This window comes from Varroa destructor, unplaced genomic scaffold (genome assembly GCF_002443255.2).
Source record: "Varroa destructor unplaced genomic scaffold, Vdes_3.0 BEIS01000001.1, whole genome shotgun sequence".
NCBI classification, from domain to species: Eukaryota; Metazoa; Arthropoda; class Arachnida; order Mesostigmata; family Varroidae; genus Varroa; species Varroa destructor.
The window spans coordinates 59354021-59498199 of NW_019211454.1; the positions used below are offsets into that span (position 1 = coordinate 59354021).

The window sequence follows — 144179 nt, forward strand, 5'->3', positions numbered from 1 at the left end:
TTGACGATACAGGTGAGCATATCCGGAGCAAAGTGGTTACGCCGAACTTCATTCAGACCCGCGTACACCAAATTCCCAAATAGAATACGAAAGCTTGTCGAGGCACCAGGAGAGAGGTTTATGCATCTGGCAATAATTTACAATGACTTAGTATTGTTTGGAAGGTAAGAACAACCTTGCTCTATGTAAGACCTACTTTTTTTTGGCAAATGCATTATGCAGACCAAATATCACTGAATTGTGCTTTGTCCGGTACTGTGGGACTCTAAACCCTGGACCTCTTTATCAGCTTGGGTCATGGTTCGGGATGTATTTGATATTACTTCGAAACCATGACTTGCAGGAACAGTCATTTCGTCATCCTTCCCTTTGAACCGTTCTAGTCCGTCCTCCATTCTGGTTTTCCTCTTGACCAGACACGCTGGGTCCCGATGGAGACCGTACTCCCCGTACTCCCGTTAATGCCGACTGTAGTGTGTCAGGCTCTTGATTGTTTCGGGCCTGTCCTTCTACTATTCTCTTACGTCTCATCCTTTCAAGTTATTCCTTTCTTTTCATAATATCATCAAAGAAGGCCGTAACCTTAGCCCAGGTCGTCCTGTCTTTTGTCATCACATCCAGCATTTCCTTAGCGCTGCCCTTTGTTGCGACTTCTCTGTGTACCTGCTTACCTCTAACCCCTTTAAGTGCCTGGCAGTGAAGTAGAGTATGTTCTACTCCGTCCTTCGTGCCCGACACGCAAGGTACATAGGTGTCCACTTGCGTCTTGCCAATCTTTGTCATGTAGGTCTGGAATTGTCCATGGCCCGACAAGACTTAGCAGGAATGGTGTGTAAGCTTTCCGTGATTGCCGCGAATCCATTTCCTGACATCTGGTATTAGATGTCGGGTCCAACTGCCCGGAAACTCTCCTCGGCCGTTAGTGTGGGGATTTTCCCATTGTTGTTGCCATTTGTTCAACGTGGCCTCACGGGCCGTGATGTTGTCGGTGTTGTCATCTCTTTGTCGTCGTACGACTCTTTCGCTGGCAAGCAGATTCCATGGGACCATTTTGGCCAGTACTAAAGGTGCTTCGGTTGACACGGTTCTGTACGCTCTTGCCACACGTATTACGACTATTCTTTGAGCAGCCAACAATACATCCCGGTTGGCTTTTGTCTTCAGCGCCATTTCTGCCCATCCTAGGGCTGCGTATAGCGCTTTAGCCTCGGCTACTGTAATGCAAATGATCAGCCCTGCTCGATAAGCCATCGTCATTCCTTTGCAGAAGCTACGACGAAGATCGTAGACCAGAATCCGTTGTTCGACATCGAGCAAGGATACACCTTTTTGGACCTGCATACGGTTTTGCGTCAGGCTAAAATCCATACTATTGTGAAGTAAGATGCGGAAAAGTGATCGTGAGCCAAATTATGAACATACACTGCAAACACCTATGTTATACTTTTGAAATGACAGTATTAGATTGGCTGAAAGGAGTCGAACATCGCTACTGCAGACGTAGTTCACACGTCGTGTTTCCTGCTTCACTACATCACTGAGGGTTACGATGTTTGTGTGACGTTCGACCCGAAACCAATGACTAGTGACTGAAATGGCGCTGGAGATCATTTCAATTACTTTGTGATGGTGAAATGTCTTAAGACGCCCATAATGGGCTATGATCCTAAAGAGGGTAAGCACAACGAGCGCAGGCTACCAGGTGTTCAAGAGAGTGCTTCCGTTCGCAAATTCCCAGGGGACGTCGCTGGTTATGGCTATTCAATTCGAATACCACGGACGTGTGGCGAAGCTGGCAGGGATCAATTTGAGAACCGCTAGCTAAGGTTAAATGTAAATCAGTACGAGTGTCATAGATCTCTTAGTGACAACCTGCATCTATATTAAGATTAATGTTTGAAACGAAAATAGGGCAGTAAAAAACGACTGATTTGCGAAATTGTGATTTCTTATACTTTCCGACGGTTTATTTAAGGCTAACAAATTCTCTCAAGCCTTGACTCATTCTGCTTCTCACAGTAATATTAAAGAATCAAATCAACGATGATAGATAAATAGGTGATAAAGGAATATATATTTTAATCTTGACAAAGGTTCCTCTTGAAACGACTGATTTACGTTTTAGATAGTAAATGTGCGTACTATGCGGGAGTCCTACAAAAAGAAGAAGTATAATAAATTGAACTTTACAAAGTAACAAATGGTGTTCATTGTAAACAAAGAATAAAACCATTCGTATATTTCAGCTTCTTAAAAACCTTCGACCTTCAGACATTCGTAGTGGTAAACTTTAGGATTGCTAAGGTATCTGAAGCAATACTTTTCTGGTTTTACTCATCTCCAACTGTGATCTAATTAATGTTGTAACTGATAAGGATGGTTGATCGCTATGCTAGAGGTTAAGAGAGCCCAATAAGGTTCGTCGGAAAGGCGGAACAATTCTGTGGGAGCTAATGGAATATTAACGGGCGTTTTGCGTATTTTTTTCTAGAAGATCATATACACAGAAACTTTTAAAAATGAGGATCAAAAGGATTCCGATGGACACGTCTGTCTGTAGCCTGCCACGACGAGATTCAAAAAACAGTCTGCCAGCCTAGATGCAACAGCCCAGACCATCTGTTTCGTAAGGAGTTCAAGTTTCGTAAGGGGCGTAACAGGATCGTCGCCGTTCCAGATCCTTCTTACCCGAATCGATCTAACACCGTGTTGGCACTCATTATGGGATTACCGCAGCTCTTGCTAGCACTAACAACTGAAGACTCCTTGAATCAGGCTCTGATCGCGCTGAAACCACAAAGTATATTTAGGGACAGCAGCTTCAAATCGCAGTCAGTCGCATGCGCGCTTTCAAAAGAGAGATTAGGCTAGAACCATGGAAAATGCTGACAATAGTTTAGTACAACTCTAGCTTCGTGCTCACGGACACCTGGGTAAAAAATTCATTTGACTTATAGGGAATTTACTCCATCTATTGCCTCGCGCGGAGGGGAAGGCGTCGCGACCAACCTCAGTGTTTTATAATCATATAGTTCAAGACTTTATTCCGCACTATGTGGAAGACAACGTTATAGTCTTTTATGGTCCCAGAATGCAGTTTGTGGCGGTGTGTGTACGACCGAATCGCAAAGAGTACATTCTGACCCTCCCAGAAAAGCTCATCGGTGGTCTGCGGAGTGATATCATCCCTTCAGGGCACATTTCGAGGCGGAGTACGATTGCTGGAGAGTAAATTCCAGCGCGATACTAACGCTTATTGATATTGCAGGAACCTCTATCATAGATATCTTTGCAACGAGTGCGACAAGGGATAAAATCAAATACGTCTTACAAAATCGCTCTTTTTATGAAACAGGACAGATCAAGACACACATTCGCGTCAGACTAGACCTTTCCTTTACCGCATAAATTAGACTAAAGTTCTAAATACGTGCTTCTAAAGTCCTCCCAATATCGACCTCGATTGATGATGTTAAGGTTTATTTGCGCTATCTTGTCGACATCCTGCGATTATCGACCTGTGCAAGGAGATGTTGGCCGTAATTTGATTGCAATCACCTCCTGGCCCGCCGTGCATAAAATACCTTTATGTTACTGGCAACACCACAAGCGGTATTGGGGCCACTAACTGCAGCGCTTAAAGTAATCTTCCGGATGACATATGATACCCAGGGCAAAAAATACCTGAAACAACACGAAACTATACTCCGAAAGAAAGCTGAACGTCGGTCATATAAATGGTTTGACGACCCGTCAATGTCCCATATCCTATCCCATCGCCTTATCAATGCTCATCGCGCGAATAGAGGTTTTACCCCCAATACAACGGTGGAACGAACCGGCAATAGACGATTGCGAAAGACTGGACCAGGAGTTACTCCTCTGTCGTGGAAATTACTCAAGTGCTTGAAAGTCTACGCTCAAGAAAGGCACTGGTACTTGACAGGATTAGGAATGAATACTTCAAAGGAATCGCGGGCCTTACGCCGCGCTGGATGGCTTCATTTTACGATTTTTTTTGTTTCGGACTGCTTTTTCCACATTGGTGAAATGCAACGCTTCTCTTTATCCCTAACGGAACACGTCAGCTATAGACTTCTCTCAGATCTGCTGGCAAGGAGACTAGCCATATTTAAACAACAAGAAACGTGCACCCAGAAATGGAGTAAAAGTTCTTCGTCTAGTAATTTACACACAGACAGTTTAGTTATTTACAGGAAGTAGTGTTTCGTAGCAACGAAATTCAGGGAAGGTAGCAGAGTTGCGGTTTGTGGCTTGCTATATTTTTGGCCTGTGGCTGACGTATGTTCGTTGATTTATATGCCTCCTCATATAAGACTTTTCTGCCAACATATTACAGAAAGATACAGAGGAACTTTAATAGCTTCATCTTTTCTATTCAACCTTTATCGACTGCCCCTCTCAACCGTTATACAACCCTTCGGTTTCAAGATTATCCTAATTACCACATACAGAATTAGCTTAATCCGTGATGGTCTGGTAGCAGAGGATCTCGAGCATGTGATCCAAAGAAAATATCCATCCTCCAAGCAGCCTTGGACAACTTGCACCAGGCTTGTCTACCCCTGGCGGCAATGCCACTCTTCCTTGAAGGCTTCCGTCGCCGCTTCAACCTATCCCCAATTCCGGCGCCCTAAAGAAACCTACTCTGATTAAACGTGAGTCATGACGGGCGAGACCTATAGTGACGCGCTATATGGTGCACAGTTTCCATTATTGCCTATACAGGGTACAGAAGTTTCATAAGCCTGATGAATATCGTGTTTAGATTATATGTAAACGATTTGTGATCTGTATCATGCTGTTTACTTTTGACAAGCTTAATCGCTGGACGTGGCATAATAATAGCAGTATTATGATGTATAATGTATAGTGTAACTATTGGTAAAGCTTGAGCTCGTGAACTTCAGGTCGACCACTGCATGAAGCGTCGTGTGATATGAGCTTTAGCTAGATTCGTGAAGCTAGTCCTTTCCACGTAGGAGAAGACACTTTATAGAACCAGTTACTTTTTTGAGCCTTTCATTTTATTTAACCTGGAAGAGTATAACTTAGAGTCATTAGAAAATTTCAATTAGAGTTTAGCGAGAAAGGATAAAGATCGAGCAGTAAGTTACGCTCTTAAAACAAGAGATGACTAGACTATAACTTGAATTTCTACATTAGTTAAAATGACAGCTAACATTTCTTTACGTAAAGAAATTACAACGTCATACAACGTATCTACAATGACCAGAAAAAGTAAACCCTATGAACCGTCAGGTCTCACATCGTCCTTTAGTTTTCCGCCTTTTGAGCTGTCTAAACAGTTACGTGACCTTTGGCACTACCGGATGTTTACTTCTATTTTCACACGGTTGTATGGTTTTTTTCAAGAAATCGAGCTACTGTTTTTTTGCATGGCTTCTAAACTAAGCTACGTGCATATAATTGATGTTACTACGACATTATGCAACTCGCTGCTCGATAACTAAGGACATCACCTTTATGTTAAATATATTTTTATTTACAAACATGTTCACTTTTATTATTGTTGCAGTCGGTTGTTCTTGCAGTTTCAGCACACTTCTCACATGTTCACATCGTGAAGGATGGACGGACACATTGCACATATACTCCCTCAGCCATCAGTATTCGTCTCGGTACTTCTAATGAGTGAGAACGTTACGGCTGTAAAAACCAGAAAAAGCAAACACTGGACCCGACAGGTCTCACATCTTCCATTTGATCATTTACTCCTCCTGTTATTGCCTGCGTCTTTTCTCCAAACTATCAGAGATAACGTTTCGACATTCGGTAGGATATTTTCTGCACGTCCATACGTGTAGTAGTTAACTCGGCTAAGGCTTAAGGCTGTTCTGGAGTTTAATATCTGCCAATAATGTTTGTTGCTGCTCTTTACACGATCTCATTTCTGTCATCCTGTTAAATAATATGTGTATGTGCTAAAATGTCACTTCGTACTGTGTTGTTTCCCCATAGTAGTTTATCTTCTTGAATTCGTTAAGAAAATACCACAGAAAGCATTGGAGGACCAATTTCGTTGCAGGATTAAATCGTAGCACGTTGATACACATCATATTTTCAATACGCTTGACTAGGGATGCGTCGGGGAGTTGCGTGTATCCCAGTTCATCAACTAATTGACTATTTCCTGTCCTACCGCAAGCGTCCGGAAACTCTACAGCCCCAAGAGTCTGTCCGCTTTTTTAGGCCAAGCGGAAAACAGATTTCAAATAATTAACAACAATCTGTATTGCTTTTTATATCTACGTAGGTCTGCATACAAGTATCTTACACTCATTCGTCTGTCGTCTGTTTATGATTTCGTACCAAAACACGCACAGTTACTTATCACGCGTTTTTGTATATTGCCGTTACGTATCGTTGTGTCACAATTTGCAGCGATGGTTATTCATACGGCAGTCATACGTCACCTTGTTGCAGTTCCCACTGTCCACTGCTGTCGCTTCGTTAGATCTTTTTATAGAATGAAATGGCAGATGTTCTGAAGAATATGATCTGTGCGCAACGAATGTATATATATGTATCATGTTTGTTAGAATTGGCGCCTTTTCGTTCTCCAACATTATTTCTCGCAGAGAGGTACCTAGAATAACTTCGAAAGAAAAAAAATGAGTCTGAAAATCACAGGTCGTCGCGTGTACTACCGATATTCGTTCTGCTTCTGCCGGATTACGCATTATCGATTCGTTGTAGCGTTTCGTTCGTTCCTTTGAGAAGCGCCAAGGCCCGAAGTGCTACGTTACTCCTACACGCTTAACTTAGATATCTATGCATTCATCATCCTTTTACACACCGATAGAAAATTTTTGTATCTATATATGTTTTGGGCTGTACGGGTCACGTGGGTGGACAAACAAGAATATGAATAGTTTTTGCAGAAATAATAACAATCGCTAATGATAGTGTTGATAATGGACGTATAATTTGAAACACCCATGTCGAACTGTCAAAAACATAAATCTAACGACGACAAAATGTGCGGCTCCATCATCCGGTCTACAATTTCACCCCAGTCGTCCTTATGTAAGAATTCATTTCTACTACTTCTGATATCCTGGTAACATACCAGCCTTCGATCTGTTCACCTTGCGTGATACCTTCTTGGTTGTTGGAGTTTTTGTCACAGGCTTGTGTCATTTGGATAGGGTCAGCAATGTCTAGCGCTAGAAAAAGTATCACTAGTGAAAGTTACTTAGCATATAGTCGTACTACAAGTACAATGAGGTGAGGTAATCTGCATTAAAATGAAAGTTTACCCTCTCGGGAATCATTTTTCAGTGCTACGAAGCTATGAAGGAAGACCCTCAGATAAAGCAGTTGACCCATGAGCGAAGCCTTTCTCCTTCTTCTTCGTGTTGATAAAAGTCGCTTAAATAACGTTTTCTGTGTCTCGAATCGATTTTGTTCTACTATTGTCATATTAACTCTGTCACGCAGAATGACACGACTACCACTTTAACCATGTCGTCAAATGTACTCGTATGCCACGTAGAGTACACCTAGCTTTTAACATCTATTGCCACGATAAAACTATATATATATATATATATATAGTGCTTTATCGTACCAATATATATATATATATATATTGGTGTATATAAACGTATCAAAAAGGGAATAAAAAGAAGAAGCGTGTCCAGTGACTTGGTGATTAAGCGACAAGATATCATTTGCGTCGGCTCTATACGAAAAAGGTCATTTCGGTTGCGTTAGGACCAGTCGCTTGCAGTAGAAGTTCGAAAATTATAGTCAGCGATTGACTATGATGAGAACGTAGTGAAAGAAACGTAATAAACCTTACCATTGATTTCTGTTCAACGCACATGATAGAGATTAATTGTTTCGAGGTGGACCTGGCTGAAGCCATTCGAACCACGAAGTCTTGATTACTATTCAAATACTATGTGTGCCAATAGGTTAACATTTATTAGTATAATGGGCAAAATCTGAAAAAGTAACTTCCTTCAAAATTAGGCTTTCCTCCAGACCAGTTATTCTGTACAAGTTAAAAACAACATGATACCCTTTGTGTGCACAGTCGTCGTAGTTGTTTGTCAGTTGGAACGTCTGCATGGAGGACCCGTCAGCTCAGAATGAACGTCGTTGAACTCGTTCTATCCTTCTCCACCAACGCGCGTGTAAATCATACACTGATCCTAAATAATCAAAACTGATCCTTTATAATTTGCAATTGACTACACATGATAGCAAATGCATCCCGTGCTAGGCAGCAGGAAAATTCGCTAGAGACGCAAAAGCCATCAAGATGAAATTTCCTATGGTTGGTTGTCTTGCTGTGGCTACCATCAATCAACAAAATAGATCAATTCATCATCTATAATTGCTTAATCTAGCAACACTTGATGGTCAATTTTATGGTCGAACACTGCTTTTACTTATGGTCTTATCATTGTTGACGCCACATGGCTGTTGCCATAACTGTTGCTTAGCTGGCACTCTTCTTTTTCCGTTCCGATTCTTCCAACTTGTTCCATTCCAGCTACTTACTATTCTCAATTTCGTCAATGAGCCGCATTACTTGCATTTTGACGAGCTTAATGGCGTCCGCTGCTCTCGGTATAAAAAGCACGTCGCTACCCGTAATCTGAAATGTCTTACCGGGTTCGCCTTCATCCGCATCAGCCTCCATCGGTGACGGACAATATCCGTACTTGAATGTAATTAGCTCGGGGTGGCTCTTTTTCGAGGTTATCTTCACAATAGACACAAGTGGACGTCTTGCTACAATATGTGCAAAGTTTTTCTTCGATGAAAGCTCTCGAAGCACGAATAAATGTGTCCGTGAAATGAGCAGGTGACAGTTAGGGCAAAGAGTCTTTGCTCCCGGCCGCAGCTCTTCGCATTCGTAATGAGCTAATACATCGGATTTATGCTTCCAAGCTTCTACGCTCACTTCTTCAGCTCCCACGGATGCGTCCGAACCCAAACAGCCACCGTCATCTGTAGAGGGCATTCCGCAGAGATCGTTATAGTACTGCCTTTTTGAGCTTGAGCCAATACGTAAAAATATAGGTATGCAAGCATCCTTGGATAAACTGTTATCAGGTGAGATTAATTACTATCTGTCCGTTTTAGTACCGTATATAGTACACACAGACGAATTAAACAAATATATCGAAGGGTGCACTTATAATAACGTAGCTTATAATAACCTATATACGCCATAATCGGTGCGATAAGGCTCAAAAAATGATCAAGCAGAGCACGATCAATGAATAAATCATACCAAGAAGATCATCGTCATCAATCGAAGTTGAAGTGAACATTGAATCAGCGGCACGATATCTTTTACCCAGCTTGTCGCCGCTAGACACATGCCGTTCAGGGTTGATTGGTCCACCAATTGGAGTTGAATTTCCAATCATTAGGCCCTAGAGTCAATAACAACAGTGCGACAAGGAATGCAGTAATTAGACGTACAAATAAAAGTACCACTAGATACTTTCCGCAAACGTATTCCGTCCTCCTAAACCATGACTTAAGTACATTAGAAAGCGGGCTTCTGAGCTCATTTGAAAAGCTTCTTACCAACCAAAATAGAAGATGTTCATATTCTAAATCCTGTTCTGGACCTTTGCAATTATAAAAAGACGCCGAAGCAGATAACAATCAAACTTCCGAGCCAACCATTTTTACCTTGAACTCTTCCTTTAGATCTTGTGCTGAAGAAAGCTTCAATTTCAACTTGCCCAAAAGTCCTTCTTTCTGTCGGAAGCGCGAGAAAAACGAGGTGCTTTCCTTTGACTCATCCGTGTCGGTACTTAGATTCGAACCCGACTTGTTGCTATGATTTGATGAGGCGCACTGGATGCATTGTTGTGGGTTGTGATCGGTGAGGTACTCGTCTAAATGGGACTCCTCGCTGATGAGGTCGTGCAGGGCAGAATATCCACCGCGCACCTGCGAGATATAAGTAACTTGTTTCTGTAAGAACGATGCGACTACCATATTTACGTACTGATCTTCTTCCTCGCGTCCGCTTCCCATAAAGCAGATGTGTTCTCCTGCCTTGCCTGCTTCCACCATGTGTTTCTGTGCGGTGAAAAGCGCTTGTACAGCAATACTATATGCTGTTGGCTCGGACAGCATCTAAACAAAAGCAAAGGAAGTGTTCACCATGATGCAGGTTAACGTCGACTCGATCCAGGATAGACGTTTAACAAGACAGCTGAGTTGAAGTAACGCAAATTTAAGCTCGAAGTAAACTCACAATAAACCTTTGCACAGCTTTTTAGCAATGCCAAACACAAAGTATCGGTTTCTTAACTTACCAGACTTGCGTCTAGGTGAAACGCTGTTTTGAGGTGGCCTGCATTGTACTGTTCTGCTGGCCGGCAATCCACTACAAAGTATCGAACGAGCGATTTATAGGGCAGACTCATGCGCTGCGCTTCGTTGAGCAGTAGATCGGAAGGAGGTACAGGAAGGCACAGAACTTGAGCAAGGCTCGCCGAGATGGCCTCGTCCTCGGTAACGCCCGCTGGCCGGGTAGGATGATCCGGCTCAGGAGTCGAAGTCGATGAGGTCGCGGGCGACGCCGAACTAGACGATTGCGTCCGCAGGCCGAAGAGTGAATGCCGAAACGAGGCATAAATCGACGGCGGAGTCTTGGTCGAGTAGAAGTGCGCCAGCTGGCAGAAGTCTTCGACGTCGTCGGCATTTAGGGCGCAGGGTGCTGACGAAATCGATTCGACAATTTTTTCGCGTGGCTCGGTCTTCGACGCGAGAATCTGATCTCTGCAAGCCATTAATGAGAACATCTGCGTGATACGCCAATGATATTGAACAGCTACTGCAATATTGCATGAAATTCTGTGTAAGTACATAAAAAGCGGTTTAAATAATGCAACAATAAGATATATAACCCTAAAGTGCTGTAAGCTTATTAGAGGCTTAGCAGGTAACATGTTTCTGAGTAAGAGTGAATACGTATTACTGTGGGAAGTAGGAACAGCTAGTACTCCGACATCGAAAGTAACTTCAAACATGAATATACACCCAGAAGACCTTTCCTGGGATATACGTTATTGGCTGAGGCTCGTACAGAGATGGCAAACCGTGGGCGTTAAGGCAAGCTATTTTGCAAGATACTATAAGATTATCTGCAAAGAAAACAGTTTCAGTGAGGATTGGGCAAAACTAAACATCTAAAGTTGCAAGCGTATGTCTTGTTTTCCCTCTTACCTAAGATTGACGAGAAGCACAAGAGCAAGGTAGAAAACGAGGAATGGATCACATATTTGTAGGTAGATATCCCAAATCGATTGGGTTACGGCGAGGTCGCAGCTTTCGCTGAAGACGCTGGCGAGCCACCGCCACGCGTACTGTTCGGGAACGACCTTCTTACTTTCCAGAAATGAGCAGATCTCAGGATCGTGATATTGCAGTAACAACCGCATCAGATGGAACGCTGCGCTCCCAAAACGAGCGTCTCCGTCCTGAAAACAACTCCTGTAATCAGTCAAAACCAAAGTTAATCAATGGACATCTACTGCAACTAAACTTTAGCAAAATATGTGTGTAAAAGAGACGAGTTTCTGTTCCGTATAGGTTCCGGCACAACTGGCTATCATGGGTTAGCGCGCTTTACAGCAGATACAATATAACTAAAATAGTGAAAAATCAGTTTCACAAAGAAAAGCCTACGTACCCTAGATATTAAGCCATGACAAACATGCGGTCTGAGGGTTCTTGTAGCTTTTTAGTAGATTCGTTGCCATTAACAACAACACGGTTCATTGGTACCGATATTCAGGTGGTTACCCATACTGCCTTAGCAAAAATGACAACAGAATAGATCTTCCACTGATGATGGTGTGTGGTAAGTAGCGGCGTGAAATAAAACTACACCTGCGTCTTCTTACTTTTGAATTCATTTCGGTTTTCTGCGATCTGTGTCGCTGCATAGCTCTGAGTGACTAAAACTGCCCAGTCAGCTTAAACAGGTCGCTGGATAATCTCTAAGCTTTATGCTATCGCTGCCCGCCAATTTTCTCTAATACCTAATGAAATCATCCCATAATTTCGTTTCCATAGTTTTCGTGAAAATAAATACCCCGAATATGGTTTCTTTATCATTTTAATTCTGTATACTTAAAGAGATCAATTCATAACCTGTATAAACTTCTCGGACCTCATATATGATCTGAGACTTTATGTTTATTCAGATCCCTAAGACTTGAGCAACTTCACCTATCGATAGTCGCTTTGTGTATCGTCTTAGCTTCGGATCTTTGTTTGCACACGGTGTAGATCTGAACGATGCCGTTAAATACTAGTAGTTCATTCCCTACTTACAATAATATGATATGGTTTCAAACTTTCAAATTATGCTTGTCTGATAACTCGTTGAGCTTTCTAGAAAATTCGAGATTATTCCAGAAGAAATGAGTTAAGAAGAAACAGCATTTTCTAGTGAACTCATTCCATGTTCGTTCGAAATTCGTGTGCTATCTTCAATGTGCAATTCTTACAACTTTTTGGCGCATACGGCATTTATAATCGACACGCGCTTCAGTCTCTACCACCAGTCAAAGAAAGAATGGCGTCGCTTTAAGGAGAAGTAGCATTTTTGGGTAGTATCCACTGGGTTCAGAGGGAAGGTAGCGGTACTACTACAAATGAACGTTAGGGGGCATGTGCTGCTTAAGATACTTGCCGAAAACGAAACAGTGAGTACAACCCGCTATCTCGAACTCCCCCAGATACTCAAAAACCGTTGAGACGACAATCGAAAGTGCGTAGTCTGGTTACTTGATGACAATACCAGACCTTGTCGCCATGCCTCGACTGCTTACTGAACTGAGCAAAGGAATGTCCACCATGCGCTTCTATTAATCCCGATATAAACCTGTGCAACATCGGCCGTCCTATGCCTTAAAAAAGCTACTGATGGGCAAGGCAATCCCGCCATCGATTTACTTGGAGAAACCCGGGACGGGGAAGTTACATATGGAACCGTGAACAAGCTTTGAAGCTGTCAGAACGCTGAGAGGAGTGGGGTGTTGAAAATAAAAGTATCTCTAACATATAGGAAACCATCATTTTAGCCCAACGTTATTTTATTTCAAAGTCTGCCGGATCCGCTTGTGACAGCATAATATTCATAGCTTTGTCCAAAGCCGGTAAGGTGATCGAAAACTTTGAACGACTGGAAGTCACAAAGAATAAGATACCGTTAAAAATATATACTGATAAAAAAATACCGTTGGTGCTGGAACTCAACGCTCAGTGATTTAGCTTCTGCTTCCTGAAGGTGAGAATGCCAGCAGAATCCACTGACGGTTCGTGAAACAACTTTTACAAAGTTCGTGAAAAACTAGACAACACAACCTTCAATCGAACAACGCTCCGGTCTGTTACTGGTGAAATTTTTGGAGGTTAAATACCATAGAGGCGGCTATATCTCAGAACATAGGATAGGAGAACAAACTTCTATGTATGGCAAAGACCGGTGCCTAGGCAGGTTTCTAGCCGGTAACCGTTGAGATAGATTTTGTCTAGAGTACACCACACGTTTATTTTCGACCTGCCAGATAATTTCAGACAACTTGTGTTGACAACCTTAAGAACGGCTTGAACCATTACAACTACCCATAGAAGATGAACCTATAGACAGGAAGACTGTCTTGTTTGAGAACATTTATCTTCATGTATAAAAAAAATATTTTCGCAAAACTACCGGATATTTATGGATCATTTTTCGGATAAAATCGAGTCATGTTGAATCCGGGTGACAAATGCATTTCCATTGTAACCGTAAACATGTATCTACCGCTGGTCCAAATTTCCAAACGGGTAGTACCGCATATTGACAACATGCAGTTTTATAGACCTGTTCGAGAAAAACTGGAATTAGATGAACACGACCCGTCCAAAATAAGACCGAAGAGCTTGAATACCGGATATAGAAAAGGTTCTCATATAAGGTACGACAAACGGCCAATTACATTTATCAGCTTCTACTGCTCGATGCAGCCGTTAAGCGTTTCGTCAAGCAGCGATAGCGGTAACGGTAACGGTAACGGGTAGTCTCACTAGCCCTTTCGTAATGGCGTAGTTAAAGATTTTTGCTATACGTACTCAGCCATGCCTTTGGAACAGACTGTTCGCATTAACTAACCGTTTTTGATTTACAGGTAAACTTAAATTGTGCCAAAGATGAAAATAATTTCAGGAGTGAAGGGTTTTTGGAAATGACAATGGAGATTAGTGGGAAACGCCCTGGGTCACTCGTGCTTTTCATAAATATTATTATTATAATGAAATGATCACAACTATAATTGCTTGCTGCTGCGAGCATTAATTCTATATTATACGCTTGATGCTCTTACTGCTATATACAATGCGGCATGCGTACCTTGGTACAAATCGGTGCACCATGTTATAAAAAGCTCCGTAAAGGTCCTCCTTATTGAGACGTAATGCTACTAACGGTTCGAGCAGCGCCATCCAGCCGTTACCGACCTCGTAGCGGAGGTTACTCTGTTTGACGAAGCGCGTGACTACCGATTCCAGGTCGCACAACACCGAAAGTTTCTCCGCTCCCTCATTTCCTAGTTTTTCTGCAATGGACAACCATTTACAGAATTAACGGATAAGGATTGTTTTTTTGAACTATACTAAAGCGACCTAACAGGAAGCAAAATAATTATGCATCATAAACAACATATAAATAGAATTAATTAAAAGCGGTTTCCCATTCGGGTTCCTTTCGGTAGTAAACTGTTGGGTAAGGACTAATCGCAGATAAATCCCACTGTCGAAATATGCTTTTTCGAATAATTTATATCATGACATAAAGATTTACCTTTGAAATTTCCCTTGAGATACGCTGGGATTTACGAGGCCTAAAAGTAGCTGGTCTTAGAGATGCAATACATATCATAGATACCAAGCTGACCATCTTTTTTTCCATACTGAAACTCGAGGTCATCTAGAATACTCGGAAAAATCCCGGTTTGACACGATGGATGGATGCAGCGAACTAATTATTAATGTTTCTACAAAATGGGTCACACGGGCAAACGTTACTACACAACTTTGCATAGCCCCACTGTTATATAGAGACTCTTGATAAGGCTTCCCGCGATGCAAATAAACGTAACCCCACCAAGGTTGTTTTTTTTTATTACCTATAAGATAGTCGCAAATTCTGTAGCAGGATTATTATTACCGTTGACGCTTTGGTGTAGCGATTTAGAATTTCAGAAGAAAGAACAGTTGGAATGACGTTTCTGTTAAATTGGCTCTAAATAGCAGCATACATGAAGACAAAAGACAGGCACGCATCCCTGAGATTTCTGCGTACATTTTGATATACTTCACCTTCTTTATTTGTATATTGGAATTATGAATCACAATATTGTAGAAGAATTAGTTGTTGCTAATTCGTGTTGAAGACCTTGTGTCTCTTTAGAGACTTTATTCAATTTTCTTGGTGCAGCGCGCCATATGATGAAAGACTTCATCCTACCATTCAGTCAACACCCACCACCATCTGCTGACCGTTTGGGTTCTGATATTCAGTTTTCCTTTTCAGCGTATTTCAATCTTCGCGCATCTTAGATGGTCGAAGATTACTAAACAAAGATGTCATTCAAACGGTTGGTACAAGCAACTTTTAAGCATGCGTCCGTGACTCTGCAGAAACTAGGTCATTCGACAGAGGCACATATGAAAAATTCGATTACGAATGAGAAATGGCTTACAGGTTAACACATTGTTGCTATATCAGATCAAAGTATTAATAAATGCTACGTTTCATCGTTCGAAACGAACTTTCGGAATCAATGACTCGGATCGGAACGAGCTGTTACGTTGTTATAATCAAGTTAATAGTATCAAGCTAATTAGTTATAATCAACTTTGGCAAAACTTCGATTATGCGATCCCGAGGAAAGGGAACTGTATTTCTAGAGGGACGACGTTCAGGTCCGCAAAACAAGGTACAAACTATACTACTTACCATCTAGATGCTATCTGGACTTGTTCTGTCCCAGCACGCGTGGATGGCAGTGGTCGTAATGAACCAGTCAAAAATTAGGTAAATGAATCTAATTGCATAAGTTGAATTTATTCAATAAGACAGTAACGAAACAAAACTATGAAAAGGTTCTCTTTCTTTAAGTTCTTTCATATTTCTTTAAGTTAAAGCTAAATCATGGTAAAGTTTTAGCTGAAAGTGATCAACATCCTCAAGATACCAAGGAAAAAGCTCAGGCTTTTTTTTTTTTATAATTCAAGCGGTCTAGAATCATGAATAGGCTCAGAATACAAATTTCATTTTTACAATTCTTTTATACTGCAATATCTAGGCGTACGAACGAACACAACCCAAAGCAAGCGAGACCTTGAAACGATGGAAAAGGCTGGAAGCTTCGTTTTGACATCGATTCATAGGTAATCGCTTCTGCCAAATGTACAATATATTATGTGAACACTCATTCAAGCAGAAAACAAATCCTTATTTTGGCACCGGTGCAGATGCTACTCGTTGGTACATATATGGTACTATTTTGTTGAGCGTCTAAGATCGGATGGATATGTACCACAGGTTACGTTCGTATCACCTATAGCACATAGAAAAGTGCTACTCTAGTCTTTTCACTTGCCATAGTCATACCAGGAACTATTTCGTTTTCCTGTACATTTATTATGCTAATTCCAAATCAGGATTTTAGCTGGCTGACCAAGACCGAAACATTAACGTCGAACTTGAGAAAATCGGTACCCGTGGGTGCTTGTCACAAAAGGACAACTAACTAATTTACAAAGTTCATTCATTTATTATGGCACTATTTTTATTAGTGTCGATAGGCGTGGGCCAGGTTTATTAGAGTTTAGCATAATACTCTAGATAATACTTTTAGATTTCGATAAGCGTCATCGTCTCGAAGCGGTCATACTTTGTCACTCACTCCCAGCGTCACTGTCGCACACCTGTTCGCTCATTTTAATCGCTCAAGTCGAGCAGAATCAACAATTCCAATAACAATAAACAGATGGGTTGAACAGCTTTCATAAAAAAATGCCGGGTTAGGGCTCATTTCTAGCATGAAACGTTCTAGTACAATTCTAGAGGGCCTTGTCCTTGTGAACAGAAACATTTTACTAAGAACAAAGCAAACAGCGAACCAGACGAGCGTTTTAATGGTACGAAATTCACGTCAAATATATCTTTATGTGAGCCTTAACAATATACGCTCAGGCGTCTATACTGTAGTAAAAAATGATCAATACAAAAAAGTCCTGTTCATTTGAAAATTCGGGAGACCACAATTGCTTACAGTAATGTGGCCAGCATGCACGTGCTTACGTACCTAATCACGTACTCAAAACAATGGTACAAATTAGAACTATTACCATACAAATATCATAGATTAGACGATAAAATATCTGCCATGACAACACTATCAGCATTAGGTACGTCACAGACTGCCATGGCCTGTCCGTGGCTCTATGCAAGCTTAGTGTAGTCAGGTCGGGCAAAAGCAAAAGGTCGACACTTTCCGCTGCTGTCCTGCAGGAAGATAAAGACGAGGCTGTACAGGATACCGGGCTCTGATCATCCTCCAAAAATGGCAAAAAAGATCGCAACTGGATGGTAGCGTCCCGGTCTAAGCAGATCATGACAACAACGGCAGTTACGATCCGCTAGCAACAATACTGATGTACAACCGCAGATAGGCACAAGTTTTACCTTTAGTCCCGCAGGAAGCAGGAGTGATAATTAGCGTCTGTGGCAGACGTCAGTGCATAAACGGATCTAGTCGACAGACACAATATAATTGAAATGTGAAGATTCAAGCCTTTTCATTTAAATGGATTGAAGTTTCACTGGCCGCTCTCACTAAAGCACAGCTATAGGAACTAGTATTGACCTGTGATCTCAATTCAATATGAACGAGAGCGCCAATCAGAGCACTCCATCATTGCTAAAGTTCAACATTAGGCGTCAACTTTGGGTCGCTTTTGAGTGCTGCACTCTTCGCAGAAGGACAGTAAGTTGCCTGAAGCATTTTCTAACTTTAGCCCCAATAGACGACAGAATACTGTTAGCTAAATAAAGTGGGTAGGCTCTATCCGATTTATTCATGGCCATTAGGGCAAACAACAGCAAACCTACTAGTCAGCGTTACTTTCAACAATGTTACCTGTTGCGTCGATCGAAGCAAAAACGGGGATTATGCAATCGTACTGGCGCTAGTAACCGTTATTACTTATTTTTTTACCTTTACTATTATTACAATTGTGATTACCTAGCTTCGAGTCGGCCCACCTCGTGAATACGCGCATAAAGCGATAAGCGGTGACAATACGTGGTCTGCTGCTGCCTTAACTGCCGAGACTCTGGGTCACAATAGCGCTAATAAATAGTTTTGGTAACAATAAATGTGTCCTTGTAGTTAATAAAACTACAAGGACACAGTTACTTTTCATCGTTGTCGACACGGCTTCGTCGTTCTGGATTATGTGAATACATTTAGGCACAACTGCTGTCGCTTGCCCATAATCTGCATCTAAATGAAGTATTTTCGATTTTCTCACATGTCACGGCGCTAACATCTCCGCTAGACTCTGGCAGACTCGATCATTGGACATTCGACATAACTGCCAATTTCAGTTTCAGCTTCCTGCCTCTGCTACTGTTAGTTTATTGCATTGTTAAAAGTGAACGGATCTTCTAGCGCAAGCATATAACAGGCCGATGATAAATAGTCCTCCACAATGTGTTCCAGTTTATCTCGAATGTCCTGCAGTGTAGTAAAAAGATTAACAAATGTTCTTCCGGATCACAGTGACAACGACATGCAAAACGAGCGCAAACGACCCAACACGTTGCACTGAATGTAATATAGGACTATATCTTCACGTCGACAAGACGTTGATTCCATCTTTTCTGTGGCGACGAAGATAAATCCGGTAAGATTTAAAACTTCTGTACCAAGTTATTCCTGAACGGCACAGAATCTGAATTACGTAAAACGCCATACACGCTTCACGTATTATGTTTGCGTTGGCCATTTCTGCGTATGCTACGTTTGCTCACCTGTCAAACGGCATAATTCATCTCAATCAAATGAAATCTCAATTCATGTGACACAATTTGGTTATGTTTTCCGTTTTGACGTTGATACTGATAAGTTCCAAGTTATTCTCAGCTAACGCCGCCAGTGGATAGCCGCTGTCGATTTTATGCGACCGTAGCGTTGCCTTTACGATCGCCATTATTATCTTGACTGTAACCGTCAATTCAACATAACATGCCTACCCTTCGATTTGGCATACTTCGCCATACAAGCGACCATTAAGCACTGACAGCAACAGGTGGCGGCCGTCATCAGCAGCAATGCGAACGACCGCACGTCAGGCCTGGCCGGTTGGTATTTTGCTGGATGACGTTCGGCTACTGCTATTTTCCAGCTACTGCTGCAGGCGACACCGTCAAGGTCGCATAAACAGGTCCTCCTCGATGGCCTCGGAAAGCCCGTTGCGCTTGAAGCACCGGCGGCTGTAACCGCGGCCACAGGAGCAGGGGCGGCATTATGCATCAGCGCCGGCGAGGGCTGCAGTTCCGATGAAAGCCGTAGGCAGAACATTGTATTAACGGCCAGAGCAGCAAAAGGCACTCGTTCTATCGCTGTCCCCAGCGAATGCTGGTTACGACTGGCCGTTATGGCAGCCAACGGGGCCCAACAGCAAAATGGTTCGACAGACAGTTGAAGAAATTGAGCCACAGAAAAACCGCGGCTGTTTGCTGTTGTGAGCACGAGGCAAAACGGAGCAGAAGAAACATGGGCAAGTGTTTTCAGTTAATTAAAACATAGAAGCTAACGTAACCTTCCAGTCGGCAGGTTATTCGTGTGGACGAAAACAAACATCGTCAGCATTTACTAATAAATATAACAAATAGGTGTAACCGAAAATTTTCATCACTTGTGACTACTCGTAGTGCATGGGAAGTCTGCCTCAAGAACGAAACGATAGGCCGATTGATCAGTGATTGTCAACGAAATATCTGAACCACTACCGCTAGTAGAACCAGTTAAACAAAAACTCCTCGGTTTCCTAATCTAACAATGCCGGTTGCTTTGACAATCAATAGAAAATTGCAGGTACAGCGTATGATTACTCTTGACATCAGTGCTTTTGTCATGCGAGTAAGACAGATAGATTCAAAACGAACCGAAAAAGTAACTGGAAAAGTAACGGTTGCTACAGCAGTGAGAGCTCTAGAGAGTCACAATTTCTAAGTTTCGATATGGTCTATAATATGTATACATATAACCAGCAAGATGTATTCACACAGAAAAAAAAAATACGAGTCATCTTCTAATTATCATCTGTATATTTCCGAAGTCCATCAATTCGTGTCGTTCCACAGGTTGCCGACGTACACTCACCACAATGAGAACTCTCCTTACTCGAGACGTTCGATGATCCACTGCCCATCAGTTATAGTTAAGTACACGTAGAAGTTAGTTGGCGAATTCTGGTTCTGGCGGCTGGAGTTTTTGTCAGCATATGAACATCGTCGCTAATTTTGCACACGTCTTTAGAATACTAGGCATTTCTTAGAAATCTCTGCAAAATGGTTGATGCCTTCAATTCAGTTGGAACGGCTATATGTTACTGTTCACGCTTGATATTGTCCCGAATCTTTAAAGCAGTTGATTGATTGCCAAAAAACAAGTGATAGTAGGCAACTGCACCGCAATACATCCGCTGTGCATCTGCCTAGAGACCAGCCTGAATCCGAAGGCTTCTATGAGCCTAAAGATTTTTCCCATTCACTTGACGCAAATGCCACACGTATATGGCGTTACTAATGGTTAATTCCGGGCATTTTCATCGCTATCGTAACATCGCTTGTTGCCAAACTGAATCGAACTTGCGGCGATACTGGTGCGTCGTCACGATACGTCATTGGAATTGACGACAGAGCGGGATAGATGTAATGGTCGGCTAAACTCCAAGGCCGAGGTCCGTGATGAGGCGTTTGTGTTTGAAAGAAACCGCGTTTCTACGAAAGCTACTATTTCTTAATTCAACAACCGTGAAACAAATCTCTTTTGTACTAGCAACACATACATGTCATACATAGTGACATACATGTCGCGACATGACGTTGTAGCAGTTATGTATATATACATTGCAAAGTATATCTGATCCTATCCACATTGCTTAGGCGCAAATTGGCCCCTACGGAACTAAACCAAAGAAAGGCGAGACACGAGCCACCAAATCGGTGTCCGTTCTTCCTCATGTCCTTATAGCGATAAGCCATGTGGATAGCTCTAAGCGCCTGACTGCTTTTAGATTGAGCTGTCTATATAAAAAGGTCTGACTTGTTACGTTTGGCGATTGCCGATGATTGCTTTTTACTAAAATTAATATCTAATAATAAAATATGAGTGTGTATCTAGCGGAGGTACCGCTTGGACAATCTGTCAAATCAAATCAGAGTCAGGATACATGACGGCTTCCCATAATATTCAAGTGTTTTTCTGTTAACACGGTTCTTTGACTAGAACGGATTGAGCAATCATACTTGCCTTGGTTTTTTTTTCACTCTGCTAAAAGATATTGTGTACGTGCATAAGCAGTTAAAACGTGGTCATTAAGTTTACTCCGGAGCTTGAGAGAAGTAATGAAAACGCACAATCAGATAGATAGCTCCACCAGCCACTATCAACCATCGAGAGGCACGGTTTTATAAATTGCAGAACTCTTAGTAAAAGTGTTTTCATTGCCAATAATCGCTACAAACTTAAATGATAATGATGCATAACTTGAGCTAAAGTTTCGTATTTCCTACTTCTGCCTTTCAAAGTTAAATGAAATCGAAGGGTGGTAAATGTGTCACAACCTCACACACATTCAATGTCGTGAAGATAACGGTGTCTTTATATACCCATTAGATAGTCCTCGCTAGCATTACATCTGTGCCTGGGGACGGCTCACGGTCGTAGGTAAATAAGGTTATGCGAGTTGTTATTCAATTAAATTACACAACGATAAGTTACCCCCGAATGCGACCCGATTAAAGATGACTATATTGGTCTGGTATAAATAATGCTAGAGCTATTATGTGTTCCGACTTATCTGTAGATTTACAGATACAGAGGTAGATATAAACTCATTTATATAGAACCCTAAAAATAGCATTCAAGTAGCCAAAACATGAGAACATACTATGAGAAGCTTATGGTTTCGTGCTCTTTCTATTACTTGATCGGGAAAACTCGTCTTCTACGTCGTCTCATCAAGGACGTCATGCTTTTGATTTTTTCCCATCTGCATCGGTATTGTGTCGCAATCCCTCAAGTGAACGAGCTTTTAAGTTACTTGCAGTGTGTTTATTTTGCTGAAAAACTTCAGATTCTACCGCTGTAGTCACTATAGTTGAGGTGTTTCCGATCAAACAAAGCATTCGGCCATGATTAAATACTTTCAAGCAGTTTTGCGATGTTTAATTTTATGCCTAAACCCTGTCTGCGCTTTAATTTCTTCGACGAGACCGCGGACGGACAGTTGTCAGGAGATGCCGCAGCTGATAGAAATTCGTGGTGACAATTACCGGCGCACGTACAGACACGCGCGTATAGTCTCGGAGACACAATTTACTACTGCTATCGAGGTCTTCCTTTCTAGAAGTTGACACTGGCACGTTTTGTCCATCTCTCGATCGAGCATCCCACCAATTTATATCTATAACAAATTGTCATAGGGGAGATTCCATTGTACTAGAATGGGATGTTTCAGAATGTATAGATACAACACTGTGTGCTTAATAAGGCGGGTACGTACGGGTACGCTTGTTCCGTACTAAACCTGACCTAGTGACTGTGACAGGGCGCCGTCACTACAAGAATTTACTCAGCTGCCACTGCCAGTGGCTGAGTTTTTTTCTTCCATGGTACACACATTAATATATACATACATAAACGCCAAGAACAACCTACTGTGAATGGTGATCACACCTAACGGCAGAAAGAAACAGCTGATTGCAATACACAAACGTTGTAGCCGTCCAATCTACAGCCTAATAACCCATTTGGACTAACCTGTCTCTATAGGCGCTTTCGACAAACGAGCGTTAATCACAAATCAACGATAGAAGGGTTCATGACACATCATAAATAATTCATTCACAAATAGACTAGCGCTGTTGTTCAATATGCGCCATTCCTTAAAACGATCGTCGTATTGAACTTCTACATGAGATATACCGTGGCGTACCTTCACAGTCAGTGAATGCTGTCAAATGAAAAACAGAGTTGCAAAAAACGAGTATTTCGTATATCATGCATTTGGCCTGACTACGAATCCTTCGTTTCGAATTCCTTTCGTTCGCGAACGTTTCGCGAGCAAGAATAGGTTCTAACCAGTGCCGTCCGGCCGTTCGCAGAAGAGACATCATCGACTGCTCGAAGACAATTTATACAGGCATTTAACACACTGATTGCATAAGGCAAAAGCAGTAAGCTGTTACCAAATACTTTGGTCGACCTTGAAACATCGACGTGTAGTCCGTAAGTAAGGTAAAATCGCTCAATGCCGACTTGACAGTTCTATATAATAGTATGAAGAACAACCTTAAGCTATACATATCAGCTGCCTGTCCTAATTAAGGGTAACAAATAGGACGACTGAGGAGATCACTTGCATACAACGAACGCATGTGGCTAGAAGTAGTACGGTATAACTAAACAAACCCTATGCTGACCTTAGGAGGCTTACGCTTCAAATGCACGTATATAGTATTGATGGCAAATTGTGATACATGCAAAAGAAAAACTGATAACGCCTGGCGTAAATTAGATTCAATCGTACTTATCCCTGAATCTGCAGCCTATCTTCGAGGTAGACTATCTCGTATGATACATAATAAACAAGTGTAATTCAGGCGCCTACGAAGTCTATCAAACTGAATACAATGTTGCTGGGACGCTAGGAACCAACCACAAAGCCTCCTCTAATCAGGAGAAAAAATCGCTTTGTTGGATGCTTTTCCTCTCAACGGACAAAACTATTCCTATCACAGTGCCACCCCACTGATGAGTGCGCAAACGATTTACATAGAGAACGATACCCGCAGTTACCACCAGCGTCAACGATATCGGCATCAGTCGACCCTATGGACTATAGAGATGTTGTCCTAGCGTCGTGCTTCGCTTTAACTCTGTCCCCCTGGAATCGACGATAGTCGCCGGTATTGACGCTTTGGCTGGCAGCTCGTCCAGAAATGTTAGCAAAAAGGGCAACAATGGGCAGATCGGACTAGCTCCGCTAGAATCAAATCAGATTTGACTTTATCAAAAAATGCTATTCTCTCTGTCTGCTGTCGAAAGAACACGCTACGTGGTCGGTCAATACGAAAGAATCTCAGATACATGTCTCGCGTTCCGTGTTCAGTCCATTGTTTGATAGTTAAGTGCTAGCGCCTACTGCGATAGTATTATTTTCACGTCACGCAGACAAGCTCGTGAATATAGGGGTTGGGGTGTATGATATTTTGAAAGGATTCGCAAGACGACGAAAAGCGTAGACATAAAAGGCATCTTTTTTTCCTAGAACGTCGACGAAAAACGGAATAAACACAATCATTTTCGTTGTCAATCATTGGTTTGTTACAGTTAATATGACGTTCTGAGTGCAGCAAGCCGACACGCAATTGGAGATAACCAGCTATAAAATCAGCTTTTGTATCAGTATATCCGGAAGTAAAAACGTACTCTAATGTATATAAAAATAGAACAAAATGATTTTATATATCTACAGTTAGAAGTGTTTATCTGGGTGGCAATATACGATAACACACATGTGTTATTATGTATAGATTAATTTGAAAAAGATATTTCAAGTTTATTGTTTAGAACTAGACATAGACTTTGGTAAAATATTTCAGTCTATAACCTATAAGTTGCACCATTCCATATAGACAAAGCAGTCGTTTTCCTGCTTCACAATCTATTACGTTTTTGCGTTTGATTTACGTCACTTCCGATGACAGTTGATACAAGCGATTAAGCCTAAATCTTAGAACAAAAGAAAATCTGAAACTGGCGGAATAATGATAAAATATTAGAATAAAGCGTCAAATTATACCTGCTGACCCAATTATAGCTATTTTAAATGTTTACATAATGTTTTAGCGCCAAGCGTTGCAATGTTATTGTCCCTAAACAATTGAAACAAACTCGTCCTACTTAGATTTGTTGCTAACTGCCCTATTTTATTTTAACAATGAGCTTTGGGGAGCCGAATTATCTAGGAAATCCTACTCACCAACAAGTTTCTGACAGTCCTGGCGGATGAGCGCTTGCTCTTGAAGATTGTACATTTCATCCCATGAAGACTCATGCTTTCGGCTATTTTCGAGGCCCAGGCTAACCTGAAAGCGATATATACAGCTTAGTTTTCTGTTATTATTCAACAGGTCCCTGATTGACAAAGCTGATCGGTTCGTCGTATATTTAAATACTCATAATCAATAAAATTCTTGTTTACCGTAGCCCGCAAACACGTTCCTAGGCAAATATCCAAGTAATCAGCTCAAATCAGAACATGTTTAAATATAAAAAAGCGCAACGTTTATACTAATTTATGTCCTAAGAATAGCTACCAAAAACTTGCATTACATCTTTTCAAGCACAAGTATCTAAACGCTCCACCTAAGCAACCATATTGCAATTCAACTACGCGTTTTGTGATGTCTTTTTGCCGCAAAACTGTTACCCTGCCATTACCATTGACTGGTTCATTATCGACAAAATATATCTGGCGCGACTTGCGCCTATTTCATATTATTATAATAAGTGCAAGTCACACCAAGTCATTGTCGTCACTGAACGGTTTTGATAGTACTCAATTCCGCCTAATTACCGATACATTTTCATGACAAAATACCCATACATCCCAATAAAATTCATTACTAGCGTCTGCTACCTAACCTAAAAGCGCGATGAGACAATCAAGATCGGAATAAATTATAAAATAAGTATGAGTAAGCAAATTAACACATGGACAATAATCAACATTTTCGGAGACAGACATTTCATGTACACGACAGTACCGTACGTTCATGTACAGTACAGTAACACGACAAAACACCGAATATTTCTAATTTGTGCGAATTTACTTCATCGCTTATTAGCTAGCCTTTCTATAGACCCCAGAAGGGCAATCCCAGTCGGAAAAATTTGTCCGACCTTTTTTTCGACTATATATTTGCAATGAATTCATAGTAAAACTAGTACTTTTTAAATTATTGGTTATTCAAACAACATGAGATTGGGATGCCACCGCTGCCAAACGTAATCATATTTACTGCAGAGAGGTCACAAGCTCTCATGAATAGCAGAGACGAAAAAGAAGGCGTATCTGCTTCAGCAAAATCTAATGAAATGAAATTATTATTATTACACCATGTTGAGCGTTGTTCTATCAGTAAAACTGCTGCGACAAGGAAAATAAATACGCCTACAGCTCCACTGGCAAAAACGTTACTTGCAGCGTACCGCAATAAACAAGTACTCGGTGCCAGTATCAGACAACCCTGCAAAGCAATAATTATTGCTTCGTTGACACCGGCGAGTGCCTGTCGTCAGCAGCCAGAAATGCTGAATACTCCCAGCTGTAACGGCTATAGCAACAGCGGTAGTAAAAGACTCAATGTCAATGATGTTTTGGCTGCAATTGGTTCGCCAGCTTTACTGCCCAGTGACTGCTGCGCTCATTCTGGTCGTGCCCACATCACAGATAAGAAAAACAGGAGTCGACAGACGCCGATGCTGTTCGACACGCACAATCTTGTTTCGTAGGAAGGCTCAGCTTTTGTTTCACGCGTTTGCATAGCACTCCTTTCAACGGAATCCTATTAGCTGGAGTAACTTGTCGCCCTGTATGGTGTTTGTTTTCTGCAATATCCCATACATACGAATACATACAACATATAACTTTTCACAAATGATGGCTTCAGCTATATGACGCTCGTCCAACGCTGGCATAGAGTTTTACTAGCACAAAGTACCAAGTGCCGTATATGCGTGATTTCGTCGCTGTCCGTTATCGCCAGCCGCGGCCTACTGCACTAATGTTATCACTACTGCCAGTCAGGAGTGGCATTTTCTTCCCACTTTCAGCGACGACTCATGTAAGGCCTTTCTTCAAGGTTTTCTTTTGGGTCCGCAATGCAGTTATCTCCGATAGAGCGTTGTGTAGTAGGTTTTTAGGCCGATCGGTGGACATTGACAAGCGGAGGCAGTCGCAATCGCTACCGCTTTAACATAGTCCGGCTACCGTCATTACCACTGGTGCTGCATATTAACGCTAGCGTCACAGGCAGCAACAGTCGGTTCGTTCCATCCGTCCACGCGGCCGGCCACCAAGCCTTATTACATACCCGTGCACGTGCCGACGCAAGCGACGAGCAGTATAACCGATTGCGAACGTCAACGGCAACAGCAACAGCAACAGCAGCAACAATGGCACGCTGCTAAAACGACATATCGTGCAAACGGTATCTATGTTATCCGTATTAATATTTTGTACATTTATTTTGATGCGATATGTTTCTGAAGCGCTTTTTTCTAGCATTAGCATTTTTAAATGTACATATCAGCTTAGGACAGTATATTCGCCCCTTCTTGCCCACTATTTTGTTCACATTATTCGGTATATAGTATTTTTAACACTCGAGAATGCGTAGCGAAAGTTACATACAAAAGCCCAAGTGTAATGGAATCTTTCTGGGAAGGAATGGCCGACAAGGGATACTGTATACATACGCGAAAACAGCAAGATGGAACTATTAGGCCATTTTTAAGACAACGAATTAGCTCTGAAGTTTATTTATTGGATAAGGATTAAAAATAGTTGCCCTCTAATGAGCAAATACGCAACAAAGAAAAATCAGAACCCGCCTGTACTCTATAGTTAAATATTTTATTATTAAATTAGTAGTATTAAATTCAATCGTTCGAAAATTCACTCGCAACATAAACTATATTTTCTTTCTTCAAAGCGTAAAAACTTCTTCAACAGTAAACAAACAATCATTAAGTTGGTAGAACTTAATCTTTGTTAGTGTCTTTTTATCACATAAACAATCTGTCATGTGAAACGGCATGAAAATGTTGATATATCAAGTCAATATTCGGTCTCGACAAATGTGCTACTATATTAGGGCCTTATTAGATCATATCATTGTAATTGTCACGCTAGTTTGTCTGCTTCGAAGACCATGTGTAGATATTACAGCATAATATGTAGTTACTGTGCAACAGACAACAAGAAGGGATACCATTTTGCATGGATAAAAGGTCTTCAAGTGAGGAAACCGAAGCATGCTAAAGACTGTTCTTATTGACTATGAATTGAGCGTCAGTTTGGAAGAATTATTTACGCACAGCTAAATGAAGATAAGATTGGGGATGGGTACGACCCGTGTTTTCGCTCAGGGTACCCACTAAAATAACAATCCGTTCCTTTGCTACATCGTTAATTAAACCCAACGTTTATTTATAATAAATGAATCGTATCAAACTCGTGAGATAAATGCCAAAGCTTCCCAAAAACATTAGCCTTACACGGACATCCAGCAGTAACCTCTAATGGGCTCATATGAGGATCGGATGGCGCCGGAAAAGTGGAATTTCATTCGAGCAGTTACCGTTTATAATTTTCATTTGGAGAGCATCGACTGACTAAATTCTCGCAATAGAAAAAAAGTCTCGCAGTAGACGCACAATGGTTTCCTATAAATATTTGGAGTTTCAAACGGGTCTTGCTAATAACTTTCTTACAGTAAAGAGCTGCACACTGTGATATCTGGGCTAGAAAACGATTAGCTTTTGTATATATTTAAAGCGTCTGCACGCCGCAGAATGGTGTGGGCATCGTAGCGGGATACCTCGTCGGACCATCAATTTGAAGTAAATATGTTAGACGGATAAACACCAGCGCCGCTAGTCTAATAAAAAACATGTACTAATGTTTGCGTTGGCCGAGACAATCATCTAAATGATCTAAACAGGTTTCTTTTCTACTTACAAAAGATGTTGGCAAGGGTATTTTATAAATGATTCATAAAAACACAGCTGAACGGGGGCGTTTCGCCTAATGTATGACAAACAAATAATAACTGCTTATTAAATGGTGAGCAAGGCTGCTTTAAATTTAGACGTCGGGGATCTACTGTTATCCCGTTACCCACGTTATCCCAAACGAAAAAAATCCGACATGCAGTTAATGATCATTCTAATCATTCGTACAATGTATGCCTCAAAAATCGAGTAAACAAAGATTCATTTCTACTCACTTATAACATCTGCCATCATTACAAAGAACTCACATACATTCAACGTTTGTTTGCCATTAGAAATAAGCCAGGTAATATTAACAGCGAATTTTTGTATAGTCACTTCTGGCCAATGCTAGCGACCATCCGCACCCCAGCTAACAAACTATATTCGTCCATGGAAACGAGCGCACAAATGGCGTACACAGGAGAACGCCCAGTTCGAAATACCTATTTATCTTGCTTAGATGGAGACTGATTGTTCTATCTGCACCAGCGCAGTCCAGCAATTGTGTGCCGAAAAACCAGGAAAACCAGGAAAACGGATTACAAGAAAGAAGCACCGAGGTAAACAAACAGATTCTGACAGACGCATCGGGCTTTTTCGTAGTGCCCGTGAATGATGTCTCACTGCATTACTGTTACCGACAAACCGTTATTGCTCCAAATTATTTCTCACTATTACAAAAGGTTCAATCCTATCAAGTAGAACTACAACATTTTGCGAGACACTCGTCCGTACGTTCGCTGCCGTCCTTTAGCCAGGTTAGAGAGAAATACGACCGTCGTGTAAATATTGCTAATCATAATACACAAACTATTGGCGTAAAATGTTTACGACCTTTTCTACTCTTCTTGTAAAATAAAAACAAGTCTATGCTACATAAATTACGAGGTAGTGCCTAATTATTGCGGACTGGTACCCTTATCTACAGACCAGTCCGTCTAGTCGTCGATGCAATAGAGATTTATGTGGACAGCATCTAAAGTATTGGCCCATTAGTCCCTACAGGTGCACGTACATTCACTATGATAGTTACATATTCATACGTAACGTATTCCACAAACAGCTAAACATATCTCACCGGACAAACAGAGTTGAAATTAATTTCTGAGCTCACCTTCCAGACTTGTGTGCGCAAATGGTCGGGCAACGTTCGGAGTTTGCAGATCTGTCGGATTCGCCGCTGATCCAAGTACGCCTCATCTTCAAGAGCACTCTCGAGCTCGAGGACCCTGCAGAAGATCAAATTGTTATCCGAGATGACTGAATAAGTGTTGGGGTCGAGGTAAACATCCTTACGAAAGCGCATCCTTGACTTAGATGTGGTCGATTTTGTTCCCAGTTCACTGCCACAGAAACTCTTTCATAACATAGAAGAACGTAGAGCCCAACCACTGCTGAATGCTAAAACCACAATCTTGTTTGGATTTGTCTTCAGTGGAATTAATCAATTGTCTTTTTGTTTTTGTTTCTGGTTTTGTTGAAGTTAACTAAGCTGTCAATAGCTAACGCTTCGTCGACACTTCGTTTGTTCACACGCGCACAGAATCGAGGGGACCACTGAGCCGTCCAAGGATGTCTTTGCAAACCAGCAAAGTAACCCTAAGACGTTGAGTCAAATGACTCTTTTTTTTTCGCTCTCTACTCTTCCACAGTCTTTCCCTCGTTATTTGATAGATTTCGACATAGAGTAGTGAGAATCATACAAACAGTTTTCATTCTCCCCTTCTTGCAAGCTCCCTGCCAACTCCTTTCAGGAGTCGTATCTGTATCGCCGCGCACTGCCCCTCATCAGCGCTCGTCGCTAGTAACATGACATGAATAGACCTACTAGTGCAAGTAGCCGGCGTCGATAACAACTACAATGAGCTCTCTGTCTCTGCGCCGCGACGAATCGTTCGCTGCTAACACTTGTCGCCGCGGTGGCAGCAGATGAGTAAATTAGCCAGGCACCTAACAAAATTTCCGCTTGCGTTGCCGTCAGATGGCGCTGCCGTGTCTGAGCCGCCGTACGCGAACTGACAAGGGCACGCGCGTAAAATGTGAGGGCAGCGAAAGGGATCCATAGGTAAAGGAACAGCAAGCAAGTGAGAGAGCGAAAGACGACCCTAACGATCGTTAATTATCGCAGCTTGTGAGATTGAAACGAACGCAAAAGAGGTGAATTATTGGAAACGGTTTGGTAGAAGATAAATAATTGAAGCAAAAGCCTTTTCCTTTGTGATGCGTAAAAAGCCAGAAGGCAAAGAAGAGCGTAAAGACAAAAATTACACATTGTCCTGAAAAGTAATATAGAAAATTTCAGATGTCGGCATGCAACACCAAAAGACCATTCGTGAGTATTCCAACACTTCCAGGTAAACCGCCGTGTCATGATCTGTTTTTATACTGGTGATGAGTTCTTCAGGTTTAAGATAAAAGAATTTACTAATCAATTAATTTACTCGTCCGTACTTGCGACTTTTCTAGAATTTTGCGCTTACTGAGAATGTTGTCGATACGAGCTTTTCATATACATCGTCTGCGGATTCAAGCATCGCGGAACAGAATGGCCACATTGAACGACAGCGTACTTGGGACAAAGTCTGCGTTACGGCGGCCGTGCAAGTTGGCGCAATGCTTCCATCGCCGCGCTAATCGAAATATGAAAAGGCAATTCTTTCACCCACCGTGCTAGGGGCGGCATTAGTTTTTACGGGGGGCGGGAGGGGGATAGTAACACTGAGTTCTTACAAAAGGCAGTAATTACAAAGTGCATAGGCCGTTCGGGGTATATGGGTATTCGAAAGCCCATGCAACCGTTTGGCGTTCTAAGAAGCTACACAATCCGCTGTAGAAATATTATCAAAAGGGTTGACAATGTGACACAACCTGCCACAGTGATACTATGTAATATTGTACATGCACGTTAAGAACCTTCATGTTGAGACTGTCCTCAAGTGCGCGATTACAGCATCAAAATTGGGTGTATCTATTCGCCTAGCAGGTTCAGCCGATATTGTATGATATCGTGTATCAGGTATTGTGTCATGTATCGTTACAAAAAAAAGCCCATTTCACTTTATTTCCGTTTAGTAATTAAAAAGATATTTCCTAGAGGAAAGATGCGTCCAGTGTTGAATACCGAAGGAGTAACTTGATTACCCTTAGCTTGATGCAAATTTCGTAATTTCTTTGCCAAGCAATTACAGGTCTCGACTGGCCACTGACTGTATCACATTGCGACTGCGAGGATAAGCTCGTTCCTAGAGTAGTTTTAGCATATACCTATTAGTTTCGCAGGAACGAGCCAATTTCGGCAAAAATAGGTTTATTTCTACTTCTACCAATAGGAATGTGTTATTAAAACGAAGTTATTTTTCATGCCAGGACTGCATGACCTTTTGAATGCGTTTCAGAAGCTACCCAACTTCTAAAATTCTATTTTTTGTTAAAGCCTTCACATAATGTTTTTAACAACTGTTGAGCAACTTCTTTTAGAAGCTATCAGGTGGCGTCACTTTTCGAATACTATGGATTACCATATGGCGATAGGCATTTGAGCTTTCAATAAACACGCCTTTTGCCGAATCACTATTTTGGCGAAACGTTTTTTCAACGGAAAAAATATGATGCCTTATCTTATCAAACTCAGGAGCATAAAATTATGAGATGATGTAGTAAGCACCATTCCGACTGAAACGTTTTAACTGATAAAAAGATTACTGATAAAAAAAAAGTGCGAGTATAATATAGCGCTATCTGGAAAAATAAGCGGTAACCTATCCACATGGTTAAGACAATCGTCGACCACGTCGGGAACGCGTCCCCGGCATTAAGTGTTTGAGTCTAGATTAAAAAATCTTGTATCTCGCTTAATAACTTTCAATACTAAATTATAAAGCAATACTTATACTGCCTTAAAATGTTAATACTAATAATAATAATACAAGATCACCGTGATATAACCGTTAGATTCTAAGAAAATAGCTAGATTCAGTTGCCCAAAATGAAATAATACAGATACGAGATTACATTTGTTTCTTCTCACAGAACCAGTATATATAACTATTAACTTACTTCATATTTGGTTTACAAAAAATTGGCATTTTATAATAATTATGCCTATAGTACAACAAAACCAAGGAACACCACAGTATAACTTTAGCTAAAGACAATGTCAACTCTCTTATTAATTTTCTATAATGTTTATCGCAAAAATTAAAATGACATTTTTTTATTAGTACTCCATTTTTATTTTCTTATTGCAAAATAAGGGAAGCCATGAAAATGAAGATGTGTGGGGATGTATTTATATCTGATGTAAACGGTAGTAGCCTTTCAAACGAATGGACCGATGCAATGACAAACGGTATTCGTTTAAAGAAAACATTTCTTGGCTAACGTGACGGCTAACGATAGCTAGAAGTTTTAGATAATAGGTCAACAAGTTGACGCAGTATACCGTAACACCTCAGATGATCACGACATTCTCGCCGCAAATATACGGAGAGAAGATAACGCCACTACGATTCCGACTAGTCTTACCTTTGCTATTGCGTATCGATAATAACGCACGCAGATACACGAAGATATCTGCTCATTAACGTACTATTCTGAACCATCCTTTGTGATAAAAGTCAACAACACCGAAGCAATTGAAAACTATAAAGCAAGTAAGAAACTATGAAAAAAATAATTATTAAATTATTACCTAAAAAATTAGAACCTTTTATCTAGATGAGGATATACTAAGCAAGGCAACATGTCCGGGAAAAATGAATCGTTTGCTAGAAATCACACAGTAGGCAGGATTCGTATGGTTGCTTGTGCATGACATATTTAGAACCTCTATTATTAGACCAATTATTCATAGTCACCGATATAAATCCTACTGAGGAAATGAAAGTTTGCGAAGGAGGGAAGAAAACTAACTGCGCAGTTATACGTTAACGGAAACTCTTTCAATCTATATAAGTACGAGACGATATGGGTATAAATTACGTATGACCTAAAAAAGCTTCGCTATTTTTATACTTTATTTTAGGGCCTGTTTACAACACTGCAACATAAAGTGTAATAATAGCGATTCGTTTGACTTCCACCAACGAGAAACAATATACATTGGCCAAAGTTGAGCTCCTGTACGCAGAGGAATAAGGAAAATATAAGAAACAATGGCCGGTTTGGTCAGCTAGGACTTGGCATTAAAAAAGACATTTACAATGGTTGTTTCGAAATTGATAACGTGTCGTATCTCTTGCAGTGTTGACGCAAATGATGTTATTACGGCCGCTCAAAGCCTACTAGAGCACCACACGAAACCATATCTGTGTTTACGACCCGCTACATCAACGATTCCGAAAATCTAGCTGACAAATTAATAAAAGATAATAGCGATTATTTTAACGAGTTGTGAGCGCCACGAGTGCTCACGAAGGCAAAGGCTGTCATTTCTATGGCTGTAGGTATAATCAATTTCTGTTACACATAACATGTAAAAGCAACAACTTTAGGACAAATTACCTTGCCTAGATTAGGACAAATCTCAATACTGATCATGGTGCAAAAACTGAAACAGTACAACAGCATGGTTTTATGATAGGCCTAATCGTAAAATAGTATTAGCTCTGCATAAAATGGCCCTTATATTTAACTGAAAACTGCCGCGAGAAAAGTACGCGAAGCTCGTTTAAAATATTAAACAACGATGAACTCCCATTGTGGCTTTAGAATGACTTTTATCGAACAATGTATCGTAAAAGATAGCATAACTTACATTTATCATTCGGATACTTATCTCTCAAAGAGATGAACCTACCCGCTATTGCCAGTAACTAAGAATCAACGGTTATCTAGGTGGGTTATCGCTCCTAGCCACAGCAGGCCTAACTTCTGTCTTCGAAAGCACCAATGCTCATATAATTGTTATTGGGGTACAAATATGTATAATATAAAAAAAAGCTAATCAGATACATATAAATAGGTGCCGATGAAATAAAAGTCGTTTCTGGGTTCGGGAGTACAAGCTTACATGAAGTGTGATTAGGATTAGGTCCCATTGGAAATGATAATATTTGTATAATAACGACCATATGATTTTCAGTCGTACCTAGACAAGCTGCAACAAGATAGTACAGTTTACAGGAAAATTGTGCTCAACTGCAAGTCGTATTTTTGGCGTGGGGCAGGGTGAACAAACAAGGTTACTGCCTGTGCGGGACCAAAGGGGGCTATTCACAAAAAGGTTCACATCCCGACAGAACGCTGTCTGATCTGGCACGTAGGCTGGAGGCATTATTAGAGCTTTTACGGTAGAACTGTGAACTTCGTTTGTTACCAAGAAACGATCTCAAGCTTGCACCCCAAATCGCTGAAGAAGGTTCGTAAGACATGTGGTTACCGCTCCTAGACTAATGACATTACCAATCACGTTATTAAGGGATCATGTCTGTGACCGTTAGGTAGGTTGAATGGCCCCCCGGTTACGTGACACAGCTCCGGCCGACTTCTTTTTATGGGGTTACCTAAAAAGCAAAGCGCACTACGACAATTCACGAACGGTGAACCAACATAAGGAAAATATCCGTCCCGCCATTTCGGAGATGGGGCCAAATACATGCGAAAACGTGGCCAAAAAGCTGGGTGAAACGAATGACTGGCATGAAGAAAGCCAAAAGAGCCCGGCTTATTGCTGTCGCAACTAAAATTTTAAATGTGTAAACTTTGAAAAAGAAAGACCTATGTATTTACGTGCAGATATTTTTTTGTTGACATTATTTAGAAGTTGCGTCCTACCAGGTATAAGGTGAAACGAGTAAAACTCCATTAGGCAATAAATAACTGCTTCTTACCAATTAATTATGATACCATAAAACATACACCCACTACAAGTAGTACGGTGGATATAAATCATATGGGGACAGTCTTCGTCGGTAGCTGGCGTAGGTATCGAGTCTTTTTTATACCATGATTGCAAACACAATCCGCCGATATTCTTTTTATCCTATTTTCAAAAAGTTTTGGGTAATTTATTTACAAACGGTCGGGTCCAACAAAACGCTTATGTAGAAACGACTTTTTCCGCATAGGGCATTTTTATTTGTACTTAGTGCAATATCTAAATGACGCATAGAATTACGAAATCAGCTTGATCGGTTTGGCGGATACGTTTTCAAACGTCTTTAGCTCTTCACCACGAAATGATCATTTGACCTACATACAAGAATCATTATCCATTATCGATTATTATAAACACCTTGGCTACTCTCAACGTTGTTTCGACAAGAACAACCCTTTGCATTGTAGAGGCAGTACTACTTCATTATCTATGCGGCCTCTTGCGTACACAAGCATTTATTAAGATTTAGCTGCTCTGGCCTATTGCTGTCCTTTTTTTTTAGTCAAAAACGCAACGCACGAGATACTTTAATTAACAGACGCGCTGTGATAGAAATGCTAAGTGCTGATTGCCTTTCAAGGTAATCCTAGATCCTAGAACTTATCGTATTTGTTTAGGCGCAGTATTGGGTGGCTGCTTGGAACTTAGTCCACTCTATCTCATTTAGCTCCGTCCAAGTGGGCCGTCTAGCTGACCGGGCAACGAACCCAACCCTGCCTATAAAGTACGAACGCCTGTGTGAATCAAATCTAGAAACACCGTAAGCGAAAGAACTAATGATTTTATTCGGATAATTAATCCAATGATTTCCTATGCAATGCGGTCGGAATCTTGTATGTATCGGAATGTATGGCGTATACATTAGCATCGTAACCGCTCAGTTCCTAGCGTAATGTAAGCCATTACTGCAACGAAGGTTTCGCATGAACTTCTCTTCGAATTATACCACTCTATTGTTGTTTATACTTTTACCGTTGCTAAAACAGTTCAGTTGTCATTGACGAGTGAGTAAACGCCTTAAAAATTGCCTAGTACGAAACGTGAATCGTACCACAGGTTCGTGGGAGCAGATACGAGCCAAAGATTAGTATACTTTAAATTATATTTATTTCGTCTAATTACTATTGATATGTCTAAAAACTTAGCTCGCAAGCTATCTGTTCAAAATCACAGATGAGGAAAGCGTTTTTGGGATGAATAAGTCATATTTCTTAAACTATCTCGCATCTCTTTTAGGCTGGAAAGATCAACGACGTGAGGCTCCATTCACCATACCGCATTACAAAGCATGCACACGATACTCTACTTTGTCGCAGACCACGATAACATCACAGTGGAATTGGCCTTCTTTACTAACGACACTTTCAGGCCGGGCCGTGTCGTATTTGGGCTGGTGGATGACGTTCAAATCATTGGCCCTAAGCAGCTTCGGAAGGGTCCTTTTCAATTCGTAAACTTCAACAGTTGGTTGAAAATTCGTTGGCGATATCTTCAGCGAATACGAACGAGTAACTTGGTGGCAAACATCACTGGCTACAGCCATACTTTAACGTGTGAATAGTATACCAAGTCTATTTGTCAAACCTTACGACTACAAGTTGAAAAATAGTCCTAGTCTGTTATTAATATAGTTTATACCTTTCCACCATAAAATTTTTGGAGAAATATTGGCCACTTGTTGTAGTCGAATGGCGATGCTTCGAATGCTTCTATGTGCATAATTTTTATTACATAAAATTAAAAGTGTCTTTAATTAAAAAATAAAGTTTAATTAAAAAAAAGTGTCTTTCAGTTAAGACACTTGAAACTGCCATTTGCAGAACATTTAAGTTTACGCGTACGTCGATTTCTCAGCTGTGTGAAAAAAACGTAACAATTTATTTGTGCTTTTGTGCATTAATAGACATTTGCTGACCCCATCGCCGGTTCCTAAGTGTGAGAAGGCACTAATGAAAGCAGAAAACTTGGATACTGCTTTGCCTACAAGCGATAACTTCTGCTTTATCGTAGGTAGTTTGGCGTCAGAGGCGTCTCTTTCTATAGTACGGTGTCATTATGTTCCCTCTGTAATCGTTTCTGAGTCCAACGGCTGCCGTCCAGCGACGCTACTGCGTCCTTTGCACCACCGCAGCACGTTCCGTACATGCACCCCTAGCTACCCACGTACACCAACTCTACCTGCATCCATGCGGTTAGCAAGCAGCACTAGCGATTGCCACGAGTTTATTTCTATATAATAATGAACTTCTAACATTTAGTTCAGGAAAAAGATGCTTATGGGCGACATCAATATCAACTGTCCTTATCCGCATCCAGCAATAAGGGAACAGTGGAAATATCACAGCTACAAGAACAACTAGTGGTTATAGTTGCTCATTATATCGGCAAATCACATAAGATGCTCCGTCGCGCGTCTTTTCAAAAACCTAGTAAATGCTGTAAAAGTACAAGGTGTACGGGCTCGTTGGCATCAAATGACTTCTTTCTTATCGAGTAAATCCGTCCGCGAGACGGCGTCTGGCCCCGTACGCATGCGTACGCACGCGTTACATTCACGAAGCCCTTTCATTCCCGTAATGGTAGTCTTGCTTCATTTGTTTGCCTTCCTGTAATGCGACTAGCTTGGTAACAGCCGTATCGTAAGAGAAAGAACCATAGGGAGAAAGCAAATGCAACTGCGGGTCATTGTACCAGGGAAAAGCTTATCGCATAGACGGCTAAATGCATGTCCACGCTTAAATAGAACGGTGACAGCAACGGAGTCAGCTTACATTTATATGATATATTAGTGTACTGCGAGAGGTCTTAGTCTAGCATCATCATCGCCGGGTCCTCGCGGGTTCACGATAAGATTAAGACATGGAAGCGGCTGTTAACTAAAGTTATGAAAACAATGCAAATGCACGGGCAAAGTATATTCGATCTAATATTTCAACTTCCATTTCAGTAAATAGTTCCGTGCAAACTAAAGCATCTGTCAGATATCTGTCTGCGTTCGCAACACTGTAAACCTTCATAGGCGCGTACCTGCAATCAGTTCAGTGATGTACTACTCTAATGATCCATAAAATGTGCAGTCCATAAAAGCATGTTTTGCTATAAATTCCGTCTGCAAACGTAACACACGTTTTTACCGTAACTCGACTTTTCGAGTTACGAAGACGACTTATGTCTTACATAGCAATATATATATATATATATATATATATATATATATATATATATATATATATATATATATTGTAAAGGTATTGTACATTCATTTAAGCTTAGAGTATTCGCACATCATAATATAGTGCAAATACGACCACAGGAATTATTAGGAACGACAGTGGAGAACATGGAACACGTGTTAGGGGGACGGGTAATCGGGTCTGCACCTTTTCATGGTATATCCATATACCCAACCATCAAGAATTGTGCGATATAAGTTAGCTTGCTAGTCAAGTGTGATCCATTATTGCCTACGAGCTACACGACCCGTTAGCATAATCGACATTTTGATAACTGCGCTAAGTAGATGTGATCGACAAATATGTCTTTTGGGTCTATATATATAAGCGTCTAAATTGTTCGTTGTTTTGCGTCTACTTGTGTTTAATTAATCCTATGTAAGTAGCAAGGTTCGTTTCATCATCTGGACGGCTGGAATCTCCCTCGATGTTTACAAGTTGTCCCCCGCAAGCTTATGATTAGGGTAGCAGACAACGTCTGCACGGCGGACAATTTTCTCTCTGACACGGACATCATACAACACGCATCTTTCTTTAGAATAGCAAGATAAATTAATTATTTCCGAGGCCTGCGGGACTCACATAAACTGAACAGAGAAATGGCCAGCTTTATTTGATGTCTGGTTCGCGTGGCTTGCTGATTGTGGGCTGCTGACCTAATTTTGTAACACTATAATGTTTCGGTTTCAGAAAACCCGTACTACCATTTACAGCTTGCCCCAGCAGCGACTGAGACGATAGTGTTTGACACGGATCTGTTTATTCAAGTTTCTAAGTCATGTTCGTGCACAACGTAAGACCCGTTATTCCGTTCTGATTCGATTAGGTACTTTGAAAAACGGACCGCATTTCATGGCCAGTTGGTAAGAGTAGTTTCCACATCAGAGTGCGCATATCCCGTTCTGGATAAGCCAAAACAAGTATTTTAAAACAGACCTTATGTATAAGATACTAAGATCACGAGAAATGATGTCATCATTTGTAAAGATGTAAAGTACATAGTTGTACCGGTTGCTTTTTAATCGTCTAGATGATAGTAAAAATCTATTAAAAATTATTATTATTATTATTATTCAATTTTAATTTCTCTTGGTTTCGTGATTTTCCTGTAATAATGCATACTAATACAGTACTGTTAGGTACAAAAATTGCTATTTAGCCTACCCCGTAGCCGGCAATGGGTCTGATGGCGGCTGCGGCTTGTCCTGCGGCGGCGAACTGTTGATAGGGGTTAGCTGCGGTTTGTCCTGCTGCACCGGGGTAACCGGTTACTCTCGCAGCGGCCTGGGCGGCGGCATAATACATTGCCGCCGCATCGGCTGGATCGGAGAGATGGCCCGGATGTCCGGGATAGGCTCCGGCCGTTGCGGCTGCAGCGGTCGCAGCCACGGGTTGAGTGGCCGCGGCCGCGACGTATTGTCTACGCAGCTGCTGTGTCGGCTGCATTGGCATAGTTGGCCTATATTGCGTGTAGCAGCGATCGGTGACAAATGGCGCTACCAAACCGGGAAATACAAAAAACCATGACGTAGTGATAGGTACAAGCAAATAAAAGAAGAAGTGCATGAAACGAAATGTGTGTAGTATGTTCATAATGTCTAGTTCCATTCCGCAGTTATTTGCCGGACTAAATCACTCGATAAAATCTTTGTATCTTGGTCCTTCTGCTAAGCCATACGTTTGAAGCAACTAAGTCATGGTGATTTTTAACGCTTAGCACAGATAAGGTTCATACACAGTTCAGACAACATAAAATTTATCCATCGGAAGACAGAGTTTAATTTTATAAAATGCAAACTACAATACCCCACCAACCTTTGAAGAAGACTGTGAGATTATAGTATATTAGGAATATTCTCTTAAAGTTATAGGTGCTTAATAAAAATGTATCGAACCGTAAATCAGTACAATTTCCGCTTACCGAATTACTGATTTTTTATGATCCGTTAATCTTTCGACGGAAATCTATCGTATCTCATAATAGTCACATCACTTGACTAAGCAAAATTATACAGTTATTTCAGTGACAAATCCTTGATTATCACGTTTCTCTGTAGGGCCTACTTTAAACCCGTTCCTTAAGCCGTTCTTCTCTTTCGCTAGAGCGTGACAGATAACTATTTTCATTCAGTCAAGCCATAATGTTCAATACCGTTGTCAAACGTCATAAGGCTGCTCTCAGGATTTCAGCAACATTGCCGTTAAGCTTATCGGCGATGTTTAGTAGACAAAAAATCCTGTTTCCCTCCGCCCTTCTGCTGAGAAAGACAATACGCACATGGGCACGATGAATCTGTTTATCTCAAAAAACCGCATTTATATCAACTGAAAAGACCCTGCCCCACACTGCCAGTGCACTGTCCAACTAAATCGTGGTTTCCTCGAAGATAACATCCATTGATGAAACCAATGCTAACCCAATACCTTGCCACACTACCACTTCCATTAAAGGAGAATCCTGCTACGCTCAAATAATATGCTTCTGTTAATACACGCACGTTCAGCGTGTCGTATTTGCCCTTGACTAAGTTTGCAATCGCGGATTTCGATATGATAAATGCCTCCCTTTACAAACCGAGCCCTTTACAGCTCTTTCAATAGTTTTTACGCTTGTAAATCTGTGAATATATAAACTTGTAAATATACAACGAATATGAAAGTGGAACACTTTTTAACGCTTACGTATTATAACTAGCTGCTTTATAGAGCCGCACAACTGCCTCAAGTAATGTGAAACTAAACAATACCGAAATAGAAAGTAGTTACAAATAACAAACAAACAAACTAAATACGCAATTGCGGCAAAGTATGACTAATTTCTTTAAAAGTTCATTCTTTCCAACATAAAAAAACAACATTAGAATGAGTGTTAGCTAGTAACGAAGCAAACTAGCTGCTAAACATGTTTCTCTTTCTACGATGCAGACGAACCAGATAAGGTGTTCGGTTATCTAATAATCATTGTGTTATTGCCAGTCAAGCAAGTGCTTCAATGGTTATTATCGTGTTTTTTCAACTTAGACCAGAAACCTAAATGTAGCATATATATATCTAAAAATAAGATCTAGGAATAGAATGGGAACTAGCAACACCGAACTAGACCAAGTTTATCGTTATTATTGTCAAACTAATTAAAAAAATCTTTTCCACAATTATGAAAAACGATTAGTAGACAAAACGAAACAGCCAGACACAGTGAAATCTTCTGTAGGTTTCCGACACGAGTTTTCCTAAAAAATTATAGACGGGTTGACTAGAAGCTTTTGACAATGGTTCGTTCGTGTTAAAGATATTCAATTACGCTAATGCTCGTTGCGACTAGGATCGAGGATGCATTTAATAACAATAGGTTACGTTATGTTTACAATTTGGGCTAAAATCAATGCCCAGAGCAAGATGGCTGGCTACCGTGCGCGGATCTCGTATCTAATTCTTGCTTACTCAAAACATGCGCTAGCAGATTAAAGTCTTTTAGTGTAGGTTTATTCATTTGAATTGCACAGAATATAACCATTGTGTTGACAACAAAAAAAAAAAAGAGGAAATTCTTCAATTCCCAGAGCAACGAACGAAAAGATGTTTTTTTTTTTCATTTACCTTTTTTGTCATTTACCTTCACTGAGGTAAAAGTCCCCTAAACGATTGTTTCTGTTTTTACGCGAATTTTCACTCCGTAGATACCATATGACCGCACAAAGTTTAGAGCAAACCTCTCATGTGACCAAAAGTGTCCATTTGTAGTACTAGACGGGGGTTTCATGCATGACAGAATGTTTTCACAGTGAAAATGCTACAAGCGATATAATAACAGTCTTGACAACATTAAACCGATAAAGCTGATGAGATAGGTGTACACACAAAAATATCTCATTTTGGACACTCTGCGTTCCTGTATTGTGGAAAGCAGCTCTTATCGGTCGTGCTCTCAGGTCTTTTTACGTAGGTTATCAGAAATGTATTACTCATCAGCGTCAACAACCATATTTGAAAGATGGGAGATCTGCGGTAATAGCTTACGTATACAACCGTGCATAAACGCGATGTTGCTACTATAATGATTTTGTACGTAGCTCTGCCTGGTCGAAAAGAAGCTTCATCTACAGGAACCGTTTCCTTATCCCTAATGGATAACTGCTAATAACAGAAAAAAAATATTCACCTATGATCTATTCACGCGCACGATATTTAGCGCTTTACATGATACGTAAGCATGAACTTTTACAGAAATTCTTTTCGGCGGTTGTGCAGCCGCCCGAACAACGATCATCGAATTGGTAGCATAGGAATGCAGTGTTGCAGTAGCTGAAATTGCAGGGCCAAAGGAGGACGTAGTTGCCTCTGTTGGTGTCACCCGCTTACCCGATTATAGTGATGACTCCATCTGGCAATACGAACGCTGAGCTTTGAGACGGGAAAAAGTAACGTAGTGTCGTCGTTCTTCAACGGCGACATCTGGCGGTTGCCAGGAAATCCGAGAAAGCTGCCAAGACACGGGACGAGCACAGACCGGAGCAAAAGGTATAGACTGGTGTATAGGAGTATTTGTTGTCGTCTACACCCTGTGTTCATTTCTTTTCGGACTCCAATGATGCTTTTCCGCGCTGAAAAGCTGCCGAAACAGCCTCGAATAACGTGTATGACGAGACTCTCTAGCTGACAGTGCGACTCAAAAACTTCGGAATGACATTTCGCTCTAGATAAAACAGCTCGTTGAATTCGAAAGAGAACGTCCATCTGATATACCCATATTGTGAGTATTTGTAAATATACATAGTTGATGCCCAAAGTAAGGCTTATACAGGCGCGAAAGGTGTTTTCGGTGGCATATGAGACCTGACTACCAATAGACCAAAAATTAAAATTGGATAGCTACAGAAACCAAATTTTACTTCTATATCGGTGTAGTACTATAGAAGCTGTCTCCGCTGCCAAAGTGCAAAGTCCATCATTTGTGTAAAGATAGGGACACGACAAAATATTAGGTACTGTATAAAAGGCATTTTTATGAAAATCATCGTAAACAACAGGCTCCTTGACCATATCCATAAGTTTTGGCAGATGTCTATAAGTAGCATTTTGATATAATCAAGAGCCGACAATTCGAATGTTAAGTCAAAAACCGTACGTGTACATTAACGAGGGATTTCGGTGTATCATCGTAAACGTCAAACCTTTACCGGTAAGTACGAGAAATTAGTGAACGTAAGCTAAATCGGAATGCCCCAGAGGAACAAACAAAGGAACTAAGTTGCCATCAAACTCGACTTTATGCATGAAAAAAGCTCCTGACTGGCACTTGATGATTATAGCAAATAAGAACAACATGTCTGTAATGAAACGACAAGGATGACTGTTTAAGATGCAGCTTTTGCATGTAGCAGTTGACAGCTAGGCATTTTCACTTGTAGTACAAAGCAACCAGCTAACATCTTCAGTCAGTTAGCCACTTCTTAATAAAGCATCATTCGAATGAGTTGCATCTCATACGAGCTTGACGACCAAATGAATTTGATCACAAAATGCTTGGTTAATAGAAATGCAACGTTTGCAGTGCTAATTCCTTAAACGATGAGAGTGTATGAGGTCGTGGGGCAGGTCAAAAGAGATTTTTTTTAAATTTTTGTCTAATTTGTTCACAACAAAAACTTTGCCCTAGACGTAGACGAACTAAAATAACAGCCTTGCGTGTAGGTAACTGCTGCTCTGCGCGTCATTTCTTGAGGGGTGAATTCGAGCCGATTATGGGTGATCTCACCCGGGAAGAGCAGAGGTAAATGAGGGGATGACGGGAGTCGATAGCCGTCGAGTCCGGTCATAATTCGATCCTGTCGGCGTGTCGACTAAACGCAAATCACTAGAGTAATCAGAAAATGCAACTACTATAACTAACACTGTAGACGTCAAAAGAAAACTACAGGCTGCTTCCACCTTTGCGGCGGAGACTTTTTTTTTGCTGATTTACCAATTATCGCCGTCAATAAAGCCAATTAATAACGTGCCCTATTTTATCCATAATTTCCCTTATAGGCACAGTTGACAGTTGTTCGTAGACCTATATAGTTTGCTCTGATATATATACAAAGAGTGTAGGCAATCTTTAACAAATTATGCTTACCTCGATAAGTCAAGTGATAGACAGATCTACCAAAAGATTGTGGCTAATTTCAACGAGGATAAGTGTCACTGAAAAATGTATCGTAACGTATCAAAAGCATAAACAAAAGGGCCAAAAGAATTTAAAGAACGTTGAAGGTTCTTAGATGAATTACGACTGTGTCATGGCTTGCTTTGGCGAGTGAGTGTCTAAACAAGTTTGATCCCTAGCCTGCCTTTTAATATGCGTAATAATATACGATACTGTTCTGTTACAATTACCTTTTTCAGCGTTGCAAAGTTTTGGTCTTCAAGAAAAGTCTCTATCCGATTATTGTTTGAAGTTAGTTATATCCACCCTCATAGATTCGCATCTCTTCCAAAACAAATCTTTGATTGAAGTCCTGCAGCCAACAAAAAAGGTACTTATACTGTCAAAGGTGAGGTCCGACGGATATAGAAAATTTGGTCAAGTCATGCCAAAGTAAATTTGTGGTATGCGCGGACAACGAGAAAAACTCGTGCGAGGGCGCTCGTCACAAAAATGATTAACTCGATGAATAGGCCTCGGTTGTTCATGTCTGGCTCCACTTACCCAGCGATACCTCACGACTCGAGAATTTACATCATCGGCGAGGTCTTACAACCTGTGAGGCAAGCAACTTGTGAGGAGTTACATTTAAAACACTAGAGCAAAGTTGGTAACGCACTTAGACATTGCCACACCAGTCATTTTTAAGACGCGTTTGTAGCCAGCGCCAGCTGACCTGTCACGCAAAAGACACACAGTATCTATTTATCTCTGACCCGTTTGACCGGATGAAGGACAATTCCACACTGTCATTGCAGGTTGTTGGCCACAAAATGGAAATCGGCGCACTTTATTATCGTATTTGTCTAACACTTGTGTTTATATTCTTCTCTAAAGTTCTATCTTCACCTGAAGCGGTAATTGATATTTGCCATATTGCAATTTGGTAACAGCAACGGCTTTACCTCTGACTAGCTGGCAGCCATCCGGAATTATTTGATGAATATAAAAGTATATTAACCACTGAGCTCTTTCACCTAGTTTCTGACAATAGATCTCACTTTATCATCAAAAAAAGGTTTAAGCACTCGTACGCCAGAGCCGCTCAGCGTGGCCCATTGTATCATTGTTAATTTTTCTTTGCCGGCACTTTTGTTCGAACGGCGGGGCCCTCGCCAATTGTCGAAGACACGATTCCCTCGCCCAGCAAGAAAAATCAGCTACAGAAGCTCGTTAGTGAAACTATTACTAGAGTTCTCTGTAAATTTTACTCAACAGGCAGATAGAAAATTAACTGAGAAAAGATGGGCACTCTTAAGCCGAAAGCTAGTTCTGAGATATAATCTCGGTATGCAACTGATCCATTGGCTTCTGTGTAATAGTACTAGCTGGACGCATTGTTCATACTAGGGATCTAGACTGTGCCTACGATGACTCGGAGAATAATAAACTGAATATGGGGCTTATCTGTTTGAGCACGGCATCTGTCAAAGAACGGTGTCACCTAACACTTCAATGGCAAGATTGATTTACATACACGCTTACTTGCAGATGCCCTCGTTACAACATTTCTCCTTTGTAGATACGCAACGAACGAAACCACTAAAAGCATGACGTTACTTATACATTTTATAGAAAACAGGCATTCAATTTCGCCGTTTAATAAAAGTACGTAAGACGACTTGGTGCGTTTTGAAGTCTAGTCAACCGACCAATCTAGATATATGGATAATTTCTGTTAGCTCGTTAACGAAACAACATGACAAATTTGGTAAAATGACTGAAGTTGGAATGGTAACGCTTAGATAAACCGAAAATTACACTATGGATAAATGGACGGCTCAAAACTTGGCACAAGTGATCACAAATACCGTACTGGTCCCACATTATTAGCGACAGTAACTTAAAACGGCGTATTCAAAACAGAATTGTTTTGAGGCTTTGCTCAGAAACGCTACCAGGTTACCAAGTTGAACCTCATTTCACACTCAAAGGCTTCAAAAAGCATTCTCTTTAACAAAACTTGCATTAGCCTCAAACGAATTTTATAATAAATTATTAGTTAGTATGAAATTCTGCTGATAATTATCTCCTCCGTTCAGAGTCAATAAAAAAAAACATTACAAACTAAAACAATACAATAGGTTTCAGCAAAGGCTCTTCTTGCAGACAGTAGTATTCGATCTGCTTCTCGCTTTCCAATAAATTATTCGGTAAAACTTTTCGTTCGTTTTCTGGCCCTCTATACTAAAACTATTGCTGCTATTGACCTTACTTCAACAACTACGACTATAAAGATTTTTACAGCAGCGCCCGCGACTCCTATTACAGTTAATATACCGCTGCACAAAGCCCCGAAAAAACGCGCTACGGAGCCCATAGAGCAATGGCAGCAACAACCGGAAGAAATAATTCAGCCATTTTTTCGTCGTTGTGCTGTCAAAACATTAGAATTGGTAGACCAACCAAATACCAGCGAAAGTAACAGCAATTGGAATGGGTCGGGCAAGGATGAAGCGGGTCGCAGATGTTCAAGGACCTTCACAGCACATTCTTTAGTGTGGCAAATACCCTATTATCAACCAGTTGTTGTCGAGATCACCCTAAAGTAGATAGTAAAAACATGAGCATGAATTTCAGTCGATCACTTATCTAAGGCGTCACTAAGTGATCGATCCTTGGTCAACCTGAACCCAGTGATCAGTCGACCCCACCTTTATTGCCGTCATTGATAATGGATTCAAGACAGGTCAAATTTTAAAATTGAAGCATAAAACATACGCTCCTAGAAAACCAAACGGGTAACTAAAGCAAGCTAAGGGTTTGTTGCGATCGGCTAAAAACAGAAACCTATAGCTATATCGATACATTTGCAGTGCGTCAAATGCACGTTAAACACGCTGATGAAGACGTTCGATTAGATCGGACTGAACTTTCAAGCGTAATGAGTAGGAATGGTTAGAAAACAAACGGTTATTGCTACCAGCTACCATAAATGGAGCCGTCAATGTACAACAATGTTGATAATCAGGAATTGTTTCGGCACAGAAACACACAATAAAGCTCAAACGGAGCGGCTCGACTAGTCGATTCGGATCATTTCTCCAAAACAGCTTTTGAGTAAATCGCAAAGTCTTGTAAACGTTTGAATCCACGTAGTTGTACTGATCCACGCCGAGATAACAATTGCACAATGAAATATAGTTACTTTTAGCTTAAATACCGTTTCTTTAAGCCTTTTTATTACATTAAACAAAGGAGTCAAACTGCTAACAGGCGTACACTTACAACTAGCTATAATACTGATAACGAAAGCAAGAAAAATTTGCTTGGCGGCCACAACGAATATATGGGATCCCAGTGAAAAGCTTCAGTTTTTCTTAACTGTTGCAGCTATCATACAGGGTGGACTTTATCAACCATTCAAGTGCAGCGGGCGGCTCAAACATAAATCAACAGATTTTGAAATTACAACAGATTTAATTTTGAAATCATACATAATGGACGCCATGTATAACATATAGAGCTCAAATTTGTACAGTACTGGTGCAAGCTCGTAAGCGTCTTGAACTTAATTGGAAGCCACACTGATTTATTTCATTGTAATATGCCATTAACGTTTTTCTGGCCTACGCTGATGTAGGCAGTTTTTTTTTATGGTTGCTGTCAGTGCAGGTAATATGTACCGTAATTTTTCAAGCGGTAATATGTTTGTTCATGTGATAATGAAATACGCATCCAAATAAATGTTCCTGTATTAAGGTAGAGGCAAAAAATTTAAAAGGCCACTCCAGCATTGTACACGGGTTGGAACAAACTTGGCTTGAAAAAAAAACAAACATTGCATTGGAGATCAATTCCCCGTTAGAAAAGACTATCTTTGAGAACTTTGCATAGCTTTTCGTAGGATTAAATATAACCCAGTCCTAAGCACATTAGATTAAAAGGAGGAACGCAATCTAAACACTTCTGGATATTTTGCTGCGATTGAGTAAGACTCACACCCGCCAAAATTTAACCCCTGTTTATCCCTGGAATGTAACTAGGAACTAGCAATACTTGCCTAATTTCCGATGGAAGCAATTGATCGCATTCATAGTAGTTTTGGCGGTATTCAGACGTTGTTACATCGATTTCAGTTAATCAGAAGCAACAACGAACTTCTTCTAGCTGAGCTGTCATTGTAAACTATTAATTTTCTCAAAATGTTTCAGGATTTACTCATACACTAGGTCACTAAATCACGATACTGAATCCATTTTCTGGTCAAATGATAATGACACGACAATACAAACTAAACAGATGCGCACACACATTTAATATGCCAGAGAAGAAAAAAGAGTGGTTCAACTTGGGAAAAATCGCAGAATTAGTCGTATTGGTTTTCCTGCCTCGGTCGATTTCCATTCGGCATGGTTGGCCTGAGATATTTATAAACGGAGGACATGTTTGCCCTTCCCGAACACACCTTCGCTGTGTCTCCAAACAAAATGTTGGACACTGAAGAAATCTAAAGATCCCAATAGGGAATAGAGTTAGGTTCTTCTTACTCTGGACGTGTGAGTACCCATTATCACAGTAATCATTAGCCAATCCCGTTATCAATTTTGAAAAGTAAATCTGAGCACATTAGTGTTAATCACACCATGTGGTAAATGTTTCCTGCTACCGTATGCGAAACTCTGAGTTACTCATCTTACTGTGAGCTAATACATATTTAACAAACTATCACGTAACAGATGTAAATAAAGCGCTTTTACCGCGCTTTCCGCTCTGATTGTCGTAGCTGTACATTATCGAGAATTCGATCGAATTGAGGTTTATTCGGTAAAATACATATGGAACAAGATCATGCACGTAAATGTTATACCCCCTCTTACGATATATAAAAACCTAATTAGCAGTAATGTTCATCGTTCTTAACTAGCGACGTTGAGTTATTTAAAAATACCACACCCTTATCAACTCCTGATCCAAGTATTCTCTTTTCTGCTGATGCAAGATGAATAAGTAAACGTCCGAATTCTAACGGTGATCGAAAAAGCATGGTGCCAAATTGAGGTAGCACATTAAACACCATAATTAAAATGAAATGCTACATAGCGTCAACGAGTTTAGATCGCACTCACTCTGGGCTTTTATGATGCATACGGTAGCAAACTCAGAAAACAGTTTGTATGAATTATTTACAGCCACACGATATATACCCTATAATGTAACAGGTAACACGGCACGAAACAACCCTTTAAGACTTTTTTGTATAAACAGAAAAAAGTGTCTTCGATGCAACCGAAACGATTAGAAGACATGTTTAACAAGTAAACCCACTTCGTTTGCATCATACGATAATTACTAACTTTTTTATGGTTAGTACTTGATTAAGTGTATAGTAATGTTATGTACTAATCATGATGAAACAATGACGACTGTAACTGTCGCAATTCCCAATTACAAATAATCAAGTAACTTGTTAACTAGTCATAAAATACTGTTGCAGGCGAGGACTAATAAAACAACATTTGAATCCATGCCAAGTGAGTTAAGTGATCGCCACATAGAGTGACATGGTATTAAACTCAAATTATTTAAATTTAAGTGTGGGTAGGCAGTCCATAACCCAGTAGCCAAATTAAATAATTTGGCTACTGGGTTAATTAACATAATTATGCAGGATACATACTAAAAGTGTGTTCCCGCATAGCCCCAAACAAGCGTTTTTTAACGTCTTTCATGTAGATAAAAAAAAAACTGATCCCAATAATTATTGAAAATAATGACACCATTACTAGATCATATCGGTCTGCTGGGAGGTGAAGTTGCTTCGCAGATACTCATTCAGACACTCAGAAATGAAGATCGCGAAATGAAACTAATTTGGGTACAACGTTGAGGTCTTTCTCATATCCGTTATAGAGGTGCCTTTATAATACTCGGTGCGTTTTAGCTGTATTCAACAATTACTACAAATACCTAGTGTGCCCCACAAAACAACTGATGCTCTTTTAATTAAAGTACAATAAAATGAACTTGACAACGACTGGAAACGTATTTTGATAAATGTTTTTACAAGTTTCATTAGCTTTAACAAGTTGTATTGTAAATAGCAAGGTACGTGCAACTTGATTCACACGCTTAAGTCAAGTAAGTCACAGAGGCAGACGTGAACGTGTTGAATTTACACTCCGATTCATCGTCCAGTGTCGTTTTGCACTCAGTTAGATAAATAACAAACATAGCAATAGCTAGATAGATAACAAATAGAAAAAAACAAAACTCAAATTATACTTCTGTTGAATCAAAGTGCTGATAATGTTATAGGTCGTTTTTATGAGGAGCGCTTTTTGAGTAATCGAGGATCCAGCTGCGTTAGTTGATCCGCCTAAAATTCAATTATTTACTGTTGAAGAATTTTAATTATTATAAGGAAATTATTTGGCATGTCGATTGTGAACACCCGATAAACAGACAGAGCAGTCCAAAGACCTCAAACACTGACAATAAGAATTCTTTTTTTCCAACGAAGGTTATTGGCGATACTTCCTTTTACGGTTCTATTTTTCGCCTGCGAAAGCAACAGACACTGCAAGCAGTTAATACAGACACTAGCTGGTCCCACGAAAGCATGCGACGCAAACAAAAAATAGCAGACACAGATGAATGAACTTACTTTGGGAACTACTTGTTCAACACGTACAGGTGTACCGGTAGTATTACTGCGTCTGCGATTTGCAATGATCTGATTTCATCATCATAAAATTCAACGACGTAGCGAATTGTATTCCACATACAGATCAGCATATTTATTGGACTAATATTGATGATCACTATATAAACCGATTAAAGCTTACTACCCAAAAAAAGAGTCAAGCTACAGTTAGCTAGCAGCTGTTTTATTAGCTTCTAAAGTTAGCTTTATTCTGTTCATTGAGAATCGACTCGTCCAGGCACCGCATAATAATTATAGTAAAGTTGTCTCGGTCTTGGAAGACACCATTCAAGCAGGTCTTAGAAAATTAATCTAACGTTTAGTCTATAATCTATTGTGCGGATTTAATTATTCGTATAGTAGTCAATTATAATAAATATAAAAGCCAATATAACAGAATAAATGTTAGTATTTGCAAATACAACCAATCTAAACTCAGTCGTGAGAACAACATTTGTTTCCTATTCAACCACGAGGCTGATCAAGTGCAACAATGAATCAAAGTGCACGATAAGTTACCGACTCAAAGGACCGACTATCTCTGCCCTACTTAAGATTAATGTCTGGGTGCCTCGGTCGATACATTCAGAAAGTTGTCGGCTTTCAAACGTTTCGAATAAAAGTTTGTAATTGGCTCAATATAGAAAATAAAAGGAAAATCATAACATTATTTGATTAAGTTGTTCTTGATTGTGCGTTTTTTCACGAAAAATAATAAATAGTCACATTATGTAATAATATTAATAATATTGACTTTGATCACGTCGTAACCAATTTATCGCTGACTAGATACGTGTATCTAGTCAGCGATAAATTGGTTTAATAACATGATTAATTTATGTTGCGCACAAATAAACGGCCAAGTGCATTCGGCCTAACCTGTGCAACCTTGTTTAATGCTTGTCCATCATCTGTCGTGCCGAATAATAATAATATTTTTGGTTACATTTTTATGGTCATAAATAAGGTAATGGAAATCGTTAAGAAACAGGCTCTAACCAGGACCCTACAATTATAGTTGTATAAAAAATGGTTAACGTGCACAGCGTTCTACTGCGCAAAGTTCTGAAATAAAACTGTCTCAAAAGTTTCAACATACTGGTACTCAGACGTAGGAAGAGCTTTACCCTTTCAAACACAAGATGGTTGACTCCGTTGCACTAATTAAACCTCTACGTAACACACACCACTGATGTTTTTTGGTTATTTGGAGGAAGTAATCTAATGCTCTCGCTTTTAAACGTCTCTAAACTATTACTACTCGTGTAATCCACTGCAATATTAGCTATAGTCTCGAAATGCAGAGAGGACACGAGAGCATTGACTTCTAGCAATAATCTTTGTGTCTTTTAAGTCATTCACAAGCCACCTAGAGTAAGCTAGATGTAACCAACGAAGCTAAGTTCTGACCAATTAAAACTCATATAAGCTGCCAATCGCAACCTGTTGAACAACGTATGCCATTAATAATTACGATTCTACCGAAATCGCTCTCCTTCTCTCACTGTGCTATCACAAGCCGAATCGTACATAAGCGTCGAAAAAACAGGCCACGATATAACGTCCTCTTACGAGCAAGCAGTCCTCTCGATGGCTGTTTCACAATTGCTGTTACTATCAGTTTTTTAACACAAAACAACGACGCGAAAACCTCAACTGAGGTGAACGCTAGTGTTTTCAAGAAAACGACGATGACGACAACAAAAACAGCAGTAGCAACAACAACAGAAGAAACTGAAGAGAGATCGCGCACTGAATGCTCTTATCAACGCCATTCTTGTTTTGTCCTGCTTGTAGTTGCGGTACCATATTATTTGTATAAAAATGCAACAGCATCACTTGTCCGTAGGTACCCGGAACACTTCGGAACACCCGGGCAAGGAACTGAGCAGAATGCTTGCAGCGATTATAGGTTTCCACTACCAATTCTTTTTTCGGTGCTTTTTTTCGGTACTATGTTGGATTTATTTGAGCAACTACGGCTGACGCAATATACATTTCAATAATGTACACACCAACGCACATGGTCTTACCATTCGTAACTGAGTTCCCGCAGAAATAAGCGTTGATGAGCAAGTGCGTTGTACTTCCGTATATATGTATCTATATGTATTAATAAAATCCTCTCTTCGGTTGCCTATTATGCAGGGGCGCAGCAAAACTGTTCGAATCATTCTTCTCATGCGAACTTCATCATGGATGTCGTACATATACGCAGCGTACGCCGCTTGAATACACCGTGTTATTTCAAAAATACTAAGTAACCTACTAAGCAGGCATATGCCGGCATAAATACTCTGCCCGTAATCCCATTCCGATCTAAGATGCCGTCGTGCCTGGAAATATAGAACCCTTTTTGAATACCACCTTCGAATAGCTGAGCGTGCTCAGAATTCCAACACGTTTAGAGTTAAATGTGTTTAGTTGCTTGCCAGCCGAAGTGATATGTCAGTCAACGTGCTTTGTATTGCACGTTTTTTATTCCGTGGAATACTTTCGCCGTCGCTAGCAATTCCCGCTTGACCTATCACAAGTCCGAAGAAGGGAGGACGCCGGAAGCACTCAGTTATGTATTTTTCTCATCCGCATTTGACGACACAAAAAACTGTCATCCGACTGACGTCAACTCGTGTGCTCCATTGTTTATTTACATATATTCTATTGCAGTCTTCTACTAGTAGTGTTACTATTACTGTTATTATGTACACACATATCCATTGCGATTTGTTTGCCGTCTGTTTCTTCTTGTAAGAGTTATGTCTTATTCTGTTGGGTTGTGTTGGGTCCACGTCACTTGCGAGGGAGACTGCCTTCGCTTGCCAACATTTGTCGCTGACGGACGACCAGCAGGATCCTGCAAGTGGCGTGAACGTGCCGTCTTTGATTATAGCGGTCAAACAAAACTTACCAGGCGGTGTCGTCGAGTTCATCCATGACCGACCTTTTGCCAGTACGCTTTACAACAGCACCATCACCCAAATGTTCTAGTTTTCAACAGATAGGACGTCCGGGACTAAAAGCGTCACAATGCCGCAGTTTTTGTCCGGTATTTTCTCTTTTCTTTTTGCTAGTTTTATTTACCAAAGAGCACGAACAAAACTTAACAAGTTCACGGTGGACACCCACTTCACCAATTAATCGCTGCCCGTTATAACCCCCACAATACTACTATAATGGGTGCAGTTGCATGTAAATGTCTCTATATTAGTAATTGAACGCGCTTACGTACCACACACTGGCAGTTATTATATGGCTCCTATAACTACGACTACTAATATTATCACCGGTCACTCCAATATGTCACTTTCACAATGAGCAGCTGCACGAGCACACTGAACTATCAGCAGCAGCCTTCCAGCCCGTTTCACTACCAAAGGAGCACACGGACAGAGTCTGGCAATCTTTCTTCCATGAGAATAGCGGCCGCTGCCTACTGCTCCTGCTGTCGTTAACACAGATCGAGTGTGGAAGGCAGAACCGCTGTGATGTACATAGGCAGTCAGCCAGATACAAATATACAGACACACATGAGTAAAAAGCGGTCGGTACGTTGGTCTAAAGGGAAAATTAGACAATCTAGGTTGGCAACAGCTACGACTGCGGGCATGCAGTTGGCAGAACGAATACAGCAGTTTAATCTAGCAGAACGTAGCCTCTATGGGTGAACTTTGCAGAAACGACCCATACTGAATCGAATAACAAGCTGATGATTTCTGCCTACTGTTTGTATCTGTCGCCGGCCAATGCAAAAACTACAGAACAAAGATAACGGAACAGCTGTTCACGTCACTATTGCTTGGTAGTATCCATCGCGTTTTAGATAACAAGGGATGGCGCGCGAATTTCGAATCGCAAAAAAGTTACGCGAAATAGCGGGATCGAAATGTCGGAAAACGGCTCAATAGATGAATATGCAACTTGACAAGGTGTGTTGAGTATATTGACGCATACACATTTAAAGCTTTTGCTTTAAATGCGTATGCGTCTTTTAGCTGCAACCATAGCGGAACTGCAATACAAGCAGGCGGCGCATGTTAGTAGCACCAGATACCGAAACAGTTGAATGAAGGAATTGCAACACCGTACAAGCTAAATAAAAAGAAATAATATAATATCAAATGGGGTGACAGTAAATGATGACTAATTAGCAAAAAAACTTTCAGTGAACCTTGATGAATACCAGAATTATGATATAAAGGGTAAAAAATGCCACCTGTTTAACTATTATGAAGTTTCATAGGTCTGTTGAAGAAACGTCGGAGTTGAAGTTTAGCAAAACCCGTTTTGGCTGGACCTCTAGCAAGAACAAGTGTTTAGTACTATACCAAAAAAATGATTTCAAGGACTTGTGGGCACAGAAAGAATAGCTGAGAGTAAACGACCTTTAGATTAAAAAATAACCTTGCACATCTCCCCAAAATATGGGCGACTAGTGCCAGTAGTTCGATTGACACTACCATTATGCTTAGGCTGGTTTCATACTTTAGCAATTTAAATCAGGCATTGCAAAATATATATCAACCATGCATTTGTATAAATGAAGCAAATTATTACATCAATCATATAGCATGTTTGCAAACTGGAAGTTAATCTTGGGGCTCGATAAACGTATCACTTTCCCGACTGGACTGCTGCTCCACATGTCATAACTTCGATCGAACTACTTGTAAAACATATCCTGTTTCGTTTTGAAGAGATATCACTCACAATTATGTAACCACTACTTCGATTGAAATTGTACAGATATACTTTACTGCTTTACTTTCTAAATCCAATTATACGTAAATTGTAAAATTAGGCTCAAAAATACAAACACTGTATTCATTTCGCGTGCCGGTCTAGCACTAGAATGAGTTTGCTAAAAACAGTTTGGTTTCAGCCAGTAATCTAAGAGCGACCAATTGAAGAAAACACTTCCTCTTCGTTGATAATTCATGAAACTGAGAAAACGCGATATATTTTTTCTTTGGTGCAAGTTATCTTGCAAACATTCGGCAAGTAGATGACCCTTTTACTCAGATACCAGATTTTGCCACGACTGATTTTTAATGCTGCGACCGTCAACCAATTAATAATTCCACTATGTACATACTCAGGTTGCATAACGGGGTTGTAGGAAACAATCTCCCAATAGACAACTGTCTAACTGCTGTGTTCCAACGCATTTTGAGACATCAGCCGGCCAAGGATCTTTCGATTTGCACGTTTTGAAGACGATCGGATCATACGTCACTACCACTAGTCTTGTAGTTGTGTCGTATAAGTGTCACTGTAAATGCGGCCAACGTTTCGAAAATCCTCAGTCAAGAAAAATCGCATATACCGTGCCTATCAAATTTAGACAATGAGAATAATTGATTATTCGTAACTATCTCTTAGAAAACAGCGTATCTCAATTGTACCCCTTTAAAGTTGCCGCCGATATTAATAGAGCTATCTCCGTATGAAAGATATGCATGTAAGTGATGTATTATATACATTATATTTTGATTAATCTGTGAAAATTTACATAACGCACGCTTAAGATCTCAACAGTATTGTTTCGCTCTGAATGTTCCCGTCTAATGAAGGTAAAAACTACCGATATTGTCACTTCACAAGTCAATCACGTGCTTTAATGAATCTTTCTCTAGTAGGTGTTGGTTGTTCCGCTACGATGCAGACACGCCCTTATTATGTTCTCATCATCTCGTAAATCGGTACCAAGTGACCTACTTCACTGTGTCATTTTCGCTACAGGTTGATTGAGTGGTTAAAGTGCTAACATATACCTACTACTTTACCGATTTTTTCTGTGTGTAAACGTGTCTCGATCGAAGAAGAAGAAACGTACTTATAGGTAAATGGTTTACAAATTGTTAAATTCAACAAAAAATTAAATACAAAAGTTGTTTAGCTTTACGACATATGTACATATGTCGTAAAGATATATATCTTTATGGGACATATGTATATATATATACAATATACAATAACATATTACAAAAGACCATACGTATTTGGCAATACGGGAAGCCGACGCAAAAGCACCATTAAGTCCAAAATAGGGTATTTGACAAAGCAGGGTGTAATTTAGCTTTTATTGGAGTCCCAAGTTTTAAACAGCTTAGCACGGTAGTGCTGAATTGTGTGTAGCGTTAAAAATATAAGGTTTTAATAAGGGCCCATATACTTTTATCATTAAATAAACAGTGGCTTATTTATTCCAAAATACACATTTCAATATAAACTAAAGTACTGTACACATATATCCAGTATTTGGATACGCAAGATTTTCATATAAACCAACGTCGTTCATCGTCAACAGAACGTAGCCCCTATCAAGATAGGGACCAAAATTAACACCTTTTACCTCGTCTAAGCGACGTGACTTTATTCAACCTAAGTAAATTCAGCCTTACCTATGATACGAAGCCCAATTTATATGCTGGCCCGTAACCGAGCTTCCATTGTTTGTGCACAATTTATAAAGAATGAATAGATAGTCAGATTAACGAGCATTTGTCAAGCTTTGACATCCTCCTCCCGAATCTCTATCTTCGGTTTTTTTTCAGGCACTTCGGTTGAAACCTCTTTATCGGCCATCTTTTCTTTATCGCAATTCGTAACCCCAGAGCTGTTGTTACTTCCCTCTTGCGAATTGTTGTTCGTCTCCGTGATTGCCACAACCGTTTTCTGTAAAATGTCAATATCATATCACTCAAGTTACAATAGATAGCACACTTAATTGGTGATCCCGTTTAGGAAGATGTTCTAGTCGGTAGGTCTATTTGTGTGTTTTGCGGGAACATCGGGATATTGTAGAACGTGTTAAATGATTAAAATCCTTTTACTGAACGAAGGGGGCATTTTCCTTGTATTTTAGGTCTTGCGGCCTAGATAACACCAATAGACTCAAAAATCGTTAATAATACGAGCCAGATGCTATTAACATGAACACTAATTTCACTGATAAACTTGCAGCAAATTGTCCACACTGGAAGAAACGATTTCATAATCTTAAGTCTCTTATATATATATATATATATATATATATTCCTAAAACAAACCGTTGTGCAATAAACTGCAGAGTAAGTTGCAAGGAAATGGCTGAGAATGGTTTATCAATCAACTTCTGTCAAAAATGACCTTACGAAAGACAAATGGATTAAAAGAAAATATACGCGTAAAGATTTGTAAAAAACAGACATCTATAATGGGAAGAGATAAAACATACGAAGAAAAGTAGTACAATGCATAATTCAACTCACTTTATCACGTTCAAGGACACTGTCGCATTCAGAGCTGTCATCGAGACCACATAAGCGTAGATAATGTGGTCTTTCCTGTTTAGCGATGTAGCACCGGAGCGTAGCCTTCCCTAACCGGCCGGAGAAGCTCACATCAAATTCTTCTTCCTCTCCCCGGCACGATATATACGAAAGGATTACACAGCCTTTTTCCATGTCTTTGAAGGCCTCTCGTAGTTTAGATGAGTACTGTTCCTCAAGCGGAAATTCGTGCTGCAGCATCACCGCTGTATCCTCAATTGATAGCCGCAGCCTACGTGCCTCACCAATGTATGGCAACATAGTACTTAACCCCTCCTATTGAACAACAATGAGAACTGAATATAGTTGAGTTACAGAAACGAAGACGTACTTTTTTTGAATCACCATAGAATTAGTGAACGTTATTTCTGAAGACCGTACACACGCCACACACTGCTGTTTCAAGTGAGGTAATACGTATTTTCATCAATACAGCACAATTGCACGTGATAGCCTTGATTCACATTCTATGAAACATTAAACGAACCTGCGCAATTCTGAAGTCACAACCAAGCTCCTCTCGTCCTTCAGCTCTGGAGAAGACTCGTACACCTGTGTTGATAACTTTCAGTCGACTCTCATTGTGTTGAAGGACTTCCTTGACTAGCGGCGACACTAAATAGATATTGCGTCGCTGACCCTCTGTAGATCTGTTACATCGAAACAAAATTTTTCAAATTCGATAAAGATACTAACTATCCAGCAATGCTGAAGATTAATTATTACTGCAATACATCACATATGAATTACCTTGCATACGTAAATGGGCATTTCTAGACATTACGGTCAGACATAAATCCTTCGGAAAAATTTCCAATGGTTTTATGAGATAAGCCGAGTAACCCTAAATGTTGAAAAACTCATATGGCCAGTTCCATATCGCTGTCTGTATTAGTCTGGTATTGAGAGATCTTCCCCTAATTCAAAAGCTGTTCAAAAGATGTAAATTGCTGACCATGTTGACTCGATTAGGTCTAGTTGCTTTAACTACTGGTGGAGAATTGGTGGAAATTCGCGCCTAATCGTTTGTTCGAGTTTTATTTGGTTGACTTTTTTTTTTATAATAAAATTAATAAAACATGCAAATAAAGTAACAGCTTGAAATAATTCTTACCGGCACAGAAGTTGGTCAGCTGGAAAATCTTCAGTGAGTTGGTAGAATTTTCGGGTGTTGCAGATGGCTTCATCGAGAGGATCAATGAAAATGTACGGATCTTCTTTGTAGCCTCGAGGCTTCTTCAGTTTGCGATTTACCCTTTCAGGATGCGGCTTATTGGGCATGTCACCAGATTCATCCGCGTCGCCATCTATAAGACACATTATTTAAATTTAATATTATTATTCGTATTGCCTTAACAAACCGTGTAATTGTCTTTTATGACAAAGCAATGTGCCCTCATGTGCAAGTGCACGAACGTCACATAACAGAAAATCGGAGAAAATTTTGATCGCACCTGTCGGTTGACCACCAGTCTCAGACACCTTTTCCACTTCTTTGCCGTGTTCCTTTTTACTTTCCCATGGCAAAGGCTTCACTTTATGGAAAACAGTCACAAAAAAGCCACCGGTATCTTGCTGGTGAGGGAGAATACGGAGACACCTGTCGAATTTCATATAGCATTAAGGCCTAATCATTTTATCACAATACATTATTAAAAGCAACCTCTACAAAAGGACATTAAATGATCATATTGCTTTTTTTATCTTTACAAAATGCGTTTACTCTGTACCTGTCGAGGTTATAGTTCTTGACATCTTCTGGAGCAGGCGGGAACATCCTTGCTGTTATCTGAGTTTTCATATTTTCGGGAACTTTCTCGTAACTGTCGAAAAGCTGAACATCTTTTGATGCGACCTGGAAGGCAGCGAAAACATGTAAAAATAATTTACTCTTTAAGCAAGCTATGCGAAAACGGCTCAGTCAAAAAAAATTATTTTTTTGACTGAGCCGTGTAGGCGCTGGCTGAATGAAATCACATTTGATTTTTGCATTATTTCTTTTTATCCTCCTTATTTTTTACGCTTGTTTTATATGTCGAGATGCCTGGCCTATAATTAGATATAGAAGTACCTTTCCAGTGTTCAAACTTATGTACTGCACAATTAGAGAACATCGAAGTCCCACTAAACTGCTGGGGCCGTCAGATTGCATTCGTTTACGTACTTTCCATGTTTCGAGGCCAGGAGAAGCTACAAGTCCTGGTAGACGATGCCGAACATCTTCGATCTTAATGGCTCCTTCGCATTCTTTTAACAAATGTGCTACTACAGCTTCATTTTCCACTGGGTTTAGAGAGCACGTTGAATATACCATAAGACCCCCAACAGTTAGAAGTTCAAGACCCCGGCGGGCTATCCGCACCTAATGGTACAAAACAAAAGTCATATCAAATAATACCGTTATATTAGTAGGTTCTTTATATATGATATATAGAACCTACTAAAATACCGGTACGCATAGCACTGCAAATGGCTTTTGTCTTAAAATCTTAAAAAGAAATTTTGGTGAGTTTGCAATTACTGTGGATAACGTTTCGATAAAATATAAGTATCCTGGAGTATTTGATTGAAATATAGACCTGCAGTCCATTAATGCTGTTTCCATTGGCCGTATTCCATTTCTTCCACAAGTCAGCATTCTTCCGTAGAGTACCATCCCCAGTGCATGGTACGTCGCAAAGTACACGGTCGTATTTCAGCATCTGGCCATTAGCCATGTGTAGGTTAGGCAGCTGAGAGGCGTCGTGGTTCACTACCAGAAGGCACGAAGAGCGAAGTCGCTTTGCCTGATGCATGAGCATGTAGCACCGCTTATTATCAACGTCATTTGCAACAATAAGGCCATTTGGAACTTTCGTCTCACCCTGGTGCAACATTTCTATTATCTGTGATGTCTTACTGCCGGGCGCAGCGCACAAGTCGAGCACCATCTGGCCGGGCACGATGTCCAGCACGACCGGTGGTATCATGGACACAGTCTCCTGTCGGGAGATATTTCCATTATCGCATTCGCTGATTAGAAAACGATGCAGACGTTTGTATTCGTCGAATTTGCGTATCTTAACTCGCGACATGTCAAGCTGCCAAGCCAAACCCCCAGGGTACCAAGATATCTGCTGAGGTGTTGTGGCCTCCGCGCCTCTTAAGAGTTCTGTGAAATATTTCCCTAAAAAAAATAGTGCCTTCTACATTAGTTTTTGATTCAAACCTGTCACTTACATTATAATACAATGTAAATATTCATTATGGCTTATTCTTGAATTAAGTGTCGTTCGCTTAATCAGGAACTCGTTTTATATACGAAGCTGTAATGGCCATAAACAACAAGTACTATATAGTATTCATTTCAAATATTTGCGTCCAGAATCTTTTTTCACCTGTGTATGAAGTATACGTGGACAGAACACAATGTGTCCATCATAACTGTATTTGTAATTTCAATTATTTAAACCGCTTAGTCCAATAAGAGATCAGATAGTTACTAACCTTTGACGATCTTGAGCAAAAATTTTGTCTCTGGGAGTCCCGCAGTAATGCGAAAAGAAGACGGTAGATCCGATTTGAGGCACTCTACCATTCTACCCCATTCCTCATCAGAAGCGACCAGCTTTTGAGCCTGTGAATTTAAAATAAAATAATTATCTTGATTATTTATACACGGCAGGCTTTCTTTTCGTTTTCATAGGTTAGCAATTTATTTTTAAAAATATACCCATGAACCCACAAACATATGGGATGCCCACTTGTATAACAACATTGATTAACAGTGTTTTTATAGAAAAGACTTCAACTGGACATGTTTCACTATGCTACATCTATAATAAGTAGTTTTTACAAACTTCAGACAATCTACCTTGTAGTATTTCTCAAAGCTTCCGTTCTCCCGAATCAGATCCTCGTACGGCGTATGGCGTTTGTTGTCACAGTTATCGCGTCCATCCTTGTGCTGTGGCTTTCTCTTACGCTTATGAACCATTGTGATCGGATCACACTTGGAACTCACCAACTGCTACAAATGTACAAACAACAGTATTTCTAATAAGTGCAAACGATACCTATGTAAAAATTTCAACAAGATTTCACTCCAGACAGCGCGCCAGAACCAGCAAGTCGAGCACCACGTGAGCCCAAAATAATGGAACGACTTTTGCTATGTCTGTAGACGGTTTCCGAAGGATTGGGTTTTGCGGACCGGCAATTGCTCTTTATACAGCATGCGATTTCCAGTTATATGCGCAACTTAATTTGCCCTGCTTAGAAGACATATCCAGCTTTAAGGTACAAGCGCTCCGTTATGTTAACAGTACAAACGCGACGGAGAATTAATGTAGAAAATACACTGCTTTCAAGCTCCTTCTATACCTATTCTACAAATTGTTCTCCGCTTACATGGGTAAATTTTCGCGTAACCTACTGGAAGGAGTTGTACTGAAGACATGCGTACATTCTTTACCTAGTGCTTCAAAAACGCTTTAAGGCATCATTGTTGAGATGTTAACTGTGCTCAAACGTGGGTTGACCAGTTGTCTGAACACACCTATACATCGCCTAAACAGCCCGCAAACCGATGTGACCCTCCTTGTAAGTCAGCTGAGGTTAAGACCTGATAAGAACAGTTATGTAAAACACAGCGAGGATGCAATAATCATTTACGAGATTTATGGATGAGTCTGATACCGAAAGCGATAGTTTTTTAAATAGTCGCAAAGCTAGATTTAATCAGATGTCAGCTTATATACTTGCATGCCATAGCTTTATGAAATCAAATTATAGTACAAAGTATATCACAAAGCCTCTGATTTGTGTATCGATACCCCAAGACGAAGCGCTAACAGAACGGCGCAGATGCCGCGTGGAAAGAACTACCAGTATATAATATTGGATCTTCCCTAGAAGTGTATTGTGTCGTCAACAAAAAGTAACAGTGAAGCTTTACAATAACTTTGCATAAACAAGTATTCTACAGTAGCAAAACCTAATATGTGTTGAATGTGAATAGTAAAACTCTTTATAGATTTTGCTTTAATAGCAACTGGAAAATATTCAGAGCTATTTTGAAAGAAACGTGCGTTCAAACTATTCAGCGACAACAATCAACAAAACACAACTTTGTGGTACACAAAAAGTTAATTTTTTTTTGTCACTTGCTTAACGTGAACTATATAATTTGATTTATTTTGTGCAAACTTTTTTTTACGCCATATGAAATTTCAGTGCTGGGTTCAGTCTGTGCGGAAACACAAAAATATTTTCTTCGTTGATCTTTCTGATGGACTCTCATCACATCGTCTTCAAGCCGTAATTCCGGCAGATAAACTGGATCCACAAGGGATTCCACTAAGCGTCGGCTGCTCATTACGAATCAATGGTGATTTGGTTCCAAGTCCTGGCAAGAACCAGAAGCTCGAGCTGGTGACCAAACAGTTCAGTGTTCTGGGAAAATGCGATTTATCGGAGTAAGTAGATTTGTTTTATTATCGTATGCGCTAAACTGTTTAGTGGAGGAATAAGCCACTCTAACATTCTACATATGCTGTTACGCGATGTTTTTGTTTGCTGAGTGTTATATATTATTCAGTGTAAATAAATAGTTTAGGCAAATGAGTTCATTCCGAAATTATATATCGTGTTTAGATCAGCGGTGAGATTTACTTTTGGTAAGCAAGGTGCAGTTTTATGACAAACCTCACCTAAGAGCGATTTGTGGCTCCGAATGCTGATAAGCTGTCACCCATTTGCTTGAACTATCGCAGCTATCCATTTCGACCTCGAAATAAGTATAATGTTGACTTCGAGCGAGGTCTACAGCATCTACGACCTCGACTAGAAAAGTATGCCGCAGTTCATCGAGTACGGAACAAACTTATACACGCAATGCACTCATATTTCCAAGTAAGTTACTTACCAAGTTTACCGTTCTTTCATAACAGTTCAAATTTCGTGTTGTATTTCATCTGCCTATTTGCATAGCTTAACGCAGTGTGTATCTATACCAACATAATTTGAAAAAAAATTCGGAAAATGACAAAAGCCGTAACATATAATGTGTATTGTAATAGGTTTTTAAGCGACAGTGGTAACTTAAAAACGCTTTAATATCTTAATTTCTTATCAAAAGAAAATCAGAGAACCGAGAACTTATATCATAAAATTGATTCGCATTTTTCGAATTTTTTGAATGGACGCATCGTAAAGGATCTGGAGTTCTGCCAGGTACAAACCCCCATTCTTACAACAAATGATTGTGAAGGAGCGGGAGAAACATTTCTCGTACACCACGTCGATGATCTAAAACAGGTGCCGGCGTCACAGGTTACCCCACAGTCTATACCAGACAACACCGAAAATGAAAACCGTGGACTTCGTATGCAGCCCACATATTTCCCATCTCAGTGTCATTTAACCGTTTCATCACAGTTGCATCTCGAGGCGCTCATGCACTCAATATCACGCGTCTATACTATACAGACAGCATTCCGAGCTGAAAACGCATCTTCAAGGAAACACCTCTGTGAGTTTGCGATGCTCGAAGCGGAGCTGGTCATAGAGAGCGTCGACGGCCTTATAGATTTAATAGAAGGTTTAATAAATCGAGCGTGGCAAGAGGTTTGTCAAATGGGGGAGTTCAAGACAGTCGGCGAGGAATGGAGAGACACTGTTGACGCTGTTCTAAAGAACAGATTTATTAGGATGACCTACGACGACGCCCTTGAGGAACTCAAAGGTAATTAGATAAGACTTGTCATGCCGGCTGACCAGTTTGAGAAACGCGTTTCAATTAAATACAGATATCTTGAGGGCTGTATTATTATAAAGGCCCTAATTAAAGTCGCTTCTTTAAAGCTATCTGTATAATTGATATAATTAATTAATTTAATGCCTTTAAGCACCGCTTCAGGCTTACAAAAAGTACAGTACAAAAAAAGTGCTTCAGCAGGAACGTCAGTTAGAAACGCGTGTTACGTCTTTTTACTACAGACGTTCCTGCTAAAACACTTCCGAGTGAATGCCTTAATACAGAAAGCGAATTTAAGCAATATTTTTCATTCAAACAGGTTACACAATATGCAAAACACTATACATTGTAAATAATAATAATTACGAAGTAAATAATAATTTTAATAAAAGTATAAATAATTGTGTCAAGGCTATATTTATATAAAATAGGTATGAGATTGCAAACAATTTTCATATGGCAGTACTTCTTATATTGAGTGTTTTAGATAAGAAATTCCAGCATCCGTTGAAATGGGGCGACGACTTCAAAGTGGAACACGAGAATGCGCTACTCGATATTTATGCAGAAAGGCCAATTGTGGTAACACATTTCCCCAGCATCATAAAGCCGTTTTATATGCTCGAACGAGATGGAACGTATGGTCCGGTCGCAGAGTGTTTTGATCTGCTGCTTCCTATAGGCGGCGAAGCTGTTGGCGGATCGATGAGGGAAACTGATCGTACGAAGCTGCTCGAAGTTATCGAAAAAGCCGGCCTTAAAGGTCTTGAATGGTACGAGAGTAATTTTGATTTTTAGTAATGCCAAAAAAGCATTAGTTGGTGCGAGACTTTTACCAATAACCAATTAAGTCACAATTGTTGATTTAAAAAAAATTGATGGTGCCTGCAATTAATGGACATCTTTAAATCATATTTTGTTTTTAAAACCTATTTAAATCTATCCTCAGCCTGAGCTATTACTAATAGTTAAAGTTTCAGTATCCATGTAACTGCGAAAAAGCATATGACTGTTAATTAGCATTCACAGCATCATTCATGCCTCATCATCGATTTGTGTGGCATGGTTGTTTATGTTAAAGTTTACGTCGTTTAAACTAAATACATGAGCTTAATTTTAGGTACGTGCAACTTCGCGAATTTGGCACCATTCCACACGGTGGGTTTGGTCTCGGCGTTGACAGACTTCTACAGTACTTCACTAACACTCACAACATTAAAGACGCTGTTCCGTTTCCGCGGTGGCAAAGACACTGTCAGGCTTAGCAGATTATGCCTGGTTGTAGGAATATACTACGGATTTTTTCATATGTATTGTAAACCTAATAAACAATTTTATTACCTGCTTTCCCTTGATTACTTGCGACTCGTTTTTTTTAAATTTACTACCGATTCGGCAATACATCATATCATTTTTGAAACCCTGTGGGGATTGTAGACGTGGAAGATTTTACACGGACTATTTTTTTAAAGAATATTTTTTCCTTATTGGTTGGCGAGATTACTATCAACTCAAAAATCAGGAATTCAGTTATTAGATTGTTAGAAGCGAGTCCAGCATTTTTTAAAATTTAAAAACTTCTGATGTATACGTCGCTAGCATATGAAATTTGGCTGAGAAATGCTCCAATTTCCAGAAAATATCTGGAAAACTTAACTGACTGGAAACTTTTATAGACTTTATAATCAAGTTTCCAGTAAGTTAAGTTTTCCAGATATTTTTAAGTTACTCCAGTGGATTATGGGTTCAAAGGGAAAAACATCTTTATATTAAAAACAATTATAACTCAATAGTGAAGTTTTCGATCATCGAAGATTAGTGAGCGCGTTGTGCAAACAGGTTTTAAGCAAAAGCACAAAACATGAAATGGTACAAACTTTTCAAGCACTAAGAGAGTGATTACCTAATATCGAGCCCCGAAGTATCAAAATGCATTGTTGCAATCCAGAAGACTTAACCGAAGCAGAGTCTTAAAACTGTGTGGGCCAAAACTGGCATTTCACGTATGCAAAATGTAACTGAAAACGCGGAAACTCGGGTAAAAACGGGTCTCTCCTGAGTTGAGTTCATCAGTAGGAAGCTATCAGGGTGCTGGGACAGTATTGTGTAATAGACTTACCTCTAACGCATATTAGGTCTTTAAAAAGTAAATTGCTGTGATTCATCAAACATCCTTGTTTGTAACATTGTAAACCTAGAAAATACAGTACATATATATATATATATATATATATAATTTAACAACTACATACTCTATACATTGTTTGAATTTCACTATTTGTTTTCCTTTGTTTTGAAGTTGCGTATTACTGAATAATTCTGAAAGGATCACGTGAACCCGATGTGAGATTTCTTCAGGGCGCGAAAAAACCTCGGAAACGCCCTTGGAAAAACTCTCTTGGGGACTGATATGGGGACTGATAAGAACCTACGCATTTCTTTTACATTTGATCCCGAAATAGGATTACGACGAGAAGTCTGTCGATAAATTGTTTTATTTGTATAAATTACAAATTAACTTTGGGTCGGCTGTATGTACAGTTACAAAATTCACGAAAAATAAGTGCTGCAAATAAAGGATTACTTATTATGATTATTATTATTCATGAGCGCTTCGATGAATGTGCATTTGTGGTATTTTGCATTCCAATATCTGAATCGTTATATATATATATAACAATATATATAATATGAAAATATATAGCAATCACTTTTGTGAATAGAGAACGTCGAACGTCAAAATCTACAAATGTTTTCTACACGATTATTTTTAAAAGAAACATCGCTACTAGAATTATTAGACCATGTTAATGTATCATGTTCTTTGGATACACTTACTAGCCTGGTTGCTTATAGCATTAAACAAACGAATCAAGCGTGATGGTGTTTGGAACAAATCGCCCCTGAATCAGCGAGAGAGCGTTTGTGTTCATTGCAAAAAAATAATACTGCATTGCAGAGGATCGAATTTTATTTTTTGACAAAAAACTACATTCATTGCTGTAACCTTACTCTGTAATACCCCAAAAACTGAACAGGCTGTTTAGAGCTATTTATAGCGCACACAAGATAGACTCGGTGTCACCTGCTTTGATTGCCACTAAATGCCTTGAGACGAGTTGTCGGGCCTTACGTCGGGTACGGCCATTAGGCATTAAGTCGATTGCCGTTAAATGTGACAAAAAGCAAATCACACATGTTTCCATTTCATTATCCGATATCCTCCACGATCCTCTGCCACCAAACTTTCTTTTCCGATAACACAATCGCAGATAGCTAAAGGCCGTCCATGTGAAACTAATTTGATGTACTAATAACGCCTAGTTTGAATAATTTGATTCACCTGAATCAACCGAGCAGCGTTTTCTTAGGTGAGACATTACCGGTCCGAACCTGCAGCATAGAAAAACTGTACGAGTTAAAACGTCATGCCTTTTATAACATGAGCATACGTCAAATTATCCCCTCAAATTATTATCGAAATATCAAATTCTTCGTTGCCCCAACACACTTGTAACAAACTTAACAGACCAAGTCCCGCTGCAAAAAAGCAGATCCCGGCGTTGAAAGATGTACTTTTATATACGAAGTTTTTGGCACCCCCGATCGATAATACAACCTCGGAGGTAATTTGACATAACTTCGTCTATTTTGAATTGTGTGATATCGTTTAAAACATACTTGTTGAACATTAATCAACTGTTTGATCAATGAAATCGTCAGCGAATTTTCATCCGGATTATTAATAACGAAAGTTATGAAGCAGAGATACGAACCTGCCAATTTAATACCAATATAGGTTCTAGCGCCCCCTAACTTCGATCAACCTCCTGCACCACCCCCATGTGACTTGTACTTGCGGATAATTTAAATACGGTCACCTGCAACATACATTACTATCAATTTTCCCACTTGTGGGACTGGAAAACCATAGTTTATACTGTAGCGGAAGTCAGGTATCTGATCTATGCATCGTCAGCAGATAGTCGGCCGGTAATTCCAGCTTTAAAATTTATTTTTCATTGTTTGAAATGAACAAAGCGTCAAGCAGTTAACTACAAAAACGATACTGTGAAAGAGCTACTCACGACTGTAAAGAGCCTCGAAATCCTACAGGGGGAACTTTAACCTCTCGGCATACGGCAGCCTGTAATCAACACCACTTATCCCGTTATTAACCGCTCAAACAGATGAAAAATATTAATTTTGTTTTCTGGGTCAGGTGTCTGATCTTTAAATCGTCAGCAGATTGTCGGCCGGTAATTCCAGCTTTAAAGATTTATTTTTCATCCTTTGAAATGGACAGATCGTCAAGCATTGAACTACACAATGACTACTTTGAAAGGGTTACTCACGAATGTTAAAGCGCGTCGAAATTCTACAAGGGAAACCTTAACCTCTTTGCATACGGTGGCCTGTAATCAACACATTTATTCAGTTATTAACCGCTCAAGCAGATTACAATGTTACTTTTCTTTTCTGGGTCAGGTGTCTGATCTTTAAATCGTCAGCAGACTGTCGGCCGGTAATTCCAGCTTTAAAGATTTATTTTTCATCCTTTGAAATGAAAGGACCGGCAAGAATTGAACTGAAGATCGAGCTTCACAAGAATGACTTACGAATGCAAAAAAACCTCGGGTACCTTTGTATTGACAAACTATGTACCAAAATGATTATCTTACCTTCTACAAACAATTGAGATTTAAATCATCAAATAACGATAGACCAACTTCAGTTACGTCACGCCAAGAAAGAATACTACCTGTAACATTGGAAAGGTAACACGTTAACGTTACACAATTTTTGATTAGGTCTAGGGCAACAAAAGGATAAACCTTGTCAGTGTAACTATGACCAGTGGCATCCTGTGATTTACCTAGAGAAGCAATAACTGCATCCCTCTATGGCGTCAGATTACTCGTAGGTGTCATCATCTCAGTGTTATATCAAAAACTGGCGCATAATTTGGAATATCCACGCCTGCAGGCGACCGGCTCGAAATAGATTTCTTTTTATTTAACGTAACTTTACAGTACAATTAACATGTGTACGTGTGAAAACACTTACCCTGAAATTGTGGGTTTCATTAACAGATCCAATGTCATTGTTGGTCAAATTTACACGTCGCATTTTGATTGTTTCCACACACCTAAAGAAATCAAGAGAACACATTTAATGGTACAATTAAATGCAGTGCTTGCACGTTAGAAACCAATTATCAGACTGAAGTTATTCCGTATTCACCCACCGTCGACGACGTCGAGCAATCAAATCCGTCATCACACTTTTTTTAAAAGAACTCTAGAAGACCTCTCGAAAAAGTTACGAACTTACCTGTCTTTAGTTTTAGACAATTTACGCACGCTTCTTACCTGGAAGAAATTTAAAATGATAAGTTACAAGAAAAACTTTGTCTGCATTAAAATTAGTCTGTCCTCAATTAAATCAGGCTCATTAAATCAGTTTGCTCTCACAGTGGGGTCAACAAAAAATTACTCATCATTTCAAGGAGTGAAAAAAAGCTTATCCTCAGGGATAATTGTCGAGCTAATGCTTTCTACTAAACAAGAAATCAAATCATTTGCACTGAACTTACTTGTAGGAGACGCCAAGGAACGAGCAATATCCTGTAAAACAACAAAATCCTGTGCAAGTAAGATTCCGAGAGATCAACTTTGATAAAACCAAGAAGCAGTATGCTCAGACAGCCAAGTTTTGAATCATAAAAGTTCATTAAACTTAATTGCGAAACCTTTTTGGAAAATCATCATACCTGACAAAATTTATGGCGAAATGGAAAAGTAAGCGTGTTTAGCAAAACATTGTAATATGAAGCATCATTAACACGTGTTTGCGTAGATATGTATATATACACGCTTATCTTATAAAAACGTTTCAGTAGACCAGTTTGCTTGATAATGAAAAATATAATCTAGCAATGATGACACAAACCAATCACAAAGCTGAACGAATTCATAATCAGCAGCTAAATAATATCACCACCGCCAATTTCGGTCCTTTACTTGAGAAAACTAGATCTTATGTATGTACATTTTGCGCACGTGCTACCACCACAACAACTAGGCGTTAAAAGGGCTCTGTGCTCACTTCGTTGATGGATAAATACTTGCGCTTGAAGCTCCCCCAAACGGTTAGAAAATAAGGCTCTGCGCGCGGGACATTCAAAAGCCAGTAGACAAACCTCAATAACCTTTTAAAGGTATTTTAATATTTTATTTCGCCAGCAGTTAAATTCATATTAATTCATAAAATTAAATAAAATAAGAGTAAAAATTTAAATAAAAATAAGGGGGGGGGGCTATGTAATGGAATTTCAAAAAAAAAGAGCATAAACTTATGAAAAATATTAATTTGTATCTTTACATAAATAGTGATCAAAAGAGAAAAAGGTTGCCATAAAAGTGCTCTTTAATTCAAGACGAGAGCAACGAACTACTGACGCTGATTAATTATGTGACTGTGATTCTAGGTGTCACACAAAAAAGCAGAATGGCATATTTAATTATATGCAGTTTCCCCCTATTATTGTACTATGAAGTTTAGTGTGAAGTTGAATGCAACTCTTGTATTTGAGTAGAACTCGACCGTACTGCACCAAATGTAAAATTTATAAGTGAAATCCAATATAAGGTTTGACAAAACTGTGTGAAATAAGTATATCATATAATATATATGCGGAATATTTTCGTATTTCCTGTTCGCAACAGCCGCATCGAAACCAAAACCACTAACTCATCAGTTTGCCTTATCCTCTTCCTTTTCCTGTAAGACCACGACACTGGTACGGTTTTATTTGTGACTAGTGTCACAGAATTTCACCAAAACTGTAGAGATTTAAACGAAGTTTTCGTGTACAGTAAAAGTGGTTCTTGAAACTCTAACTAGAGTATTTTTAATGTCTGTATTCCACAGCGTAGCACATTTCTCGACTGTTCGATCCTATGTACCACGTTACCCATGCTCGGTAGAGGTTGAATCGCCTGCGCCGGCTTTCTATCTGGAGAATAGTATCTCATTATTGACGTTCATATTTCTGGATTATCAAATGTGAAGTACAAAAAGACGTGTTGATTCAACGAGGTACTATCTAATTTAGTGGCCAAAGATTGTGGCAAACAAGCTTTTGGTACCCTGCAGTTTGTTTTGTGCTGCTTCCTGCGCTTGGTGTTTATATATACAGCTGTTATGTGTATATTGTCGATTACAGAGCCGTAAGGTTTCAAGATGGTGAACACCAAGGGATACCGCCGCGGAACGCGGTATATGTTCGCTAAAGACTTCAGGAAACGCGGAGTTGAACACCTCTCCACTTACCTGCGAGTGTACAAACGCGGCGATTTTGTTGATATTAAGGTATGATTAAATATATAAGGGAGTACAGTGAGAAATTCGCAGAAGACACTAGTTAAGTGTATTTCACAAATCATTTCGTTTCACTGTAGAGAACGACTAAAACGTCCTTGTAGATGTTAAGTAACAGACAGATTTTCATCCCACCATCATGTTAAATTTTCACCCCATATGTGATCACTTGAATGTTACAACATTATGTAATTAGCAGACATTTTTAAAGCATTACCCTTCAGCCCCTGTTACTACTCATATATCTAACTTCTCAATGAAGTAATGGTTTGCTATCTGTTAGCAAACCGTTTTTTCAAAGACACGTTGACATGCTTCAGATTAATTCCTATTATATATATTCAACTCACCTATATTGTTTAAAGTTTCTACAGTTTTGGCATTTGACGGGAGGAAAATAAATTCGCTTAAAACCCAAATAGGTATACTATGGGCATCGAGATACAAGACACTCAGTGTAGCATAGAATCAACAGAGTAACACATTATAGTCGATATCAGCATAGCAATCAATACGGTTGTGAAGTAGTAGCAGAAGTCAACTATTTGTAATCTGTAGGGCAATGGAGCCTTCCAAGGTGGAATGCCGCACAAGTCTTACCACGGCCGAACTGGTCGCGTATTCAACGTTTCCCATCGGGCGCTTGGCGTTATCGTCAATAAGAGAGTTCGGGCACGTATCATACCCAAGAGAATTTACGTGCGAATTGAACACGTTAAACCGTCGAACTGTCGTGAGTTTGCAAACAATTTAAACTTAATTGTTTTAATGTTTTCAAGCGTTCGATGAATGATAAGTCACTTTATTTGGCTTATTAGAAACAGAAATCATTCTGCGTTATACTTTAATTACGATCGTTCGCTTCTTCAATAATGTGTGAAAGAAGAGTGTTCTTTTGTAGATTTACACCCGCACAGAGCTGGCTCTGCAGTTTACTGAAATGGAAGAAATGCAAAAACTTTTCTTATAGTTCCTATACCTCTAACGTATTCGTTCTCGTTCGCTGTTTTTTTGGATACGTCAGGCAAAGATTTTCTTGAACGTGTAAAGAAGAACGACATCCTTCGGCAGGAGTCCAAAAAGGCTGGCAAGAAGGTCATTATCAAGCGAGAAGTTGGGCAGCCTCGGAAGCAGCACGTTGTGCGGGCGAAGCACGAGATTCAGCTTGTTACTCCTATCCCGTACGAGTTCATGGCTTAAATAAACCATACGACTTAATTGGAGCCATGAGAGTTCCTCGTACATAAACGTCTTTTTATTAAATGCGATTTTAGTATAGTTGTGCCCAAATTTGACCCGGGAAGAGAAGTCTCTATTGTTGGTGTCAGTGCAGCTTATCTAGATATTCGACTTGCAAGATGCGGTTCTGCCTTTTTAGAACCTTAATCTAGCCATTCAAACCCTAGCGGAATATATGAACAGTGAGTAGATGCCTCAAGTGGTATTCTACTTAGTTGATGAAAATATGAGCTGTGCGTCGCCACATGATTGGTAATCACATTTTGGCAGACCTCTAGTCCAGTCAAAAGGATGCTTTCCCAGTACGTTCAGATAGCATTTTAACCTCACTGCGATAGAGGTAAATAAGTATACTCGTGGCTTTGAGCGAAACTGTTTGAATTTTTTTTTCAAACATCGTGGAAATCGTTATTCAATTAAAGCACTTTGACAGCAGTTTCTACGACAGTCCTTCCATGTGCATTAACCTAAACTTATTTTTATTCGCGTTTATAATTCGTGTAAGTGTGACGTTAAGCTCATTGAAATATTATTCCGTTCAGAAACTAGACTTCCCGCTTGAATATATGCGCTGTCTGATTCTGTAGATTTATTGACAGAAAATCTTGAAAATGCATGAGTCCCTTAAACTGAGAATGTGAGACCTCTTTTTTTTGGTTTTGTTTATTACAACCCATAGCCTGCTTAAGCTCTCAAGCACTATTTTTGTTGTACATGGAGCTTCAACAAGTTTCTTTAGACTCGATATTATCCGTCGGCTTTAGTTTGAGCCACAGAACCAGAACTTAAAATCCAGCTGTGGATAGGAGGTTAGGTAAGAGTCCTGTGTTAATGCAAGTGGACCCTTAAATACGCGCTTCATATAGAATAACCATAACGAGTGACAGTAATGACTACGCCAGTAATCTGATGATCATTTTTATAGAAGATAATGCGTTCAAGTTGAAGAAAACTTTGGCGAGCTGTTTGCCATCACAGACATGAGTTCATTAGCTATTCTGGGCACCGAGAAAGCCAGTTCTTGCTAGAACAAAGAACTAATCACGGTGAAAATCGGTGCTTCGGTTTTGGCATCTGAGCGAAAATCAACTATTACCTAAGCTTTCTAAGTGAAGTGCACCAGAATTAAAAATTTTTTTGTTGGAAACCGACGGTTTATATTATAATCATTGTTCATGCGGGTTATGAAAGCTCAAAGCAGGACGTATATGAGATTTTCAATAGCGTGAACGCTTTTTTGTCCAAGAGTGGCGTTGGGAATAACGTGTTTACCTTTTAAACCCGGGATACGTGAGGTCTCGACTCGAATTCAGGCATAGACATTTAATTTGCTGGTGAAAGCCAGGCCTGTGGTAGAATTCCTAACAGTAATAGAGGGCATAGAACTCTGAGCAGCAAAAGGGTTTAGAATTAAAAAGCTCGAAACTTTATCAAAACGGCACTAGAAGCTTTTTTTTTTATACATCTGAATTTTTGATATAGAAGTAAATGGCTGTTTTACAGAAGAGAATATTAGTCGCCAGTCGAGTCATTTAAAGAAGCTCCAAAGGTTAAACTTCTTCACACTTTTTTATACCTTTTGGCAATAATGCGTTTTTGGGGTCTTGATCTGTTATATGCTCAAACTCAATTCCGTTGAAATTTATTGTACGCAGCGTATTTGAGTAACACTTTAGCGGGTTCACGCCTACCAATATCTAATAACCGCATAATTACTATCGAAAGGTTTTTGTTATTATGTTGTTTTTTTTTCAATGACAACTGGTTCTCAAGTCATCCTAATGCTCATCCTTGTTGAAGAGCCTACGCGAAAAGTCCATGTATTATTATTATTATTATATATTATACATCGGCTAGAAAATGTGGTTTCTGTGCAATAAGCCTGAAGTACATAGTGAGTTCTTACGTAAAAAAGACTATGCCCGTATCTTATATGAACAGAGATTTGTTTATCGGAATGCCGCACCTATTTTTGAGTTAGGTGCCCTCTTTTGGAAGACATATGACATAAAGTAGTTGGCTGGTTATCAAAATATTTATAACACAGAAATACTAAAAACGCGTTTGCACGAAAGCTCATACTATGACCCTAACGTTGTCTAGGCATGAAATGTTGCCGTAGAATCAGATATATATACAGTTTGAACAAAGTTTATTAACATTTGAAAAGTCTTCATTTCACATCTGTTATTGTAATAAAAAATATTACTGTAAATTTTTGCAATAAATGGTGGATTGAAGTGCGCAACACGTTTGCTAGACGAAGATTCTAGTGCTATTTCTATATTCCTATATGCACAGCACACATCATTCTAGCCTATTTTGGAGACGGGGTTGAACAGCACTAACAGTATAACTATTCACAGTATATATTGAAATGACAGAATATGGTTCCTTATTGTATACCTTAAACATTATCAGATGTGTATTCGCGTATCTTTGTAGTCAAACGTTCTCGTCTCTTAGGTTCGGGCTTTCAGGTTTGTAGACCAAGCACGGTCATAAACTTATCGCCTGTCGTACAACTCTTTTACTAGGTACAGTTTGTCATGGAACTCGTTATCTGTAATGTATTGAATGACGTCAAAAGACAGAATGGCTAACTGAACAAGAAATGTCTGACAACAAACAGTCTATATCTACAAGCTTGCGTCTACGGCTTCCAAGCTTAGCAGCCTCGTATACGAAAAGCATTAGGTGACACCTTGTGACTGTTGCTTCTAGGTCTACGCCTATAGTTTTCCCACGTCTTCTATTGTAGATAGGTAGCAAGAATGGGAAATCTTTTTAAGATCAAAGAAAAATTAATATGACGCTCCTTTTTAAAAACTTGTACTGTGCTACAAGATGTTTCATGCTGATCATGTAGTATGACTGCTTTATTGTGTTTTGTATACTAATTATTTTTGCATGGTTTTAACCAACGATGAGACGAAGTGGATCATCAAGTAATCCTGGAAGACGAAGGACGTTGAGCAGATTCGACAAATTGCCGAGCAGATTCGGATATGAGACTTTGGAGCCACACCTTCAAAAAGGCAAACAATGTTCGCAATACACGACAAGTTCAAAGTTACTGGATTCGTCTGCAATGCCTTGAAAAGTGGCAGATTGACAACGGTTATTTATAAAGGAAATCTGATCTTGTCAGTTACATATGTTTTGGATATCTGTGCAACGCGTATATAGCAGACTCCATCAATAAATTAAACATGTATGATATGAGGCTCAAATTTTGTTATTCTGATGTTAGCCCATGGAACCATATGGATAACTACATTTTTATTGCTGTTGTGTCTTTTACATACACTAGCACTATGGCATAATCACATCGTATTATAGAAATATAAAAATGATGTTCAGCTGCACCTATTACAAATATGCTGCAGAATAAAGTATACTTCTTATTGTACCTTTTGTTACGTCAACAGGTATGATGTGAAAACTTTCCAACTATCGAGTGACTTTTTTCAAACTGTTAAAATATTTTTTAACCCGCCTATAAACTTTGTTTTACCCTGTATAAATAAGAATCTGGCAGTAATAAATTTTCAAGCGAAGGATTTAATAATTGCACACCTCAAAAATAGGGGAGCTCTTTCTGTGCAGACGGTCCAAATCCATAACTGTACCTGCAGCTATGATAGAAACTACGATATCCAGCATTATTAGACTTCACAAAAATGCATATTAGGTTCACTAACGGTCTTCTCTGAAAGGAAATTATATGAATTTATTGTTAATTTTTTATTTTTACAAACGATGCCATAAATATGCAAATATTACAAAAGATGCCGAAAATAAATGAATGATTTATTTCAAGTAATTTGCCATCTCTTTAATAACAACTTTGCTGCTAACCTTAGGTGTATCAGGCAAGAGACTGGAGCCCATATAGTAGAATCATTTTAACTGCCCCTACCCCCCACCCCCCCCCGCCCCAATTGAACTTAACGACATCAGAATTTGCAGTGTTCCTTTTATGATATAACAACTTATTGCATGTACAAGGTTGGTCAGGATCCTCATGCATGTCGAGAAGAATGACTCAAATATTGTTGAAGGTATAGAACATTTATTTAAAAAAAACGGTTCTCGGTTGTACGCCGGCGTACTGCAGGCGGTAAGGGAGTACAAAAAATGTTCAATCCGTCTCAAGAAACTTTTTTGCTACCCGTAGCAGCGAAATACAACGTGCATTCCTGTTTGACACTTCAACACAACCACTCTGTTTTAAAACCGGGTTAATCATTTATTTCTAATATTTTCATTAGTACTTACTACATATTATGGAAATTGTCGCCGTTGATTTCGAGCATAGCCGTTACTTAAAAGGCGCTTATCTTCCATACTTGCCATACTGTCAAAAAAATAAAATTGATGCAAGAGAAGGTTTTTAATACAATCAACGCTAGATGTACCCATTTTGCGTGGGTGTGAAAAGAAACTTTAGTGGTTTATTGATGTTGATGCACAGCGATAACCACCCGGTCGTTTTAACTGGTTCGGATATATTACTATCACACTTAACGCTCGACATTGTCAATGCATGCATAATAATAATGATAATGATCAATGACGATCCGTCCATTAGCAGGCCGAGGCAACAACCATTCTACATTCCCTGTGTAATCTCAGCTTACCTTACCCTTCTCCCTTAATTTCGCTACAAAGCTTCCTTACTAATTGTAAGAGCATCTCATGTTCTACTGTAAGGAAGTAGTTCCATTTCATTCTCCGTTCCTTTCTCTCGCTTTCTCTCTTTGTGGCTTTTTCTTAACAGGGGAATATCCTTGCCTTTATAATCATTACTTTGTATATATTTATGTATATGTAATTCAATCTATTCATATTAACATTCATACGCCCTTGTATACGTCCTCAATGGCTTTATCAATATTCCAATCGAAGTTACTAAGTTGTTGTACTGCTGTCTGCTTATCAGTCCCTGGCGCAACTTCAAGAAACTTGTCGATTTTTTTCTGAAAGTCAAGGTTTACAGGGCCTGGTGCGGATGCAAACATTTGAGACCAAAAGCGCGCAGTTTCTCGGAATAATGGCTGATTCTTCTTATATTGAGTCGCTACTACGGCGTCCTACATGCACAAAAATAGATCAACACGAAGTCAACAAAACGATTGCCGGTAGTTTGATATGATGATTGTTATACTTTGAGTTTAAGTTCAGTGATAGCTGTATTACTAGGCTGAACAAAGCTTGCATGTTCTTTAAGGTATAAAACGTAGTGTCACTTTGAGGCTCGCCTTGTTTCCCCGCAAGCTCTAAAATATACGTACAGTTTTGTGAGAACTTATTGCCGCCACTAATTACAACGTCGCCAGCTGCGTACCTGAGGGTCGTCGGGCTCTGCTGCTGCTAACAGTGCCTGTAGTGACAAAAGTACTGTCCGTAACGTCATGGCTGCAGCCCACTGATCCTTCAGGATATCGAGACAGATCACCCCTGAATAGAGAAAAATAAGGAGCAGAATTTATGCTTTCTCCGATATAGGACGATCAGTTTTGTTATTTGAATAAGGTATGACGTACAATGAATCGAGCTATAAAATCATTTTAGTACCTGTTTGTGAGCTGATATTCGGATGCCAAAGTCTTGTTGTGAATTTAACGATGGGAGGGTTAAACGGATACGTTTCAGGAATTGTAATGTGAAGGTCGAACTGGCCACCCTCGTAAGGCGTATCGGGCGGTCCCATAATGTAGCCGGTAAGCTCCCGAAAGTCGTCCCCCTTAAGTTCCAACTTGATGCGCGCTGCATTTTGCTATAACATCGTTTAGTATATAGATCAAAATATACAGGTTATGAGATTTGTATAGGATTGTTGAGTATGCCATGCTGATTGCTTCTCAACTTTAGTTACATCTTCAGAATACGAAGTAATTTAGTTGTTCAAGACTACGAAACTTGGTTTTGCGATTTTGTGACGCTACAGTAAAAGCATATCTACACTAAAACTCCGTAAGTAACATCTGCCTGAATTAAGTTTCGAACCTGTAATATTTCTCTCTTAATTTATTATTTTCTTTAACTTTATTTTCTTTCGATAAAATTTCTTTAACGAATCTCTTAATTTTTAGCTATGATGTTTAGTGTGTACGTTTACTCACTGGTGCAAACCGTATCAGAACTTTTGTGAACGAGCTAATTAATTATCTTCTTAGAGATTAAGATGATACAATATTACCTGTGTAGATCTCATATCATATTTGTACCGTTATGCGATACGTCCATTGACTACACTCTTTATACGGTCCTAAGAGTTAGTCTAATTACGTCACAAGGTAATTCAAGAGGCTTCGCTATACAAAATAGCATCACAATTCCAATATTTTGCGACGCCTAGTTACCGTTTTAAAACTGTCAGTAATAATTTGATTACATTGAATATTACATTAATAACCTACTTTAGCCGTATTTAAGGCTGTTAGAGGGTTGTAAAACGGAGGATAATGTTTAAAGCATACACCAGTGACTAGTGACCTCAACTGGATGGATACTTCTTCAGTCCGATGCGTCGAACACAAACCACATTTACTCAGGTGCTCGTGAAAAAAAAATGCCGGAACAAACAACTAGTAACCTTTAGGTTTCGAGCTTTTCAATCGGTATCGCTGTTAGATATTCCATCAAACACTATAAAACAACCAGTATAAAAGTGTAATTTATTTTGACACTTATGTGTATTTCACGTTTTTTTTTATTTTATGTTAATCTCGACTTAGATGTTTTAGACCAGGGACAGGATACTGAATTTCAGTGAGTCACTGCCCGCTTTAAAGAAAACTGCACTAGTTGGTTAAAATTGATTGTATAAACATAAGTCACTGGAAACCCCGGCATTAATATAGCGTACGAGGAATCATTTGATCGTAACTCACAGCAAATAAAGTTTTCGTTTTATTGTAGCGTAATGGTTTACCGAGAAACGGTGTGTATTTCAAATGACATTAACGTGCCAGCATCAAAGTTCAACAAGTTTACTGTACTAAACGTTTCGATTGTTGATAAAAAATTTACTGAAGTGCGCATGGAAGAACGCGCCGCCAGTTGTTGGAGAAGTGCAAACAAACGTGCCGTAAACTCTAGTAACGTTTGAAGCCGCACCAGTGACCGTTGCCGATTAACTATCTAAAAGGCTAAAGAGGTGAATCGAGTGGTTTGGTTATTGCGGTATTGCACTCTTCCGTTGACTACATGAAATCATCTGAGTGACCCCATTAAGCGGTAGTGAAATCTACCCATCAGTCTGCCAATGAAAAATTCGTTCTGGCGATTGCGGTTTCCGAACTCAACAGTCACAGACCATAATGGCCGCAGCAGCGGGAAGGCAGTTCATTAGTTGAGGTCGTAAAAATAAAAAAGATGACAAATAATAGCAAGACGGCTGAAACTATTAGAAGCACATTTGTGACGATTGTAATTAACAACGTTTTACCCGTAATTATTGTAACATTGTACAATATTTCAGCATTTGAGCCTGTCATCGTGTGATGATGATATGACCTATTACAACTATCGCATACCTCTTCGGACTTTATCACTTCCTTGAACTCTCTCCGGATACGCTGCATTGCTATGTTCGCCATTTCGGTCTGTCGCCGTTTTCTCTCGGCAGGTTGAGAGGCTAGAGCAAAAACGGGGGTTCGTCTCCGCTGTATCGGATCAGTCAGAGCAGATCCTGTCTATAGTTCATTTATCTGCTAATGCTAACACAGAAAAAGAGATATTCTACAATTTAATTGTGGCGTATTCTTCCTAGCCAGGTGTCCGTTTGCCCGTTTCACTAGCAAAAGTTCTTGTTGATAAATGGGTCTTTAACAAACAAAAGTGATGATGGTAGCCCCGCCAGTGGCCCGCGTGTACTGGTTACGCTGTCGGGGCTGCTGCTGCTGCCACTGGAAAATATTCAGTCTCTTTTAGCACAGCCCACGACAGAACGAATGTGTCCAGAAAATATATCGGGAGAGACCTTGTCCATTCATTCGGCTAACATTCAGACGACGTGATACAGGGCAGTTCACTGCGTTTTGGACACCCAGTGAATAGCACAGCACATCCAATGTGAGTAACGGCTCGCAGAGGGGATCAGATGAGAAGTTCAGAATAGTGGAGGCAGTGGCGGCAGCAACATTACCAGCAGTGGTTACCGCAGCAGGAGCAGCAGTCTTTAGACCAACAACATTGATGAACGCATTCGGATTTGGGTAATATCGCTCCGGGCGCTTGGGCAACGTCGTATCATCGTCATTCAATCGAAAAATGCTATATCGAAATGACATATTAAGGAGAGAGAAAGAGTGAGACAACGAAAGGTGATAGCTACTCAGTCAGATGAATAGTGGACAGCGTTTCAAGATGTGAACAGCTCTAATAGAACGAAAACAGAGACACAAAAAACCAGAATGCGACGCCTCCACGGTAATCGGTCGTACCCTCATTCTACCTACGCCACATATAATCATGACCAATAACAGGTAATGGCCAATTTCAAGTCATTTCAATGATCGATGGTAAAGATAAAGATTACTCGCTTATTACTGTACACTGATTGACATGCGCTGCATGAAATGTGAATTAATCAAGGACAAAGATGACCATGCATGCATGAAAAACGCGATACGCAACATGAACTGGTTCAGGGTGGTATTATTTTAGTTATAAGAATACCAAGTAGACAAGCTATGTGTGTCAGCTTAAATTATACATATTTGTCTACTGAGGACTGTAGAATTAACCTAGGCACATTACTTTAGTTGGCACCACTGACTAGTACTTTGATTGATGTATGTAATTAATAAAGGAAGCACACTCTTAACAATTGTAAAACATCACATCGATAGTTACGGAATATACAAACAGATTGTACGTTTAATTTACTAGATAAACGTAGCTTCTAATATCAGTTTTTTATACCAAGTACCCATATAAATTTTTGCTAAATAAAAATATCCCAAAAGTAATTTCATTTGGATTATTTAATAGTGACATTGAAATTTAAACCTGCAACACGACGACGAAGCTCGATGCTTAAGGTTTTCTGGTGCTACAGCGGTATGCATAGGAGCTTTGGGTTTTCTACAGCATGTAATCATCTGGTATGCCCTGCTAGGTTCACCTTAGGCTTTCCTAATATTAATATCATAAAATGGGTGGAGTCTCTTTAATGATAAATACGTAAAAATTAGTAGCAGTTATTTTTTATACTGTTGCTGACTTGTTTAAATAAGTGCCGGGCAACCTACCACTACTCAAATTAAATCATATTCGCATGCAACTCCGAAAGCTGCTAATTCGGACACCGCGATGGGACATGTCCTCGCACTGAGCCCTAAATTAATGGGCTTGATGTTAATAAATCAAAAAAAAAAAGTAAAGTATAGATTGTCGTACACGATAAACTTTACTTTTGCCGAAGATACAGGGGTGCTGTGCGGTCCCTTAATGAAAAAAATGTAATGCAGATTATGTTCTATGGAGATCGATGCAAATGTATTCCCCGCTTAGCAGTTTATTCTAGGGCTTAAGTCTTTTTATGTTGCAACGTTGCAAACCAATTATTATTACATGGATAAAGGAAGCAATGCAAGTATGTTTATAAAAACTGCTTTATTACGTGAAATGCAGGCGTACTTTTTAATCAAGATATCCTGCCCTAGTGACTCTATTCTGATTTAAACTAGTAGAAAATATATATGCCTCGTTAAAACAATCGAGATTTAAAATAAGTGTAAAATCATATCATAATTCTACGAGTTTCTCTATTTGGTTAGTCTGCACTTTTAGGTCTTAAAGGTTCGTTGTGACCTACAAAAAGTAGACAGATGGGCACCGTCTGGATTGATTAAAAGTAGTGGACGTTATTTGTGTAAGTTCGTTTTTTTGCTAGATACCAGTCTAAATCAGGCTTATAAAATTATAACTTTAATTATATAATTGAATCCAATGTAAATAATTGTTGGGTAGGTTTAGTGTTTGTATGTGTAATGTAATAGTAGAAACAGTGAGATGCTTTGCTTTCCCAACGTAGATAGCACTGCTATATCTCTTTCGGTGTTTTCCAGCATACCCAGACACGGCGCACGACAATCTAGACCTACATCGTGTCTATAACATGTACGGTGAACATATTAAAAAAAAACTGGGTCGAAAAACACCGAGGACACTTTTTTTATTTGACCCATCGTATAAGGTAGACAATTTTATTCATGGCCTTTAGTACGTGTTACCAGTAATTTGGCAACGCGTTGCCGACTAAGATAACCACCGTCTTTTCATGCAATGGATGTTTTAGTTTAAATGTTTTGCACATAGGATTTCAATGGCCAGTTCGAGTGTCTTACGGGAACGATAAGAATAGACTTGATATCAGGCCAACACATACGTCAACCTCTCAGGACGAGTGATATCGCTTGAGAAAGTCCTCATGAAGCTCGGAGTAATGTATTTTGTAATGTATGTGTAGTATTTGATCCCTGTTGTTTATAGCTACTGTTTTATAGATCGGCCGGCCTGCATCCTCGCCAAGGAGTGGCACATTTTGTAGTAACAGTAATTGTTGTCTATCCGCTCACCATAAAACCAAACCAGTTTAGTAGAGCAAATAATATTTAAAAGATGGCTTCCAGTGGTTTCAAAAAGACAGTACGATTTTCTAGACTTCTTTATTAATTAATTCATTTTTTTTTAAATTAATTAATCCATTATTATTAATTTGAGAAATAATAAAATGTAACTTTTCCATAATGAGCTTAAATCCCTTAAAATGTTAAGTCCGTTGGGAAGCAATTTCGATAACCTTTAGCTTTTGCAGCTTAAACTTTGTATTAGCTCATTTGTTTCAAACATTAAACATGGTACGCTGTTTCGCTGTCACTCTATATTGATCTGCGTTTTCTACTCTATCTAGTTTTTATCAGAGTTCATTCAACGTTCGTTCAAATTTCCTGAGATCTAATTATCTAATCAAAAGACTCCATAACAAATATCGCTTTGTTCAATTTTTCTTAGCTGAAAAATAGACAATTTAGTCACTACGAAGCGTTGAAACGCTAATGTGCGGGAGCTCTAAAAGCCTTCGTCTAAATTGATTATAGCGTTTTGGAGCATATTGAATTTATAAGATCAAATCCGCGATTGGAGCTATGAATCAAAATATTGGACGCACAAAGAATTCTATGGACAGTCGCAAAAAGCGGACGACCATGCAGGACACACTCGAAAATGAGTCCCACACATTTTAACAGGTTTCTACATAGACAGAAGCAAGTGCTTCAGTGTCACGGATCGCTTAAATTACGCACAGAGGAATATGTCAAGGGCAAAAAAATGAATGAGATTGGCAAACGTATTGTTAGCGACCGCTTCATTATATGCGTATCGTTTGCAAAAATCATTTCTGCATGAGACTGTTGTTAACATGATAGGGATTTCTTTACAACATCTTTTACCTCGAAAAGAAACGTACATTTAAGAAGGTACTTTCGTAGAGACTTCGAAAACACACAATGGAATGATGAATACGGTTTGCGGCTCAATTCGTCAGATTGAGTAAAAAGAGAGATAATACAGAATGCCATTGTTTTAACAAAGCGGTCTGCTGCTAAACACACGAATATATTATGTTTTTTTTTTTGTGTTGTATAATACGGTCTTCTAATTTTACCATACAATCATGGTAGTAATCAAAAAGGGGTGATTTGTCACGTGTGTAAAATCTGTTATTACATCCAGCAAAGTCAAGAGTCTATAGTAATTAGGCTCAAAACAACTCGATATTTCGTACGCTGGGCTGGGATACTTAAGCTTTATTGTAGATTGATACGCTTTCAAGAGGCAAACACAAGGGCTTTGTCGAATTAGGACAGGCTTCAACTGAAGGCAGTTTTTCCTATAATAATATAATTTGGTGATATAATATATTATTCTACGATAACTTCCTCACCAGTCATCACAATAATTTCTGGGTCTATCATTAGCGTCGTGTACGCACCTAGAAACTGCAGTTAGTGCAACGTTATCAGACATCAATCATATTGTCAGAGATACTGCATGCACATGCCAGCCGGGAGCAACAACAGCTAACTTGGCAAAGATCATTTATGTTGCCTCATCTTTAGCCATGTCTTCAAGATAACATGCCAAGCCGTAGGTAATCCATATAACCTATATAATCCTCGGCAATACGCATATAGGAGGAAGAATCTTAGATATTTATCCCTTTACCAGACACTCTTGTCGCTCATTACCCGACGTTATCCTCATGGATTTTAGCTTGTTAATCTTCCCTTCAGCGATTTATTTTTACTCAGGATACTTTCTGGTTTAGTTATAGGCTAGTCGTTTGCAAGTGAGCTTGCCCTGGGGCTGCCGCTTCACTTTGGGCATTTCTTCATCCGGCCGCTGCGGCAATCAGGCATTACATACTTGCAGTTTTCTTTCTTTCTTCCTTTTTGCCCTTCCGTGCAAAAGGGTACGTCGCATGAGGGTAGGCCAGCGACTATCCAGTTGGCCAGTAAGCGTCACAGGCTAGTTAAAGCTATGCGGCTGGCTGATATGACGACGGAATCGCCGGGGATCGGGTAGTCAGGCGATAGTAGCAACGGTCGGTGGCAAGGCGGTCGTTGCTACGCATAGCAAATCAATCAGGCTAAATTACATCTGAGGAGTGAGAACCCCCAGGTGGCCGCCTATCGAGAGGACACATGGCTTGAGGTAGGGGGTGCACACCAAGCCGTACAGATGAAGGGGTCGATCCGACTAAAAGTAAGTTGGCTGTTCGTTCAAGGAAAACGTTATGGTCTTGGAGCAAGGTGGTGTTAGAGCTAGTGGGCGCCGGTGGGGAATTAGCTGATACTAGTGGCCCTGTCGTTGCTACTATATGTGGGCAAAAGGTATTCTGGAGGCTGGGGATATTCGGATATCTTCAGTCAGGGATGGCTAATAAGAGCAGTATGAGAGAGAGTTGCCAGCACAACTATGAGACGTACCGTGCGTAACGGATAGATATTCCGTCGAGGAACTAAGCTACGGGATACTTAGGTGAGCAGAAGGGGATGTGAAAGTAAAAGAAGCATACTTGGATGCTGTTATGCTTCATTTCGTTCTTATATGATTTGCTTGCTTCGTCATAAGCGAATTTTCTTTCTGACGAATTGAATCTAAAGTGTTATCAGTAATCGAACCTGATTGGGGACTGAAACCGTCTTCTTTCCACTGAATAATGTCCAAAACTATCCCCTCAATAAGAAATGCAATCTTCTTGGGCCCATCGAAAAGCAAAATATTTCCGAAAATAACAAGACTGGAGAAAAATCCTTGATCTGTATGTTGGTGGTGGTGGTGGTGGTGGTGGTGCGCAAAACTAGAAGAAAAAATCTGCGGAGCAACGGACACACTAAAACGCTTTAAGCCAATGGCCGATAAGCTTCTAACTGATGAAGCATGTGGTGTTATAGTTGGACGAGCCACTGGTATGATCCCGTTCAAAATTTAATTTCTCGCATTTACATGGTCTAATCTCCTAATTATCTATCTATGGCATCGACGCATATTGTTGTTACAATTCGCCCCGGTTATGCAAATCACTTTTACTTGCTCCTCCCCTTTTGCATTAAAAGACACCACTTAATATTATAGGAGATGGAGTTCGCGTAAAACAAAAGTCACTTTGTTGCTTTTTTTTTGGAGCATCAGGCAGGAACGGCGTACAATACAGAATACGCAGTTTTTTTTTTTGCTAATCAAAGCTTCTACTGTATTGTTACTGGTAGCTATGTGCTTCTTCACAATAGTCCACTTCTTGAAGCTGATACTATTAGTAAGGTTCACGCAATCGGATACGCTTGAAATTTCCGCCCCGACACCTTGCACGACCCTCTGACGCGTGGAAAAGAAGTGCGCCCATTATTGATATGGTATTTATTGCATTTCATTGTTCCAGTGTACCACACATTGATGCCACATTTGCACTCGCATCGGGAAGGCGATGCAGTCTGGCAGCAGAAGGATCCGACTACCCCCTAAGCTGATTCTGCTTGTTCAGCAACTGCTAGGTCTGTTTCAACGATCAGCTACTACGTGAGCTTATCAGTGTCAAACATCTACGTTATCATATCGCGCATTCGAGAGCTGTCACCGGCGTCTCATAGCTCTACGCGTTCAAACAGTTTAGTGACAGTTACTTCAGCTAATTCATCATATCTGGATGTATATATTGAACTGGCTTGTACTCAATAGCATCATGTGGCGACGGACAATTTTAGCGAGAGTGTTATATCTAGAGTTTGGAAATGGGTTACCCGGGTTCTCATGTGAAAACGTTTACAATAAATTGACTTGATGTGAAAGGATACACAATCAAGAAAAATGATGTTTATACTTACTCGTTCAGAAATAAAATCATCGAAGTCGACCGTTTAAATAGGTCTTAAGAAAGTTATAGCATCTTAGAAAGACTTGATTGACTATGGGTTTCCTCCTAGCATATATGAATACTTTCATATTAATTAGAAAAACCGGCTTGACAAAGACGAGTGACTGTTATACAATCTATTGCGGGTTTGGATAGCATGGGCACAGATAGCACACAGTGCAGGGATGACAGCACAGTATGATTAATATTAAATAGTCTATAATTAACACGACTAGCTGGTTAGCTATATTGATTAGGTTTTCACTCTGATTGTCTTCTATCAGGCGTCCGTTAAGCCTTTCGGAGCACGTTTGCTGTTCCACCCCCCGCACCTTTTCCATTTCGCAACCATGTCCGCTTTAGGCCTGTCGATATGCGTGGTCGTCATTGGTACCTTCATCTAATGTACCTTCGATATACGAGTATGACTCCAGGAACGAGTGCACACGGAACCACCCTGTCTTGGTTTATCTAGGCTTCTCCCCGTCGTCTTCTCTCCCTTTCTTCTGTCATCTATTAGTGCGCAGCCTCACTTGCTGGGTCCATAAGCTAGCGGAGCTTCCGTTGCCAACTCCAACAGCCAAGCCGCTAACGGCGACTGGGCTGCTAGGAGCAGAGGGGTTCAAGGGGGAAAATATGGACAATATGCCGACTGATTCCAAGTGGCTCCATTGGCAGTTCGGCCCTGCCGTAAGATGAAAGGGGACAGGTTATTAGTGCCTCCATATTCGGGAATATGTCGTCGGTCGCACAGTAGGGTGTGTCGACAGATAGACTTTGGCCCGAACGAGACCGTGCCAAATATTAGACCCGGTAGCTCGCCAGCTTTCTATCGTCGTCCTACAGCCACACTACTACAGCCATTATAGAACCCGCGGTTGCCTCCGGCGTCGGTCGCTGTTTCTGGGTTCTGACTTCTCGCTGACCGACAAACCCTCCCGGTAGGCGGTCCCAGCCAGTCTCCGTTGTGCTGCTGCAATCCTCCAAACAGCAGTGCTAGGGCGCTAGCATTCCCCCGAATTCCTCTACATGGCACCCCAACGTGCAGCCTCGTTTTGCGTAGCGTGCCTTTATGCTCCTGGACTCCTAACAACTCGTGCTAGGTTCGTAGTACGCGTTTAAGCATGTGAGTGCGCCAAGTTTGTGTATGTACACATATAGCGTCGGAGTGCCAGCCGATTGTGAGGTGGAAGTGATCGCTGTGGATATGAGGAACATTCTTCAGCAGGTGGCTCTCTCTCTCTCTCTCTCTCTCTCTCTCTCTCTCTCTCTCTCTCTCTCTCTCTCTGCTAGTCTGGGTCCCTAGGCATCCTGGTCGCTTCGCGCTGTCCCTCTCCCTACTCCTGACTAGCGCATTTCCAGCCCATTCGTTGCCAGCTTTAGCAGAAACCAACCAACTCTGTTTGCTTCGTCATTGTCATTGCCTAAATGGGCCCTGCGTACAACATCCTAGGATGAACCTTCCTTATTTCACATATGTATGGATGGCTGGTCGGTCGTTGAGTTGAACTATAACCCTCTTTTTCTTTTTACCCGTCTTGTATTCGCTCAGTTCGCTTTTGCTTTCTGCACATAGGTTCTCCTTAGAGTGCCCCTTTTCCTTGTGCCTAGCCGTCTGCCTGTCTCTTCGTCAGTAATCTATCCCTGTAATCTATTATCCATCTATACAGCAGCTATGGACCGCTCAGGCCTGAGTCTAGTATTCTTTGTCACTCTTGTTCGTTGGCTCTCTCTTTCGCTGTCATTTGAATCATCCTCAGGCCAGTGCCGCCAGACCACGCTGAAAACTGGCAGCAGACAGAGTCTATGTGGCTGGCCTGCAGCAGCTGCTTCTTCGAGTGCTGCTGGCTCCTGGGTATGCCGCAGTGCGCTAGTCACTCCGCCAGCGGCCTGCCTACAAATGCTATGTTGTACTAGGCGGTCTGGCTTAGCCTGGCCAAGAGGCGACATGAGTACTGAGTGCTTGGTTCCTTGGTGCGACTGCCACCAGCGCTTGCCATCGCTGCCGCCGCTTGCCGTTGCTGGCCCATTGCAGCCCCCAGCATAGTACGTCAGCGATGCTGTCGTTGCCGCTCGAGTTGGTTGCTGCTTGGTGATGCAAGGAAGGAAGGCAAGGTAGGTGCAAAAATGTGCCTATTTATCATCAGCCTCTATTCAGTGGCTCGCTCAGATGGTGGTGATGAGGACGAGAACGCCAAAGGCTGGGGCAAGCCAGGGCACGATATTAAAAATTCCACGGGAGACTGAATCGTCTCGGCCAGCAGCTGCCAGTAGTAGCTTGATGAAGAGGGCAAAACCGGCGCCGGACCTTCCTTTCTTTGCTTGGTCCGAGCTGCTCACTCGCACAGCGCTTCACGGCGCTTCTGCGCTCTTTTGCCATCCTTGTCATCGCCCGCGGCCTGCGTGCGATGTGACCCTCGAACGTCAGGCGACTCTCGCTCCCAAAGGTGAACTGGCGGGTTCTGTTCATCCTCGACATTGGAGGCCTGTGTCGACTAGCTTCAACGGTCTGTTCACAGGTCCGGCCGGGATTAATCGGACTGTTCGTCCTAGATCTTTGACTCGTGATATTTACTCTTTAATCTTCGCTGCTGCTGCTGTTGTCTGCAAAAGTTTTTACCAGAAGTATGCACATACTCGTGCTTTATCCGTCTGTTCAATATTATAGCTATATCAAGCAATACTCATGAGGTACGTGCATATTGAGCACCACATGCATCTCTTTAGACGACACAATAACTGTGCTTCATTTTACGAGTTGAAAATGTGCACCAGTTTACTAAGCGAGCATGGAACACTAAACGTATGACACCACAGCGAACAATTCTTTTAAGTTATGAACCTCTGGTGTCAGCTTAACGAACTACCACTTTTTAATACAGAATTTCCAGGAAAGCGAACCTTTTATTTTTGATGTACATATTCAATATAAGTATAAACGTACAATTCTATCAAGGATGTCTGTCGAAAGCAAGGATCGAATTATTGCAGTATCATAATAAGGAATTCGTAGACGGTTGTGGCAATGATTTGTGTTGAAGTCATGAGCTTATTTTTGATAACTCCTTTATTTACCGATCTGTTTCGAAGGATATGGACGTATTATACATAAATTAGATGTGCTAAAAGTGTTATTACTTCTATTTAGTGATTACAAGATCCCAAAGCATCTGCTAAACACTATATGACTTGCCAAGAAACTTGGCTTTTTATCAGTATTTAATAATCAGCTAAGTACTATGACGAGCCCTGTGCAGACGTCCACGTGTACGCGCCACGCTTAGGAACTGAATGTTTGTCGCTAGGTCAAGCGAATTCGAAGACCTGTCTAAAATGGGAAACTGACCGAATGAAGCACATCATCCATGGTCTGACTGTGCCCACACAGTTTTTTTCCTTTCAAACTAATCGTACTTTTATTATTTCAAAGTAAGCTAAATGGATAAGGAAAGCATTAATTAATGTTTAAAATCAATTAGCTAGACTTTCGGTTTGGAATCTAGACTTGAGAAGAGTCCGTTTGTAAGTACAAAATATAAATAGTAGCACAGTAATAGCCATTACTTCAAGGGGCAGATCCACCACGCACACGCCACTCGCAACATTTTAACGGTGCTCAGATTAAGGTCTAGGAGTAGCGAAAAACATTTCAATTTAGGTCGACAATGTGCAAGGCTGATTTTGTGAATTGTTGGCCTACTTCGAGATCGGCTTTAGCTACTAACCTAGGTTCAATAGAAGATGGTTACGGTGGACATTTTAACGATCGTTGAGCTTCTTCCCTTCGTAGGTTTCTCACCATTTTTTTTCTAAATATAAGCATCCTTTTGTACCCGCTTATAATACTTGCAGTAATTTCAGATTACCTAACCGTTTTCATTTGTATGTAATCTCATTTACATTACATCATCGTCATGGTTTTTAGGAGGCAATGCGTGGTGTCGCTTTCCATATCCACTCGGTAACTAACCGGGTAGTGAAAAATCCGCTTATTTAATTTAGCTAATGAAAATTGTGTTAAACTTTAACAACACGACACTCACAGTGAATAGATTTAAAAATAAAACGATAGGGCTGTCTTACTAACATTAGCGAATCTCGATACCTTAAACGATCCACTCGAGGTAGTTCACAAATACTTCAGTTCCGTAAAAATGTATTTTTTTTGGAAAACTAGACAAGAGAACACCGTTAAGCGTTGTAGGACTTTGCCACGTTTGCAAATGGTCACGCGCGCACCCACGCAGTGTGGAAGGCTCTTGATAACAGGATATTAGAGCACTCGTAAGACAGGATTGATCCTTTGTTTAGAGTTGGGTAGCACAAATCAGTTCCGGTAAGAAACGAGCGAATTGAAAAAGCTCTTGAGCTTGGTCCATTAAATATTCTTCGGTAGGAATTTGTATTTGAAAACGTGCCATGGCCAAAATACTGCATACGAGGAAAATCGATGCAAAGTAGGTTCCTTGTAGACTACTTTGGTTAATTATTCGACGGCTCAAGAATTACAGAGAGCGAACGGGTTGCTTAGAACACGGCATTGATTGGCAAGGCGTGGTTCCGTCTGACCGTATAGACCCACTGAGGAGAGCTAAGCAAAATAGTAGATTTGCCATGAAAAAAAAGCCAACGTCGATGACAGCACAAAGATAGGGTTTGATGACACTTGGCCAGGACATCAATGCAATATGTTACCACGAGAACCTGAAAAAGAAATACTTGATTCTGACCAATATCTGGGATTGCTTATGGGCCGAACGGCAATCAGAAGCACAGAATGGCTCCTCATTAAACAAAGTTGCGCGATCCCTTTGAACCCGTTACTCTTCTGATTTAAGCCCAGATATGATTATGGTCGCTTCGGCGCAATAAAAAGCCAGAGATGATGTTCAAGGTGCGAAGATCGATTTAGTCCTGAAAATAGTAAATAATGAAATTACAAACGGCAGCGGCAATTGCAGTGGTTATCAGGTACTCGAAAGTCTCGAAAACGCTAAGTGGAGTGTGTGCATAATAAACGAGAATACCTACCTCTCAATAACACCAAAAAATATTTTAGCCGATTTCTAGCTTTAGTTAATTCAAATATAGTTGACCGACTTTGATCCGAGCCCTGGTAATCATAATAAGTGATAAGGATCTAACTTTTCAAGCAATGCTATTGCAAAGTAATAAATTCCTACTGTCTTCGAAATGTACTGAGCACGGAACTATTATTTTTTAAAACAATTTTATATAATATCAATCTAATTCCGAGTCAACGTAGTGTACAATCAGTGTGGTCAGCGTCCCCGCTTAACGAAACGAATCTACCGTTAGGTGTGCTTTCGCGATGGGCAGCGTGCAGGCTAACAAGCGTCTGCAGACCCGCCGCACCACTACATGCTCATTTTTTAATTAGATAGTGTTCTTTTTATTGCACACAAATATTCAACTCCATTCTCTTCGACATCATCACGCGCTTCATCACTATGATCATCATCACCGTCGTCGCCGCCGCCGCCGCCGCCGCCGCTTTCACTACCATGTCATGCGAGTAGGTCTCGAACATATGCTGATCACGACGTTCACTTCAATATGCTAAACATTATCGCCTTTTTTCTCCTCTCGTACTCCAGCTTTGTCACTCGATCTCATCGGAAATAGCGGTTCCTTGTAAAGAGACTAGATAAAAATGTGCATCTTCGTTCGTTTTAGTGCTGCATGCTACTTGTATCCGTGTTCCTTATTTCTTGCCATACTCGCTCGATTCCGTTCTGTTATTCAAACTATCCGACATCTCTACCTCATCATCGATTCCTTCGGGAGAAAAAGGTCGAGAGAGCGTACACCGACAGAAGTGGCCACAGCCCTAAGCTCGTTCCTCGCATAAGGGCGTGCCAGGCATCGATTTCCACGTTTCCCTTCACTCAGTCAAATAAAAAGCAAAAAAACGTGGTTTTTTGTGCCCCTCTCGTGGCTGTCTCTCTGTTCCCCTGTCTTATCCAATGTCGGTTCCCCGTAGTCCACTACTGCTACTCGACGCGTGAAGATGTTCACATTTCGAACTATCACTTCGGTCTCGTTCTCTTCTTTGAGATACGTCACGACATTAGATACCGATACGAATCGGTTGGCTGTTCGGCAGTAGCCAAAGCTATATGATATTTGCACAGCAGTTCATCGCACGGGCTTCTGTCGCGAGGAGATTCTTCTTCTTTTTACCGAAGGATAGCATCGTACGGGATACAAACTGTGTACGTCGGCGTTGCTGGAGGCATATAAGCGAAATATGATGATGAAAGGACCTCTGAAACGATAGCTATATAGATATACACCAGCTTGTCAGAGCGACACAGTCGGTTAGGACAGGCGTATCAAGCTCGCACGAACGGGGTAGTCTGGAACATTCCGGGGACAGAGGAACGAATGCTGGGTATGCCGATGTTTAAGCTGCTGACCGTTACTCAAGAAGCTGAACGTACGCTTCAGTGAGTCCAGGCGAGTTCAGCATCAGGTGCTGCTTCTGTTTCTGCCGTCTTCCCCGCTGCCGCCGTCGTCCACTGTCCTGCTTCCTCACCTGGGATTTCTTTTGAAACGACACGAAGTCGCCAAGAGCTTCTTCATCCTCGTTCTTCGCACTCACGGCTGATCGACGACTCGCTTCTTTTTTCGATGCACGACGCTATCTTCGGCGTTACGTTAGGTGTTTTTCGATATATCTCGCACGCGTTCCGTCGTTTCTGCCGAGCGTTTGCACTTGGTCGGAAACGAAATTCGAAATCAGCAGCCGATGCCCGGATTGCCGGTCCTGCTCAATGGCGACTATGTGTGTGTATTTCTCGCAGGCGTTTCGCACCGGGCTTATTTCGCTCTGTGTTTCACAAGGGAACGCAGTACATAGGGGTATACAGTATTATAGGTATAATGAAATGATACGAAAACGATCGAGCTGTGAACTGGGGCTGACGACCGTGGATATTAATATAATCGAAGCCAAACGAGCTGCGAGAAGAAATGCGTATATATTTTATCATAGGTAAAAATTATATAATTAGTTCGCATTTTTATGTGGTATCCGAGGTAAACAAGAAAGCAATAAGCGCAAGACCCTGGACAGTGCTAGAAAATCCATTTGATATGCGCGTAGTACCAACTATTCAAATGAGATGCGTAATCTCTAGATACTACACTATATCAAATAATACTAAATTTTTTTATATGCTTCATAACGAGTGTTGTTCTTATAGATAAACTGGTTGCATTCGTCTTACTGTAGTAATACATAAATTCGCAGCAAGGCTGTCTATGGCGATGCTTTTTGGTTTGTTTTTTTTGATAAAGGTTAGTAAAAGAACGAACGTATAAGAACTGGATGAAACTTAATCTGCTTTGCTCGAAGACCGGGCTTTCGGAAAAAATTGGAGAAGGTTGTGGCAAAACGTGATTCCAAGCCGTTCATATTGAACTGTAGATTTTCTATTAGGGCTGTCTGCATGGGCATGTATGCACCATTTCGCTAGGTTACTCAGTTGAAATAATACACAGCAAATATGATGCATACTTTTTTTCACTGCGAGAAATTGTTCCCGATGACGATGTGTGTATATCAGAACGTTTCTTGGATACGTATCTTTGCCTTTAAGTTATTCCACGTCCAGTTCACACTTAATCACTATGTTTCTCCAAATATGGTTGGGCATAATACATGATCGTTTTTTAGCGAGTGACAGCTATCAGTGAGCTGTCGATAGATCGAGCGATTTTGTTAGGGTCAAATGTTAGGGAGAATTTTGCTAGGGTTGTTAGAATCGAAAGAATGATAACGTGCATTGGCCAACGTGCATCATGGACATTCCAAGCTGTTTCCGTGCAACGAGCTTGTTTAACATGCACTTGAATATAATGTAAACAAAAGCTGCTATTGCAAATTACTCCGAGATCGAGTGAATGAGATATGGTTAGATTAATTCTTCATAGAATACAATTTTGTTGCTACAGAACATGCCTTAAAGGAAGCACACAATGACTGAAGTCCCACTGTAGCATATAATTCATCGCTTGATAAAGTGACTAAACCCTACTTACGATCTCTCTACGGTTTACTACGATAAAAAGTACACAATTAATAAAATGCAAAATGCCAGAGTAAAGAAATTCAAGCCTAGGGGCTCCGGTCTGTTTTTAGTAGTAAATGAATGAATGAATGATTTCTTAGAGCAATGTACTTTTCAGTTTTATACAAATGGCTGGCTTTATGAAGGAAATTTTTGTTTTTTTGGAAAACACACTCCACGACGAGGAGAAGACAGGTTCACTTAACGACATCCGGTTTTGTTTTAGGCTCTGTCAATTGTCCTAATCTGGAAATAGAGAAAATGTTCAAACTGGCATTGTTGCATTCCTAATAGCAACTGAAGGGAATATCTCACTTGTGCCTCATAGAATTTATAAATTCAGTTAAGTCAATCTGGTTTTAATACGCAAATTATTAGCGTTAATAAGGCCTTATTTGTACTTATTTTAGGCAAATGCTTCTCGCTTATGAAAAAATACGTTTTGCTAATCTATGAAGTTAGTAGGCTTTCGAAACAAGAAAGCCATATCAGCTAGAATCACTTTCTTGTGTTTTTCCTTTACTTCAATACTCCTTGAGTAGATCGATACGGTTGAGGTATGTCACTGCTTCCCATTTCAAAATATAGAGCTGCAGTATTTTTGGTCCTCGTAAACTCCACACCAACTAATCCGCTAGCACTGTCTAGTTTCGAATCGACCAACCTTCCGGGCATAAGGCTAGTCTCCTTTTGTTATTCCGGTATCGCATCACACGTACACATGCACCCATTTGTGTTATGACCCAGCACTTCCGTCGCTGGGCTTCTTCGAGTCATCGTAAGTGGGTCATAGACGTTTTCTTTCTCGCGTCTTTACCTCGAATAGTACGCCTTTTTCCTCTTGCTGGCAGCTAATAGTGTCCCTAGTGTTAACGTGGACATCGAACAGACATGTGCAGCTCCTCTAATTCGCTTTCTCTGTGTCCCGGTTGCCGTCTCGTTTGGGTCTCTTCGTATATCGCATAACTTCTCTAGCTACCGTGAAGATACAGAGTACATGAACTTCTACCGTCATCACCACTCGCTAGCCATATCAGTAAACAAGCGCAGAGGTTTCACGCGCACACATTTGCTGCACACCAAGCCATTCAATGGAGTCATACATTCTTTTTCTCCCGCCTGCTGCCAACCTGAATAGGTGGAAGAAGAGCCAATGGCCGACTTTACTAACCGGGTATCGCACGACAGCGAGATGGGAGCGATAAAGAGGGAAGGGGAGGAAAATATGAAATAGAAATGTGACAAGTCAGGAGCCAATCCAATTTTTGTGGTGACACTGAAGAATGCTTGCATTGGGGTGGAGGACAGGGCGTGAATATGGGACGCTACGCTGAGACAGGACGGAAACAAAGTCTGGCTCTGTTGTGACGCATGATCACAACCGCTACATCCAGATATTGAGGCATAAATGATGTCAGCGGCGGCAGCAGCGGCACACGCAAATGCTTCGATACTGCCGTAATCGTCGTTGTTGTCGCATGTACTTGGTGAAGTGTGCTTCACTTCAATTGTAGACGCCTATCATATCGTTTATTAACAGCTATTGGATTTGTCGGATCCTAGCAGGAATCGAACGAAAGCCGCGGCTGGCGAGTAACTTGAAGTATGAGCGACAAAGAGATAATGAATGAACGGGAAACGTAGAAAAGCTAAATGAAACAGGAATATAGGGTGAGAGCTCACGCTACCTATCAGGTATCCGTGTGGTACAACACAGCTTAGGCTTAACATAATGGTGTCAAATGGAAGGCGAAGATTCTGTTCAACGAAAACGTTCGATGCAATGCCAGCTTTCTCTGTACATACGCCTATAGTAGCGCATACGATGGAACGAGTGCGCTATCTATGAGTTACACGAGTGAGTATAGGATATAATTAGTTGACACATACGAGCTCGATATAGTAACAGTTGACACAATGTATGGAAGCAGGTTTTATAGGCACGGTTATAGAAAGTGCCGATATTGTTTCAGGTGAGCTTAGTTCAATGCTTTTTTGCATGCTAGTTTACATCGCTAGTGAACTGAAGGAAGCAAAATAGAGAATCGGTACCGATATGGCTTATCTAAAGGTAAAACAAAAAAATCAATACAAAACTGCGGATACGAAGACGATGGCGCGCAATATAAATATCTGAAAAATGATAGAGCTAGGTTCTGTTTAGCTTACATTATTTAGATGCATATTATTTAGATTAAAATGTTGTCCAATAACCGCGTAATTTGGTGTGGCTGTATACGAATGAAGATGCTCCTAACTAAATGGACGCGGGCACTGATATAATGTTCTAGGTGTGTTAATTTTGTAACCATTCCTAAAGAAGGTCTTCGTACGCTTTATAGAAAGCATTAATCCCTCTGCGATATCGTTTGACCTATACGATGCGACAAAATTAGAACTGTGATTATGAGCACCTAAAAGGTAACTTTTTTCAGTTCTAGGATTTGACAATGAACCCGTCTGTATCACCATAAGAAGTACGTTGCTACCATATTTAGTATCGATACCTACGGGTTGATTATGATCGTGAGTCGCATCGTGCTATATTACTGAATGCCAAGAAATTTTCAGCCCAGAATAGTTAAAAAAGTGCAGCATAAAGCAAATTATCATTTTCTGCTCAAATGGCAGAAGGCGATAGACATTTAAGTTCGTCGAAGTTATGTCGGTTTACTTTTCCTAGAAACGGTAAGATGTTTATCTGTTAGTTAGTTAAGTGTCTAAATGGTGTTTATGTAAGGTACGTAAAAACACGAACGCAGAACGAATGAACGATGAAGGGTCGACTTGTTACGATAGCCGCACCCTGCTTCGAATTTTCTCCCTTAGCTATTGCCATAGCACTAACTATTGGCGCTGCCGCGCAATGCCCCCAAGACAAAGCGTACGAATGAAAAGCAGCGGCAGCAATAGCCGCACTACAATGAAGAACTGAAACGACACAAATTAAAGGCAAAAAACGGCAATATTCCCAACGCCCGCTTCCGAACTATGCCCGTTCCGCTCTGCTTGGCTCGCCTTTGGCTCTCCAGGGGGCTGTACGCGCTGTCTACCTTCCATTCTTTCGAGCTGTCTCTCTGCCTCCAACATTCCCCCTTTGGATCGTCTGGCTAGAGTTTTGCCCCTTTATCCACTAAAAATGGATGCGCCCTTGCTTTGTTCGTGCTGCTATCTAGTCGTCCAAACTGCTTCGCATGCCATCTCTTCATCCTTATCTTTCTTAGATTGGCCGGGTTGACCGGATTGTGGTTCTATGAGTCGCAGCCAATGCCTCATTCATCGCTTCCAGCGGCGGCCCTACTCTTCCCCGATCGATTCCAGCCATTTCTTCTCTAACCTTCCCAATTGTGCCATGCCTTTCATAATTCTCTTTTCGCTCTACCTTTGGCATGCTGTCCGCTCCTGCCGACCTGAGTTTGCGGTGTTTCGATGAGACGACTCCACTTGAACGTTCCGTCTTCGCAATCTTCCGCAAGCACCACGCACTGTTCGTCTCGACAAAATTTGGGAAACGTGTCGAAACGCAAACAAATATGCCTGAAAGGGTTGCAAAGGGCGCGGAAATGCCCTAATATGTTGTTCGGTGCATTTGAAGTTCATTTTGTAATATCACCAAAGCAGCGGAGAGTCAACTGCAAACGTGGAACGACAGACACCTCACGCCCTTTTCGCTTGGAGTTCAACTTACTTTTCCCGGTCTACGTGCATTGTGAACATCATAAAGGCATGCCGAAAATCTTACACTCCCCGTCAAAGCTGAAAGGACGTTATGTTGAGGTCGGCAAGCGTATTTGAAGCTGGTTTGTTTACCCAGTTTATCACATGTCATTTTTAAGAATGCTTTGCTAATGGCAAAATGATACAGAAATTCAAAGAGAATAACGCGTGGTAAATACGATAAAGCCAAGCAACTTGTGGGTTATGGAAATCCGGGGATGCTTTAGACGTGCGTGTAAACAAAACACCTACATAATTATCTATTTAGTCTGTTGCTTACGAGTCTTTTTTTTTGGAAGATGAGATTGTTGAACTGAATCAAAGGTGCACGGCAGATCACTAGTTAGCGATGCTAAAATTATCTTTAACTAGAAACGTACTTTTGCCGGTTCCTGTATACCCGACAGAGCATTTTTTTCATTCCAGTCAATTACTAATGCGAGTCTTAAGTTTCTTCTAGGTTTCTCCCTGTATACTCCTAACTTACTAAAAAAAAAAATTTTTTTTTAGCCAAAATGAGAGCCTGCTCTCTAACTGAGATTAAAATCAAAGCTCATCCCGTGTTATTCAGATTCATAGTTCATAAATGCAGTTTATTTATTTATTTTTTTTTATCTACATCCGCTGACGTCTGACATCCGCTAAAGAGTCCTAGATGAACCCTAGATGTTCAATGTCAATTATAATATATAGCAAATGCAATTGGCATTTACAATGGGTAGAAGCGAAACTCCACCACTGCTCAATTGTTCTCCTATCTCTAGCAAGGATCTGGCAGGACAGCTAATGTTACTCCAGCATGGATTCTGTAATGGAAATTATTGAGCACGCCGTTTTGCGTAGATGAATCCTTATTTGTAAATATTATTGCCTAAAATGCGGCATTGGATACATATTCGAGATTGATGCTCCAAGCTTCAGATTGAAAAGAAGCTCCTAAGTGGCTCGAGCAACAACACTTACAAAGAGTAAGCAACTTAATTATTTTTTTTTTCTATTTAGTTTTATCACTTTGATAATTCGAATATAAGACGAAGAAGCGGAAAAGGATCTGCACTGCATTCGGTGTTGTCCTCCTCCTCCTCTAAGAACATTTAGGTGCCTTTAACAGACACCTCTCACAACGGTGTCCCACGCCCACCAAGACGTAAGTTAAACCAGATGCGTTATAATTTTCAGCAGCATTCACTTCTGGATCGCTTCTCCCCAGAGATAAAAATGAAAACCGCCCAACAAAATAACTAATCTCCAGAGGATAGACAGTTCCATCAGATACTGGCAGAACGCTTAAGACGAAGCGGGCAAAGAATAATCTGTCGTTCAGTTCTTGAGTTGCGATTTTATATGGGAAACAACGTATAGCCTCTGTTCAGACATTTACATTTCTTGATTAGATGAAAAAGAATAAATGATCGAAAAAAAAATGTCAAGTTCCCCGTGAGTCTATTATGGTTAAGGTCACTCAGAGCTTCCGCACGTCTGCAACAGACTGGTCTATAAGACAGTTAATGATTTGAGCTTGTCAACAAAAACGGTAGCTTTAGTTAATAGCTGAAGACTGCTCATTTTTAATGCTTCCGATTGTGTATGATGGACTCTAATAGGAGTTAGAACTATTGGCGTTTGACCACGCACATATATATAATTAAACTGTAAACAGACCTACATATACTTACACGTAAGTATAAATAGGAATGGTTAGCTGGTCGGTAGCTACTTCAAAAATACGCGAACAAAAAACAACTGAATGTATTTACATGAATCCTTCTTTAGCACAAACAAATACATCCTTAGTAAATTAGGCTTTCCTATGTTTCTTTATGGCAGTTGTTTGCTTCACTCAGCCACAAACCTGTTTTTTGCATACACCTGGCCCTGTCTCTAAAATAGCGCTACTGATATTTTCCTGAAATTTAGCGGCCCTCCGAGGATTATCGTGTAGCGAGAGTCTTCGGGCTATCCACAACGGGAACGTGCATCCCGAGAAAAGCGCCGTCTGGTGCCGCATGTGGACTGTAGAAATCACTGGTGCCTTTTTTTTTTGCCCAAAACCATAAACTCTCTGCCTACCATGAGGTATTAGCCTTCCTTGTACTGCAAATAGTTGAAAAGGGTCTATAAGACATACGATTTCAGTAGGCAGGTCCACCGGTCCACTCAACTAATAACGTAATCGTATTACCAAAAAATCACTTCTCTGAAAGGCTAATTTCGGGGCGGGTTGACGTCGAAATGCCGCCCGAATCATTTGATATCACGCCTCTCGATCTTTTTAATGGAAGTATCTAAGAAACAAGCTATATAACAACAATAGACAGACAGTGGATAAACCACAAAAATATCTATGTCGCCATTTCAGACCTACTATGCCTACTGAGCATTACTAGGTTTAAAGCCTATTAACTCGACTATACGCATATTTAATTATACACTTTCGGTAGCACTCCAAAAGAGTTTCTAACTATTCTGCAATTACCTTCGTAGGACTCATCACGAACAACATGTTCGTCTTATTTCCTCTATAAGATGTTGAGCCTAAACCGCTATCTGCTTTGCATTCTACGAGTATTTCCAGTTCAGTGTGCCGCAATATTTCTGTTTGGGCCTTCTTACCGTGTTTTGTCCGAAAATTAGATAAGAGGTAAAATATCCCTTCGGCACATTGCTTACCGTGCTATACCGTGCTCCCGTATATAAACTATTTACTACAGACCTCTACTATTCGTTGTTACAGCTGCGCTGTCGGATAACGCCGGATAACTAGCAGTTGAATACACGAATAGACTCTTGCATAGCGCATTTGCCACTCTACAACCTGTTTATAAATGTGTTCGCTGTTAACAAAATTGCCCCCTAAATAAATATGGCCGCCTAGAGTTTTATTCTCTCGCCGACTATATATGTACTCTGCTATTTCGGTACGTTAGGCAGAAAATGGCATTTGGACATTTAAATGGGACGTTTAAAAAGAAAGCGCTTAAAGCTATCCACAATCCCGGAATTACTACATCGTTTGGTAGAACTACGGTGGAAAAGTTCGTTAATACGTCCAGCGATAGGCAGATATAGGACGTCATTTCGAAATAAACCATAGACAATGTAAGAGTTTGAGCTAAAAAAAAACAGCTGCATTACACATTCCGTTAGTCCAATATCCTTAAACCAATGATCCGCTTTACTCTCTTGCGACCACTCTACGTGGTATGCGTACTTACATGGTATACTTTAGAGTCGGTTACCTTTAATTTCTGACATATGCAATTATTTCCACGTATGCGTAGTGAGGACACGATATCAAGCCGGCGGCGAGGAACGGCCAAAAAAATCCAGACACCTTCAAGCAAAACGAACGGTGCGTCGTTGGGATTCCGTGGGCGATAGATTCACAAGCCCGGATTTAGGTAGCGATGTGCACGAACCATAGGACAAAAAGGAATGGAAGGAACCTCCGAAACGTTCAGAAAACATCGGCGTGTAAGGAATGTCTCGCTGGCCACTGAGGTCGTCTAGTATCTGATTGTATGTCGTTATCCTGTGTGCGAGGCTATAGCAAGAAGAGGTAAAACCAGCAGCGTCGTCTGCATAAACAGACGAAGATGCTGGCGGCGTATAATTCGGCCATGACAGTAGTGGCCTTGGTCGAATAAAGAACAGAAGACGACTGGGATGTAGAGAGGTTGAAAGTGAAGCAACGAACGCACACGCGGCTGACGAGCGGCCCGCGATCGGTTCGTCTGTCGTGGAATCCGACTCATCCTTCTTCTTCATTTCGTCCCGAACAGCCCAATCTCTTTACCCCTCAAATCCCGTCACCCTGTCTCACACGCCATTCCTCCCCCTGAGCGGAAAAGCTTGCTACATGCGCGACTCAATTTCCGGAGGATAAAGACGGGACGACAACGACGAGAATCAATGACGCAAGCTGAGCAGGGTGAACGGGCTGGTGAATACGCGCGCCAGAAATCGAAATCTCTTATGTTCGGCTGTCAAGCTGGTGACCCAGACGACCTAGACCAACAGAGTAGGCGATGACGTTCGGCGACAAAGACGCAGTTAGAATCCGTCCGTCCGAGGCAGCGTCGACGAACATGATAAGGGCATACACAACTGACTCTGTCGCCACTAAAAGATGACAGAACCGAGAATGGACGACGGACAACGACGTGCGGGAATGATATTACAAACTTGTAATAATCTAAACAGACAACTATGGAAAAATCAGGTAAGAAAAACACTCAACGATAACAATTAGCAAACTGTAAAAAAGAAAATGGCTGTGATAATTACGGCCGATAAGAGCACTGGCAACGTATGTAAGAAAGTAACAGAGCGGCGAAACAAAGCAGTTGCTTGCCTCATGTTCAGTTGAGCGTATGAAAAGCTGCAATGTCTAATTTAGTATACCGATTTTCGCTTGGCCACGTGTCACAGACTCACACTAGAAGACTCGAATTCAGGTAATTTAGAGCGTTGTAGAAATCTTTTTCTAACTAACAAAAATGCTTTTGTCTTTGTACTGTGAAAAATAGAAGCGGCTAACGGTGGTGGAACTGTCCGGATTGCCTGAGAAGTAAATAAGTATGGAGGCTGATTTGGGAATTTTCCGTTGGCTCTTTTTTAAGTAACTACTTTATCATCCATTGAACCTTAAACCATTTGAGGTTTTCTCTGCGTGAAAAAAGACTGGAAAATTAACTAGAGGTTAGTTGTATTATATATCGTATATGACTTTCGTTATAATGGCAAACGAAGACAAGAAATTAACAAATACCCGCGGTGTAGCTGCGATAAGGGTTCAGTGTTAGTACCTGTTTATAATATTAGCAGCGATAGGCAGACGCTGTAAACAAATAGGCACAACGTGCTATATAAATCAGCGGCTATGTACAAAAAAAAAAAAAAAAAAAAAAGAAAAAAAAGTAAAAACCTTACTACTCTTACGCGTCAACGCGCAACGGACGTTAGTTCTATTCATTATTAGAATAGAAGAGGTTTTTCTACGAAGAAGCAAAGCAAGCCAACTTCGATACGCCAAAAAGGCAGGACTGAATTTCGATAATCTCTCTATTTGTACTGATCGCATGTAACTGCACCTTAAGTTGAGACATAGAGGTTTATAAATTTAGAAAAAATTGTGTGCACGTACTATCGACGGAATACGGGATCCGTGCGATACGTTTATACTAATCTCACTAGTTTGACGAGCGCCCAGCTCACACATCAAAAAACAGACTAGCTTATGAGTCATTATAGAATTTTACCGCTGTAATAATCAAGCCAATACGACTTCAATAGGCATTCTTAGCGACAATACTATACAGTAACTGGTGATATCTCGTTCCTTATCTCTATGCGTTTAATAAAACGCAAGCGTAACTTTGCTAGACAATCCTCTATCCCATGCACATATATTAGCCGTAAATGAACTTTACGAATATCCTTCAAGTTGTTTGCAATAACCGCCTTTCAGAGCGGTATCTTCGTCTATAAGATAGCACCTCAAAACAACCGGCAGCCACATCCATAAACGTCGCTGCTTGGGATTGTTTCAAAAGATAACTTACATGGGTCGAAAAATCGCAACTTTCCTTTAAAAAATGAAGATAATCGACCACATATCATTGCTGACGATTCCGCCGCCTCAGAGCGATTGATTCGATTTCTCATTCTTCTATATACGACTAGACGTTTTGTTGTCCGGCTTCAAAATGACAGCTTTGCCCTCGTCGGAAATGCCTGTGGGATCTATGGAATATTGCAAATTTATTCAGACTTAACATGTATGGGGATCATAGAAGCGATCTTTATTTCATACTCTGTCTACCCGCAAAGACAGAAGAATCGCTTTGTAGTGCGGGAATCACGCTGATCGAATGCGCGCGGTTACTATTGTTTAAACGTTTTCTAGGTAATTCTAATTCCTATTTTTTTTATGAAGCTGGTTCATTTACAACAGACTCAACCATACTCAGATACAGAGACACGCAGAAGCACACACGCTTATCTATAATTTCATTTTTCATAGCGCTTTCTTTTACGAAGACGTCTGCTTAGGACTTTCACAAAAAGGTCACATGCAAACATCTTTATTGATGTTCTCTGCGTTTCAGATACATGGATACCGAGTTACTATTCCTATTTGAAGTTTCATTGACGGGCCTCTATTCCGCTTACGGTGAAAATCAAATGGGACATGTTGGAAGCGGATGTTTCCATTTAAGCCAAAAATTAGATCTTGTAAATTTGTCTTAGATAACGATCAAACATGCTTGTTATATGTACCTTCTGTATATCAGAGTTAAGACAGATCTTCTGGGTACACTTTACTACACGCACTGGGTAGACCGCTGACCCGCTTAATATGTACGCAACCCTCGTTAGAGGAACGTCCTATTATAGGCCAAGGTATCTTTACCTGCCTAGAACATAATAACATACCCTCTGCATAGCGTATACTTCTGATATCAAAATGTGTGCGCGTTTCAATATTTCGTCTTTATCTTTATTTTTGCATTGAAAGCGGCTGTATAAAGAACAGATTAGCGACAACTGTTTCGACTCAACGGACTCGTTCCGCTCCTAACCAGTTGTGGCAATAAAGATCTCAGGGTTCGTACGTGCCCCATGAGTTCCGATTCTGATTTCAGGTGATATAAATTATCTGATAGCTAACTTCGATGGCATTGCAGCCAATCCTAGCTTGACTGACAAATCGCGATTCTTCGAGTGCTACAACTCAATAACACTAAATAATACTATAACCCCTAATCTTGTTCTATTCTATTCTTTTCCGTTGACTAATCCGTTTCGTTGGCCCAGCAAATCTTCTCTACGGTCAATACATTCATTCAACTTTTTTAAAAATATGGAGATGCTAGCCGGATGCTGAAGTGGAGAGGCACTTAACTTGCGAGAAAACTTAACAGGCACGCCAACCCGTACAGCGGTACTCCTCTATCGATCATGGAGGATAACTTTCTAGCTTAGAGACAGAGAGAAGAATCGTTATAGTACCCTAGAGGTGTCTTCATTTAATTGTAAACCGGTCCCATTAACCATCACATTAAGCAGCATAAAGAAAGAAAAATTTTTTTAAAACTCTCGTTACGTAAAAAAAGTTACGTCGCCTTCGCGGTGGTGTTTACCATGCTCGCAGGTGTTTTAACAGCAGCTATTGCAGTGACAAAACAGGATCAAACTAGATTCGGATATCAGTTGCTACGCCCAGACACAAGAAGGCAAGATCCCTGCTGGAAACCTGCTAGTCTAATTCGCAATGCTTCGTTTGGTTATGGAAAAAAAAATGTTGTGGAAATGATAACAACTCATCTTCTTGCAAACAGTCGTTTACATTCAGCAACATGGTTTCACTTGAAATTTAGCGATTCCTATTCAAGCACCGGAAAGTAATAGGACCAGGCTTTCTTTTGCAACCACGGGCTTACTTCTTAAGGCTTTTGGAAAAAAGCTTCTTCTGTATCCTATTTCTCGAACTAGACTTTTAATGGTAAAGTGGGAACCGATCTTTGCGACCTGGGGCCGATATCTCACGAATTTCCCAGCACTCGTGCTTAGGGCTTCTCACGTACATACAATTCTTCATACAGTAATCTTCAGCCAGTCTAAATGTAAAGCTTAGATGTACACAGATGACAAAATGTGCATGAAGCAGCGTAACCTGTTTAGAAATAACTTCGTATGTTCATATAAGTTGTGCATGCAGCTGCATGTGCCGCGGACGGGACTTGAAGCAGCAATGATCTCTGTTGGTCCGTCGCGATGTAGATTGCTGAGGACGCCTAACAGTGCGTGCATCTTTGGTTCGTAATCGAGTGCATGACTCAATAATTATACCTAAATGAACATATTATGCCTACTTAGTTAACAATGTCAAAAGGGGTTATCTGTTGCGAAAAGTATAAGGCAAAGAAAAAAACAAGAGGTCTTTGTTCCATAAAAATCGTATAAAGCCCCAACGAATAAGTACAACAATTCACTAGAGTGAAACTTAGTGTGTTCCGTTTATTGAACACAACCGTTATTGAATGTAATATAGAGAAACCTATTTCTGAATACAAGCACGCTCTATAATTGGCATAATCTTGTATACTGTTTACATTTAAAATGTTCTTCCAGTGAAACTACTAAACCTATATCTCTGCCAGTTAGCCCGCGATCGCTCGAAAATTATGCAGAAATTTACGTATCGAAACATTGTCATATCGCCGTTGAACTTTCAAAAGTTATGTTTAATTATAAAATCAATAATTTTTTCCACTATCGGTCATTTTAAGTGGGCGTGATCTTCATAGGGGTATAAGAAGCGTCAGCGGGTGTAGTGCTAAACAGTAAAGGAGCCACTGTCTGTATGTGTATGTGTATCCTTTCAAGCCTTGACAAAGCATCAAAAAGTGGATTTAGTCCTTTTAGAATAAGTATTACCTTTATTTTAAACGGAATATTTAGCAGCCAAAAATACGCTCAAATAATGTTTTTATAAATGTTTAAAAGAGGCCATATCACGTTGCATTCACCTCGAAACTCTGCTTAGGTTTACATAGGATTTACATATGTTGCCAAATGAGTCGACGATATCCTATCCAACTAACAGTGGTTTCGCGTTTGAAGACCGTTTCCATTCAGAGGTTTTCCATTCAGTTGGAGTTTTCGATAAGGAAAGAATAGTTTCTATGCAAACATTGGCTAATTAATATCCTTGTACAAAAGTGGACTCTAATACAAGGATTTATCACAGTCTAGGCTACGGACATTCACATAGAGGGAAAGAAACATAGGGATATAGAAACCTATTACACTAAAATATACATATATATGAAAAAATCCGTCATATATACCACTGTCTGACATAAAGTTCTGCTATAAAGCTGTAGAATTCCTGTTATTTTTTGTTTGATAGAAAAGTGGGTCCCACTTAAATAAGGTTGCGTAATTGAATTGCCGAGGTCTAAGTACGTAAAAAAGTAAGCGTGACCAGCTAAGATGCTCTTGGCTTGTTTCAGAATACTTTACACTGGGCAACGCGGTGTACAACACACAGCCCAGCTACAAATATCGGTTACACACAGGGCAGTCGTTCTAGCCACTTTGGTGTTCTACCGTCAACAATGTATTCATATACACATATATTTATCTATAAAATGGTGGTTTTTATCTTCCAATTGCATCCTTTTATATTTTATATTGTCTCATTTACAAATATCACATTTCCTTAAAAAGAGAAACCTGCTATGATGTTAGTATAGGCTGTTAAATATCACTTCAAGGCTGTTTGAAGCTGAGAAATTCAGGCGCAAACATCGAAGGGCCATGCTATCTGAATAATTCTAGTCTGACTACGGGAATGGTCGCATTACTACACAGATTGCCTGCCAGGCTACGAGTCTAAGCTACATCCTCATTCTGTCCAGCTGTCATTTCTGCTCACCGTTGAAGAGACTAAGGAGAGTGGAGTGCGCCTGCGACCCAAAATGCCCCTGTCCCCGACAGCTAAGATAATCGGCCAGAACGGTGCACGAGCAAAATGTGCTCTCTTAAGGCTGGCCGCCACTTTAATTGCATTCTTGGTACTACTGCCGCTATCTGGCCCGGCAAGACCTCTGTATCTGTCCCACTTAGCCAGCACACTCTGCCTTGCTCTCTTCTGCCAACTCGACTACAGGTGGGAGTCGACACAAGTTTACCACACGCGGCTCCTTGTACCTTGCGGATCGCTACTGTTAGCCCCCGCCTCCATAGCTACCGCCAGGACAGCATCCTCAGACACCGTATTGTCTCGATCCATCGATGGACGGTGCGCAGGGGCTCCCGTCGAACGAGACAACATCATAGGACACCATTATGTGTCGCTTGTTTCTAACTGGGTCACGCTCTTGCTACTAGATTGCTTTTGCCGTTGGGTCAATTGCTCGATGCCAACGGTAACAGTAACTGTAATCTGGAATGAATAGACACGGTAATTGGCGACAGTCAAAAGCTAAGATTTGCTCAATTGCTTCTTCGAGAAGCTGTTCGTTCTGTGACAGGCTTGAGAGGTCCGAACTGTGAACTGCTCTTTTGTACAGTGCGGTCTAATGCCGCCCGGGTCGTATCAAGTTTGCAGCTTCATACAGATTTCGTCCCACCTAACGAAAATAATCGGTAGAGCAGCTTATGGACGTACGAACCCACTTACTGTTGACTGCCCATCGAGGAACCTTTTAAGGCAGCCCTTAGCGAGCGAGATTAGCATGGCATTGGAAGCGACTAAATTTTAATTTCATAGAATACAGCATAGAGTTCGTTTACTGAAAGTTGGTGTGAAACCATTTGGTCAAACATTCGTAAAAAAAAGTCAGAGGTTACCTGCCGATTGCTTATATATCATAGTGTGGAACACACGGGACTATTCAGGACTTCAAAAAAATGCTACAGGCTTTCCATTCAAATTTCACGCAAATTACGTCGTGTGTCGTCTGCCACTTGATGTCTGGGATTAATGACCAGCACTGTGATGACCTACTATTAGATATATGACAGGTTTTACTATATCTCAACAATTCAGGATACAAAAAACACTGTAAGCGATCCGATAAAAAGTCCAATGTAAGCGAAAATGATTTTCTTTTTAATATCAAAACTAAAAGTACATAAGTGGAACTTAGCAATCAAAATAAATGAAAGGTAGATTCGTACTGCGGGTTTCAGATTGTGCTGTAGAACGAAGATTGAGTCTGGATGACCACGACTTCACGTTATGCTTCTGGTGATACATCATTCATTTCGAAATACTTCGAATGGAGGTCTAAAAATTGACGATCAGGCAAACGGATGTTCAAATGGACAAATGCAGGCAGGGCTATGATATTTTTTCTTCTTTCTATGCGAAATGCTCCTACACTTCTTACAGTAAAATGAAAAAACAGACGCCTTTAGCGACACTCTGCGTTGATAAGGTGCGCGAAGTTCTTAACTCCTGATAGAGTTCTCAATGCTTACCTCAGAGGAAGTGAACTTTTTGTTCCGCGAACCATGACCAGAAGCAGCGGCATCGGATGGAATGAACCTGCACTTGGTCACAGCAAGCAAGCGCACGGAGCCATGAAAAGTCGATGGAATCCAGACCCGGTCAGGCAGTTTTAGGAAGCTGAGCGAGTTGCTTGCCAAGTTGTGTCAAGACTTTCCGAGAAGGCGAGATGGATGACAATTTATTTTCACATTACCAAGTTAGACATTTCAATCGAAACGCGTTGAAGTGTGCCCACATTGCTCCAGAGGGCCTAGCATCGTTGGCGACACATCGGGCTTTTTACTCTAGGTCTTCGTTGGAAGGCAACGTTTACAACTTCGACACCAATACCCATTATGCTCTGACCATTCTCCAGTTTAAGCTGTTGCTGTGAACAATGATACGACAGAAAAACCAGTAACTTCAAGTTACGTGTTCTTTCCTGGGTAGTCAAGACTATCATCACTATTGACAAGCGCGTCCTTAGGAAACAAGCAGGCCTTTGACACCTCTTCCTTTCGTGGTCAGTTCAAATGTCATCAGCGGCCTTCACCGAACGAGCCAATAAACCTTATTGCCTCCATATCTGATTTGGATTAACTAGCGGAGTCCGTCGAATGACTTCTTGCGTCTAACCGAAGTACAACCCTCGAGCAATCGAAGATTTCTGCTATAAAGCGAAATTCTTCTTGGCAAGCCTTAACCTCTATCAGGCTTCACCGCAAGCTGGTAGCGACATTAGGGATGCCAAGATTCCGTTTTGTCTGGCAAGGGAAGAGAGATGCTGTGGCTCCTGGGAGAACTTGGACAGCTGAACTGCGAATCTAAGTGTTTATTTTAGGCCACTGGCACATTCTATGCGCGTCTCCGAAGACTCGTAAGCAACTGCCATCTCCCGCCAGGCCTGGCGAGAGCGGCTGACCCAGCAAGTTAGATCTACAGATCCTTTCGTGTCTTAGTGAGCAAGTAGTGCGCGAGAGAGCTGGGTTTGAACGAAACCGTAGTGGTCCAGTTGAGTTGCCCGTTGCTTCATCGACCATCCAATTGTCGAGATGCAGCTAGACTAGCAAGCAAGCAAATGAATGAGAAGTTCTGCGCCTAAGAAAAGCGCGCGGAAATTGTACAGCGATGTGCGCTGAGTTTCTAAGTTGTTGAGAGTGGGACTAGTGGTACAGGTACTAGTAGTAATAGGCTGTAGAGTCGCCTGTTCATTAGTGATCTGTTGTCCTGAGTGAGCGACATCTCGCAGGCAGCGCAGCAGCAAGTCCTTCGAAGTCCCTTCTTCGTCGTTCTCTTCCCGAGCCCCGAGTTCCGTTCCCGAAGACACCAACCAACCTTCTTCAAATCGTGTGCTTCTCTTCGCCTTTCTGGGAGGCACGTGGAGTTGCTCAGGGAAAGCCGTCCGCCATTGGTACTCGTTTAGGGCTGCGCCAAACCAGTTAGCCGCAGTTCTCTTTATCCATGATCCTTGACAGGACAACCTGCAGAATGACTTCCCGACTAAACCCGTTAACTTGACCAAATAGAGCGCTATCTTCGTTTGCTTCGGTGGTGGCTCCTGCTGCCGCTGTGGCTCAGACGCTGGTGTTCAATGAGTGCCGATGACAAGGCGTTTCCGTGTCCGGGTGCTGCTGGTCCCGGTCAGGCTGCAGCGGCAAAGGAGTTAAAGGCTGTTTCTGCTGGTGATTATTTGCTGAATGCTGTATTCGCTGCATTCGTCTTCTATAGCCCTCTGATGTCCTGACCCCTTTTCTCTCTCTGCCACCCATTTCTCCTTCTCATTATCGCTCTTTTATTTCGCTTCTCACTCCACTTGATCTGAGTTCTTGATCTTGACTGGGTTGGGCTTCCATGGCCTGCTCGCCCTGGGGTTGTCTTCGTCGGTTGGGTTGGACCTGGCTGCCGTCGAGCGCCCATGGGTCCGGTGGTCCACTTCTATACTTGAGCTCACTGGACCACTTCCCGCTCTTCCCTGTTGATCGAGGCTCTCTGGACCAATCAGGGGCTATGCTTGCCCTCTCCCTTCCCTTCCTCTCTACCCCACCCGCTATATAATGCCCCCACCCCGGACCCGCTCGTCGGAGATCTCCGGTTCAGGAACTGCTGGGCCAATAACGGCAGATCTGCTATCCGTGTGTCTCTCGGACGTGTTATTGCGTGCGTTACTCCATTGGGCCGCCACCACCATTCATTGCTCGATTGCTTCCGTTTTTTTTCGTTAAGATTCCCTTGGTTCGATCGAGTGCGTGTTATAGTTTTCGTTCTTGCCGTGGAAGCTGCCAAACTGTCTTTGTACCCAGGTTTCTCAAGTTGCTCGTCGGTTTAGCCTATTGTTAACATCCAGCTGTGTATGAGCCAGCTTGTAGACTTCACGGCGGCGGTGTTTAGCATAGAAAGGTGTTCTACTGAGAATTTCGTTGTTCTTGCCGTCGTCATCGTCGTTGTTGTTTTTTTGCGGCAGGTTGTGTGTTGTTACTAGTAGATGTTCATCCGTTATAAATTTACTACATAAAAAAACTAACACACATCTATAGTCACAATGGCGAGTGCGCGCGTGCTGGATGATTCAATGGTTCGGGACAACGATCGTGCCAAGACGGCGGGCCTTATCCCGAGTTTACTCCCTACTTCTTCATCCAACTGCCGGTTGCTCGACTTACTGGCCTATTTGGCCTTACTCCTACTTCGCGCCATCTGTTGCACCTGCTACGTTGCTCCGCCCGGCTCGGTGAGTTTCGTATACATTTTATACGGTGCGTTTGCTTTTCTTCGGACAACATGAGAGAAGCGCACAGCTGTCACTATGTGCAAGCATACGATGAACGGATATGTCTAATGTTGATGGAAAAATATAGGCGAGTGCTGATAATGGCCAATGTGCCATTTTCTATTCCCTCCATCTTCTTCACCTGGTTCCTAAGTTCGTCCCGCTTATAGCATGTACGTTGATCATTCCGGCCGGAATGTTCCAAAGTTTGTCTAGCTAGAGATAGAGCGATAAAAGGAGCTTTTACGGTACGTTTTGAACTGGCGTATGTTTGCGTTTCGGCTATTCAGCGGAGCGGTGGCGGCAGCGGCGGCGTTAGAGTGGGGTGGAACCTCGACGTAAGAACAGATATATTCGATGAATAAGCTTCGCAACTTTGACAACCGAGCTCCTTCAAGTGTCTCTTGACAACGCATGGGCCGCGTATGAACTTCATTTTAGAATCATTTCATTCAGTATGACTTCAGCTACACCGATATTGCAATACCATAACGTACTACCGTGATGTAATCTGACTATATTGAAACAAGCGTTAGCCGCAGTCCACGTATGTGTTTCGACTTGATATCGTTCTTGAGGCCTCCTAAGTTACAATTTTGCGCGGACCAAAGGAGCTAAATTAATCGACCCCTGCAAATCGTATTTCCCTCCCTACTAAAAGAACAGGACTAGTCTAAATAACAATGTCAGTCTTTACCCTTATACATATCTATATACCTATATACATATATGACTGTTTTGTTAGCAAGAATTTACAGGTGGACTTTTCATGGTGGAATCAAGCACTCGAAGCTCGCGATTTCCCGCATCGTGAATCGGTCACAGCCGCTGCCACCTTCTCCTATATCCTATACTTATTTATTCCTAAAATAGCAGCGGTATGATCGTTTGTTGCCGGCTGCGTGGATTGTCCGGAGGCCCCTGTACCATCGTCGTTTGCCCTGCTCGCGTGCCTGTCGGCCTGGCTGCCTGTCTGCTGGCCTCCTCGATATGACTGGGATGCCCCTTTCCTGGTCGGTCTCCCAGCGAAGCGAATCAGCGAAGTCCCCGCCGTTTGTATAGCCTCCAGCATAGTACCCTCTCGCAGACTTACAGATGTACGCTCCACTTCGCAACGTATATGTGGGTAGCTGCTTGTTGGCCCCCGGACAAGGATTTGCTCAGTCCACAGTGGCGGAGCTCGTGGCTATATTTGAGAACTATTTGTAGTGTCCATCGTCTGTCCAACATTGGTGCACAGTGTAATTCCAGTGTAGTTAAGCGTCTCGTCCACATAGCTAGATTTGTTGAGTTGGATGTCGGCGCATGCCAACATGTCAGTACAGTCGTGCGTTCGTGAACTAACAACGACTATCGACGCCTACTGCAGCCAGCTACGCAACTACTGATTGTCCAAACGCAATTCTTGTTCGTTATTAGCGTCCTTTCAAGAACTGTGAGTGGACATCATTAGTTATTCTTGATATTCCTCCAACGACGACGACGATGATGATGATAAACAGGCCGACAAGAGAGTTAACCGGGGCCCAGGAGGTGAGTGCGCCTTGCACATGGTACTGTGTCGTCGTCCTGCGACATCCTGCCTGCCAGCTTTCCTGTCTTTGTATCACTATCCAACGGCGTTCAGCGTAATGTGCATTCAACGTCGTTTCTGAATGTTCGCTGGCGCTGGAAGCGTCGCGGTGCAACGTCTCCTCGGTCAAATCGGCCATTTCTTCTGCATCTGCTCCCGATCACCTTGCACCACGACGAATGGAGGGGCAGGCGGATTTGTTTGCGTTTGCATGTCATTGCCCATTCCTGTCACCCTTCTGGCATCGTTTAGTCATCGTTTTCGCCGACATTATTGTCACCGCCACCATTTCATTCCTATCGTTACCGAAATAGTCATTTCCTTATTATTCTGTGTTGACACTTTTCCTCCGTATAGTCCTCCCTGTTTTTCTGTTCAAAATGTCCTGTCCTCCTTTTCGGCGAAGCAATTTTCATCTATAAACGACCAAATTTCAGTTCTTTCGCCCCGGTCTTTTTCTCGATTTCCACCTCTTACTCCTCTCTATCAGTGTCCATCCACCCACCTGCTTGCACACACAAACAGACTTACGTTTACACACGTGTTGTGCCTACCCAAATAGCAGGAGTCTCTCCGGGTTGTTTGAGCCCAATAATTCAAACTGACAATCCAAGTCCTCCTTACCGTACGTACCTGCTTGAAGCAATCTTTGCTTGCCAGATGTAAATCAATTCTTTTTCCAAAGGGTCCGCATTCACCGAAGATTTAAATGGTTCAGCCGAAACGCTGTTGCACGCAGGTACTCACATATGTACGATTTTTGTCTCATAGACACCTTTTATGATTACATCCAACTTCGAGTAACATCGTCATCAGCTAGCGTTACTGTTCGAGCAGCTGTGACGTAACGTTCTACTGACATGTGTCACGCGTTTAAGTTGAATGACCACCAAAGAAAGGAAAAACGACTTTTTTTTTTGTTTTGCAATTCGTTCAAAATACCCGCGCCAATTGACACGATCACCAGTATGAAATGGGTGGAGGTGCCAAGTCTGGATGAATGATGCTCCTTAATTTTCAGTTCGGACGACACATAACCACTATCATATGTGCCCCATGATGTCCTGGCGTCATTATCATTTTTGTCGCACAGGCAAGAACGTCTTTGGTTGGATGAGTGTTCCGAGAAATGAGCTTTTTTCTCAGTCTTACTTGACACTTCGTTCAACGCCGAACTCGCGAGGCTTAGCGTTTTCGTCATTTTTCACGCGTGTGTCAAGTGAATATTTCGTTATAGCATACAAACAGCATGGGCACGCGAACGTCTGAGGACGTGGGAGTAAAGAATTCGTTGAAAATCTTGTTTATGATTGGACACCGTTACTGTTGTTGATGCCGTCGTTGTCGTTGTCATGCGCCTGTTCCGTTCCTGCTGGTCCTTTGCTATCCTATCCCGCCCCTGTCATTCGTGTCGTATCCTATGTCGGTGCTTTTGCAGCCACTGCTTTGGGTGCTGGTGCAGCGGCGCACGCTGGTTGAATTTTCTTCTCAAGCTATTTGGAGTGCTGCAATTGCTGGGGGAAGGGAAGGCCTACGAAAATGAAAAGACCCCTCTCTCTACTTCCCATCTCCCTCCCACCAGTCCCATCGGCAAGCTATGTCGGGATGTTTGTCCGTATTTTGACATTGCATGACAATGCAGAGAAGCTCTGCCATTGTTCATGCTAGCTTCTGAGACTTAAATAGTGTGTGCGTTTTTCTTGGCGATGCAAAAATGAAACAAGCGGCGATCGACAGTGCTGCATACTGTGTCTTGGTAATAGTACCCTCTCTGATCTCGTGCGGCGTGCGCCTCACTTCGGGCGGCAAGGGGTAAGGATAGGTTATTGATTAGCTGTCTAACAAAATTTAAAAAGATTGAGGTGCATACATTTAAGCGTATAGAGGTAAAGTTTGGCCCGCCTTTTTAGGTGTTTACATTCAGATGTGTGGATACACATCTGTTTCTCGGCGGATGAACAACGATACAAACAATTTTCTCGAGAAATAGTAGAATCAGATGACGATAACGCTTTCGATGACTATTCCTTGCGCCAAAATCCTCGAGTCATTTTTTTTTTATTTACGTGCAATGAACATGCTTAAAGTTATCATATTTTTTAAAAGAAATTCTGCTGCGTATATTCTTTATAAATTGTCCGGTTCATTAAGTTCTCGACCTTAAACAGCTTGCGTGGACAGTCGTCACTGCGAAATCTATCGGCTGTTCGATCTAACTTTAATGTGTATAGCTTTGTAACCGACAGATAATTGAAACTTCTAATAGATTTCACTTATTTTGCGCAGGCTATTTTAGAGAAGACGTCACGTGACGAGCTTGATATCGGCTTCACAACGAGAAATTTACGTCCCGTATTCCCTTACCTCTTAGCTCCTCAAACCTTGACGACCTCACGATGTATTCTCGTGCCAATTGGTAATGCCCGAGAAGCACGTATGTCTAGAAACAAACCTGAGTAATGGACCTTCAGCCGAAATATTGATTTGCCTGTACGATACAGCAAGCGGATAGCGGACAAAATACGAGATTAGCGAGAGAAAAACAAACGGAGCATTTTTTAACAAAACAAAAACATTAATATACTAACTATATTGAGCTTCCCTCAATCGTGTTAGGATGTGTTAATAGCGGAATTAAGATCACAGCGGTCATACAGTGCTAGCCTTATTCCTGCCATAAACGAAACGTTACGAAAAAGGCCGTTTAGCTACACAACCAATGGTACCTCATCCTTTTTCGCCAGATCATATCAATAACTTAACACCCTGTTAGCCAGCTCGCTGTGGATACATTATTTGTTGTAGTGGGTTGAAGCTTCCGACGATGACGTTTGCAGTGCGGCGTGACGAGTTGACAGCGAACCTAGATTGGAGCAGTAACAGCAGCCGTAGCAGCAGTGGTGGTGTGCCGACAGGAAAATTTGGAATTGTCGTGCCATCCCGACTTCAGACAGCAGTTGCTTGCCTCCTTTATAGATAGTAACGCTGCCGGATAGCAAGGATGCTTGGAGCCAGTGCGGATGAAGGGTCCGGGGGAAGGCATGAGTCGGTGACGAGTATGGCGCGCCTAGGCAATGGCTGCGGCTACGGCCCTCTGCTGCTCGTGCAACTGGAAGGACGAGCCCCTCCGAGAAGGAAACGCTTTGCTAACACGAGAGAGTGCCAAAGATATGTGAATCCCCACAGTTTGCCTATGACGTCGCAGACGCAAAGATCTGCTGCGCAAGAAGTGGTGGGTTTTCCAATAGCGGGCGCTCGTTAAGGGACTCCGTCGTCGACCTACTCCCGCCGAAGATGGCCGAGTCACCAGCTCGACAACAGTCGTTATCGATCGTTGAAGACTACACAATTACGTTACAGCGTCTGTTTCCATTTCAAAGAGATCGTCAAAATGAAAAACGACACGCCTATCAAATAGCAATTTGTTAAAAATTCTTTCATGCATGCTTTCATTATACAGGCTATATTTTTTGAGTTCTAATAAATGCAATGAACTGGGAAGAGATCAATGACGAGACGCGATGCTCTGGCTCATCAGATCCTCCTAACGAATGGTAGTAACGAATGGTAGTTTTCATCATGCTTCCTATAAACTACATCGCGGTTTAACTTTTGGACCGTAGCGACACGCTTCGCTATCGTAGTTCGCTTAGAATCATCACCTTAAATTTATGTTCGGTTTGCTTAGCCCTTGCTTACATTAGAGCGCGATTGAGCTATCACTCTCGATGGTGGACGTTACCGACACACTTTGTCATTCAGTATTCCAGCTGTTCTCGTCTGCCTGCTTACGTAATATCTCGTTTATGTATTGCTCACGTTAGTGCCATATGTTGCTCCACGGCATCGCAAGACTCACAAGCACTTTCTTGACCCATGTTTGGCAGTTCTGAATGTTTCCGCATGTGAACCGTGTATGACGCTTTGTCCATTTAACGCAGCAGCAGCAGCAGCAACAGTAGCAACGACAAAAAGAATGACGTCTGCAGGACGCCCAAGTGAGCGAATGGCCCGGTGAGGAAAAATCGCAATGGGACGTTCTTGCGATCACTGGCGTTATTTTGCTAATTACCGAAAGATTTGCCACTGAAACACCCTAGCGCTAGCAAGGCACGGGCTACATTTTACTTACTTAGACCCTTGTTGATACTTTAACAGGATTCAGGAACAGCTTAACATGGTATGCGAAACTACCTTCTTAAATTATACAACGATACACATATCGTCATCAGTTATATTTATGCATCGTCACTTCGTTGAATTTTTAGGGGTTGCTAGCAATTCTTAATTTACAAGTATATGAAATGGCAAAATAAATTATGCCTATATGTTTGCTTTGACAAATAACTTATTTAGTCATTATTAAATTTATTTAAAAATGTAGCTAAAAACTTTTTCGGAAAAAAAACCGGGTTTTCTAATGGATTGTTTTTTTTTTTTATTAAAGTGCCTCATTTCTGAACAGATTATAAGCCGTACTGCATTGTAATAATACGTGATATGATAGTGTAATATTCTGTTCATACGGAGCCGAATTGCGCCGGACATAATTCCACTGGAAAAACGACCCATATATGTATACAGGGAAAAACTAGCGTGTGTTTTTTGCTGTCAAAAAGTGAAAGCTAAATTCAACCTGAGGCTCGGCCTTTCTTTCCCAAAACCCGTTAGGATGATCAATCGCAAAATATACGAGAGGCAGGAACAAATGTTCAGAAATATTTCGAATTAAAAATACAGTTCGACAAAACCAGATAACAATATATCAGAAATAACCGCAGCTGTCTACGAACCAGCATGTCCTCTAAGATAGAATACACAGACAGCAGACATAGACCATGAAAGTAAGCCAGTCTGGGTCGTTTGATTTTGAATGGTTGAACCAGGATCGATGATGAGGTTCCTTCTGGATCGACTGAAGATTCCTCCAAGTTTTCGATCACTACTTAAATTTTTCCCACCTGAATCTAAGTAGAGCAGTAGAGTAATTTGATGAAAACCTCGGAACGGTACCCACGTTTCACAGATTTTACGGCCAACCAAGCAAATGGTTGCACTTTTTTTTTCCTTATAACCGCCTGCGTCGAAGAAAATTGTAACATTTCCGACAATAGCATCGGCAGATTCATCCAGAAACAAAGCGCACTTATATTTTACGAAGATGAAATATAATAAAAATCTGCCGCACTTTTTAACTCCCCAAGAGACCCGAGCACCGAGAACGCATCAGTTGTTTATGCCGTATACTGCACGTCATGGACAATATTCGGAATAGAAATATACGTTTTCGTATAAACATCGCCTCGTGTTCTCGACGAAAAAAAGAAGAAAAAGTTATTTGAAAGATTCTCAAAGTGTCAACCAAAGGAATGGACTCAACATCAGGCAAGAATAATATCGCGGGCTCTCCTTTGTAAAAGAGTAAAGGGCTATCTTCATCATTGTCTCGATTGGCTGGTAAATGGATATAGAAGATGGACAAAGAGGTAAGCAACAAGCAGCGATTGCAACTCCCGCGATCACTATCGCTAGACAAGACCCGGAACCCAGCAAATGAACGAAGCTATGATGATGTATAGGGAGTACTCGACGATCTAAAGTATGGGCGCTACTGGTCGCATTGCCGAAGCACAAGCTGATGAAATGGCAGTGCAGGAGAAGCGCGGAAACCCCAGGGAGATACTTGACCTACCGTCTCTTCGTTCTCCCGATGCTGTGTTTCCTGCTGTGGCTGCCAAACATCGCCCCTTATCATACCTTGTCCCCCCGCCGTAACTTCTCTTCTCCATGCATGCTAGACCCATATTCCACAGAGGTGGCCCCTAGCTGTGCGCTTTCGTTATCGGATCGGTTCGCCTCGATCTGTGGTGGACCGGCCAGCGTCCGAAGCATGACTATAGTCAACGGCATAGTACCAATCTTAATCTTTACATTGCGAGTAGTATGGTCAACGGAGGGGTATGGCCATGGCTAGCAAAGTTGGTAGCATATATATGGCAGACACCGTATGGCGCAGCGAGCAGGACGACGAAGGGGGCAGCAACGCGTTTGCGGGAACCATATAGTTGCATTACACGGGAGAGACAAAGTGAATTTATCAATGCTGCCGCACTGACTATTACTGTTATTCACGTACAATGGCAGGCCGACGCCAACATTCATATCTGCGGGCCTTTCCGCACAATTCCCTTTTTCCTATCTACCGAATGAACGACCAGGTAAGCCGAGCCTATCCAGCTACGTTACCATCCGTGGGTGTCAGGGCACTCGTTGGTTTTGTGGGCTGACTCGTTCTTGGTGGTTCTCTCTCCAGCTAGGCAGACCTGTCCGACCGGCTATGGCAGTAATAACATCCCGGTCCTATCGGTGAAGGAGACTATTTAGCACTGGCTGCTCGAATGGACACCACAGCACACTTAACCCATTCGAGCAGAGTGTAGTCCGCCGACGCCTCTATTGCTGGCAACACCCCGAACCTCAATCGGTCAACGAGTACAACGACATATAGGAACAATAACGCGAAAAAGAAGAACGAGTGGGGTAAGAAGCATTGCTATGCCAACGGCCGCTACTACTGACAGTAGTCGCCGTAACTGCCAGTAACAGTAAAGGTGCGGCATGTCGACCTATCGATTGCATTATTTGTCGTCGCCTCTTATATTTGTCCGTACGAGGAGCACGTCGGAATAGTAAAGGTACTTTGATAGTCACTGCAAGGGCAGCAAAGTAAGCAGCGCCGGGCAGCCGCTGGGGAAGCAAGGGCAAGCTGGCATCGCAGAATGACGGCTTACGGGCGTAGTATGGCAGAGAAACAGAGGGCGAAAGAGAGACCCAATACATGGTTGCTACTTAATGGTAAAAGCGAAATACGTTTCAGTTGTAACACAATACGGCAACCACCGAGAGAGCTGCCGCAGTTCCTCTGTCCAGCAAACCAACTGGATAAAGGCCAGCTACTGTTGCTTTCAAGACAGAACTAAGCTTCATAGCAGCTGCTAAGCAGACGGGCGCGACGACAACAATCAGCTGAGCAAGGAAATGAAAGCTGTTGCTATTTGATGTTTGTCAATAAGCATTGAGCTTGGTGAGCCATTGTATGCAGATAAGCATAGTCATTTATGTTCAATATATAAAAGGCGCTTGGTTTTTAACCAGGAGGACTGACAGGCCGGCCAACTGAGGCCTACATACGAAGACGAGCAGCACACAACTTTAGCTTGACAGTAGTGCCAACTAGCAGGCTTCAGGGCCTGCCAGGCTTGGTGGCTGGATTTCTGAAAAAAACGTCGACCAATAGCAAGCAAGCTAGCTAGCTTCCGATTTTAGGAACCTGCACTTTCAACAGCCAACGGAACAAACAAAGACACTCAGCGAGCACTGCGAAACTGCACGAGTAGGCGATGTTAGAGGGGGGGGGGGGGGGGTATGAGTCGAGAAGTGGACTGGAGTCTTCGAGGGTAAGGCAAAAGGCGATGGTTCACGCTGGTATTCTGTATTGTCCCGCTGTCATTGTCAGCCGATATCGATTACGTATTTTGATTCTACCTACACTTACTATATACAAACTTAGGTAATTTTGCTTATTTGAGATAGTCGGCTCGTTTGCCGCCTAAGATTAGCGCTAGGGTAGAAGTCGACGTTTAGGTGAGTGGGAGGCAGAGGGAAAGTAGAGGACAGTTTCATGCCGACGACAACAACAGGGGGCTTCTTTGTTTAAAGGATGCGGGTACATGGAATGACTAGGCCGTTAAGTTAGGTGGAATCAGGCGAATAGGCGAAATAGGTGGAAGCAGGAGCAATAGAAACAAAACAGAAGAATGGTCTGTAAGTTGCTTGCGTAATTGCGTAGGAAAGAGGGAACAATGAGATGGCAACGAGAAAAAAGTGGAAGAAATTCTAGGAGAACTACTTGAAGGGAAGATCATTTGGCTGTTGGCCGGAAAACAGGTCGACCTTCCTCGCCAACAGATCGGCTGACTTGAAATGGGGTATGGCAAGTTATATACTTCTGCTTATATATAAGGGTTGTAGAGGAAACGCGCCATTGGTAAGAGTTCGTCCGCCGCTCTTCTACGTCGACAGTGGACGACGTAATACTAGGGGAGAAGGTTGACGGGAGGGTGGTTAGGACAAAGAAATCCGATATCGTCAACTGCGGTGAGGCGTTCCTTCGGCTCTATTCCCCCCAGCCTCAAAGAACCCCCGTTGTTTTCTTCGTAATGCTCTGCTTTTCCTTCTTCGGAAAGCAGTTTGGTTCAAATACTGCTTCTGCCGCTGGTGGCGCCGCCATACGAACTGCTGCCGTGACTACTAACACTGCTTCTACATTTCTACAACGGTCCACTCACTGGGCACTCGAAGCAGTCAGACAGGCAGTCAGCCATTCAACTGAGGTTCTTCACTCGCTCCTAGTTACAAAAGAAAGTCGCAGATTGTTCTTCCGCCCTACTCGTTTTTCATTGCTCGGCTTTACGCTAGTCGGCCCTCGCTGACCCCCTGGTCGTTCCAACTTTCAATCTTTTCCAAATCCTCTCTCGTTTTTCTTATTGCGAACAAGCTCGATTTGAAGAGGAGAAATCTTCGGCTCGAGGGGCCGAGGAATAGACTTTGGCCCTGCTGATAGCAATAGTTTTCATCAATCACTGGGATTCAATTTAAAATACTTACGGAAAAAGAGACTACGTGAAACCACGGATAGGCACTAGTAGAGGCTGCTCATAGGATGTAGAACGTTAAAAATACGTAATATAATGCCGATAGAACCATTTCATGCATAGGCCTGAAATATAGTACGTTCATCCTTTTTGATGGTTGGGTCCAAGATGGCGATGTCAAATAGAACCGCGCACAATAGAACGGAAGTTGGGTGTAAGGAGTGAGAGTTTGGCTTACAAAGAATGCCCTAAACATGGAGAGGTGGCCTGCAGAACAGGCTATATGAGGCTCTTGGCAGCGACTGTGAAGACGAATTTGCCTGTCTCTAGCTAGCGACTGATGCGCCTCTTTCTCCCGTTCCCCTCTTTAAGCGTTTCACACTGGCGCCTTCCATTGTCACCCCTACTTTTCTCATTGCTTTCGCAACCCTGAATCTGTACCCGTAAAGCTTCTTCCTAACTTTGCCCCACCGGTCTTATCAATCGGTTGCACCAAGATTAATCCTGAGCAGAGCTTAGTTTGTGACCCTATTTCCCACTATCCGCAGTGATCAGTCTGTAGCTACTGCCGCTGCTGCTGCTAGCACTATTGCTCAGTAAATTCGGTTCTCTTAATCCAGCCTGTCGGCAGCCGAATGGGCAATGAATACTTGTAACGAAAGCGAGAGACATCGTCTCCGATGGGCGACGTTTTTAACCAAGCCAAAAATAAGGGCTACTTGCCCGTGCAAGTATTTGTATGTACGTATCTGGACTCATGGGCTATGCAGATATACAGTACATCATAATAGGAACCACGACAACTACTACTGCTATTAGTGGCATGAAATCTGACTAAAAGAATTGGGCAGAGTTCATACACCATCTAGTGACTGTTTTTGACAGCGCCTTTCCAATGAAGAATTGAACAGAGGTCGCCCATAACCCGATTGTCGTAAGAAGAACTATACAACTGGAATGTGTCCCACGATCGGTCACGGGCCGGTAGGCGAACAGGCACGCTACTGTGACCCGGCATCAAAAACTCCATTGATTTATCCCTGGCTGTCTCCTACCGACAGATCGGTTCTCGTAGGCAATACTAGAGATAGGTTGCGTTTGGCGATAGGAGTTGACAACCGTGAAGATACGCGATTGGCCAATCAAAGGTAATGGGCCTAGCGGAAATGATGAACACTCCCTCGCTATCTCTTTTGACCAACGAATCACTATCATCCAAGGTTTGAAATTTGGATTCAAAAGGCTGTGCCGAATCGGAGCGGCCTGCCAGAAAAATGCTGGTCTAACGCTTTCGATATCAGCTAGCGCTAGAATAAAAGACAATATCTCAAATGGTAGTTTTGAAATATATGGTTACAAGCAACGTAAAATAACTTCCATGACGCCGTTACTTCATTAGAAATCCGCAAACCGAAAATTAGGGAATTAGTATTATTAAACCTAAAATTAAAATATGTTTTGATGTTTCCGCCGTAATAATACAAACAGCCTTTCTATATAGGCAAAATCTGTAGAAACTTTTTCTAGGGAGTAATTGTCGGTAGGCTATCGGTAGAAGAGTTGCGTACTCGGTCTGACAGTGTGTGCCCAACAATAAAGCCGGTCTCCGTGAAAATCTGGTCACTACTGTGGGGTGGCGCGGCGCGGCTGATCGAACCGCACCTCTTCCGCTTTCCATTAGTGAGGTACCATAAGCAATTACCGATAGTACATGTTAAAAAGGCTACAATAAACGTCATTTCAATGTATCAATAGAAATGTTCGCATCTGGCGAATCAGGAAGTGAATCTATTGGGTCAGGTATCAAAATGAGCGGCATGCGTAGCATGAGTTTTTGTCTTCGATATTAATTCAGTACCCTACCGCCTACTTCCAAAAGCTTATCCATGCATGAAGGGATAGAGAGACGGTCCGCGGTAATATGGTTGTAAGTGTTGTCCGTGACAACCCAACACTCAACGGACATTGAAGATGCCGGCCGAAGCTATTTAGTGCGCTCGCTGCGCCACTGCTATAGGTCGCTAACTCCAAAGGATGGTATTTACTCAATATGCGTTGAGTAAATCCCGACTTAGATCACGCATGGGAGAAATACTCCAGATTTCTCTCGGTTTGCGCTTCAATGTCGGAATTAGAGAAACTAGAGCGCTTCCAAATGAAGTCATCGTGGACGTTCACTCGATGCTAATGCAATTCAACGGAACGTGTCCACTCTTAAAACTGCGCGTGGTTTTGTAAAGTGGCGGTCATATGGTAAGGAACGAAGGACTCTGGTTCCGCAAACCAGTTATGTAGAGAAGTCGCCTACAGAATATGAGCTTCGGGCCCTTGAGTAGCAAGTTCCTATGGGAAAATTATCGTAATGAGTCGGCAATGCTCAAGATAACGCCATGAATATTATATAGGCCAGAGGCAGAAATACATTACCTCGTATAATCATTGATCTGGTCTAGCGGGGTGTGTCTGACACCCGTGTACCTGACTGCTGCGAGACGATTGCTACAGGATCGCTGAGTAGCCAGCTTTTCTTCCGCCGTGCACCAAAGGTATAATTGTTCGACAAACGTTGTTTTGCGAAATATTTACCCATAGATTGCTGAGATGCTTTTCTATCTACCATCTCATAGTTAATTGTAACATCATAGAATTAATTCAGAATCTCAGTGGGTAAAAACACAAGCATGGTATTTTATTATACATTTTGGTTCAGCACTGAACTCCGCTTATCCCTAATATCTAAGTTGCCAACTTACGTTTAAGCCTTAGCTTGAATATCACTAAACCTCTTTAACTATAATTTATCCCAAAGATGTCCTACTTGAGGCATCTAGGAACGATTTTTTTTCTAACCGTCTTTGGAACAAAACAAATAATAAGCTCATCATAAAATATTATTGTGAACGTCATTCTACTAGACTATATATATATATATATATATACAAAGACTCCTGATTAGGAAAGACTTATTGTCAAAGATTATATAAGACACGTCCTCTTATAGTAAACTAGACATTCGTTAAGATTTATAGATTTTCAAAAAAACGAAGAACTCTTTCTATATAAAATCTGCAATATGCTGTCATTGTTTTTTGCCTTGTAATTGTCACTCCGATTTCCTTTTGATATGCACTTCATTGAAGACTTCAAAGTAATTGAGTGTCATCGTAGATTCGCTGAAAGCGGAAGTTGGGGGTTACACGCTGAATAATTTATGCAGATGTTGGATGCGTTAGGGACGGCGTGTGCCGTTTGGCATTTGTTCAACATTCATTGATGTGAACAGTTTAGTAGTAGTGATAGGATCGTAATTTTGCCACCTCTTACATTATTGGCGCAGGTACATACGTCTGGTATGCACGTAGAAATAATTTACGATAAGATATATAGGGGTGCACGGTGCATGAACTAGCTTTTACAAATAATTAATATCGTTGCAAGAATTACCCTTAGTATATTATATATATAGTCAAGCTGTGTGTTGGTCGTGCACTTATATAAACGAAAAACAGGTTCAGCATTTACTAATTTGTACGTATCTGAATCAATCAATCAATCGAGTTTGACACTGAAATTGAAGACCGGCATCTGACCTAAATTTCTCTTACTGATTCGTTTAGAACCTGAGTTTGAAGGTTATCTATAATATTACGCAAGCAGCATGAAGCTATCGTTGATGCCACTGAAGCACGATAGAATAGAGTATTTATGGTGAAATTTGTTATTATTTGCTTATGTTACGATATTTAGTTAGCGGGTTAAAGGAACTCATAGGAATATGGCGAGACTTTGACCACGCATATGACAGGTGCTTCACCGTAAAACTTCGACGTAATGGGGGCCCGTGCCAGGTAAATTTTGTACACCAGCGCACTTACCCATTTGACTTTTCAACTTTCTTAAGTAAATTTTTCACGCAACAATATATCCAGGCGGTTCATAATAAAATAGTAGCAACAAGAAGTTGATTGACAAAAATGCAAACTGAAGACTATATTTATGTGCGTTTGCATTTATTTAAAAATTAAAGGCTGATTTTTATTCAGCTGAAAAATACATCCAGTTGTGTCGTATCTCTTTCATAATAACCCGATCATTCGCACCTGATCAAGTGTCCAATCGTAGAACCTGCAACCCATTTCATGGTAAAATGGTGCCTACAGTAGTAAACAAGGAGTTCCTTTTATCTCTCAATGCACGATGTCCATATTCATTTGCACGCAAAAAACAAGCAATCTGAGCTAACAGTAACTTTATGTGTATGTATATCTTATATATCAAAAAGTCGTGGATTCTAGCTTTTTCCAAGATAGTACCTATCATTTATTGCGAGTTCATTGGTTAGACGACTTGAGCCTATTAACAACGGTAAGCTAAATTAAACTCACTTCGCTACGTTAGGTTACGCGAGATCTTTGCCTGGTAACAACTTGTCCTTACTCGCTCCTTTCGCATCGTGCTTCTCTCATTGACTACTTTGGCCAGTCACAGTGAAATAGCTACAGTCCTGAAAAATCAGACGGATGCTAGCAAAAACGAGCGGCTGGTTAACGAATCCGATTATGTCCACGAGACGACGAGTGACTGCCGTTCCTTGTTTGCTGGGGTGTCTCAGTGGGTCAAGGGCCACCTCACAACGGCTAGCGGGATAGATCTGGTGTCCAATTTAAACTAGGCACCTTTCCTTTAATTATAACTAACTTCAGTTACTGTCCGTGCTCTGTTTAGCAGGTGCAACAACACGAATCAGTTTAGTGCTAACTTCATACTTAGCTTTGTCGCCATGCGGGGCAACGATTAGCACGATAGGCAGCTCTGACTGACAATAGATGTTTCGTAGAGTTTGATTTAATTGCTTACACGGTTTTTTTGTATTCATATGTGTTGCAACTTAGTTGGGTAGAGCGATTTTACAAAATTGAACTGGAAACATCGCCCCCGATAACTTTCTGTACATTCATACGATTGTGAATACAACTTACATTTTAAATTACTAATGTTAATTACAGTTGAAGCCCGTTTTATTACCAGAATTAAATGTGGGTTATGAACTTTTGAACGCAGACATTAGGCAGACTCTATAAAAAGCAGCTCAGCTCATGTCTAACTGTTTTTGGGTTTTTATAGTCTGTAGTACAGAACGGGGCTACACAGATGAACTTAAATGTTTCTAATTATACGTCTGATGCCGTTAAAAACTGTTGGCCACTGTAAAGCAAAGGTTGTCTACACCCAGTTTCAAACGTAGGTTATCAAACAGGTTCCTACCTACGCCTAAAAAAATCGCATCATCCATTTACTAATGAGCACGTTTTTGATTGCTGAAAGACTCGACAATTAAGTGCATGGAATTGCTCTAAAGAGACGCCTACAAATACTCAATTAAGGTCTAATTAGAAAATATGGTGCAAGTGTTTTCAGATATGCTGGGAACAAGAACGATCAGATCCGACACCTAGGAAAAGTCGGTCGACGCAACTATTGGCTAATTATGAGATATTTGCAAACATGATCCGTCGGTTTTGTGTAATGATTTTTCTGTACTGTATATATCTGCATGCACTAATAGGTATTTCTTTATGAGTGCGAAAAGCGCTGAGAGCCCGTATGGGTCTGCATGGAAACTGTGTTGTGAGCACCCGAGCAGTCCATCGGTTGTTCGGTAGCCCAAAAAGTTAGTAAGTGCACGGATAAGCCAGAAGCTAAGGCGTAGGAAAGAACAGGATGAGTCAGGGTTAATGCAAAAAAAAAAAAGAGCACTGTTAGCGGCAGTGGGTGGCCGGCATCGGCTAACATTCTTAGCCTGAGCTACTCGATGTCCTATAGTCCTCTCAGTACAGTGGCTGGTCGTCTTACTTCTATTGCTATTACAAGCTCCACCATCATGAGTGCTCTTACGCGCTCACGTTCGCTCTCATCTTTAGGACCCAGATGAGTCGAGGGTTGCGTGCCGTGGTCTTCTTGAGAGGAACCTCCGGAGCAGCGAAGTAACAACAGGTGAGGGTTCAATATCCGGATTATGGCGGCATTGTTCGCATACTGCGAGGTGAACGGACCAACAGTCGAAAGAAGGATCACTCCTGCATACTGCAACGTCGCTGTATGGCTTTAAGCAAGCCAAAGCAGCAAGACAGCTACTCCATGGGTCATCTACACATTCAGCCGCTGAACGAAAGCTACTACTACCAGCTAGCCCCTGAAGAGTTCGCCAAGATTAAAGATTAAGCTGGCAGCCAAGACTACTATTCTTTTCTTCTTAAGCTATTATTCCCTGTTTTACAAAAAAATCAATATTGATGTTATTAGTAGCCGTGTAGTGGCTGTATTGTAAATAGTAACACAGCCTTGCCTAACGATCAATAATTCCATACGGCGGCCGTTTAAGCATCTCCTCGATACAGGGCAGGAGAAACAGTTATGCACGCACGCACGTGCTTTAGGCTTTATAGAAGTAGAAACCAAGACAGGAATAAAATGTGCGAAAAGCGATGACAGTAACTCTAGAATCCTTCCAACCTGCTTCGCCTTAAAGCCTAGGATTCGACAACGAGCGTTGAAGGTGCGGCTAGAGGAAACTGTGAGGGCAACGGTAGAGTCCCCCAGCTGTTGGCTGTTGCAAGAGGGAACGAAAGTGAGATTTAGAGCTTTGATATCAGTGTATCTAGTCAACTCACAAGAGATTTTGGGGGTTCAAAGGTCGCCGAGATGGTAGCGGCTGAAGTGATGGAGCTGCTTTCAGATCTATTGCCCATGAACACCTTACCAACGACTAAAGTTAGTTTGGTTAGGCAGTAGCACCTTCAACAGACGACACCTTAAAGGAAAGGGCGAGGAAAACGAGCTGTCTACTACGACGAAAATAACGCGTCGAGGGGTTATCTCTCGGGAGAAGGTAGGTGGGGGCCAGGAGCTGGACGACAGGAGGAACAACTAGCCTGTCGGACGAGTTCACGCAGAGCCCGCAACCCACATGACACCCTTCCCTAAGGGTTGCTGTTTATTGAGCACCTACCACCAGCATTACCACCAATGCACCGGTCTACCACTGCCATTGTTAGCAGCGGCAAGTAGCGAGATCGGGCTTACCCTTTCTCTTTCGCCGTCGGACCGCTCCATCGAGGGAAAGGGCGACCATAGGGGCGCTCCCCACTGTGGTGTCCTTCAACTGAGCAATTAGCTTTCTTAGTGAGCAGTCGACCGATTGACGGAGCGAGCAACCGCTGCTGCTTCTCCTTCCTCGTGTTTTTCGTTGCCTTCTATTCAGCTGTATTTTAGCGCAGTTTTCTACTTCACTTGGCTACGTTCGAAGTCGAACGTGAGTTAGACTCATCAGAAAAATTTAGTCCAAAGAAGACAACATCAAAGGCTGTTGTTGACCTGTTCGAGCTGTAATACTATTTCCGGCCCGGGGCAGCTTAGTAAATACGAAGTGAGCCTTTATTACTAACGTCACCGTCACATTAAATGAGTAGGCTAATAAGAGCTGCACGCCTGAGTGGAAACTTCCTTCACCAGTCTTCGCGTTTTGTATAAATACGATTATTATTGGCAGCCTACTTAGTAAATGTATCGTACATCTAAATACTTTGCTATGTGTTCCTGCAGTAATTTAGTTGCAGGTTGAAAATAGGTTTAGATAAGATTTTTGTTTGGATCTACTTGCCAATGAAAACGGAGTTCAGCGTGTCGCCACTTGTTCGAGCAATTTACGGTTCGAACCAGAGGAATGAGTGCTTTCGCTACATATCTTTCTCTCAACTTAGTTCCTTATAGCTACTCACTCAGTCTACCATGAACGGCAGGGCTGACGAAAAGAAGACCACATCTTTAGTTGGCACAGACCCGTCTTTTCTGGACTTTTCAGCTCTAACTACAGAGTTCCCAGATAGTGTGAAAAGGCTCTTCTGCCCCTTCAATTCGCCGACAGGCCCACTGGTCTAAAAGCTGGACTAGTTCTCCCTTTTCCTTCCTGCTTTTGAGATGCTATTTGTACAGAGCAATAGTGCGTTCGCTAGCTAGCTAGCTAGCTGAGACTAGCTGTCGAGTTACAGATCAAGAGAACAGGTCGACAAGCAGAAGCCTAAGGTTAGCACACCTCAGCTCGAGAATACGAGGCTTGCCAGCTTGTCTACTTCTCATGACGATGATTCAGAGCATGAGTGACTCTTTGAAGTCGTAAAGGGAGGGCGGCAGACAACAGGGCGGTGACGGGCACTGTGACAACGACTACAGCAGCCAATGGCGACGTAGAGTGTCGAGACGTTCTGGTCGTTGCATGAACTATTCCAGTCGTGTACCTTCATCAGCGCGTGATGAAACGGACGCGAAGTTGAAAATTTTCCTTGATCGCGATCTCGTTAAGAGCGCTTCTTTAGGAGGTAGACCCGCGAAAGCTAACAATGAGATGGGAGGAAACGGCAATACGGCAAAGGAGATGTTGGCAGTGGTGAATGCGGTCGTGGTGATAGTGGCGATGGCTCACCCGGATTTCGTCGAGTTACCGCTGTCGTTGGGCAGCGAACGATTGTTCGCACGAACTGGGTGGTCCATACTGGTTCGGCAGGCCGGCTAGTTTAGATTGACGACCGGTCTAATCAGACGGCGAAGTCACAGAGACCGGAGAGTAGCAGCCGGCGAGGATTCGGGGGCGCCCACCAGTGGGGACAACTAGACGATGACAGAGGCGGGACACTGCCAGAGGGGGCGGGGGGGGGGGGGGGGGGGGGTAAGAAGAGTGAACCGCGACCATGCCCGCCAGCGATAGTCCTAGCGACGACAACGACACGCAAATGGGAAAATAGAACGAATGTCTTGGAGGTGATGAAGAAGAAAGAGAGCGGGCAGAAGCGAGAACTGATTCGTCGCTAGCAGCTACAGACGATGCTTACGAGTCATAGCGGGAGTAGATTGACGAAAAAGTAAGAGAGCATGTGGGGGGGGGAGAGAGGGTTGAGGGTAGCTCGAAGTGTGGGGTGTTGGAGGTAACGAGCAGTCGCAATGGATATGTGGTTAACATCAACAGTGGTCAAAGCAGCCAGCCAGCTTTGCAGTCAGGTTTTTTTCTGAATCAAAACGAGATAAAGGAAGTAGCGTAAGTAAAGGCACAGAAAAGCTAGAGCTGGCGAGCTCATACACACATCGTTATGGCTGATAGGGTACGCGAAAGGAGCTGTGGCGGGCCGAGTGTGATGTCGGAGGTGTCAAACCGTTGGCGTAGCCAGCCGACACTGGGATCCTGCCTCGATTCGTACACCCGCTGAGAGCTGACGACGCCACACTCGGTCCCACCGCGGTCTCTACGACCCGTGGTGATCAAGCAAGAAAGCTCAGCGAATGACAGTTTGCTATTAGCACCAGCGGGGGCAAAGGCAACCAGCGCACCTTCTGCTACCGCCATCAGCACTGCCATCGCGTGGCAGTCATTGAGATAGCGCGTAGATCTCTCCGGGCGATCTGGCCTTTTCGATAGGGCGTGCCCTGGGTGAAACGCAATAAGCTATACTACGAAGGCCGACGTTGCCAATGAGTGAACGCGACAGCCTTTCGCTGCTGCAAAAAATGTCCCGGATAAGTGGGTCGAACATCTGACGTAACAGTCGAAAAATGGGAGAAAGACAGGTGTATTTCGTTAAGTGTAAAGATAATATTGATACGTGCAAACACTTTGCTTGAATTATTATTGAAAACGTGGCCAGTTTCGGGGGTTTCGTCATACTAATGGATCTCCAGTAACGCTGCTATAATTTAAGCTAACTTTGTATGAGTTTATTTTTATTTTTTCGGTCTTTTGTATAGTTCTCGTAAACCCTTAGCGCTAAACAAGCAAAATAAATGCATAGAAAATAGCTTTATATGTAACACCTCGTTCGTGTATTGCTTATTTCTGTATATTTAATGCCTGAAGAATCTTGTAATTCTTTGCTTCTTATTAAGGAGTCTCCCTCCGGTGAAAGAAAGCCTACCTTTCTTTTTATACGCTGTATCTCGCGAAGCCGCTTTTACCAACTTCCGTACAAATATAATATTATACGCCATATTTGATAAGGATCTGCATTCAATCAACATATACGTAGTTGTAACTTTTTACTATATTAGTATATTATTTTGCTCGCTGACATATATGATATAGGTGCAAGTACTGGTCAATAAATGGAAAAAGCAATTGTCAGGTTTAGGCAAAAAGTCGTTCCAACGTACCTATTTAAGTTTGAACTAAGCTGTTCTGTAACTTGTTCTATCTTACAAAGGTGGCGTAATCAGCAATAGTGATATTGAAATACTCATACACTGTCATAAAATGCAATGAATAGCTGCGTACATATGATTTTGTATCAATAAGAAATAAGATTAGCCGACTGGATGACGAAGTGTTTGTAGATGGCGTTATTAGTTCCTGTTGGGATTCGGATTGCAGGACAATGGTCAACATGTTCCCACGTAACGCTCTATGCCGATCTGATTAAGGTCGCTTTACCTATGGTAACTGTATATTTAAAAAAGAGCTTTGGCTTCCTTTTCAAATAATTAGTTTTCGTTTTATAGTAGAATTTCTGTCTACTTGCAATACGTCCTTTAGAATTTATTGGACTACTGGGACGCAGGTGCATTAAACCTGTCAGATTTAGGCTGCCAGGATATATCCGGCTAAGGTATAGAAATCTACTAATTGCTATTGAAATTGGCCTAATGAGAATCGTTGCATACTTGGCTAATCTACATCTAATATTTGGATAGATCCCAAATAATTTCTCAAAACAAGTTATGATGCTTCAGCTGACGTATGTGCTTTAACTACGACACAAGCTAACCAGATTGAACCTGTGTTTTCTGAACTTTTTGTTTCTGGAGCTACATCCTTGTGCTTTGGCAAACTAAAAGTAAAGCTGTAAAACGTCATTATTTTTTTTATAATAGAACTAAAATTAAAATAAAAATAAAAAATTACCATATTATACATTTGCGTTTTTCGGTTATGGCAGACCGGTAAATATAGGTCGATTTAACTGTTGATACTGGTAGTGGTAGAAGGTCGTCTAGGTGTCCAAAGTTTTGAAACAGGAGTGAAAGGGGGGTTAGCTTGCAAGGGACTTCAGCCAACGGAGTCGTGTACGTTTCGGAAGGTAGTCAAAAAGGACGTAAAAATCAAGGAAAGCACAGGACAACACGGAAGGGTGGGGCGACGACATAAATGCCTAACCCCACAGAAATCTGGGGCGTGTGGCGTAGTCTCTGAAGCGAGACCATTACAGGCATGATTGTACCAAACCGATGTGAACGTACGGACGCGCAAACCCATACAAGATGCACGACGAAACATGGCAATACACTGACCTTGTTGAACATAAACAGAAGTAGATATTTAGTGTAACGACCTAAATCATATAGTATCTTGTTTGCCTTCCGTCGTTTGACATAAATATTTCTGCGCTAGACCATACCTTGTCTCGATTTTTAAATATATATATATATATCGCTTTAGCGGGTTGTTGCTTAAAGCTGTACGAAAAATTATGAATGAATACTGATAGAATTGTTCATTTGTTTACCATCGCAGATGGTATATTTGATTCCGACTACGCGGAGTGATTTACGACCACTAACTGTAACACCGCGGTGAGGTCAAATTGGTTAATCGGTCAGCCATAGAAAACATCGAGAGGTCCTGCAGAGTAAACTCGGGGTGTAAGGTTTAAGAGAAAGTCGCTCCATCCATCCGGGCTTGCATCACATGAAAGAGGGAGCACGAGCAACTGCGGTACTCGCAAAGAGCATAAAATAGGCTGAATAAGACCCGGGGCAGAGGAACTCTGCCCCTTGAAGAAACGGTGAACGGGTGGCTTGGCTTCCTGCCATCAGCTTCCGGGGGGTTTTGACAGCCTGGTCGGTTGGAGGACGAGCGGGCGCCTAGTAGCCATCAGGCGCGCTATGGCAAAGGCCGAGGCAGTAAGAATGGAGTCTATGGACAACAGCAGAAAAAGAGCCGACCAACAGGAGATGGTCTACAAAGTTCTGCATGACACAGGGAGAACAAACCCTCCTGGACGGAGTAACGGACATTCAGGACAAATAGGGAGGCAAAAGGGCACTAGTAACTGTAGCAGCTTCATCGACTAGTTAAGGAGCATATGGGATGGAAGCTCCGGAAGGAGGTCATTAGTTCATCAATTGCAGACGCACAAATAGACTTACACAGACATGAACACATTCGTCTGGTAGAGCGCGGTGCTACACAGGTGCTGCAAGAGCAGCAAAGGATGGACACCAACTCTGAGCTGGTGCCATGCCACTGGTTAATGCAATACCCGCACAACAGCAGTATCCGCTCACATCGATAGATATACAGATCACCTTGATACACACGCACACAGATATAGACGCGGAACGATCGGCACATTGATCGATGGATAAGACGAATCTACAACGGTCAATACAATTGTATGGATGAGGATGATGGTCGTGCTAGTGGCTGTGCTGCTACCGTGAAGGTAAGCGCTCCTTCAAGCGAAACCTGGCCCCGCTCGGCCCAAGGACGGCCACCCAGTTGGGTAGCTAGGTTGCTGTCACCATATACCTTGGACATGGGGTTGGCAGGCATTGACGTCCAATGGCCGGTCATACCGGCATAGGACACATGCATCTGGAATAGGGGTTGTTGGAGAAAAAGGGAAGCAGCCCGTGGGCAAGGCAAATACCCCGTTTCTGGTATTGTCTGGCTCCCTCGGTTTCCTTTGTAGTCAAGTGGCGGAGATTGCGGGACGAAAGAACGATTGCAACATACGTGGGATGCACCTCTCTTACCTGCGTACCGCTGGCACTTCTTAGATGGGGTTGTTTGCACTACCTTTACATAGTGGCAACGAAGCTTGAGGAACGGCCGGTCAGCTGGCCGATGGCTTCCCTAGTTCATCCCATTCAGTAGATAGACACACTCCTACCTACATTTGATTCTCCACTCCTGCTGCTGGTGTCGTTGCCGTCTGCTCCTCTCCTGTACACAGTGGCTTGCTATTGACTGAGCATAATTGCCTATTAGGCGATACGTGGTGGTACATCGTTAGAGACAGGCGACTAGTTATGTTGTGGGTACAGTCATTCACTCAGATGCTCAAATATACTCTCGAAAAGTACAAATTGTATGGGAGTCTATATATGTGTGTGTGTGTTTTGTAGTAGTAGGATATCTTTTTCTGTTTAACAAAGTTGCGTGTGAGGGTTACAATGAAAGCAATGAAACTTTTCCCACTAGTGACAGGGTTGACAGATGTCACACGGTAGGTCCTGTGTATAAAACACGAACGTATGCACTTTAACATAACTTGTTCGTTATAATTCGATATCATAACGTCGTGGTAGCTAAAGATATGAAAAGAACTTTGTGATAGTGTAAGCAGCAAACAAGCATGGTTACAAGACTAAAACGCACATCGCTGCTTATTATCCTTGAAAGTTTGGAGGAAAGGTCAAGTGAAGGTCATTAGTTGGTAATGTATCCGATGGTAATGTACTGGAATATGTTAAAACTAGAAGTTATGTGCAGGCTTTGAAGCGCACTCACTAGAACCTTGATGAGATAGAGATAAGCATTGACCTAACAGAAAATGGTCGATTTGATTTTCGTCATAGTGAATGATATTGCCTGTCGTTGTACAGACATATTTGGAGATGAGCGTTAATCATTTTATACCATATAATGATATAAAAAGAAGCAAATTTCAAATTATTCTATGATAAACAGTATAGTAAAGACAGATCTGCTTTATTGATTCCCTTCGATCTAGGAATCTACGTGGAATATACGCACCCGAACATGTGTTACTGTTAGTGTTATTGTTATCATCAAGAAATTACTTGAGATAAAAGTGAAATAATTAATAGAACGATTATGATCGTTCAGTCTACGGCGATGGTTACGCAAAGGCAATATTTGTCGAGAAAAGAGGCATCTGAGCAGATCTCTTTGAAGAAGCTACTTGACAAATTACGAAGTTATGTAGTCTTTAACCTGCAGCGGAGGTTACCGTTCCCCTGAGCATATCCATATTGGTCTTGCGGTAGAAGTTTATTCTGTCTAAAATGGCCAGATTAGTTTCACTATAATTAGATCCTAAAAGAAGGGACTACGATACACTATACGAAATCCTGATTGCTAAACAATTGCGATTACGTATATAAAAGAGTTATTAAAATATGCACGGTTCTTGTTTAGAATAGGTGCAATTTTAGTGGAAGTTAAGCAACGCTTTCTGGTCGTTTTCGCTAAAGAGGATGGTATTCGTGTTTGTCACTAATCAGTCTGCTAAAAGATCGTACAACTTATTCGGTTGATCAATGTACATGAACCTATTAAAAACGCGGAATAGTAAGAATGAAATACAACCTAGCTAGCTGCCGACTAGAGCTCATCTCGATTTCGCAAAGATACACTTTTATTTGAAACTTTAAGTGTGGAAGAAACTAGCACATTTCGAAATGCATGAGAGTGACAAATTTTTTATGTCATCACATGGTGACAACTTTACGAAATCACGAGATACTTCTTTTACTCGTGACACGGAGCTGCTTCTCATAGAGATCAGGAATACAGCACACGAGTTTTCTAATGATTTGGTCACAAAAATTCTTCGTATTGTATCGCCACGACACACAATACTAGGTTTGCCGGTAGCCCCAGCTCTAGCAGACGCCATCAGCTAAGGCAGTTCAAGCAGACTTGCCCTCTACGCTTTCTTGGCAGAGAAGTTGGATTTCATTGATAACGCTATTCTCTCCCATGGTAGCACTGCACCCATTCCGGTAAGTTGAACCGCGTTCGTTTACGCCGACTATTATAAAAAGGCAGCAGGCAGGTGTCCTACTGGAAAATAAAAAAAAAACAAGAAACCCTTAAACGAGATATTATTTGCCACTATTTTTTTCACGTCGTGCGTAGCTGGATAAAGATCCACACAAGTTAAATGTGAAGAATACTGCCTAAATGTGAAGCAAGGGAACCGAATCGAATCGAAGCGAGAAAAAAGTCAGGAGCAAGGACAAGAAGGACCCAATGTAGACTTAAACTGGTGCAGGAAAAGTTTAAGAGATCGTCAAGGATGCACACTGTTACCGTTAGTCTGCTGAATAAAGCTCCGCTAACACAAAGCGGTAACCGTAAAGTAAATAGTAGAAAACTAACAGTCTATAGGTTTGCTTGTTTAGTGCATATCCAGTTCGTTTTATCATGTGGCTCCTTTTTCGTTGTTTAGTACCCCTTTGTGCACTCACTTAAATCAGGGAACTGTCCCAAGCTTTCTGAGCTATTATGGCCGCGTTCAGTACTACCGATACGGAGTTCGTTGCATTTTAAATCCTGTTATCAGGACAACGTCGTGCAGGCTCGCTGACGCCGTCGGTCGACCGGGCATCAGCCATCGCTGGGGGTAGCGAACCGCGATATCAGAGACTCCTCTTCTAAATTCGAGACGGATTTACTAAAGTCGCATGCTGTTGGGTGTCGCAAAATATCGTCGAAAGCAAACGGCTATAATCGGTAGGCCAGTCGATCAGTGCCGACATTGTATTGTAGTGTGATGCTACGGCAGGGTTTATTCAATCGAGGAATTGTGGCATTTAATGTCGACAAGAATGTGCGGCCAGCAAGCCAGCCAAGCAAGCGATTCGGAAGACATCGCTCCCCGCACAAAAAACGATCTAGCGAAAGGCCAACTAGACCTCAGCCAAGCCACCAACAACTTCTAGTCCCGATTGTTAAGTAAAAGTGCTGGCGTCCACTAGAGGTGACTATGAGGGAATCTATAGGTGTCTGAAGTTTTGGCAATTTCCGTGGAAAATCAAAAGAGCACTACGTAGACGATGGCATCAACACGATAGGCGGTTGGGATGGCAGAGGGCGAGGACAAACGGGGACAGGAGGGGAGGGATGAGAGAACAAAGCGTCACGCCTGTGGAAGATAGAGGTGTTGGATGCAATTATTTGAAGAAAAGGAACAAGGAAAGCGGTGGCAGTGGTGGTCGCGGCAGTGACGCTGTGGGTGACGCAGACCATTGCTTCACCCATTCGCCGTTCGAGAAAAAGGGGCAACTTGCAACGGCAGTAAAGACGAACGGAAAAACGATAGCGCAACGCAATCGCGCAGCAGCAGCCCCAGTCGCAGCGATGCCCCTTTTAGTTGCCTAGGAAAGACTGGCAAGACCGGAATTGGTTGGAGGAGAGTCACGTACCGCAGTCGGCCGGGCAGGATAGGCAACTGAGCTGGAGATGTGGCGGTAACAGCAGAAGCAGTAATGGTGGATGCATGGCGGCAATGGTAACAGGAACAAGTCGAACGCCAGTCGAGGGGAATAAGACCGAGCCAACAAGACGCCAAGTGAACAAGGCAAGCTAGCGACAAAGCGGATGAACATAACAGAGAGAGAAGTTCAGTAAGGGGAATAGTTCAGCAACGAAGATAGCCAGGAGCAACAGAGGCGGATGAAAAAGCAGAAGATAGAGCGACCTGGGTTTGTCGCTTTTTACCTTCTGCCTGACACAACGATGAGCAAGCCAGGGTGTAGAGACCGAACAGCAGCAACAGCAATGGAGCACAGCTGGCTGCGCTAACTGAGTATGTGGAACGGTCGAGCGTAAGACACAGACCTGGCCCGGACGGATAGAGAGAACTATCACGACGATCAGCTTTACTATTACCCCCACAAGCAGAAGTAGACATCATGCTGTCGTAAGCGCCAGCGCCAGCAACGACCGGACTCTCCAACAGACCAGCCTTCGGCTTTGCCAATGCCACCGCTGCTACTGCTGGCAGCCAATGCACCAGCAAGTCTTCTGCTCGGCTACTCACAGTTGAGCTGCATTATAGCTGAGCTGCTGACCAGAGACGTCCTGACTAGAGCGTCCACCGCCTACTCGGTCGGCACTGCCACCCCATACAGCGAATCTACCTATTGCATCGTCGGCCAGTAGAAACGTGCTTCTGTGCGGACTGCACGATGTCAATATGATCGACTTAACGATTCCAGTGCCAGCCACTTCCGTCCCTGTCGCCGGGCCAGGCCTCTGTAACCCTTAACCAGCCTCGGGTTATTCGTTAGGGAGGGTCTTTGTACCGAGCTTTCGTCGTTGGCATAGAAACTACATAGGAGACGAGGAAGAACAACGAATATAGATGCTCGCTAGGTGTCACGCTGCGCTCCCAGCGGGACACTGCTTCCGTCGCTGACTTGCAGGCACTGCTGCCACCCCCGCCGCCGCTGCGACTGCTACTGGTGCATCGTGCCATCCGCGACAACCTCAGGACGGACCCTGCAACCATCCGCTCGACAGGCCGTAGCGAAAACTGCTAGGGGAGCATCCATGGCCAACATAATGTATAAAGGCATAGGGATGCCACCGCCGCTGATGGTAATGGAATAAGTGCGAAATCGCGCGACCGCCAAACCCTCCTAACAGCGCTGATCACCCAACACAGTTTGCCCTTCCTTCGAGGAACGTGTCGTCACGGGATAATTTAAGTTTACTATAATATGCGTCGTATTAGGAAAGAAAACCATGGCTTATCAGACCATAAGTTTGCAAATAAAAAAGTGGGATATCACAGAAAAAAGGAGTACATCATTTCAGAATTACAAAATGTGTTGGGTTTGATAGTGGGCACTAATATGTAGAAGCCTATCCGAAAGGTTAAGCGGTGATGTTATTTATCTTTGTATATATAACAAGTTTCGGTGCAGAGGAGTTTTGGCTAAAATTAAAAAATCGATTTTGTGATAGATTTATTAGTAGAACAGATTTAAATTGCATTTTGTAGTGAGTGCGCCTTATATTATAGGATCTATGAGAGCAGCATATATTGTAATGGACTCAGACTCTTGTGCACAGGAGAATAAGCAAACTTTATCAGAAATATTTATTAATTGGCAAGTTTTCTAAAATATATTGACATATTGTGGAGAGCGCTGAGAGAAACATTTTTTATACGCTTTTTTATACGAAATTCCCTATGCTTGTCTACGTTTTCTCCTTTTTAGCAAAGTCTTAGAATGCTTATATTACTAACTTGTTCGAGATGTTATGTCAGAGACGACAAGGCAATAAAAGCCAAGCAGAATTCAGAATCGGAAAAATTATCTAGGCAAGAAAAAAATTATTTAAGCTCTTTTAAGTTAAAATAGTAAACCCTTTTTTTTTAATTAATGACATGATTTGTCTAAAATGTTCGCTACGAGCTGGAAACATTTTACACATAGGACATAAGTAGGTGAAGATTACAGGTATGTAACTAGAGCCAGACGTAAATCGCTAGAAAATGACTTTAATGAATTGCAGGTTGAGGGTAAGTACAAAGAGGACACTTTCTAATGTGAAAACAGGGATGTAAAAGATAGCAATAAGTAATAGATAATAGACATCTGAAATGTAGTATTTTCCATAAATTGGTCTTCAAAACTATGCCCCGAACTGCGTGTCTTCACCTCGGGTTCCATTGGATTTCAGATATCGAGGCGTAATACAGAGCTTCATAGCACCAAAGAAATACTTGATTAGTTTCATCCTGTTGCTTTATTAAAGAGATGCCTTTCACTGAGGATTAAGGAAGTTGGGTTTGATAAGTTGAGATTACTTATGTGAGTTCGTTCGGGAAGCTTGCCTGGTAAGACCAATGAACCCTGATCTGCTGACGACTTGTTTAGATGAAACTTAACAGAATTTGTAAGCAAAATGTCGCAGCATCTTTATGTTAAGACAACGTACTTTGGGATGGATATGAGCATTTTGTTTGAAGGGTAAATTGCCTCGCTCTAGTAGTAAGCAAAAAGGGTAGCAATAATGTGAAATTTTTACTAATCAGCTACGGTAAATGTTTAGGTTGTCAGAGCTCTTTCAATGTCCCAAGAACAGGTAACCTATAGTGTAGCCTTGGCAAAAGCATTTAGCTCCTAAATACTAACATAAACAGCTCGGTCTCACACATAATTAACAGGCAGGCACGTTACCATCGTGTCATCACGAAGACTAATTGAGTGTTCAGAACGTCTAATATGCATATCTTAGTAGTACCTCAGCATTCGCACAATAAAACTTAGCCCTTTATACTAACCGAGGTACAATATTAACAAACAATTCAACGACGGTAAAAGTCGACCCATTAACAAAAACATAGCGCATTTGAATTATG

The 144179-nt window shown here is 41.4% G+C and overlaps 5 protein-coding genes and 5 long non-coding RNA genes across 24 annotated transcripts in view; 6 read left to right on the forward strand and 4 right to left on the reverse strand.

Moving 5' to 3' along the window:
- Nucleotides 1-5505: 5505 nt before the first annotated feature.
- Nucleotides 5506-55151, reverse strand: TBC1D23 (TBC1 domain family member 23). Of its 9 annotated transcripts, none has more exons than XM_022803160.2 (9): nt 55011-55151; nt 30277-30391; nt 25363-25468; nt 14429-14633; nt 11254-11520; nt 10341-10806; nt 9706-10158; nt 9296-9440; nt 5506-9009 (listed from the first exon to the last, which is right to left on the reverse strand). In XM_022803160.2, exons 1-9 carry the CDS (start codon nt 55034-55036, stop codon nt 8549-8551), a joined length of 2244 nt encoding a protein of 747 aa, XP_022658895.1. In that variant the 5' UTR covers nt 55037-55151; the 3' UTR covers nt 5506-8548. The 9 variants fall into 9 exon arrangements, with proteins under 9 accessions (XP_022658895.1, XP_086834094.1, XP_086834093.1 ...); XM_086977968.1 differs by having other exon boundaries at nt 30241-30391; XM_086977967.1 differs by lacking the exon at nt 55011-55151 and adding an exon at nt 53585-54872 and having other exon boundaries at nt 30241-30391.
- LOC147758879 (uncharacterized) lies at nt 31196-37845 on the forward strand. 2 transcript variants are annotated; one of them, XR_015319491.1, is made up of 3 exons: nt 31196-34997; nt 35245-35520; nt 37276-37845. It is a non-coding gene; the product is annotated as an uncharacterized LOC147758879 (long non-coding RNA). The 2 variants fall into 2 exon arrangements; XR_015319490.1 differs by having other exon boundaries at nt 31196-31494; nt 31629-34997; nt 35245-37845.
- AsnRS-m (asparagine--tRNA ligase, mitochondrial) lies at nt 55019-67503 on the forward strand. 3 transcript variants are annotated; one of them, XM_086977973.1, is made up of 6 exons: nt 55019-55148; nt 64627-64868; nt 65166-65304; nt 65608-66136; nt 66612-66921; nt 67269-67503. In XM_086977973.1, the coding sequence occupies exons 1-6, from the start codon at nt 55035-55037 to the stop codon at nt 67411-67413; spliced, it is 1479 nt and encodes a 492-aa protein (XP_086834099.1). In that variant the 5' UTR covers nt 55019-55034; the 3' UTR covers nt 67414-67503. The 3 variants fall into 3 exon arrangements, with proteins under 3 accessions (XP_086834099.1, XP_086834100.1, XP_022666915.1); XM_086977974.1 differs by having other exon boundaries at nt 55020-55148; nt 66636-66921; XM_022811180.2 differs by lacking the exon at nt 55019-55148 and adding an exon at nt 63644-63993.
- Nucleotides 58275-63527, reverse strand: Nsun2 (tRNA (cytosine(34)-C(5))-methyltransferase Nsun2). The gene is made up of 10 exons (XM_022811166.2): nt 63266-63527; nt 62899-63028; nt 61992-62578; nt 61577-61774; nt 61143-61267; nt 60867-61012; nt 60527-60719; nt 59900-60062; nt 59353-59688; nt 58275-58777 (listed from the first exon to the last, which is right to left on the reverse strand). The coding sequence occupies exons 1-10, from the start codon at nt 63386-63388 to the stop codon at nt 58607-58609; spliced, it is 2172 nt and encodes a 723-aa protein (XP_022666901.1). The 5' UTR covers nt 63389-63527; the 3' UTR covers nt 58275-58606.
- A 5332-nt stretch (nt 67504-72835) lies between the features above and the next one.
- RpL21 (ribosomal protein L21) lies at nt 72836-74779 on the forward strand. Of its 3 annotated transcripts, none has more exons than XM_022817448.2 (4): nt 72836-72950; nt 73377-73522; nt 74090-74264; nt 74556-74779. In XM_022817448.2, exons 2-4 carry the CDS (start codon nt 73394-73396, stop codon nt 74729-74731), a joined length of 480 nt encoding a protein of 159 aa, XP_022673183.1. In that variant the 5' UTR covers nt 72836-72950; nt 73377-73393; the 3' UTR covers nt 74732-74779. The 3 variants fall into 3 exon arrangements, with proteins under 3 accessions (XP_022673183.1, XP_022673182.1, XP_086834107.1); XM_022817447.2 differs by lacking the exon at nt 72836-72950 and adding an exon at nt 73115-73139; XM_086977981.1 differs by lacking the exon at nt 72836-72950 and adding an exon at nt 73136-73249.
- A 2115-nt stretch (nt 74780-76894) lies between these two features.
- Nucleotides 76895-78667, reverse strand: LOC147758880 (uncharacterized). The gene is made up of 2 exons (XR_015319489.1): nt 78350-78667; nt 76895-77798 (listed from the first exon to the last, which is right to left on the reverse strand). It is a non-coding gene; the product is annotated as an uncharacterized LOC147758880 (long non-coding RNA).
- Nucleotides 78668-78825: 158 nt separating this feature from the next.
- Ubc4 (ubiquitin conjugating enzyme 4) lies at nt 78826-82923 on the reverse strand. Its single transcript, XM_022817536.2, has 4 exons — nt 82315-82923; nt 80351-80552; nt 80121-80233; nt 78826-79866 (listed from the first exon to the last, which is right to left on the reverse strand). The coding sequence occupies exons 1-4, from the start codon at nt 82375-82377 to the stop codon at nt 79630-79632; spliced, it is 615 nt and encodes a 204-aa protein (XP_022673271.1). The 5' UTR covers nt 82378-82923; the 3' UTR covers nt 78826-79629.
- A 171-nt stretch (nt 82924-83094) lies between these two features.
- Nucleotides 83095-89210, forward strand: LOC147758881 (uncharacterized). The gene is made up of 2 exons (XR_015316466.1): nt 83095-83265; nt 88731-89210. It is a non-coding gene; the product is annotated as an uncharacterized LOC147758881 (long non-coding RNA).
- Nucleotides 89211-104300: 15090 nt separating this feature from the next.
- On the forward strand, nt 104301-107616 carry LOC147758882 (uncharacterized). The gene is made up of 3 exons (XR_015317293.1): nt 104301-105236; nt 105544-105715; nt 107125-107616. It is a non-coding gene; the product is annotated as an uncharacterized LOC147758882 (long non-coding RNA).
- A 6495-nt stretch (nt 107617-114111) lies between these two features.
- LOC111250716 (uncharacterized) overlaps nt 114112-144179 on the forward strand; it is a 179694-nt gene continuing 149626 nt past the window's right edge. For both annotated transcript variants that reach the window (XR_015319791.1, XR_002673488.2), the window contains exon 1: nt 114112-114747. This is a non-coding gene — a long non-coding RNA (uncharacterized LOC111250716). The remainder of the gene's footprint in view (nt 114748-144179) is intronic.

Bases quoted from the DNA above. Each gene is read 5' to 3' on its own strand.
- TBC1D23 (XM_086977966.1), bottom strand. From the start codon at position 30,468: ATGCGCTTTCGTAAGGATGTTTACCTCGACCCCAACACTTATTCAGTC. The intron at 14,634-25,362 runs GTGAGTAGGATT...TGTCCATTGCAG, and splicing joins GGACTGTCAGAAACTTGTTG to AAAAACTAGGAAATGAGGGA. The intron at 10,807-11,253 runs GTAAGAGGGAAA...AATGGCTTGCAG, and splicing joins GTGCTTCTCGTCAATCTTAG to AGATCAGATTCTCGCGTCGA.
- AsnRS-m (XM_086977973.1), top strand. From the start codon at position 55,035: ATGACCGACCTTTTGCCAGTACGCTTTACAACAGCACCATCACCCAAA. The intron at 65,305-65,607 runs GTAAGTTACTTA...CGCATCGTAAAG, and splicing joins CAATGCACTCATATTTCCAA to GATCTGGAGTTCTGCCAGGT. The intron at 66,922-67,268 runs GTACGAGAGTAA...GCTTAATTTTAG, and splicing joins GGCCTTAAAGGTCTTGAATG to GTACGTGCAACTTCGCGAAT.
- Nsun2 (XM_022811166.2), bottom strand. From the start codon at position 63,388: ATGGTTCATAAGCGTAAGAGAAAGCCACAGCACAAGGATGGACGCGAT. The intron at 63,029-63,265 runs GTAGATTGTCTG...TTAAATTCACAG, and splicing joins GCTTTGAGAAATACTACAAG to GCTCAAAAGCTGGTCGCTTC. The intron at 59,689-59,899 runs GTTCGTTTAATG...GTTGTTCAATAG, and splicing joins GTGACTTCAGAATTGCGCAG to GAGGGGTTAAGTACTATGTT.
- RpL21 (XM_022817448.2), top strand. From the start codon at position 73,394: ATGGTGAACACCAAGGGATACCGCCGCGGAACGCGGTATATGTTCGCT. The intron at 73,523-74,089 runs GTATGATTAAAT...TGTAATCTGTAG, and splicing joins GCGATTTTGTTGATATTAAG to GGCAATGGAGCCTTCCAAGG. The intron at 74,265-74,555 runs GTGAGTTTGCAA...TGGATACGTCAG, and splicing joins CGTTAAACCGTCGAACTGTC to GCAAAGATTTTCTTGAACGT.
- Ubc4 (XM_022817536.2), bottom strand. From the start codon at position 82,377: ATGGCGAACATAGCAATGCAGCGTATCCGGAGAGAGTTCAAGGAAGTG. The intron at 80,553-82,314 runs GTATGCGATAGT...ACGATGTTATAG, and splicing joins AAGTGATAAAGTCCGAAGAG to CAAAATGCAGCGCGCATCAA. The intron at 79,867-80,120 runs GTACGCAGCTGG...TTGTGCATGTAG, and splicing joins CAGAGCCCGACGACCCTCAG to GACGCCGTAGTAGCGACTCA.